Source organism: Trichomycterus rosablanca, chromosome 13 (assembly GCF_030014385.1).
Source record: "Trichomycterus rosablanca isolate fTriRos1 chromosome 13, fTriRos1.hap1, whole genome shotgun sequence".
In the NCBI taxonomy this organism is placed as follows: domain Eukaryota; kingdom Metazoa; phylum Chordata; class Actinopteri; order Siluriformes; family Trichomycteridae; genus Trichomycterus; species Trichomycterus rosablanca.
Window position 1 is genome coordinate 4,050,812 of NC_086000.1, and position 141,127 is coordinate 4,191,938.

At 45.2% G+C, this 141,127-nt stretch overlaps 11 protein-coding genes and 2 non-coding genes across 18 annotated transcripts in view; 6 read left to right on the forward strand and 7 right to left on the reverse strand.

The window, feature by feature from the left end:
- Nucleotides 1-4,754, forward strand: part of LOC134325398 (brain-enriched guanylate kinase-associated protein) — a 12,761-nt gene extending 8,007 nt beyond the window's left edge. The window contains exons 4-6 of the mRNA XM_063007578.1: nucleotides 947-1,054; nucleotides 1,243-1,326; nucleotides 3,247-4,754. Coding sequence (XP_062863648.1) covers nucleotides 947-1,054; nucleotides 1,243-1,326; nucleotides 3,247-4,623 — 1,569 coding nt within the window. The 3' untranslated portion in view covers nucleotides 4,624-4,754. The remainder of the gene's footprint in view (nucleotides 1-946; nucleotides 1,055-1,242; nucleotides 1,327-3,246) is intronic.
- A 4,693-nt stretch (nucleotides 4,755-9,447) lies between these two features.
- wdr25 (WD repeat domain 25) lies at nucleotides 9,448-16,912 on the reverse strand. Its single transcript, XM_063007620.1, has 7 exons — nucleotides 16,872-16,912; nucleotides 16,120-16,707; nucleotides 13,995-14,142; nucleotides 11,903-12,033; nucleotides 10,706-10,876; nucleotides 10,366-10,506; nucleotides 9,448-9,987 (listed from the first exon to the last, which is right to left on the reverse strand). Exons 2-7 carry the CDS (start codon nucleotides 16,672-16,674, stop codon nucleotides 9,766-9,768), a joined length of 1,368 nt encoding a protein of 455 aa, XP_062863690.1. The 5' UTR covers nucleotides 16,675-16,707; nucleotides 16,872-16,912; the 3' UTR covers nucleotides 9,448-9,765.
- A 1,374-nt stretch (nucleotides 16,913-18,286) lies between these two features.
- LOC134325747 (tryptophan--tRNA ligase, cytoplasmic) lies at nucleotides 18,287-24,715 on the forward strand. Its single transcript, XM_063007983.1, has 11 exons — nucleotides 18,287-18,346; nucleotides 18,917-19,042; nucleotides 20,151-20,361; nucleotides 20,583-20,691; nucleotides 20,832-20,951; nucleotides 21,030-21,212; nucleotides 22,230-22,330; nucleotides 22,822-22,934; nucleotides 23,311-23,484; nucleotides 24,219-24,359; nucleotides 24,438-24,715. Exons 2-11 carry the CDS (start codon nucleotides 18,929-18,931, stop codon nucleotides 24,594-24,596), a joined length of 1,425 nt encoding a protein of 474 aa, XP_062864053.1. The 5' UTR covers nucleotides 18,287-18,346; nucleotides 18,917-18,928; the 3' UTR covers nucleotides 24,597-24,715.
- A 260-nt stretch (nucleotides 24,716-24,975) lies between these two features.
- On the reverse strand, nucleotides 24,976-33,022 carry slc25a47b (solute carrier family 25 member 47b). Of its 2 annotated transcripts, none has more exons than XM_063007987.1 (6): nucleotides 33,007-33,022; nucleotides 31,932-31,975; nucleotides 31,783-31,854; nucleotides 30,393-30,575; nucleotides 28,476-28,740; nucleotides 24,976-27,559 (listed from the first exon to the last, which is right to left on the reverse strand). In XM_063007987.1, exons 1-6 carry the CDS (start codon nucleotides 33,020-33,022, stop codon nucleotides 27,285-27,287), a joined length of 855 nt encoding a protein of 284 aa, XP_062864057.1. In that variant the 3' UTR covers nucleotides 24,976-27,284. The 2 variants fall into 2 exon arrangements, with proteins under 2 accessions (XP_062864057.1, XP_062864056.1); XM_063007986.1 differs by lacking the exon at nucleotides 33,007-33,022 and adding an exon at nucleotides 32,316-32,362.
- A 3,156-nt stretch (nucleotides 33,023-36,178) lies between these two features.
- Nucleotides 36,179-47,305, forward strand: LOC134325748 (mitochondrial basic amino acids transporter). 2 transcript variants are annotated; one of them, XM_063007985.1, is made up of 4 exons: nucleotides 36,179-36,531; nucleotides 40,910-40,953; nucleotides 43,797-43,880; nucleotides 45,066-47,305. In XM_063007985.1, the coding sequence occupies exons 1-4, from the start codon at nucleotides 36,498-36,500 to the stop codon at nucleotides 45,822-45,824; spliced, it is 921 nt and encodes a 306-aa protein (XP_062864055.1). In that variant the 5' UTR covers nucleotides 36,179-36,497; the 3' UTR covers nucleotides 45,825-47,305. The 2 variants fall into 2 exon arrangements, with proteins under 2 accessions (XP_062864055.1, XP_062864054.1); XM_063007984.1 differs by lacking the exons at nucleotides 36,179-36,531; nucleotides 40,910-40,953 and adding an exon at nucleotides 41,704-42,315.
- Nucleotides 47,306-49,326: 2,021 nt separating this feature from the next.
- fancm (FA complementation group M) lies at nucleotides 49,327-81,942 on the reverse strand. Of its 3 annotated transcripts, none has more exons than XM_063007093.1 (23): nucleotides 81,102-81,942; nucleotides 80,504-80,676; nucleotides 78,429-78,506; nucleotides 77,510-77,668; nucleotides 65,259-65,390; nucleotides 64,528-64,660; nucleotides 63,620-63,712; nucleotides 62,961-63,053; nucleotides 62,659-62,855; nucleotides 61,742-61,948; nucleotides 61,136-61,376; nucleotides 60,110-60,264; nucleotides 59,310-59,468; nucleotides 56,719-58,756; nucleotides 56,496-56,581; nucleotides 55,325-55,393; nucleotides 54,987-55,100; nucleotides 54,482-54,638; nucleotides 54,260-54,366; nucleotides 53,002-53,451; nucleotides 52,539-52,869; nucleotides 51,063-51,354; nucleotides 49,327-50,979 (listed from the first exon to the last, which is right to left on the reverse strand). In XM_063007093.1, the coding sequence occupies exons 1-23, from the start codon at nucleotides 81,733-81,735 to the stop codon at nucleotides 50,856-50,858; spliced, it is 6,222 nt and encodes a 2,073-aa protein (XP_062863163.1). In that variant the 5' UTR covers nucleotides 81,736-81,942; the 3' UTR covers nucleotides 49,327-50,855. The 3 variants fall into 3 exon arrangements, with proteins under 3 accessions (XP_062863163.1, XP_062863162.1, XP_062863164.1); XM_063007092.1 differs by having other exon boundaries at nucleotides 62,952-63,053; XM_063007094.1 differs by lacking the exons at nucleotides 64,528-64,660; nucleotides 65,259-65,390; nucleotides 77,510-77,668; ... (1 more) ...; nucleotides 80,504-80,676; nucleotides 81,102-81,942 and adding an exon at nucleotides 63,828-64,356 and having other exon boundaries at nucleotides 62,952-63,053.
- On the forward strand, nucleotides 67,832-71,136 carry soul3 (heme-binding protein soul3). The gene is made up of 5 exons (XM_063008025.1): nucleotides 67,832-68,075; nucleotides 69,598-69,692; nucleotides 69,892-70,033; nucleotides 70,313-70,496; nucleotides 70,857-71,136. Exons 1-5 carry the CDS (start codon nucleotides 67,832-67,834, stop codon nucleotides 71,026-71,028), a joined length of 837 nt encoding a protein of 278 aa, XP_062864095.1. The 3' UTR covers nucleotides 71,029-71,136.
- A 2,251-nt stretch (nucleotides 81,943-84,193) lies between the features above and the next one.
- On the reverse strand, nucleotides 84,194-104,241 carry LOC134325191 (TOG array regulator of axonemal microtubules protein 1). Of its 2 annotated transcripts, none has more exons than XM_063007281.1 (22): nucleotides 102,248-104,241; nucleotides 98,851-98,914; nucleotides 98,541-98,672; nucleotides 97,528-97,785; nucleotides 96,962-97,176; nucleotides 96,196-96,416; nucleotides 95,067-95,155; nucleotides 94,794-94,952; nucleotides 94,591-94,656; nucleotides 94,327-94,493; nucleotides 93,551-93,698; nucleotides 93,267-93,467; nucleotides 92,148-92,265; nucleotides 91,949-92,054; nucleotides 91,423-91,658; nucleotides 91,001-91,159; nucleotides 89,170-89,296; nucleotides 88,959-89,071; nucleotides 88,016-88,178; nucleotides 87,514-87,733; nucleotides 87,086-87,172; nucleotides 84,194-86,493 (listed from the first exon to the last, which is right to left on the reverse strand). In XM_063007281.1, exons 1-22 carry the CDS (start codon nucleotides 103,280-103,282, stop codon nucleotides 86,234-86,236), a joined length of 4,344 nt encoding a protein of 1,447 aa, XP_062863351.1. In that variant the 5' UTR covers nucleotides 103,283-104,241; the 3' UTR covers nucleotides 84,194-86,233. The 2 variants fall into 2 exon arrangements, with proteins under 2 accessions (XP_062863351.1, XP_062863350.1); XM_063007280.1 differs by having other exon boundaries at nucleotides 88,016-88,181.
- A 2,031-nt stretch (nucleotides 104,242-106,272) lies between these two features.
- Nucleotides 106,273-115,823, forward strand: LOC134325248 (kelch-like protein 28). Its single transcript, XM_063007379.1, has 6 exons — nucleotides 106,273-106,339; nucleotides 110,045-110,305; nucleotides 110,605-111,242; nucleotides 113,184-113,627; nucleotides 114,450-114,658; nucleotides 115,137-115,823. The coding sequence occupies exons 2-6, from the start codon at nucleotides 110,045-110,047 to the stop codon at nucleotides 115,298-115,300; spliced, it is 1,716 nt and encodes a 571-aa protein (XP_062863449.1). The 5' UTR covers nucleotides 106,273-106,339; the 3' UTR covers nucleotides 115,301-115,823.
- Nucleotides 115,824-121,959: 6,136 nt separating this feature from the next.
- c13h14orf28 (chromosome 13 C14orf28 homolog) lies at nucleotides 121,960-129,524 on the reverse strand. Its single transcript, XM_063007604.1, has 5 exons — nucleotides 129,395-129,524; nucleotides 126,487-127,011; nucleotides 124,417-124,506; nucleotides 123,352-123,486; nucleotides 121,960-122,590 (listed from the first exon to the last, which is right to left on the reverse strand). The coding sequence occupies exons 1-5, from the start codon at nucleotides 129,469-129,471 to the stop codon at nucleotides 122,407-122,409; spliced, it is 1,011 nt and encodes a 336-aa protein (XP_062863674.1). The 5' UTR covers nucleotides 129,472-129,524; the 3' UTR covers nucleotides 121,960-122,406.
- Nucleotides 129,525-131,810: 2,286 nt separating this feature from the next.
- Nucleotides 131,811-141,127, forward strand: part of ptpreb (protein tyrosine phosphatase receptor type Eb) — a 15,972-nt gene continuing 6,655 nt past the window's right edge. The window contains exons 1-9 of the mRNA XM_063006724.1: nucleotides 131,811-131,854; nucleotides 133,305-133,422; nucleotides 135,103-135,174; nucleotides 135,259-135,355; nucleotides 137,921-137,994; nucleotides 139,091-139,224; nucleotides 139,575-139,665; nucleotides 140,617-140,693; nucleotides 140,823-140,859. Of these exons, the coding sequence (XP_062862794.1) occupies nucleotides 135,108-135,174; nucleotides 135,259-135,355; nucleotides 137,921-137,994; nucleotides 139,091-139,224; nucleotides 139,575-139,665; nucleotides 140,617-140,693; nucleotides 140,823-140,859 (577 nt within the window). The 5' untranslated portion in view covers nucleotides 131,811-131,854; nucleotides 133,305-133,422; nucleotides 135,103-135,107. The remainder of the gene's footprint in view (nucleotides 131,855-133,304; nucleotides 133,423-135,102; nucleotides 135,175-135,258; nucleotides 135,356-137,920; nucleotides 137,995-139,090; nucleotides 139,225-139,574; nucleotides 139,666-140,616; nucleotides 140,694-140,822; nucleotides 140,860-141,127) is intronic.
- trnat-agu (transfer RNA threonine (anticodon AGU)) lies at nucleotides 139,941-140,014 on the reverse strand. Its single transcript has one exon. It is a non-coding gene; the product is annotated as a tRNA-Thr (tRNA).
- On the reverse strand, nucleotides 140,269-140,342 carry trnat-agu (transfer RNA threonine (anticodon AGU)). The gene has a single exon. It is a non-coding gene; the product is annotated as a tRNA-Thr (tRNA).

Here is a 141,127-nt window from a genome sequence, read left to right on the forward strand (position 1 = left end):
GCAGATTAAAATGACAAGGAGGTGGAGGAATACATGGAGTCATGTAACCTGTGGCGACACAAATCAGGTGCAAAGAGGGGAAAAATAGTAGACACCTACATTTCAGGTCTATCCAGAGTAACGGTCATGGACTAAGGATGTCAAACATGGACCAAGCATGAGCAAAGAGGAACAGTGGTTGTAAATACTTGCTAAATGCCCCCAACCAATCTGGGAACATTTTGTGTGTAATGCCAATGTAGTGAGATACAATAACTTGGACCCCTGGGCAACAGCAATTTACTATATTTCCTACCTCTGGATGGATTCCTTTCATTTCAAAGTCATTAGCATTAGCATTAATAAGAACTTGCCATCAGACACTGAATGGGCACAAATTCCCACAGACCCCAAAGACAGTTCAGCAACAAAATCCCAATTATAAGGCTTAGCTGATTTAGCTTAAAAACCCAAACTGACTTCCAGATTAGCACTCTAGGTGGCGCTAAAATGCAAAGTAGCAGCTAAATTGTTAACTGGACCACATCAAGAACTCCAATCCACCAATCAATAGTAGCATATTAATATTCAGTCATGGTGCTGTACATTACTCCAGGCCATTGCAAATGTATCACATGATTTGTGAACTGGGAATGAAACGCAAATACAATCAAGCGGTAACGAAATGAGATTGGAAATGCACTCTGCTTTACTAAGTCTTGCTGTATACACTCAAAAGTGAAGTCAAAAGTATGCAGACGCCGCTCGTAGTCCACGTTCAGTGGCTCTTTGCAAGGCTGCTGGAGATATTCCACATCAAAGTTGGAAAATCGCGTACCTACGGACCTTGTTTTGTGCACAGTCGTCTACACACTTCTGGTCAAAAATGTACGCTGGTATGTCTTTGTTTTTAATTAGCAATAATAACAATACATAATAATTTAAGGTTTAAATTTCTTTGTTATAGACGCAGCACCATGAGGAGGAGAAAAGGGCGATGAGTCGAGAGATCATCGTACTCAATAACCACCTGATGGAAGCCAAGATCACCATTGAAAAACTACGAGAAGACAATGTAAGGAACATTTACTCCTCAATAACAAGCCTTCATTTCAAAAGAGTTGGGACGTTTTTAGAGTGAAAGGCTAATAAAGTAAGCACACTGACAATCCTTCCTGACCCAAATCATATTTGGTCAGTGGGGGTCAACTAGCAGGGATGTGCTGTTGCTAGGACGCAGGACTGATGCTCTGTTCTCTGTAGGAGCTGTACAGAAAGGACTGCAAGCTCGCCGCTCAGCTCCTACAGTGTGGAAAATCCCATTACAGAGCACACAAGCTGTCTGAGGTGAGTCCATGTTACCCTGCCTGCTCTGCAAAGGATGATCTGACATTTCTTAATTACTGAGACTGGAGGGAATAATAGCAACAACAAAATTAATATCTATTATTATTACTGCATTAATAATAATAATAATAATAATAATAATAAAGCAATAATTATAGTAATATAATAGCAACAACAGTAATTACTATTACTGTAGCATTAACATTAATAATAATAATTACAATCTTAACAACAATAATCCTACTAATTATTAATAATAACAGTAACAGCAATAATTATAGTAATAATAAAACTCGACAAAAAGTATTAATACAAATAATAGCAACAATTGTAATAATTATTATTATCATAAGGATATAATAAAACAAAATTAATAAAAACAAAGTATTAAGTATTAAACGTAAGTATAAAATTAGTAAATAATTTATAGAAATAATAATAATATAATAATAATAATAATTAATCAATTGTAAATTTAAATAATACATTTAAACATAAAAGTATTAAAAATAATAATAATAATATTAAAAATAATTGATATTAATATAAATTATTAATAATAACAAAAACAGCAATAATTATAGTAATAATAAAGACAATAAATATTATAGTATTAACAAAAAATAATAGCAGCAATTGTAATAATAATTATTATCATAAGGATATAATAATAAAATATTTAAAAAGTATTAAGTATTAAATTTAAATATAAAATTATTAAATCATTTATAAAAATAAAAATATAATAATAATAATGAATCAAATGTAAATGTAAATAATACCTTTAAACATAATAGTAAGGGTATTAAAAATAATAATTATAATATATAATAATAATATATACTTATTATAGCTTTAATTATTAACAGTAATCATTATCAAATTGAATAACCATAACAGAGTAATAATAGTAATTAAATATAAAATAATATAGTAATATATATTAATAAAAAATACTAATACTATTAAGCATCCACTCTTGTGGGAAGGAGTTCCACAAAATTCAGTAGAATCTGTGCAAACTTCTGCTCATTCAGTTAAAACAGGATTTGTCAGTTAATATACTGATGTTGGACGAGGACGGGCTTACAATCAATAATTCATCCCCAAATATGTTGAGTTAACGGTCAGAAAAAGGGCACCATGCCAACTGCCAGCAAGCAAGCGAGTGACACAGGAAACATCGCACCAGTAGACAGAAGAATAGATTTCACGTTTTAAGTATCATAACTAGCCTGGAAAAAAACTGAAGCTGAAAAGATGCTCACACTCACACTTCAGAATACAACATAAGCCACATTAAGAAATGCAAGCTTTAAGAAGCTGATGCTTTGGTTATGGCCCTGACATTTCAGTGACTCGTTCATTATTAAACATCTGTGGAGAGATCTAAGGCATTAGATGGGGCGCATGTAATACGACCCAAAAATATCTACTAATGAAAAGCGTGCAAAGTCCAAAGGGTTAAACTGTAAAGGTTTTGTATAAGAGATGAAAGTTAAAAGAGAAAGTTTGAAACTGAGGAACATACAGGCGGGCTGTGGAAGGGGGATTTAAAACAAAGTAAATGGGGTAATTAGCTGCGAGTGAAATAAGGGAAATTATAGCTCCAGTTGGCAGCCACGGGAGCTCGAGAGATCTCAGAGTACGTGCAAATGAGAACCAAGCTATAATAAATGAATAAATTAAAATATTGCACTCGGGCTCCCGAATAGAGAAGAGAATCGCTCAGAGAATGTTCTTTACTTCCAGTATGTGTGTTAAAATGAAGTGGGGGATGCTCAGACAGCGCTGCAGTCTAACATACTAGCCTACCACCAGAACCAAGACTCGATTTTAAGTCTTAGGCCTGGTGTGTGTTAGCCAGACGATCAAGTGTCCTACATCCTCCACCCTAACACTCTATGTGTCTTTTTTTAGCTGCCCGTTGACCGTCAAGACAAGGGAAGTCCCCACACTGAGAACAAGGATCTTGATAGACGCATGGGTCCTTGCAACTTCTCCTATCCGGATGCAGGACCCAGCTTGGTATTTACAAAGGTGTCGCCAAAGCCAGAGCCAGGTAGTAGCTGTCCAGTCACGCGATCGCCAAGCCCACAGCCTCCAGACCCAGATTACCTGGCAAACAAAGACATGAGCAGTGGGGACACACTGCAACGGCGTGTGGTCTACAAATCTTTGGACCTGTACAGTAGCGATACGGCGCTTTATTGCCCCACCGAGGAAAGACGACGGGACCGTTGGCAAGAGCGTAGACAGAGCGCAGACCTCCAGGGCAAAGCGGCCAACCCTCTCCAAGCCCAGAACTCCACTGACAGCAACCCTGGAGAGGACAACTTCTACCCTAGCTTTGCCCAGAACACACTTCTCCCTGGATTTGCAGCAGGGTCCACAAGAGCCTCCAGCTCTTACTCCAGCTTTAGCGCTGCTTCGGATGACAAGGGCCACATTCCCAGCAGCACCCTCTCCTCCTCTCACCTGGCTCTATATATGGACTGGCCGGAGGGTGACTACGAGCAGAAGAGTCTATCCTCCTATGGTAAGGAGAGTCCCAGGGTTCCCAAGTCGCATAGCTTTCAGCACATGACCTCCAGCCCAGAAAAGGACAACTTTCCTGTCTATTCCCGGACTGCATCCTGCTACAGCGAGCCGTACCAAAGCATGGGCTCCTCGGGCGTGCCGAGAGACAGCGCTAGCAGCATCCACTTTTCCGAGGAGGAGCTGACAGGCCGCTGGAGGCGGATGAGCGTGGAGGACGTCAACGCCTTTTCATATCGCAAGCCAGGCCGAGCTTCTCCTCACAGTTTTTCTGAGCAGCACTTTGCAACGGGCCCTTGCAAGATTAAGCTGGGACCCCTATACAGCAGCTTCCAGGAAGGTGAGGAGGTCTTTCAAACACCCATGCTGGATGCCCGTTTCCTTAATTCGTCCAACTCCAGCCTGGCACCGAGTCCCAACCACAACGCGGCTGTGGGTAAGACCAAAAAAGGGCCAATGTACCCGTCAATGTCTAACAGCCAGGACTCAAGAGGAAGCTTCTTCCATGCTGGAGGCTCAAAGGACAACGAGAGCACTGTGGGTAAGGTGAACAAAGAATACGTAGATGTAAGCCCTATCAGCTCAGCTGAATCCTTACACCAAAGTCCGCTCGAGGCTTCCAACATGCAGCACTACCAGCTTCACAGTCCAGGGCCACAAAGGAAGACCTCTGAACAGCACCAAAAATTCGGAAGCACAGGACTCAGTAGAAAGGACAGTCTGACAAAAGCACAGCTGTATGGAACGCTGCTCAATTAAAATAAGCTGCCTGAGACTTAGCATGTACCACTGGTCTAACAGCTGGCAGTTAGAAAGCTTGACTTTTTACCGTGACATTCGGCCTTTCTGATTACAATAAAGGGGTTGAGAGTTTTTAAGCATTTAGCATTGGGGGCATTTCAAAGAGATATTAATTATATTTGTATCTAGACCTCGTTCCCAATTTAACGTACAGATCTTGAGTAAACAAGATAATTCAGCTAGAAAATGTTTTAGAAATAAGTACAAATAGAATCAAACTGGGTGCCAGTACATAGAAGATCCTTGATGCCTGTTTTCCTTGAGTCCCAAGAGGCGAGGATCGTGTAAGGTACAAAGCTGTGAGGTTTGAGGAAACTGGGTGCCAGTACATAGAAGAGCCTTGATGCTTGTCTTCCTTGAGTCCCAAGAGGCAAGGATCGAGAAAGGTAAAAAGCTGTAAGGTTTATAAGGAGGAAACTGGGTGCCAGTACATACATGCATGATCCTTATACAAACAGAAATAGGCATTAAATTAAGGACACTCTTCAGTTAAGCCCATTTGAGGAACAAACTACTGTAGGGAGTGTAAGTCAGAAGTAATGCTACTGTTACAGATTAAAGGCCACCAGGAAAAATTCATTTCACTAACTGGGTGCCACTACTACTGGTGCCAGTGCTTGTCTTCCTTGAGTAAGAGGTGGATAAAGTTGTGCAAAACTGACCAAGAATATTATGTCCTAAGGTTTAATTGTTTTTTTTATTGCACACTATTGCAAGTGTTTGGGTCTGTTAGTCCTGTTTTAAGTGAAATGTAACTATTCCTTAGGGGCCACTGTGTTTTGAGAAATCAGCCTTGAAAACAATGTTTACAACATGCAAACTGTACAATCCCACCGTCTGTCGAAAAAATCCTACATAGCTGCTCCTCACAATTTGATTTGTCTTACGACAACACATTTATTGTTTATTTTAAGAGAGGAAAAGACAGAAACTAGGGGTCTGTCTGAAAACCTAGTCAGCTGACTTGCTGCCTAAGTAGAGAGGATTCTAATAAGACATCGAACTCATAAAGCAGATTATTTAGACGCACTACTTATACGCTGATTAGTTGCTTACCAAGCTAACACAATTAGCCTCAGGCCATTCAAACCAATGGGCTGAGGCAGCACAACCCACTAGCATGCCAGCTAACATCTCTCTGTATACCAAAAATGGTTAAATTGTCACTGACAAGTCCACTAAGAAGGCATCGGACACGCCTTCGTTATTCAGTCAGATTATAGTTTCGAAATAAGGCACCTTAATAGGCAGCGAGTTCAACTGCCCGATTGCATCATGCTTCCTCTCCACCAATGCCGATCCCTGCTCTGATTGAGGAGAATGAAGCTAACCCCTTCCAACACGTGGGCCGCATGCTGTGAGCATCCCATCACCTACACTTTTGACGAGTGCAGTGAAGCTCAGCGTTGTGTACGGAGAGACACACCCTGATCAGCGCACTTTTTTTCTCATCTCTGTGCAGGTGCCATCAATCAGCCAGCAGAGGTCGTAATTGCACCAGTCATGGGAGAGAGACCCCATCCGGCTTAGTCCCGCCCATATCTGAACAACAGGCCAATCGTTGTTCATGTGGCCGCTCAGCCTTAGCCGGCAGGCAGAGCTGAGATTCGATACGATGTATTCAAGATCCCAGCTCTGGTTCCAGCGTGTGTTTTTACCGCTGCGCCACCTGAGTAAACAGGCAGCATTTTAAGGAATCTAGACTAGAATTTAGACATGCCTTCTATTCTGGAGTGTAGGATGTCATAAAATGTGTCTACCTAGAAAGATCACTAAGTTTGCAGACAAACCCTATAAGCAATCAAAATTTTATAAGCCTTACAATTTGGCTCTTACTGCGATAAAGCTTGTGACCGTCAATCACCACAAACATCGGGAGTAAAAAGGCGGCTGCTAGGAAGCATTAACGTGAAAAAACATCCGAAAAAATGGTCCAGTGAGGTCGATAATCCACCAACCTGAGGTACAAGTTGTTAGGGTCTAAGACCAACTGGACAGAAAGATGGAACCACAATGCAGAGAATAAGACTAAGACCAGGGGCGATAAGTTTATTAACAACAACTATAGCAAATACAAGGGAGGTAAAGGAACTGGTAGAGACTGGATGGGAACGGGGAGCCGGCTGGCGAGGCTGAGAACACGGCAAGGGGGCCAGGAGGGCAGAGCTGGACGGACAGGCAGGAGGCAGAGAGTGTGGCGTAGCTTAGCGAGACAAGAAGCTGGTAGACTGAATCCAGACAGTCAAGACAGGAAGGTCTTGGCGGCGAGGAACACAGCTGGGAGGTGGTACCACGGAGTTAAGCAGGAGGTAGGAACTGAAACAGGCAAAAAAACAAGAGCAGTGAACAAACCAGGAAATACACCAGGCATAGGAGCCTAAAGGTAGCTTTAGCATTTCGTGCTTCAGCACGATACCAGCAACGTAGCGCAGACGATCTGGCAAGGAGTGGAGAGAAAGCTGCTGTCTTTATGCACTGCTTAACGAGGAGGTAATGAGGATCAGGTGAGAGGTAGCAGTGGCTGGAAGATCTGATTGGTGCTCTGAAGACAACTCGCTCCACCAATAGATCCCTGAAAGCCCGCACACGCCCACACACACACACAACACACTCACAGAAAGGGTAAAATAACAAGACTTGGGGAAAATGGAGAGCTAAGGGACGTACTCTAACACAAGTGAGGTCACATGATGGCATAAGAGTAAAGAATCTTGAAGCAACCGTCAATATTTCACTGACTTTCTGCATAGAACCGGTTTCCCTTAAGAGCATAACGCTGCCACCACCATGTTTCACAGTATAATGCTGTTGGGTTTAAATGACATGTTTCCTTCATCAACAACACTTCAAACTTCAATCAAGTTTACTGGTGTTGATTTAGATGCGGGCTCTTCACTCTAAGCCCATAGTGATGTAAAGCTTGCTTGACTGTAGGCAAAGACACCTGTTACAGCAGTTAATTCATGGCACAAGGGTGTTTGTGGTTCTTGCTTTCTCACCATCCAGACGAATTTCCTCTCAACAAAGGGGACAATTTGGGTTCCTAAAATCTCTAGAAATACCCCATCGTATAGCTTGAGCTTCAGTCGCAGACAAACTGACCATATTAATTTAGGCACAGATACACTATATGGACAAAAGTATTGGGACACTTCTTATAATTTTTGAATGTATCTGGTACAGCCACAACAATTGCCAACAGGTATTGAATAAATTATGTAAAGGATAGTATACGCTTCCAGCTTCGCAGCAACAGTTGAGGGAAGGCCCTTTACAGTCTGTGCACAAACATCCACTGAAATTCAACCCCCCTGAACAGCTTTGAATGAACTGGAACATCAATCGTGGCTTTCTTGGTTCAACATCAGTGTCCAGCCATACAAATGCTCTGACTAACTTGGCACAAATTCCCACACACATACTTTAAAGTTCTTCTCTCAGAATGAAGCTGAACAGATCACATAGTGGTCACGCTATTTCAATTAATCCACAAATATCTAATTGCTTTTAAATTAGATGTTCAACAAGCTTATGGTCAGGTGTCCAAATACTTTTGGTCATATAGTGTGAATTTGAAGCTGTAGTCAAGAAATATCTCATTTAACAACGAGGCCTGAGGTCCCTGAGAAGATTTCATGCAAGTGTTTGTGAGTTTAGATTTGCTGTGTTGTGTCTACATCAGCGTGGTTACGATACAAACCACAGGTGCCATCAGCACCCAGACAAAACGTACAATATTGTTGTAAACGCTGAGTGTCCTTGATATGTCGGGTGTTTGTTAACGTTTTCCTGTCCTGTTCTACCTCAGAATGAAAAAATCGCCAAGAACGAGTGGGTTAAATGCTTGATGCATGGTTCTACATTTTGCTGTATGTTTCTTAGTAAATAAAGATGAATGAGAATCTCCGTCATGCTTCAGGTTCTTATCACTCAACCTTACAGATGCCCTGACTTTAATCAGCCATAACATTAAAACCACCTCCTTGTTTTTACACTCACTGTCCATTTTATCAGCTCCACTTACCATATAGAAGCACTTTGTAGTTCTACAATTACTGACTGTAGTCCATCTGTTTCTCTGCATACTTTGTTACCCCCCTTTCATGCTGTTCTTCAATGGTCAGGACCCCCACAGGACCACCACAGAGCAGGTATTATTTAGGTGGTGGATCATTCTCAGCACTGCAGTGACACTGACATGGTGATGGTGTGTTAGTGTGTGCTGTCCACTCACTGTCCACTCTATTAGACACTCCAACCTAGCTGGTCCACCTTGTAGATGTAAAGTCAGAGACGATCGCTCATCTATTGCTGCTGTTTGAGTCGGTCATCTTCTAGACCTTCATCGCCCCACGGGGCGCTGTCGGCTGGATGTTTTTGGTTGGTGGACTATTCTCAGTCCAGCAGTGACAGTGAGGTGTTTAAAAACTCCAGCAGAGCTGCTGTGTCTGATCCACTCATACCAGCACAACACACACTAACACACCACCACCATGTGTCATTGCAGTGCTGAGAATGACCCACCATCCAAATGATACCTACTCTGTAGTGGTCCTGGGAGAGTCCTGACCATTGAAGAACAGGGTGACAGGGGGGTAACAAAGCATGTAGTGAAACAGATGAACTACAGTCAGTGATTGTAGAACTACAAAGTGCTTCTATATGGTAAGTGGAGATGATAAAATGGACAGTGAGTGTAGAAACAAGGAGGTGGTTTTAATGTTATGGTTGATGGTGTATGCTCAGATTTGATTACTACAAACGTACATGTGATCGATACACTGCTGAGCACAAACATCGTGTTTATTTACACTTCGATTGTAAAGGCAGATGGTAAATCGTTTCTCCACCACAGGAAACGTGTTGCTAATCTTCCTGGCCTATCTAAGTTATAGTCAGCAATCTAAAAGAACAATGAACAATAAAAAAATACAAGCATGGATCAAGTGTGTATCAACATAAAGCAGCACCTACACAGAAGTCAACACAGTTGCTAAAACACTCACGGCCACAAATTCCATTTAAATAAATGAACGTCATTCCAAATATGAAACCCTGCAGTCCGGTTCCCAAGTGCACAAAGTCCAGGGCTCGGAGCGCTCAGTTCCACACCTTGATCTCCCCGGCCCAATCGCACGTGGCGACCAGGGCGGGCAGTACGGGGTGGAAGGTCGCGTTTAAACATGCCTGCTGATGAGCGGCGAGCGTGAACAGGTTCCGCGAACTATGAAAGTCGTAGAAGTGCACGGAGCCGGTGGAACTGCCCGTGCTCAGAACGGTTCCATCTGGAGACAGTTCGCACTGCACCGCGTAGCCCTCGACCTACAACACACAAGCGGATGCATTGGCTTGAACACAAGTACAAAGTGAAGATACGAAGTGGCGGTACGAATAAATACCTACAAACAGGGATATCGATACAGGCATCACTGCTGCCTAATTTCCTTCACTAGCTGCATGGAACTACTACCATTCTAATACGTAACACCTAAATAAACGATTTAAATTGCAGTAAAATAAAACTAAACCCTGTTTTCACTTCGTAATTATTGGTGATTATTGTGTATAGATGTCTTGCTCAAGGGTCCAACAGTGGCATCCCGGCAATGGTAGGGCTTAAACAGCGGCCTTTCAAATCGACCTTACTAATCCAGTACCTTAACTACTAGGCTACAACTACAATGCAAAGAACAGACTGACCTTATGTCCTTCGAATCGTTTTGTCTTGTTCATCCGGTAAGGACGACGAGCCGAGAAGAGCGCTATGTAGTTTCCGTTGGTCTGAGCAGCAAAGGTGTCCTCCTGTGGATGAAGCGCCAGACTGGGACAGGTGTATCGCTCCTGTTCACAAGCAACAAAATGAGATTCATATTAATATTTATGATTTTCAGGTATGTGGGGACTGTAACTGGATATACCCCAGTTGTCCAGGGTGTCCACATACTTTCGGCACAATAGTGTATGCTGTCTAACCAGCAAAACAAGTTAAACAAGCTCAGCATTTCATGGGTGCATTTTTACAATGGTTTCAATCTCTTACATGGAACATCTGGTTGGAGATCCTGGCGGTAGTCCCAAAGTCCCAAGCGATCAGGGTGCGGTCAGCAGAATCCCGACTGACCGCGTCGCTGCTGGTGACAAATTCCTTCCCATCAGCCAGAAACAGGATGTCCAGCGTCTGCTGAATCGTGGCCTTGTAGGCTCTGACCATCTAAAACACATGAAGAAAGGAGGTCAGGTGTACGAACAGTCAGCTGGGTTACATAGTCGAAAGTATATGGACACCTGACAATAAGCATGGTGGACATCCAGTTCCAAAATAACACATCTAGAACATCCTATAAATACTAGATTATGGGCGCTCGGTGGCACAGCTGTAAACTACACTAGCCCACAACCACTGGGATCAGGGTTCGAATCCCCAGCTGAGCAATCGATCGTTTACATATAGGCATGGTTGGTCATGTATGACCAGAGACCTTGTGATAGACTGGCATCCTGTCTGGGGTGTTTAACTGCACTGCGCTCAGTGATTCTGAAAAAGCAGGACCCACTGCAACCCTGACCAGGATAAAGTGGTGGTAAAACCTCAGGAGGAGCTCAAGAAATCAATACTTGGTGCAACAAGCTGCCATTCTTATTTTATGTCCCTTGATGTCACTCTGTGGTTGTTGAGTGACATTCGAATAAGTTGGATGGTCACTCTGCTCAGTGATTCTGGGAAAGCAGGACCCACTGCAACCCCAACCAGGATAAAGTGGCGGTAAAACCGGTCCGGTCAGTGTCTGCTGTTTGACCTTGTTCTTATGAACCACTGATATTTAAATTCTAAGGATGAAAGCAACCTGCAGGTTCACATAGAGATCTGTATCGCGTACGGAGAGTCGCGCACTGCTCTCCATTATTCGCCATCTATGTGCAGAAGCTTTCAGTCAACCAGTAGAGGCCGCAATTACAGCACCGATGAGGAATCACTTTAGTCGGCCAGGAGCAGAGCTGGGATTCGAACTTAAGAGCTCGAGATCTTAGCAGTGGTGCCACCAGTGCAAAGCCGTTACTTCTCTATAAAGGCCTGACTCACCATCGACATTTCAATTCATAACAAAGCTGCCCAATGGAATTGATGTCAGTGACCAAATTCCCATCCGGGTCCCCCTCCCCAAGACACGACCAATAACGGCTAGTGTTTTAGACCCCTGCGCTAGCCGTGTGCCCTGAAATGCATATCAGGACTAACCGTGCGGGTCCGAGAATCCCAGGCCTTCACCTCGGGACTGAACCCTCCACACAGAAACACGGCGGGATCCGAGGGCTGGACGGCCACACAGGTCACTCTGCACTGGTTATCGACCCTGGTGATCACCTGACCTGAAAAAGAGAAGTATATTTTTATTAAATAAACACCAACATCTTAAATACTGTCATTAAATAGACTTACAATAGTGTTATTGACCAAAAGTATGTGGACACCTGACCATTCTAATAAAGTCGTTCCGACTTGCCTCTGTAGGAATTTGTGCCTAATCAGTGGGGTTAAATTCAGGGCTCAGTCAGATTATGATTTTATACCTTGTTTTTTTTTTACCTTGTTTCTACACTCACTGTCCATTTTATCAGCTCGACTTACCATATAGGAGCACTTTGTAGTTCTACAATTACTGACTGTAGTCCATCTGTTTCTCTGCATGCTTTGTTAGCCTCCTTTCACCCTGTTCTTTAATGGTCAGGACCCCCACAGGACCACCACAGAGCAGGTATTATTTGGGTGGTGGATTATTCTCAGCACTGCAGTGACACTGACATGGTGGTGGTGTGTTAGTGTGTGTTGTGCTGGTATGAGTGGATCAGACACAGCAGCTCTGCTGGAGTTTTTAAACACCTCACTGTCACTGCTGGACTGAGAATAGTCCACCAACCAAATATATCCAGCCAACAGCACCCTGTAGGCAGCGTCCTGTGACCACTGATGAAGGTCTAGAAGATGAGCAACTCAAACAGCAGCAATAGATGAGCGATCGTCTCTGACTTTACATCTACAAGGTGGACCAACTAAGTAGGAGTGACTAATAGAATGGACAGTGAGTGGACACGGTACATAAAAACTCCAGCAGCGCTGCTGTGTCTGATCCACTCATACCAGCACAACACACACGAACACACCACCACCATGTCAGCTAAATAATACCTGCTCCGTGGGGGTCATTACCACTGAAGAAAAGCATGAATGGGGGCTAACAAAGCATGCAGAGAAACAGATGGACTACAGTCAGTAATTGTAGAACTACAAAGTACTTTTATATGGTAAGTGGAGCTGGATTAGCACCCTGTCCAGAATAGTTCTGCCTTGAGCAACCACAACCCTGACCGGTATACAGCGGTTGATAAAAATGAAAATCTCTATCCACTGAATGTCACCGAGTGTTTTTCTCCATCTGCTTGATACATAAATAGTTTTTTCATTCCGGTGCAGGAAGAAATCAGGCTCACGCATAATTAATTGCTTCGTGAACCTTTTAATTAAGAAATGCAATTAGTTCGGCTGCAAGGAGGATAATGGGAGAGACGTGCCGTTTGAAGATTGATTATTTATTTATTTTATGTTTTTTCCATCGAATTATTTTTGGCCTGGTTGAGTCAAAGTCACGTGGTGGAAAAATATGAAAATACCATAATTATCATGCACATTCAACAGTGGTGTCCAGTGCTCACGGACTGGGATTTCTCCGGACCCCCTAAATCTTTTTACTTATGCCAGTGGCTCGACCAGACAGTATTTATTTTATTAGGATTTTAACGTCATGGACAATTTTGTATCTCCAGATCACCTCACCTGCACATCTTTGGACTGTGGCAGGCACTGCAGGCACTGCCAGTTATGATGGGGCACTTAGATGGTAGATAGGAGTCAGCCCGGGCACTTAGATGGTAGACAGATTACATTCATGACAGGACAGGTAGTTACTGGGTACACAAGATTCACCAGTTTAAGTTTTTAACGCATGTCTTTGGACTGTGGGAGGAAACCGGAGCTCAGGGAGAACATGCAAACTACACACAGAAAGGACCAAAACCGCTCCACCTGGGAATCGAACCCAGGACCTTCTTGCTGTGAGGCGACAGTGCTACCCACCGAGCCACTGTTGGAGGCCTCACCTCAACCTGACCGGCTTCACTTCCATCATATGTGACCTAATGTGTCCACCTGCCCGGACTGGTCGCCCCATCATGTTTAAAGCGGGTCTCTGCAACACCACTTACACCCTATAGATTTCGTTTCCTCCCCTGTAAAGTATCCAAACATTGAGTCTGACAGTGTTGAAATTACACACCTGTCTCCACATCTGTCACGCAGGCTGCGTTATCGAAGGAGCCGGACAGAATGCGCCGGCCACACGGCAACCAACAGGCGTCCCGCACGGCTCCGGAATGAGAAGAGTACGTCTGGAGATGACGGCCACTGCCTGCGCCATCCCAAACCTGCCAACACACGAGATGAAGGTTACACATATATAGATGGTCCAAGTTACAAACCACCCATAGGCTGTGAAGGCAGCCAAGACTCAGTGATAGCAGAGGAGATGAAAGTCTAAGGCATCTGGTATGAATTATTAGAAGAGCTACCGTGGCTCAAATTGCAAATCATTTTAATTTCTGTCTGCCACCGGTCTGCCATCAAAAGCAGCTACTAGGGCAATTTCAGTGCTGCTTGGTTTTGGATGGTGGGAGAGAACTGGAGAACCCAGAAGAAAACCACATGAACCGCAGAGAAAAGGATCGAACCCAGGTCTGTGGTTTCTTCACCAATTCACCATCAGTCTTCAATACAACCCATTGTGATCGAACAGACACGACCGGGAGAGCCGAGCGTAAACACTCTGGATCGGGCACCAATCTATCAACAACCACCACACTCGATGCCTGCTTGAACCAGGGTTTTTCCAAGTGACCCAAATTCTGTTTAGGATTTTTACCGCGACCCAGGCAACACAAACAAAGTGTCAAAACAAAACACAATGGTGGCAATCTGATCCCACTGTGGTTTACAAGCCTCCAATTTGTGCCTGTTAAAAGAGACTCTGTGACCAACCCAAGGGTTGCGACCCAGGGTTTAAAAAAAAGAACAGCTGGCTTACACTTAGTGGCAACTTGGAGTGACCACGCCATCTGATGCGTGTTTTCAAAGGTGGGAAGGTTTTAAAAACCAAGAGTAATAGAAGGACTCATATGGGGGTGACTGGACACAAGGATCAAACCCATGGACCTAATGCCATCTCTGGACAGGGTGCTTAAAACTCTCTAGTATGTCCTTAAACAATGGGATGAAATCTGAACCCAGGTCCATGGACACCCGCTGCACCCATCTCCTGGGCCACCGTGCTGCACTGCGGTTTACGTTTCATTTCTGATTTGGCTTGTTAAAAGTGCAAAATCTGCACCGCTCTAGATTCATCACAATGACGCACTGACTCGTTAACCTGACATTAATCAGACCGCACAGCTGATTAATAACGGTCATGAACGATCAATAATAATAAAAGTTGGACGGGTCGCATCAGACTGCAAATCAGCGGGTATTCCAGCTGCACACCGGCCAATAAATTCCACCATCTGCTCCGCGCTGCTCTTTCTCAGCAGGTAGGGGACGTCGGAGGGGCATAATTCTCTCAGACGAACTGACAAATCAGCTCGTGAATATTTATTCCTGCAAAGGGCAAAGATGGCACAGGATCAGCCATAACATTAAACCACCTCGTTGTTTCTACACACACTGTCCATTTTATCAGCTCCACTTACCATATAGAAGCACTTTGTAGTTCTTCAATGGTCAGGACCCCCACAGGACCACCACAGAGCAGGTATTATTTAGGTGGTGGATCATTCTCAACACTGCAGTGACTCTGACATGGTGGTGGTGTGTTAGTGTGTGTTGTGCTGGTATGAGTGGATCAGACACAGCAGCGCTGATGGAGCTTTTAAACACCTCACTGTCACTGCTGGACTGAGAATAGTCCACCAACCAAAAATATCCACACCAAGCTCGTCAAACTGTGTCTTCATGGCATGTTGGTGGTACTAGTGTGCTCTGGGTATAACGTGGATTGCATATTGAGGGAGGAAGCTAATTTTTCAGACAACAAACCATCAGCCTGGAGGTTGGGTGTTCCAACAGGACGTTGACTCCAAACACGCCTCAGTAGTGGATTTCGGAGAGCTAAAATAAGGCTTTCGGACTTGACTGGATCCTGAACTTATTAGTTGAAAAGTTGGGTCAGTGCAGCAAAACCATCAAATTTGGTTAAACCCTGCCAATTCTGCCAAGTAGGGCTTCAAGTCCCAACCAGATTTGTGGCATTAACGTGTTAATGGCTGCATTACTTTATTTTGGGTGCAATTCCATGGAAAAATGAACAATAAACTTACCAATAATCTTACATTTAAATAAAAACCACTCACCTTGACCGTCTTGTCCATGGAGACTGAGAGCAGCAGATGGCTGAGATGTGGCACTGGGCACCACTGCACCGTGTTAACCGGACCATCGTGAGCGCTGAGGTGATGCTGAACACGTTTAGGCAGTTCCGTTCGTCCCAGTTTCCTCCCGATATACGGCCTGATTCTCTCTGACACCTCTGACAGAAGGTGCAAGTCGGTGGCCTGCGGGTCAGATGAAGCGTCTCGAAGGGCTTGTGGTTGGGTCATCAGTCGCTGTCTCTTTGATACATAAGGTCTGAGTCCAGCCGGAGGGGTCTGAGCTCTTTTTGAACACACTGGGGTTGTGACTGGGAGAGATTCATGGCTTCCAAGAGGCCAGGTTTGACCAGGTGGTGGTTTATAGGGTTGGGTTTGAGATCTTCCTCCATGGATGGATGGACTGGGTTCTTCTAGATGTAATGGAGATGTCAGAATTGCTTGACCAGGCTTTGCTGAACTGGTAGTGCTTGGAAGTGGTTCTTCTTCTTGCTTGGTGTCCTCAGCATCTGAATCGTCATAATCCACTAATAAATTCATGGCTGGAGTTTTAATTGTTGAAAATGTTGCCACCTGATGGATTGGAAAATGGAACAACATGAGAAAGGGACCAACTGAAGCTGTTTTTCATGCACAAACGCCAGCATGTCATATTAGTGGTTTTTAAAAGCTTATTTTGAATCATTTAAACCTATATTTTCTGTTTATTTGACTTAGAATTGGATTGTTTTGCTTACATTCTACGTCTGGTCGCGCTTCACTTCAAAACGCCGCTGCAGCCGCCTTTATATAAACACCAATCTTTTTATTCCTACCCGTTTTCTGACTTTCTGTGACATGATTGGCTCAAAGTTTAAACCCTCACGAATTTTACATGTTTCTATTGGGCACGCTGAGACCCACACACCAATCATCACGAGGGGCGGGATCTGTCGGAATGCGGGTATCTTGGCTTTCCAATAGGAGTCGACTCATTCGGCTCCTAAAACGACTCTGTATAGCAAATTGAAAGAAAGAAAAAAGAAATAGCAATACTGTATTATTGTTGCGACCTATGATTGCTTCTAATAGTGATATTAGAAATAGCACTATATAGCAGTCAGTTTGTTTGAAATTACTGTTTTAAAAATATATAGAATTGTTTTAGGAGTCGTTTTAGGAGCCGAAAGAGTCGACTCGTATTGGAAAGCCAAGTCATCTACCTGCACTGTACACTTTAGTAGATATAACAACTGTGACACTCTTCAGTCAATACACACCACACATCTAAGCTGTTAATGCTACCTCAGACCTGTCTATGCACCTTTGTGTATGCGCAACCCAGACATCAAGCCAATTGAACATAGGTGCTTTGCTTGAACAAATGATATATTGATTAAATTAGAAACATCTCCCACATACGGTGTCTCACAATGTTGTGGAGAGCCTTCCAGGAAAAGAGGTTGACTCCATAATAATGCTCATGGTTTTGAAAAGGGGTATCCAACACGCTTATGATCAGGTAATCCCAAACATTGGGCCATTTGGTGCAGCAGAATTCCTTGATTGTATCCTGGTTTATTATTTGTGCAAGAATTCAAAAGATTTTATGGTTCTTTTTAATAATTCTCTGATTTTTTTTACACAACACTAGGTGGCACAACACTCGTCAATGTGTGGGTGATAAGATGCATGCAGCTTGCTGCCCATGTGTCGGAGGGGGCTTGGGTTGGCTTCGTTCTCCTCAATCAGAGCGAGGATCGGCATTGGTGGAAAGGAAGCGTGACGCAATTGGGCAATTGGACGAGCTAAAGGGGGAGAGAAAGGGGACGTGAACTGCTTAATGAATGTAACTAAAGTGTAAAACCTTTAAATGATGTTCAAATCCTGATAAATAAAACACAAAGAGTCGACTCTCAAACTTGGCACAAAAGATCCGACTCAAGGAACCGACTCGTTCGCTAATGACACGCTAGTGCGGTTCATTTCTGTCAAAATAAGAGCGTTTTTTCATTCCTAAGTGTGAAATATTCCATTTAAAACACAGAAATATGTAACAGGCTCAGGTGTAATTCACGAACACTAATATTAGATTTGTAGATTTGGTTGGTGCTTATACATCTGGTAGCGGAACTATGTTTCGTGGGCTGTTGCGTTTGGCACGTTTGGCTGGCGCACCGATCTGATGCAAGTGGAATGAATTGAGGAGCTAGCGGTTCTGTAACACTACACGGTGTGTATAACTGATCTGAATGTCTTTATTCTGTAAATAATATAGTTTGTATTTGTCAAAGTTATTCGAGTTGACAGAGCTTTAATAACAGTGTTTATTCTGTATTTATTTTTCTATATAGTGTCTTGTGTTTAGCCGGTTAGCTAACATATGTGCACATAAGGTCTGTTTCCACTGAGTCCTTCTGACATGTGACAGTCTGATCAAACTGACATCAGACCTGTTATTGTCTGTACAAGCTTAGCATAAATAATATATAATGTTTGATCTCTAGGGAATAAAGTAGAGCAATAATGCATCTTGTACATACCCTTGTTGTCAATATGATCAGACAGACCTGACTAATATTATTTATTTATTAGGATTTAAACGTCATGTTTTACACACTTTGATTACATGCATGACAGGACATGTAATTGTACTGAACGCACACTGTGGGTGGGCTGTGTTTTGGACTTTAGACCTCACACAGAGATCTTGCTTGCTTCTTATAGAAGCGATCCTGGACGATCCTTAACCTGGAACCTGTTGTATTTATAAAGCTGCATATCATTGGATTTGTTTTGCCAGTCAGAATAAACGATGGAAGGCTGTCAGGAAGACGGCTCGCCTGATCTGACCCCCATGGGACTGTATGAGAAGCTGAACGCCCAGGGAGACAAAGTTCGAACCCTGAAGTCACAGAAGGCTGCTAAGGTAAGTATGGACATGCAGTATTCAATTCATCATTGTTTATAACTGCTGCTCTCTTACTGAATTGTCCTATAGGTACATAGCCGTTGGATGCACAAACCAGTGCATTGTAGTGCAGGTCTCAAGCCCGGATAAATAGGGAGGGTTGTGTCAGGAAGGGCATCCGGCGTAAAAACTGTGCCAAATCAATATTACAGATTACGATCCGCCGGCGACCCCTAACGCAAATAAGCCGAGGAAATTGATTAACTGCTGCTCACTGGTCAGGGTTGTGATGGATCTGGCGTCAACCTGAAATTCTGAAATGTTGGATGCTGGGCAGGGATACACCTGGAGCGGTGATGGTGTTTGGTGGTCTATTAATTGCTTAGATCTGCGTTTTGGGGCGGCACGGTGGCTCGGTGGGTAGCACTGTCGCCTCACAGCAAGAAGGTCCTGGGTTTGATTCTCAGGTGGAGCGGTCCGGTCCGGGTCCTTTCTGTGTGGAGTTTGCATGTTCTCCCCATGTCTGCGAGAACATGCAACTGATGAACCTTGTGTAACCAGTAACTACCTGTCCTGTCAGGGATGTAACCAGTGTAAAACATGACTAAGTCCTAATAAATAAATAAATAAGATTTGTGTTTTTGGGTCGTTGGATGGTGTGTTGAATCAATGCCGCTGTAACAGCGACTCCTGCTGGATGGTTGAAGCACCGGTTGTAGCAGGGAAGGAATACTTGAGTATAGTGTGATCCTCCTTGGGAGTGTGGGGGTGAGAATTTGGACATATCTACATTTATTTAGCTTTTAATGTGATCTTAGATGAGGATCCCAATTACTGGTGTAACATATTTTTAAGACTTACATTAGTAACTGGAGGAAATCTGAACTGACCGGCCGGCTGGTCCATCGATTACTCAGTTTTCTAAATCAGGTTGCAGAGAAAAATAATGTTAATTAAATCAACAAATTTCAACAGGCACAAACCTGTACGTGAATGGCCCCTTGTGGAGGCTTTATGTTACATCTTGTAAACCACAGTGGGACCAGACTGTTCTAAATTAAAGATAGATAAATAGACGATTATAAAAGTGTCCTGTGCAGTAAACGGCGAACGTTTTCTTTTAAAGGCCGACGTTGACGCTGCCGTGCAGTTGCTGCTGAAGCTGAAAGTCGACTATAAAAAAGTCACCGGTCAAGATTACAAGGCTGGTTGCCCATTGACCGATGTCATCGTCACGAGCGATAACGGGCCAGCTGTGGAGGATGGAGATGACCAAGTGGACCCCTGGAACGTGTCCACTACGAGTGCCAAAGGAGTGGACTATAACAAGCTCATCGGTTGGTTGTTATACCTTATAGAGCAGCGTTCCCCGACCTGTTTCATATAAGATATCATTTCACGGACCGGCGGGGGGATTTAAAATAGAATAACTATAGAATGGAAAATCAATGTAAATCCTGGGCAACGAGACGCTACTCCCACCTAGTGGTGATTGAGGGCAATAACAGCCGAAGAGTGTTGAAGCGAGCTCTAAAACCGGCTGTTTGTTTGTTCGTAGAGCGATTCGGGAGCAGTAAGATTGAGCAGGAGCTGATCGACAGAATAGGTAGAGTGACTGGCCAGACGCCTCACCGCTTCCTCCGCCGTGGAGTCTTCTTCTCACACAGGTAGGCCCACGCTGAAGAAGCCGAACCCTTACAAACGTGGCCATATGTGAGCTTAGATTGCAGAGGTGCTGCTGGATGAGGTGGGGGGGGTAAATATGTACACCAGTCTTGCTGATTTATCCTTACGTTTCCCTTCACAGAGATATGCATCAGGTCCTGGATGCCTACGAGAACAAGAAGTCCTTTTTTCTCTATACGGGTCGAGGACCTTCATCGGAAGCCATGCACGTGGGTCATCTCATCCCCTTCATCTTCACCAAGTGAGCGTCGAGGTTCCGATTAAAACCCACAGCCTCGTGGAGTAGTGTCCGGTCACTGATGGTCGTCTGTGATTGCAGGTGGCTCCAGGACGTGTTCGACGTGCCGCTGGTCATTCAGCTGACCGACGATGAGAAGTACCTGTGGAAGGACCTGACGCAGGAGCAGTGTTACCGCTTCACCGTGGAGAACGCCAAAGACATCATCGCCTGTGGATTCGACGTCAACAAGACGTTTATCTTCTCAGATCTGGACTATATGGGGTGAGCAGTGGTGTACTGTATGGGGCCAGTTGTGCTTTGGGTACGTTTGTCATCAGGCCTTGGTGTTGCAGTGGCAGGGAGGGCTGTCCTCTGTCACATGTGCCAGCATCTTAACCAGACATTGGGCCTTGCTGGGGTCGCAGACTAGCACCCGCATCTTCCGACAAGTTGCCCGCCAGCAAATCAGACAAGTCCATATTTGGTCCTGAACTACACGTGCTGGCACCAGCGGCAAACCCTGTCCGTCCTTCCCTCCTACTGACCTTATCTACTGTGATGTCTGGTAGATGCTTCGTTATGCAGCAGCACAGTATAAACTAACTGTGTAGTCGTAGTAATGATCTGATTGGCTATGCTGTGCGACTCCTTATGTCCGCTCCAGTTGGGGGTCGCCACGGATTTTCCGCCAGATGCCACCGCCAACCACTTCTTTTCACCAGATTCTTACAACATGCATAAAGTAACACTCTATATTCTCTGTATTCCTCTGTCACATGTGCCAGCATCTTAACCAGACATTGGGCCTTGCTGGGGTCGCAGACTTGCACGCGCCTCTTCTGACAAGTTGCCAGTCAGCAAATCAGACAAGTCCATATTTGTTCCTGAACTACACGTGCTGGCACAAGCTGCAAACCCTGTCCGTCCTTCCCTCCTTGACTGCCAACTGTGTCTTTTGAGCGCCCGGCCCTTGAGGCTATATAGGCTTATGGGCTTATGGGCTTGAACTCTCTGGAGTTCTGGGTTAGCCTATCAGAATGCTGCACCACCCAATTTAGTGCCCCCAGTTGGGTAATATGTAATCTATAGTCTATAGTGTGAACTGTGTAGTCGTAGTAATGATCTGATTGGCTATGCCGTACAACTCTTTATGCCCGCTCCAGTTAGGGGTCGCCACGGATTTTCCGCCAGATTTTTCCACCTTCCTGAAGCTGCCCCATGTATCCAGGCTTGAGAACAGCACTGAGGGTGCACCGATGCACCCCTGTAACGGCTTTTGGATTTGCTTTCTCTCTGCAGCACGAGTCCGTCTTTCTATCGGAACGTCCTGAAGGTCCAGAAGCACGTGACGTTTAACCAAGTGAAGGGCATCTTCGGATTCACAGACAGCGACTGCATCGGTAAGAGTACTCGGCATCTCGAGTCACATTATTATGATATCCAGAGTAACCGGCGTGTGCTGGGAGTGACTCGATAGGGTCCTGGTAGGTCATCACGGGTATCTGGAGCCATGCCGACTGCAGTGCATCCCACAGCTGCTGGAGGGGGCGTGTGGGAGGATCCATAGAGTGAACACGACCATAGAGGTGGACCCACAGACGCTCAATTGGGTTCAGGGCCAGGGTAGTACTTGGAAGTCATGCTCTTCCAACCAATGTAGGACATTTCTAGTCGTGTCACGTGTCGCATCGTCTTGCTGGAAGACGATCAGCATGTATGGGTGTACGTGATCCGCAAGGATGGAGTGTAGAGTGCCGTCCACACCTTACATACCCACCCAGCCAGCTCACGAAATGTGACATCATAATATAATGGCCATAATAATGCGACTCGACAGTGTATAACCGTGATGTGTTCGCGTCCCTCTTACCTACCTTCTGCTTCTCTTCAGGAAAGATCAGCTTCCCTGCGGTCCAGGCGGCTCCGTCCTTCAGCGGCTCCTTCCCTCAGATCTTCAACGACAGGAAAGATCTGCAGTGTCTCATCCCCTGTGCAATCGACCAGGTCAGGACGGTTAAGCATTAAAAACTAACAAATAAAAACGGCTGCATGTGTGTTCACTGATTCCTCTGGAGTGGGGGGGGGCTGCTTACCTTGCTGCTGCGCTCAAAGCTCGATCTGATCGAACAGGTCTGGGTAACTGGGTCGAAGTTCAAAGCGCTTCTAGTGAGACAAATGGTTTATATGACGCCGGAGGAGAGAAACTGATTCCCACTGAACTGTCATATGGATGACCAGTGAGCTGTAAAGCGGTCAGACTAGGTTTGCGTGTCCAGGTGTTACAAGTTCGAACCAACATACAGTACATCAGGAACTGAGGAGAGTTAGTATGTGTATGATATTTAATAGAGCGTGCGTGTGTGTGTGTGACCTTTCGCAGGACCCGTATTTCCGCATGACGCGAGACGTGGCTCCCCGGATAGGCTACCCCAAACCCGCCCTGCTGCACTCCACCTTCTTCCCCGCGCTACAGGGAGCTCAGACCAAGATGAGCGCCAGTGATGCCAATTCTTCCATCTTCCTAACCGACACGCCCAAACAGACCAAGAACAAGGTAAACAACAAGACCTAGACACGTTACACTTTCATTACATATTACAGGTGATTGTTATTAGTGTTCTGCTGAAATCACGTGTATTAATATAATATAATATGATGTTGAACTTGGTCCTGTCCTATTTGTAACTGGAAGGGTGTCACGCTGCTGCCACCTAGTGGACTGAAATTGAAAGTTCGCGCTATTTACTCTGAGGTGTATTAAAAATCCCAATCACTTGTGGCCTAGTGGTTAAGGTACTGGAGAAGTAATCGAAAGGTCACTGGTTCAAGCCCCACCACTGCCAGGTTGCCACTGTTGGGCCCTCGAGCACTATCCAAAGCAACTTACAGTACTGTGACAGTATACAGTCTAAGCAATTGAGGGCTAAGGGTCTTGCTCAAGGGCCCAGCAGTGGAACCCTGGCAGTGGTGGGGCTTGAACCAGCAACCTTCTGATAAGTAGTCCAGTACTTTTGAACCACTAAGCTACAACTGTCACGGTACTGTAAGTCGCTTAGGATAAGAGCATCTGCTAAATGTCAAACACACTAATCGTAGTGGTGGCGTTTGAGTCAAGTCTTAGCTGTGCCACCGGACTGGTCAGGCACCCACCAGACTATTGCTATTGCTGCGGCGACTCCTACTGTCTGCATAGCATGGTCCCCGGGGAATTGGAAATGACTAAATTGCTCCGTACTGTATTTTTGGCCTTGACTGAAGCGTGCCAGTCACATGACCTGGTTCTTCCAGGTAAACAAGCACGCGTTCTCCGGAGGGCGAGACACCATCGAGGAGCACAGGAAGCACGGCGGCAACCCGGACGTGGACGTGTCCTTCATGTACCTGACGTTCTTCCTGGAGGACGACGAGCAGCTGGAGAAGATCCGACAGGTGAGCGAAGCGCCCTGATGGCCGGCCGTTCGTTTTCAGCACCGATCGACCAACTCTGAGGTCTTTTCCCGCCCACAGGATTACACCAGCGGGGCGCTGCTGACGGGCGAGCTGAAGAGACTCCTGGTCGAGACCCTGCAGCCGATGATCGCCGCTCACCAGGAGAGACGCAGACAGATCACGGACGAGACGGTGGCGCAGTTCATGACTCCGAGGAAGCTGGCCTTCGATTTCTAGACTGAAGGAAGCGAGGAGGGGTCATGTGATCATTCCGTGTAGGGCGGTGCACAAACGGCAAGCACCGCGACGATGTACAGCATGAGGTTGTGTTGAATAAAGATGAATTTATCACAGAATCCACACGCCGGTGTTTCACCAAAGCTGCATTCGTGGTCACCGTTGGCGTCCGGAACAGGTGAAACGTACAGTCTTCACCCAAAAGTGTTTGGACAGCCCCTTTATTATTAAATTCAGGCATCACATTTGGTATTGGAATGCTTCCTGACCTTACAAATCTTTTTCCCCCTAAAAACGGTCGTCCACGTTCATACTAATGCTTATGGTCTAGCGTCCACATACTTTTGAACACAGTGTAGCACACACGAGTCTTACGCGGTTTGATCACTTTTTGAGTTTATTGAATGACCTGATAGAAACATGAATTAATCTTATAAGGGGGGAGATCCTGTTTAGTAGAATTAAACACTACATGACCAAAAGTATGTGGACACCCAAATATCACATACATTAATGGATGCTGAACATCTCAATACAGACTCACTTAGCCTTGGTCCCACGTCTGTACACTAGCACTGGGCTTTTCCCTAGATTTTAGAACATGACTGAAGGGTTTCGCTTCCATTTTTAAAGAATCAGTGATGCCATGGACTGATGTTGGGCATTGAGGCCTGGCTTGCAGTGGGAGTTCCAATTTACCCCAAAAACGGATTCATCAGGGTTTCGAGCAGGACGGTTTCGCTGCTTTGTGCGCAGTCGTTCTGAAACTACAAAAGGGCCTTCCCTATATTGTTGCCAATAAGGTTTCTTACTCTGGGACTAACAAGGCCCCTTTTCTTGTTTCAGAATGATTTATCATCCCCATTTATCATCCTTGGGGTGAATTGGAACACCCACTGCAAGCCAGGCCTCAATGCCCAACATCAGCCCATGGCATCACTAATGCTGTAGGAATGGAAGCAAAACCCTTCAGTCATGTTCCAAAATGCCAGACCCAAGCACCCTGCCCAAAGACTATAGAGAACGTCTTTTCACTGCACAGTGGACTTTCAGTGCTGTGCTTTACACCAGATCAGCAGTGGGGTAGCTGATCCTGTTGGAAAGGAAGTGTGGCAGTCCATGTCGGTGCCACACCCAAACACTGGGCACTTCAGAGCCAAATAATTGTGACCATGAAGTCTACGTGGACCCGGCCAGGAGTACGTTGTACATTCTGCTCCGAAGCCGTAGACAACAGCCTTTTGGATGGTTTCTGTAGGAATGCATGCTCAGTCATTCAAAGGACCTTTTGTAAGGCAGTGAACATTCCAATTCATCCCAAAGGCGTCCGATGTGTCCGAGGTCGGTGCTGCCGAACTCTGTCCTAATGGAACTGGTCTTGCTGAAACTGTTGCCACTGAGTTGTAGGCAAATCAGTGATTTGATAGATAAAATCTATCGTAGAACGGTTAGAAATGAGCGTGGCTGAATTACCTGAACCCGGTAATTAGAAGGGGTGTCCACATACTTTTGCACCTTTGACACGTCAACGTATGTAATATTAGATATCAGACACATTACTGTAAAACACCAAACAATAAATAATTAATACAAGTAGGTAATATTAACTGTATAATACTAATGTACAGTCTTATGCAAAAGTTTGTACACCCCTGGTCTGCTGCGACTCTCGTTGGTCAAGCTTAGGGACGGAGGGACAGCGAGGTGAGTGAGATTGAGATGGTCTGAGCATGTGCAGAGCAGGGATGAAAGTTCTGTTGGGAGAAGTGTGACGGGGCAGGATTAAAATAACCTGTGGCTGTTGTTCCAATTCACCTCACTTGCACGCCTTTGTACTGTTTGAGGAAACCCACAGAGACACGGGGAGAACATGCAAACTCCACCAGGGAATAGGACCCAGGACCTTCTTCTTGCTGTGAGGCGACACACAGCCCAAATGACCCCTATTTAACTGACCTCCACTTGGAAAATCGACAAACTGCATCATCAAGTATTCGTCATGCACCTTATATGAGGTGCTATATGAGGTAGTCCGTATAGATCAGAACCTACAGAAGCGGCTCATTGGGGTCTGCTGACGTACACATGGTGTATCAGGAGATTTGGTTAATGTTATTATTAGATAAGTCATTAATACAGAGTTCTAGGTGGATAAATTGTACACTGGTCGATTGGAAATCACACTCTTACTAACACACACACTTGGCTAATAATTCGTATTGGACTGGAATAACCCACAGGGTCTGGAGGAGGAGGAAAAATTCAGCAGGTAAAACAGGGTACAGGAATCCCTGTGCGTAGTAATAAATTACATTTAATAATAAACTAACAATTAGATAAGAAGGTTTAAAACAATAAGAAGGTTTTAGGTGCTTGTTGGCCTGTCATTGCTGAGATCCGGGTTCGAATCTCAGCTGTGCTATATGTCCATACATGTAGAGGCCTTGTGCCCACTGATCAAATAGTGCATAAAGCGACATAGACATTGACATAGAACTAATTAAAATTAATTAATAAATAAATATTAATAAACAACCCATTAAGTCTTCTTTTGTTTTTGTGTCCATATAGAACGGCTGTTGACAGGAATGCTTTACCTTGTTTCCCTGAAAGGTCACATGTCCATGTCCCGTTATACCTATACGACTTACATATATCGTACCTCAGCTGTCATACCTGATCAGCGTCTCATTGCGGTCGCAGAAAGCGAATGACGAGCTCATACATGGCGAAAACGGCCATGTTGACCGGGAAGGCGCGTACGCAGTTGAGCAAGAGTCCTCTGAACAGGACGGCGGGTCCTTCGCTCCGGACGCTCTCTCGTATGCAGTGGATGAATCCTTTGTAGCGTTTCTCGCCCACGCCGTCGACCTGTAATCGGGCCTTTATGACGTCCATGGGGGTCCCGACGCTCCAGCCGCACATTCCGGATACTCCTCCGGCCAGTAGCACCACCTTCCACTCTGAAACGGCATTTGTACGATTGTGACTGAATACAATACAGTGGCAAGTTTGTAGTGTTTGGGCGTGAACCGGCAACCTTCTGATCACTACAGTACCTTAACCACTGAGCCAGGAAAAATAAAAAGCAGGGACACACCATGAACAGGGTGGAAGTCCATTATACACTTAAACCCAAAGACTATTTTGATTAGCCTGTCCACCTTGCACATGTTACCGAGAGGTAAGAATTGAAACCAGGCCCTGAGAACCCATGTTGCTTTGCCACCTAATTAATTTGTACTGGTTTGTGAAATGTTAACAGTATGGAAATGATGAGCCAAAACATTATGACCCCCCCCCCCTCCCCCAAAGAAATGCAGCTGGGTGGCCAATGGTCACTGGACGGATGGGTCAACTCAAATTGCTAATTATTTCAATACTGGTGATGTTTTAACCATATAAAATTTGACAATGTGGGTGTGGCACAACCCCAAGTTACTGGGACCACAGGGATTTCCCCCATGTTCACGTGAGTGCACTTTGGGTAACATGCAAAATATACTTTGGCTGCTCCAAATGTATATTTCCTGAGGTGTATCTTCAACAAACGACCAAAAGTATGTGGACGCCCATCCTAATTATTGAGTTCTGGGGTTTATTAATGCACATTGCTAACTGTGGAGGTTTGGGGATGACCCTTTCTGGTTCCTGACTGCGAGCCAGGCCTTCTTGTCCAACATCAGTGGAGGGGTCAGAGCATTTGAAATCTCAACCTTTCAATTGATAGCCCAAAGCTCCACCCACTAGGCTACCACTGTCCCAGAAGTTCCCTGTCTGGGAATCGAACCCGAGCCGCGGTGGTAAGAGTGCCAGGGAGATGGTCGGGTGTCCACATACTTTTGGTCACAAAGCGTATAGTACGGTCACATGATTTACCTGGCTGACTGTTCTTGTCTGTAGAGAACCATTCACACAGAGTGTTGTAGACCAAGAAGTAGGTGGCGAAAGACGGGCCGTCCCTAAGCGCCAGCGCTCCTGCTCCTTTGTAAAGGCCCAGAAGTCCTTCTTCGCGTGCGATGGTGAAAAGGCAGTGCAGAGGCCCTCTGTACTTGGGCCCGGATTTGAGGTCAGACCCTCGATAAGGCTCAGTCTGACACTGGAGACGCACTTTCACAATGTCGGCTGGTGACATTACTGAAGTCTTTAACACAGAGAGAGGAGGTCTGATAAGATGTTTGCTAAAGCTGTGATAACCCTTTTTGTTCTGACCTGATGTTATCAGCATTACCTTGTAGAGATACGACCAACAGTAAGTGGATGTTAACAGCTGACTAAAATGATCACAGTGACATTAAATACGATTATATTATGTGCTTTCAACATGTAGCAACAGAACATGTGCACAACCTTTGAGATTAATTGGAATGTCGACTGTGAGCCAGGCCTACTCAGCAAACATATGTGCTTGACCTTTTTTGTATTTTCCCCTTAGTCGTTTCCAATTCCTGACTGTAAATCTGCTCCACTTGTAAATTCGCTCCGATCTGCGGCCACTTCTTATCACCCGGCAGTTTTGGGTTCCCCACATTAGAGCTACGCTTAGTCCCATGTGACCAGGACGGGTCCCGGAGTTCACAGCAGTGACTTGTACTGAGATTTAAACATGAGTTTAAACACTCAGCTACAATGTGCTAGTGTGTTAGGCTGCTACAAATACTCTTTTGACCAATTTTAAATCAGGTGGAAAGCCTTGCCAGAAGAGTTGAGGCTGTTACAGCTGCAATGGGAATGGGAGGGGAGGGGGATATAGTATTGCTTATGTTTTTTTTAGCTGTAAAGTGTACTTGTGAAGGCCAGTCTTGGAAGGACCACGTACACCCATACATGCTGATTGTTTTCCCTGGGGCGGATGGGATCTTTCAGCAAGATGATGCGACACGTCACACGGCTAGAAATGTCCCACATCGGTTAGAAGAGCATGACCAAGACTTCCAAGTACCACCAAGTACCTAATTCCCCAGACTTGAACCCAACTGAGCATCTGTGGGACCACCTCGATGGTCGTGTTGGCTCTGTGGATCCTCTGACACGCCGCTTTCAGCAGCTGTGGGATGCACTGCAGTCAGCATGGCTCCAGACAGCTGTGGGAACCTACCAGGACCTTATCGAATCACTCCCAGCCCGACTAGCTGCTGATCACAATAATAATATGAGGGCAGAGGTGGAAATACAAGCTTGAAGTCACATTACAGGAGTTACATGTTGCTTCATCCACAAATTAGGGATGCCAGTAATTAACCAGTTAACCAGTAATGACAAATATTGTTCAATTAATGCAGCTTTTTCTACTCATGAGCTACAAATCTTTGAACACTGTAAGTGACGATCAGCCACCCTCACCACATCACTGTTTACAGACACATTCGGAGATTCTAACTCGAAGGTCAGGGCCAATTTCCTGATAAATGTCTTTATAGAGCTCGCTTTGTGAACAGGGGTACAGTCATGCTAGAATAGGAAATGGGAAAGAGCCGTCACTGAACTGTTGCTGCCAATTGATTTCACACTTGGTAGCAGCTGTTTCGGGTGAAACACATTAATTCAAAAATGAGAAAGGACGTCCCAATACTTTTGTCTATATAGTTTATCTGAAGCACTTAATTTAAATGTCCAAACAGATACTAAGCATGTTCTGTCATTTGACTGTCATGCATAATGACCCCTTTACAGATCAACAGAAGTGAATCTGAAATATTAAACAGTAAGCTGATAGTAGAGATAGAAGTAGAATATGTGTATATGTGTGTGTGTGTGTGTGTGTGTGTGTGTGTGTGTGTGTGTGTGATGAGATACCTGAGCGACTCCTCCAGCCAGGCCTGACAGGAATATATCCAGTTTGGCACTGGGGGCTTCTGCGCTTTTTCCACGAAGCTGGCGCAGGACCTGAAGCACGTTCCTGTACGTGCCAAACACCACCGATGAACTGACAGAGACGGTGGTGATGGGCATCGACATGCCTTTATAGAAACCGTACACCTGTAAAATACAATAACAACTTTAAATAAATGCATAAGTGCTTTAGTTCATTCATTCATCCTGAATAACAGCAGTGGGTTCAGATTATATACACTCATTACTGCAGAATGCTCAGCGTTCCAGTTTAATACTCTTGTGCCGTCTTGCATACGCGGCAGACCATTCTAAATCTCCAGTGTGCGGGTCTTTGTCCAGCTGTAGAGGCCAGCCTCTTTTGAGCATGACAAAATTTGCTGATGTCTAATGGAATCCATCCATCTTCCAGTGCAATAGTTCCTGTGCCACTGGCTGTCACAACCCTAAAGCATAATAGATCTACTTTCATGCATTTTATGTCTTCGAATCAAATACAACACGTGATTGCTGCCGAACAGTTTCCAAAATGCCCCTGGCTTATATAAAATCTTAAACTCTGATCCATACATAGTAAGCTTGTTCACAAGTCGGGTTTCCTTCTGCTGACGGTCAGTGCACTTCTCTAGAGAAAAGCCTTCCCAGAGGAGTGAAGCTGTTATAGGTGCACACTGGTAAAGACTCACTGGTCAAGACATAATTCATGAATGTGATGCCCAAGAACTCTAAGGTCAGGCATGTGCACAGTTTTAAAAATTGTACAACCCCGAATCAGAAAAAGTTGGGAAAGGACCATCCAGACTGTTATCAGCAACAAGTCCAAAAGCCAGGGTCTGTCATGGTATGGGGTTGTGTCAGTGCCCCTGGTAAAGGTAATTTACACTTCTGTAATGGCAGCATTAATGCAGAAAAGTACATTGAGACGTCCATGCATGTTTCCCATTACACACATTACAAATACATGGCTGGGGAAGAAGAGGGTACGGGTGCTGGACTGGCCTGCCTGCAGTCCTGACCTGTCCCCAATAGAGAACGTGTGGAGAATTTTGAAACTTAAAATGCAACAACGACAAGCTCGTACTGTTGCACATCTTAATACGTGTTTGCAGGAAGAACGGGACAAAATAAAACCTATAACACTAAATCGCTTGGTATCCTCGGTGCCAGAACGTCTTTAAGTGTGGTGAAAAGGAACGGCAAAGTTACAAAGTGTTAAATGCTTTACTGTCCCAACGTATTTTGGAATGTGTTTCAGGCCTGAAATGCAGGAATGGATGTTTATGTCCCATTTTTTTCAGATTTGGGGTTGTACATACAAGATTCAAATGAAACATTAAAAGTGTAGGGTACTTACACCTTCATTCCTGCAGGTTGTGTGGATGCACTGCCAAACCCCGGTGAATTTGTTCTGTGTCTGTAGTCTAACCTGAATGAAATTTAAACCTTAACATTTTTAATTTAAAGAATTTTATGTATGAATGTATATAAAATGACAGAATTTACCTTCACAGTGTCGAGAGGAAAACCTACTGCAACTCCAAACGCTCCTAAACAAACAGTGTAGATTTCATTCAATTTCAGCCATTATATTACACATATGTACTTTAATAAACCAAAAAACCTTACAGATGTTTATTTCTGATAACATTATATATTTTTCGATATACAGTTAATTATAGTATTCGTTTATACACACAGTGACATTGATGTGTTTAGAAATATGACCTACACTACTGGTGTCACCTCCACACCATTCATTATAGCCACTGTAGCCACTAACACGTACAGCATGCAATATTATGCATTTTACACAACAAAAGCAGCAGGAATAAATATTTAAATAAATATAATTATATAAAAGGTGACTAGCTAAAAAAACAAAGCTACCTCCAACCGAGCCGGCAACGAAGTCTGCCACAAACATGTCTCATCCCAGTCAGCAGCATAGCAGCTACTAGCTAGCGTGCTAACCGCTAACCCAAACCTTAGCAAAATTTTCAGGTTTTATTATTATTTTAATCTTTAATTTGTGTACAGTGTGAGTTTGAGTTTTATTTTTTTTATATATTCGTCTGCAAAAATGTATGGTTCAAGTGCACAAAGCGTGTATTTATTAATTAATTAATTTATTTATTTCATGTTCTCTTATTTCTGACTGAATTCCATCACAAGCTTAGCATAACACGCATCGTCTGGACTGAACTGCTAATATATACATTTCAGCTAATATATTATAAATATGTGATTTTAAATGTCTTTAATATACATTATGTTGCACATAAGTGTTGGTTAATAAATATTAATAAACAGATCAAAAATAGGTCAAAAATAGGTCAAAATGAGTGTTCTATTTGCTGTTAAGTACATCATTTCGCTAATATTTCAGCACATAACGGAGCAGGTGAAATCTGTACTCTTGACTGTAATCTGTGTATTTTTAACAAATTAATATGTAATAAATGAGGTTAAAAGGTGACGCATTAGTAAGGTGCACGGCTGGGCTGAAGAATGGGGCGAGTCTCAAACCAAACACCTTCTGCACTAACTAGGGATTTAACTAGAGTTTTGAAAATTTTACCTCCTGTCCGTCTCATTACAGGCTAGACTTTGATAGTAGCTGGCAGTTGTAGCCTGGCGGTTAAGATTTAGCGGACGCTTTTATCCAAAGTGACTTACAGTACTGTGACAGTATACTGTCTAAGCAATTGAGGGCTAAGGGCCTTGCTCAAGGGCCCAACAGTGGCAACCTGGCAGAGGTGGGGCTTGAACCGGCAACCTTTTGATCCAGTACCTTAACCACTTAGCTATCACAACGGCCCAATCAGAAGGTTACTGGTTTCATTGAGCAAGGCCCTTAAACCCTCAATTGCTTAGACTTAGTAAAGGCGTCTGCTATGCAGCCACTGTTGGGTCCTTGAGCAAGGCCCTTAACCCTGTCTGCTCCAGGGGCGCCGTACGATGGCTGACCCTGCGCTCTGACCCCAGCTTCCAAACATGCGAAGAAAGAATTTCATTGTACTGTACATCTGTATATGTATATATGACAAATAAAGTATAGCTTGATCTTGAATGCTGAGAATGTAAAAATGGTTGGAGCTTGTTCTTTTTTTTTAATGTCTTCATGGTTTTGCTGGTCGACCATCAAAGATGAGATCATCAGCTGATAATGTACAGTGTATCACTAAAGTGAGTACACCCCTCACATTTCTGCAAATATTTCATTTTATCTTTTCATGGGACAACACTATAGACATGAAACTTGGATATAACTTAGAGTAGTCAGTGTACAACTTGTATAGCAGTGTAGATTTACTGTCTTCTGAAAATAACTCAACACACAGCCATTAATGTCTAAATGGCTGGCAACATAAGTGAGTACACCCCACAGTGAACATGTCCAAATTGTGCCCAAAGTGTCAATATTTTGTGTGACCACCATTATTATCCAGCACTGCCTTAACCCTCCTGGGCATGGAATTCACCAGAGCTGCACAGGTTGCTACTGGAATCCTCTTCCACTCCTCCATGATGACATCACGGAGCTGGTGGATGTTAGACACCTTGAACTCCTCCACCTTCCACTTGAGGATGCGCCACAGGTGCTCAATTGGGTTTAGTTCATCACCTTTACCTTCAGCTTCCTCAGCAAGGCAGTTGTCATCTTGGAGGTTGTGTTTGGGGTCGTTATCCTGTTGGAAAACTGCCATGAGGCCCAGTTTTCGAAGAGAGGGGATCATGCTCTGTTTCAGAATGTCACAGTACATGTTGGAATTCATGTTTCCCTCAATGAACTGCAGCTCCCCAGTGCCAGCAACACTCATGCAGCCCAAGACCATGATGCTACCACCATCATGCTTGACTGTAGGCAAGATACAGTTGTCTTGGTACTTCTCACCAGGGCGCCGCCACACATGCTGGACACCATCTGAGCCAAACAAGTTTATCTTGGTCTCGTCAGACCACAGGGCATTCCAGTAATCCATGTTCTTGGACTGCTTGTTTTCAGCAAACTGTTTGCTGGCTTTCTTGTGCGTCAGCTTCCTGCTGGGATGACGACCATGCAGACCGAGTCGATGCAGTGTGCGGCGTATGGTCTGAGCACTGACAGGCTGACCTCCCACGTCTTCAACCTCTGCAGCAATGCTGGCAGCACTCATGTGTCTATTTTTTAAAGCCAACCTCTGGATATGACGCCGAACACGTGGACTCAACTTCTTTGGTCGACCCTGGCGAAGCCTGTTCCGAGTGGAACCTGTCCTGGAAAACCGCTGTATGACCTTGGCCACCATGCTGTAGCTCAGTTTCAGGGTGTTAGCAATCTTCTTATAGCCCAGGCCATCGTTGTGGAGAGCAACAATTCTATTTCTCACATCCTCAGAGCGTTCTTTGCCATGAGGTGCCATGTTGAATATCCAGTGGCCAGTATGAGAGAATTGTACCCAAAACACCAAATTTAACAGCCCTGCTCCCCATTTACACCTGGGACCTTGACACATGACACCAGGGAGGGACAACGACACATTTGGGCACAATTTGGACATGTTCACTGTGGGGTGTACTCACTTATGTTGCCAGCCATTTAGACATTAATGGCTGTGTGTTGAGTTATTTTCAGAAGACAGTAAATCTACACTGCTATACAAGTTGTACACTGACTACTCTAAGTTATATCCAAGTTTCATGTCTATAGTGTTGTCCCATGAAAAGATAAAATGAAATATTTGCAGAAATGTGAGGGGTGTACTCACTTTTGTGATACACTGTAGCTAGTCATATTAGTCAAAGGACTACTAACACAAATAAAGAGGACAGAATGAATGAAATACACACCAAATACATACTTTGGATTCAGGGTCTCTCTCCAAAGACACTTTCAACATTTCACCTGCTACCTCACTTTTAAAAAGAACAAGCTGTGATGGGTGAATCTTGGCCAATTATGCAAAGGTCTATTAAGCATTTTAAAACCCTACAACAGTGGTCTTCCCAACCACCGGGCCGCGGACCAGCACCGAATCTTGGGTCATTTATTACCGGGCCGCACAGAAAGAATAAATAATCAGAGATCGCTACATGAGCAATTAAATTTCCAAAACTCTTTGTGTGTTATCGTCTCTTATCACCACTAGGTGGGAGCAGCGTCTTGTTGCAGCGTTAAAAGCTTAGGAGTCACACTGATTTTCCATACTATAGTTATTCTATATTAAATCCTCCCGCCCCTGCCGGTCCGTGAAATTATATCTTTTATGAAACCAGTCCGTGGTGCAAAAAAGGCTGGGGAACGCTGCCCTAAAACACATCGTCATGCAAGTAGTAAATGAAGGGTAGAATTTAAATAGATGTGGTATTTTGCCCTGTTACTTAGATGACCTGTTTAGTCTTATTTAACAACAGAAGTACAGTTTTGCTTTGCCACCTGATGTCTGCAAGCTAGAGGGTTTGCGCATTTCTACTGGAAGTAAAAACAGAACTTGTGAAGTCTGATTTAGGCTCAGGGTCTGGATGAAAGGTACACCATTATACCATTAAGTCCTAACATGTCCAACAAATATACTTGATAGTTTAAGTCCAGCTGTGTTGAGTGCTTATCCAGCCCCAGTCCAGTTGATGGAGTGTGATTTGAGACAGACCCCTTGCGACACGAGGCTTGGACAGAATAGGGGTGTTGTCTGTCCTCAGCCGCTGCTATTGGTCCGAGCGCTTCCTTAAATATGGACTAGCTTCTGGTTCTGTGTCTTCATTCAGAAACTCTAAGAATAAACTGTTATGTGACACCGGCATGAAACGAGTCCGATCATCTCTTGGCTGCGCAGTTCAAATCTCGAATAAATGACAGACTGTAGATTCGATCATCTGATTAATCGGGTTGATCGATACTGAAAACGACGGTAAACAGAGGGACGGTTTTGAGAGGAACCTGGCTCAGAAGTTGGCCAGATCCCACTAAACATTCTCACACATCTGCAGGTCCAGTGCAGGTCCAGTACAGGCTCGTTTGCACCTGAAGTTAGTAGGGATTTATTTTTGATAGTATTGTGACTTTCAGCTCATTAAAGGTGTAAGTAAGGAATGGCATTGGATTTTGCTGCAGGATGTATTGGAGGTAAGTGGAAACCAGGACTGATACATTGAACAGTTTGTATTATATCATGTAAATACAAATACATATATATGTATATAATTATAAAAAAACAGAACTATTTAAATACTGCTGTGTATTGTTTGACTCCAAAAAGTATGTTGACACCTGTCCATGAGGTTGTTGCAATATGGTGGTGTTTCATCTTCACCTTGGTGTCCATTCAGCACTGATTTTATTACCAAAACATCTGGCTCGCAATCAATGTGGTCAGTGGTATCATGGAATTGTAGTAATTGAATCAGAGATAATTGACATTATTATGCTAAAAATAGTGGAAACTTCCAGGAATGATACATTGGTTCTTTGGAAAGTATGTGGACACCTGCCCCCATAAGGTTGTTCAATATGGTGTTGCTTCATCTTTGCAACTAGAGCAGATCCATTCTTTGGTGTCCACCATTCGATAAAAAAAAAAGGCATTAGTGAGGTTGGGCACTGATTTTAAACTAAAACATCTGGCTCGCAATCCATGTGCAACTCATCCCAAATGTGGTCAGTGGTTTTGAGGACAGAGCTCTGACCATGTCAAGTAGCCACTAAGTTGAAAGCATCTTATAAAATTAATTTGGACAACTCTGTAATCACGAATGGCGTCCACTCTCTTTCTGCCATATAGAAGAAATGCTAGTAATTCAGTGGGAAATGTGAAATATTAAACTTGAAGAACTTGGAGAGTTGAATTTCCCAAGGTGCTCTATCGTATTTAGATCTGGCGACTGGGAAGGCCATTCAAGCTCATATATCATGGAATTGTAGTAATGGAATCAGAGATAATTGACATTATTATTAAACCATGGGTGTTACTTTATGGCTTTTATCATATATATATTAACCTTATATATATTATATTAATGCATACACCAATCAGGCATAACATTATGACCACCTCCTTGTTTCTCCACTCGCTGTCCATTTTATCAGCTCCACCAGTTCAATGGTCAGGACCCCCAGAGGACCACTACAGAGCAGGTATTATTTAGGTGGTGGATGATTCTCAGCACTGCAGTGACACTGACATGGTGCTGGTGTGTTAGTGTGTGTTGTGCTGGTATGAGTGGATCAGACAGCAGCGCTGCTGGAGTTTTTAAATACCGTGTCCACTCACTGTCCACTCTATTAGACACTCCTACCTAGTCGGTCCACCTTGTAGATGTAAAGCCAGAGCTGTTTGCTGCTGTTTGAGTCGATCATCTTCTAGACCTTCATCAGTGGGCACAGGAAGCTGCCCACGGGGCGCTGTTGGCTGGATATTTTTGGTTGGTGGACTATTTTTAGTCCAGCAGTGACAGTGAGGTGTTTAAAAACTGCACCAGCACAACACACACTAACACACCACCACCACGCCAGTGTCACTGCTGGACTAAGAATAGTCCACCACCTAAATAATATCTACTCTGTGGTGGTCCTGACCATTGAAGAACAGCATGAAAGGGGGTAACAAAGCATGCAGAGAAACAGATGGACTACAGTCAGTAATAGTAGAACTACAAAGTGCTTCTATATGGTATGTGGAGCTGATAAAATGGACAGTTAGGTGTCCTTTGATACTATAATAATATATACCCCATATTTTTGGCTTAAGGTTCTGTTTTCGGGTTCCACAGTCACACTTGAATGAGTGTGATCCAAAATACTTATACTCATATTTATTTACCTTAATATTGACCTTTCCAAACTGCTGCTTACTGGGTGCTTTTAGCTCCATTTTCAGTTTAAATCCCATACTCAAACCAGCCAGTCTGGCACCAACAGCCAAGTTGCAGTCAGGGTCAGTGTGATCACTGTATTTTCATCCGTTGTTAATGTTTGATGTGAACATTAACTGACGCTGCTGACTTGCGTCTGTAGGATTTTATGGTCTGTGCTATGTACCTTTAAACAGGTTTTCCATATAAAGTGGTTGTTTGGGTAGAAGCCGAGAGATTTCATTCAGGTGAGAGAATTTAACGTAAACATACTGAGGTCATAATGTGACCACATGCAGGACTGACCCCCTGTAGATCACAGTATCATGGGCAAAAAGTGCAGACTGGTGGGGATATCTGAACATTGCTTTGGGTAAAGCCATGAGATCTACCCTAGTGTTCCTCTCTGCTATTTTTCAACTGGCCAATCGGAAGCGCCGGTCTTTAATCTGCCTACTCACCAGCCTCCAGAAAGCTGGCACGCACACACTCGTTTGTCTGATCCAAGGACACAGAAGTCCTGGCACGGAGAAGCAAATCAGACATGTATGAATGTGGATTTGGATATTTTGATACTGTGATTTCACACTGTTGGATATCCGGTTACTCTTACTACGACATTTCAACTTAAGGTAAAAATAAGGTAAAAAAAAAAAGCCTGAACAGGTGAGTGGAGAAACATAACGAGTACTGTGTAATACACTATATATCACATGATTGAAATCAAGTGTTTCAGTTCAATTAAATGCTTTCAACTTCCCCAATTGAGTCATTTCCATTTCCCAATTGCAAACAGCTGTCACTTGCAGTCCCCAATCTGACCAAGAAGAGCTGGATCACCACACACCCTGTCTGATAAGTCTAATCTATGGCTGCTACGTATCACCAGCCAGTATTGGTTTCACACACAGAGCCTTATTGCATACGGAGAGACACGCTAAGCTCCACGTGAAGCCATGGCCAGCCCTTCGTCCATCAAGCTCATGGCACATATGTTTGGCCACAATCTCACCATCATACATTATATGACTAAAAGTATGTGGACACCACTTCTTATTATTGAGTTCAAGTCTTTCATTCACACATATTGCTAATTAGTGCTATAGTGGTCATGTGGTAAACTAAAGCAGCCGATTGTTTCTCCCGCCAGAAGAATCCTATCCTGCTATGCTACATGTTTAGTGGGAAAGTCGGCCATGTTTTCATTTGTGAGCGGTAATCCTTGTGGTGGAGTGAGGGGGCTCTTGTGGTCGTGTCTAGAACGTGACTAGTGGGAGGAATGTACATGAGCCAGACGGGTCCTGTGTTTTTTAGACATCTTGATACACTTGTTCTTTTCAGATTATTGGAACAATTATTTAATTATTTCAGTTATTCTAATATTTTTTACTAGATTTGCAGCAATAAAAATAATAATAATAATTATTATTATTATAACAATAATAATAATAATAACAACGATAATAATAATTTAAACTTTTATAGCACCTTTCACAAACCCAAGCCATTAGAGTAAGTAATAATAATAATTATAATAATTATAAAATCAGTAATAATAATAATAATTATTATAATTATTATAAAAACAGTAATAATAATTGTAATTATTATAATAACAATAATTATAATAATAATTATTATTATAATTTAAGCTTATATAGCACTTTAACAAACAAGATCGCTATAACAAAAACAAAATTCATTAACGATAATAACAATAATAATAATAATAATTAAAAACAATAATTATAATAACATTATTTATTATAATAACAATAATAATAGTAATTATAATAACAATAATAATTATAATAATAACATTAATTATAATAATTATAATAATAATTAATGTTATTATAATTTAAGCTTATTGTAGCACTTTAACAAACCCATGATCGCTATAACAAAAACAATAATAATAATTATAATAACAATAATGATAATTATAATAACAATAATAATGATGATAATAACATTAATAATAATTATAAGTTATAATAACAATAATAATAATAAAACTTATAATAATTATAGTAATAATAATTGTAACAAAAATAATAATAACAGTGAAAATATTGAGCAATGTACCTTTGATGAGGCATGAACCGTAGAAACAGCCTGACCAATAAGAAAGCAGCAAAATCTGTAAGTACAACATCAGTAGAAATTTTAACAAAATTCAATTTTACTTTAAAAGAAGAAATCAAGTGAAGCCTAAAATGCAGTGATTTGGCATGTTCCAGTCCGTTCAGTGTCAGTGATATACAGTGTCAGTAAACATCAGGTTTGTCCACAGCATAATACAGTACAATACAAGAGTCATACAGTACATAGGCGTTAATACAATGTTGGTTCCCTGCTTTGCAGCACTAACAGCCCTCACTCTTCCAGTGAGGCTTTTCACAAGTCGATGCGTCTGCACTAAAACACGCTTTTAGAAAGGAATGGAATTGTCTGGAAATATTTCAGAGGTGCGCTCCGGGGCGTAACACGTCTCAACAGAGGCCTCGACAGACAGTACAGAAGAATTCGTAAGAAGGAGCGCGGCTCAGCGTACGTGCCGCTGGACGTGTAAAGGTTCAGAGGGTTCATGCAGCCGCAGACGTCTTGATGGGGTGTCATTACTAAACAGCAAATGTCTTCGTTTGTTCCAGGTGCTGCTGGTGTGTTGGTTGGACATCCTTTTGATACGGTTAAGGTGGGTTCAAGTTTCTTCTCTAGTCGTGTTACGTCCATTTAAAATGCCTAGCATGCACTAAACAGCATTATTTATTTAGTGAAAGCTTAGTGGGGCAAAAGAATCAAGGACATATTTTGCTGTTGGGGTGTTTTGAACCTAGAAGAGCAACTCTTGATAAGATCTACCTCATATTTTTGGCTTCAGGTTCTGTATTCACGTTATATTACAGTGTGGTCCAGAGTTTATGGACTCGGTGTTCTAAGCGCAGATTAGTTTCATCATCATCATCATCGCATTTCTGTGCACAAGCTTACAGTTCAAGTCAAAAATTTACTTTTGTCCACTGGGTCCTGCTGGAACAGGAAAAAACAGGGATGAGTCTTTGATAAGAAACACAGCACTGTTTGCAGAGAAGCACTAAATCATGATTCTCCCACCACCATGCTTCACAGTGCTTATACCCAACCAATGACAATGTATTTACATAACATTCACATTTTCAGCATCCAAGTGACTTAGAGTACTGTGACAGTATACAGTCTAAGCAATTGTAGGTTAAGAGCCTTGCTCAGGGGCCCAACAGTGGCAACCTGGCCCTCTATAGATGGGGCTTGAACCAGCAACCCTTTGATTACTAATCCAGCACATTAACCACTAGGCTACAACTGCCCTATTCATCGACCTTCCGATCCGTCCAACACGCCCTGGACAACCAAGGTCCTTACACAGCGTTGACTAGATAACAACTCCCCCCCCCCCCCCCCCCCCCCCCCCGGGAGCTCAGAATGTCGACGTTGGTGTGCTAGCACATCCCTCCCCTTACACTAAACTTTTGACTTTAACTGGGAACAACAACGGTACACAGAATATCTATAACCCATACATTCATTTGAATCGTACACTATATGACAAAAGTATGTGGACGGCAGGTCTTTTAGCCATACCCACTGCTATTGTATCAATGTAATCTACATTGCATTGCAAGCACCGAGCTCAAAAGCATTTTGTGTGTTGATACTGGTGCTAAAACATAGTTTGTACCAGATTCTAAAATCACACCCAAGTGGGCAAGTGTTCACAGACACCGAGTATGTCCAAATGAGTCCCAAAAAAGGCATTTTAGAACAAGATGATCAGGTGTCCACATACTTTCAGCTCTATAGTGAGAACCAGACTTTGGAGAGAAACGAATTGTCATTAATTCCAGTGTGGGTCTCAAGTTTTGGAGAAGGTGTGGTTCATAGCGGCTGTCCTGCCTTTTTTTGTCTGTCCTGTGCTGATTGTAAACCCTGCTACAGGGGCTGTCTTTCACGCCATGAGTGTTACTTTGTTGTAGATGAGGGTGAGGGATTTACACCCCCTGCACGGCTGGGTAACCTAGTAAGTACAGTCAAGGTGAATTTCTCTATTTCCATATCAAACGTGGCGTTTTTTTTATTAATGGGTGTTTATTTAGCACCGCAGCTACGACAGACTCCTACAGTTATTCACTACACTGTTACTCGCAATTCAGATTTACTTCATGCTTTTTGGTTTCTCATTTGCTACACATGTAGGGTCTGTTCGAAAATCTAGTGAGCTGCCTTGCTGCCTACATGGGCAGCTGCCTCAGTTGAGAGGATTCTAATGAGACAGATAAGACACAACTATTATTTGGACAGCGATTTATAACACTTTCCCACTAGACTGCCACTGTCCCATCTGGACTACCACTGTCCCATATAGACTAGACTCCCAGTGTCCCACTAGACTAGCACTGTCCCATATAGACTAGCACTGTCCCATCTAGACTAGACTACCACTGTACCATCTAGACTAGATTCCCACTGTACCATCTAGACTAGACTCCCACTAGACTAGACTCCCACTGTCCCATCCAGACTAGACTAGCATTGTCCCATATAGACTAGCACTGTCCCATCTTGACTAGACTACCACTGTACCATCTAGACTAGACTCCCGTTGTACCATCTAGACTAGACTCCCACTGTCCCATCCAGACTAGACTAGCACTGTCCCATATAGACTAGCACTGTCCCATCTAGACTAGACTACCACTGTACCATCTAGACTAGACTCCCACTGTACCATCTAGACTAGACTCCCACTAGACTAGACTCCCACTGTCCCATCCAGACTAGACTAGACTAGCACTGTCCCATATAGACTAGCACTGTCCCATATAGACTACCACTGTGCCATCTAGACTACCACTGTGCCATCTAGACTAGACTACCACTGTCCCACTAGACTAGCACTGTCCCACCAGGCTAGACTACCACTGTCCTGTCTAGACTAGCACTGTCCCATCAGACTTGACTACCACTAGCACTGTCCCATATAGACTACCACTGTCCATCTAGACTAGACTACCACTGTCCCATATAGACTAGCACTGTCTCATCTAGACTAGACTAGCACTGTCCCATATAGACTACCACTGTCCCACCAGACTAGACTACCACTGTCCCATCAGACTAGACTACCACTAGCACTGTCTCATATAGACTACCACTGTCCCACCAGACTAGACTACCACTGTCCCATCTAGACTACCACTGTCCCATCTATACTACCACTGTCCCACCAGACTAGACTACAACTGCCCCATCTAGACTAGCTGTCTCATCTAGACTACCACTGTTACACTCGTTATTCAGTCAGATTATTGCTTCAAAATAAGGCACCTCAGTAGGCAGCATTTTAAAGCATCTAAGAATTTAGACATGCCCTCTTCTCTGTAGCGTAGGATGCGTCTAAGTATAGAGATCACTAGGTTTTCAGACAGACACGTAGTCTCAGTTTAGCAGTGTGTTATGGGTCCTGAATGCTGGCTGTAACTGTTGAAATGTAACCTGCAGGTCAGACTCCAGGTTCAAAGTGTGGACAAGCCTCTGTACCGCGGAACGTACCACTGTTTCAAGTCCATCGTTCATCAGGAATCTGTGAGTACTGCAAATATTTTAACTGTTTAACGATGGCTGCGTTTGCCTTTGTGTAATCGTTATATGGCCAAAAGTAAGTGGACATCCGGTCAGGCGTATGTCTGGAAATGGGGAATTGGCAGCTAAGGCACAGCGATGGCCCTGTGACCCGCCCTGAACAGAATGAAGTATGTAAACTTTAGATTTCAGCTGAATATTTTGGTAGACTACCAGAGGAATGTAGTCTAGCACACAGTGCTGATAGCAGAAAAAAAGAATAAAGACTATTACTGTCCCACTAGACTAGACTACATGTAGACTAGACTAGCACTCTCCCATCTAGACTACCACTGTCCCATCTAGACTACCACTGTCCCCTCTAGACTATTACTGTCCCATATAGACTAGACTAGCACTGTCCCCCACCAGACTACCACTGCCCCATGTAGACTAGACTAGCACTGTCCCATCTAGACTAGACTGTGCCACTGTCCCACTAGACTAGACTACATGTAGACTAGACTAGCACTGTCCCATCTAGACTATTACTGTCCCACTAGACTAGACTACATGTAGACTAGACTAGCACTGTCCCATCTAGACTAGACTGCCACTGTCCCATCTAGACTACCACTGTCCCATCTAAACTAGACTGCCACTGTCCTATCTAGACTACCACTGTCCCATCTAGACTACCACTGTCCCATCTAAACTAGACTGCCACTGTCCTATCTAGACTGCCACTGTCCTATCTAGACTACCACTGTCCCATCTAGACTACCACTGTCCCATCTAAACTAGACTGCCACTGTCCCATCTAGACTACCACTGTCCCATCTAAACTAGACTGCCACTGTCCCATCTAGACTACCACTGTCCCCTCTAGACTATTACTGTCCCATATAGACTACCACTGTCCCATCTAAACTAGACTGCCATTGTCCCATCTAGACTATTACTGTCCCACTAGACTAGACTACCACTGTCCCATCCAGACTAGACTACCACTGTCTCATCTAGACAATTACTGTGCCATCTAGACTAGACTACCACCGTCTCATCTAGACTACCACTGTCCCATCTAGACTAGACTACCACTGTCCCATCTAGACTAGACTATTACTGTCAGATCTAGACTAGACTATTACTGTCCCCACTAGACTACCACTGTCCCATTTATCTCATCTGTCTCTTCATCTACTGCAGATGCTCGGACTCTACAAAGGTATCGGCTCCCCCATGATGGGCCTGACTTTCATCAACGCCATTGTGTTCGGTGTCCAGGGCAACGCGATGCGCATGCTGGGCCGGGATACCCTTCTGCACCAGTTCATGGCGGGTGCCGCCGCCGGCGCCATCCAGTGCGTCATTTGCTGCCCCATGGAGCTAGCCAAGACGCGCATGCAGATGCAGGGCACGGGCGAGAAGAAGTCGTCCAGGAAGCTGTACAAGAACTCTCTAGACTGCTTGGTCCGCATCTATAAGAGGGAGGGCGTGAGGGGGATCAACCGCGGCATGCTGACCACCGTCATCCGCGAGACGCCGGGGTTCGGGGTGTACTTCCTGACCTACGACGTGCTCACGCGCGCGCTGGGCTGCGAACCGGACGACCTGTACATCATTCCCAAGCTGCTCTTCGCCGGCGGCATGTCTGGCATCGCGTCCTGGCTGTCCACCTACCCGGTGGACGTCATCAAGTCCCGCCTCCAGGCGGACGGCGTGGGCGGGGTCAACAGGTACAGCGGAATCATGGACTGCATGCGTCAGAGCTGGCAGAGAGAAGGCTGGAGGGTCTTCACTCGGGGACTGACCTCGACTCTGCTCAGGGCCTTCCCCGTCAACGCCACCACCTTCGCCACGGTGACTCTGTTCCTCATGTACATGCGGGACGACGGTTCTGTGAACGACTGTGAGCCCGCGCACCCGCCCGTACAGCAACCACAGCTCCAAACGACCAGCCTGTGATCGGCTGCTCCGAGTCCCTGTTCAGAGGAAGTTCCCACCCTAGTAATTATTGTTATACAATGACGGACTGAGAGAAAAGAAGTGGGTTTTTGTTGGTGGTCGCATATTTCTGTATGCAGCAGTATTGTGCATGTTAAACCCTGTTGGGATTTATTCATTTTTCAGCGGTAAACAATAGAACCACTCGTGTTTTGGTCATTTATTCTACTCCTAGTGCATCTATCTACATTACTCATAGGGTCTAAGTTACAAAGTAATTAGCTCATTGCAGCATTGGGGTTCAATTTTGGCCCATTTCTCTAATCAAACTGTTTTTGAGTCCTCAAAGTTATGAGGGTTCCTTTGATAAACCCTGGCAACCTTGCTGCACTGTAGTTCAATTTTGGCCCATTTCTCTTATCAAACTGTTTTTGAGTCCTCAAAGTTTTTGATAAACCTTGGCAACCTTGCAGCATTGTGGTTCAGTTACAGTTATGAGGGTTACTCTGTTTGTAAGGGTTCCTCTGATAGATCCTGGCAACCTTGCAGCACTGTGGTTTAATTACTTATCAAACTTTCCTCAAAGTTACAAGGGTTCCTCTGATAAACTTTGGCAACCCTGCAGCATTGTACAGTAGTTCAATTTTGACCCATTTCTCTCAAAGTTTCGAGGGTTCCTCTGGTAAACCTTGGCAACCTTGCAGCATCGTGGTTCAATTTCTTAGCAAACTGTTTTTGAGTCCTCAAAGTTATGAGGGTTCCTCTGATGATCTGGCAACCTTGTAGCATTGTGGTTCAATTTTGGCCCATTTCTCTTATCTTAAGTTATGAGGGTTCCTCTGATAAACCTTGGCAACCTTGAAGCACTGTGGTCCATTTTTGGCCCATTACTCTTAATAAGCTGTTTTTGAGTCCTCACAAATTCTCCACTGTAGACCAAAATTCCTTGAAGTTCAGAGGGTTCCAGGATCGACTTCAAACTGCTTTTGAGTCCTCAAATTTATGAGGGTTCCTCTGATAAATCTTGGCAACCTTGCAGCATTGTGGTTTAATTTATCAAACTGTTTTTGAGTCCTCAAAGTTCAATTTTGGCCAATTTCTCTCAAAGTTACAAGAGTTCCTCTGATGAACTGGCAACCTTGCAGCAGTGTGGTTCAATTTTGTTAGTCCTCAAAACAGCAAGGGTTCCTGTGATGGAGGGTTCCTCTCACCAACTTCCAGAGATCCAGAAATCGGCAAAGCCCATGAAAGCACCCTCAGCTTGGGTTTTAGAAAACAGTTTTTATTAATTTAATGTTTCCATGCATGTGCAATACTTTATTACCCAATCATGATGCTCCCACCACCATACTTCACTGTGCTTACCACACTCGCGGCGGTTCTTTATCCAAAAGTGGTCACATGATTCCTCCTACTGTAAGTGTTTTTTTTTTTAACAGAAGGTCAAAGTGTGTTTGGTTAATTTTTATCTACATTGACATTAAAGCTGCTACAAACATGAACCCTGAATGTCCTCGACTATGTTACAGTCACTGACTCAGATCAGGTGACGAGTGAAACATCTGTATGCAAAAGTTTTGAAACCCTTGGTATTTAGAACGCCATACACTACACGGCCAAAAGTATGTGGACACCTGGCCAATAACTTGTTGGACATCCCATTCCAAAACCATTTACATTTCCACACATCTTGGCTCGCAATTAAGCTCAATTCGATTCATCCTGAAGATGGATTGAGGTCAGCTGGTTTAAGGTCAGGCTCTGTACAGGCCACTGGAGTTCCTTTATACTAAAAACACGTCCAACCAGCAGAGAACAGTCAGAACAGATAGAACCAAAAAACTGTTGTCACAAGCAATGGGTGGATAACAATGTCCACATACTTTAGGCTATATAGCGTAAGACTACTGAAGGACCGTTCCAGTTGATACATGTCGTGAGTATTAACTGCGTAAGCGTAAAAACAATTAAACAATGACGTTGTTGCAAAGTCATTATTACACTTCCGAGAGTCTAAGTTACAAAGTAATTTGCTCTTTGATGAATAAACCTTGGCAACCTTGCTGCATTGTGGTTCAATTTATTAAACTGTTTTTGAGTCCTCAAACTTACGAGGGTTCCTCTGATGAACTGGCAACCTTGCAGCATTATGGTAAAATTTTGACCCATCTCTCTTACCAAACTGTTTTTGAGTCCTCGAAGAGTCTATATTGTGGGCCAAGAATTCCTAGATTGGACACGTGTCGGACTCTCTCTGATCAGTTCTGGGGGTGCAAGCGGCAGACCGGGAATCGGGAATGACTAAACTAGAAGATAAAGGGGAAAAAATCCGGAAAAAGTGCAGACTGCTCGGTAGCATTAAGAGTAAATAAAGGTGCATCTGTGTTACCAAAAAATCCCCAAAATAAAATAGAACTGAATCAAAGGGTAAGTCTATTTACGAAACACTGACTTTAAAACTGGGATTGATTACAGATGTTTTGGAGTGTTATTTATAGCTCCAGCCTCTGCTGTGATCGTGCCTATTGGCTAATTTGTACATTTCAACCACATAAGAGCACAATAATAAAATGATTCACCTTTTTCTAAGCAATTTGGTTTCTGTAAATAAGCAGACAGGTTTGAATCATACATGGCAACCTTTCATCGTGTTCTAGTATTCAAAATATTGAAATAATATACAGTAACTAGTATTTAAATAATAAGAAGCAAACTTACTCACAGGTGGGTGGCTCTGGGCTCTTCTCAGAAATGCTCAGGACGTGAACTTCTGCTGTATCGTCGTGAATATTTTTATACACATTTTAATAACGTTGTAGACAAGTCAGAACGGCGTGTTTCAAATACACGGTCGAGGGATTGTGAGCCTGAGAAACTGGTTCCTGCTTGCTCATTGTTTACATACAGTCTTGTGCTCCTGCTACGGGTCACACTTGCCCTGTCCTGAACACCGTCACTGCATTTTCATCTCCCTGTATGAAGGCTCCAACCCTCATCCCTGCTCTGCACATGCCCAGACCATCTCAATCTGGCCGCTCTGACTACCTGCACTGTCTTAAAAACTAAATTTATTTATTTATTTAAGTTTTAATGCCATGTTTAACACATTGGTGTCATTTAATGGCAGTGATAGGTATTATGTATGTGTCTTAATATTTTGGTCCATATTATATGTTCATTTTTATTTTTATGGTTGCAAGGTAGGTTAAAAGTCTTCTTGTGTTGTCTTGCGTGAGAGTCTCTTTGATCTTAAAAACTAAATAAATAAATAAACAAATAAATAAAACAGCATCAGACAAAGAAAGAACCAGGCTGGCTTGTTTACGTTCGTCTTACCCGTCATGTTACAGACACGCCCACAAGCATGAGTCTCGTCTTTACTACATGGCTGCGTTTCACCCTGTAACCACTGGAGCCAAAATTCTACCCTAAAAATCTTTAATAAACATCAATAAATATTAAATAAATATAAAAACATCAACAACAAAAAAATCAGTCGTGGAAAGGAATCGAACCCGAGAGATTTTAGGAATCTGAATGATTTATTATGAGTTGACAAGGTTCATTATTCAGTCCACGTACAGACAGAACACAAAATGATTCAAGTAGATTTCACAGATGAGGTAAATACGCCTGATCAAATATCACTACATGATCAAAAGAATATGGACACCCGCCTCTTTTATAACATACTTAGCGTACATTGAATTGTCTCCAGTGGCCTGCACTGAACTGGGACCCCAACTGCATTAAAGCACGCTTGTAGCCTCGTGGTTAAGGTATTGGACTGCCAGGTTGCCACTGTTGGGCCCCTGAGCGAGGCCCTTAGACAGTATATACTCTTACAGTACTGTAAGTCGCTATGGATAAAAGCATCTGTTGAACTAGTAATCAGAAGGTCGCTGGTTCAAGCCCCACCACTGACAGGTTGCCACTGTTAGGCCCTTAAGCGAGGCCCTTAACCCCAATATCTTATACAGTATACTATCACACTACTGTAAGTCAAAAGGTTACTGGTTCGAGCCCCACCACAGCCAGGTTGCCACTGTTGGGCCCTTGAGCGAGGTCCTTAACCCTTAATTGCTTAGACAATATACTGTCACAATTTGGATAAAACGTCAGCTAAATTAGTAATCAAGAGGTCGCTGGTTCAAGCCCCACCACTGCCAGGTTGTCAGTGTTGGGCCCTTAAGCAAGGCCCTTAACCCCCAATTGCTTAGACAGTATACTGTCACAGTACTGTAAGTCAAAAGGTTGCTGGTTTGAACCCCACCACTGGCAGGTTGCCACTGTTGGGCCCTTGAGCGAGGCCCTTAACCCTCAATTGCTTAGACAGTAGTCACAATTTAGGTAAAAGCGTCTGCTAAACTAGTAATCAAGAGGTCGTTGGTTCGAGCCCCACCTCTAACAGGTTGCCACTGTTGGGCCCTTGAGCGAGGCCCCTAACTCTCAATTGCTTAGACAGTATAATGTCACAGTACTGTAAGTCGGTTTGGATAAAAGCGTCTGCTAAACTAGTAATCAGAAGGTCGCTGGTTTGAGCCCCACCACTACCAGGTTGTCAATGTTGGGCCCTTAAGCGAGGCCCTTCATCCTCAATTGCTTAGACAGTATACTATCACAGTACTGTAAGTCAAAAGGTTACTGGTTCAAGCCCCACCACTACCAGGGTGCCACTGTTGGGCCCTTGAGCGAGGCCCTTAACCTTAATTGCTTAGATAGTATGCTGTCACAGTACTATGAGTCGGTTTGGATAAAATCGTCTGCTAAACTAGTAATCAAGAGGTCGATGGTTCGAGAACCCCCCCCCCCCCCCCCACTGCCAGGTTGCCTGACCTCACAGACACACCGAACAAACCAGACACGCCCCAAAATCTAACGAGCGACAGAAAGCCCACAGAAACGCTGGTTTTACCAGCTCATGATCAGGTGTCCACATACTTTTGGCCATCTAGTGCATTCATGTCGAAAGTGCGATTATAAAGTGCGATAAGGAAGCAGCACGTAGCTCATGGACTGTGCGTCATGTACCTGCGCGGGCTAATGCGACGCTCAGGCGCTAGTCTTTGAGGTGCTTTTCAGCAGCGCGGTGTCGCAGGAGTAGCGCAGACAGCGGTAGATCTCCTCGGCTCGGGCGCGGCTCACGCGTGCGCCCGCCTGCAGTGCGTCCACCCCGCTGGAAACACACACACACACACACACAGTTATTAGTCTATATTCTAACACACCCGCAGCGCGGCGTGACGGCGAGTACGCTACCTGTTGACTAGCTGAGCCACGGAGCTGAACCCGTGACACATGTGCAGGCCGTTGACGTAGCTGACGCACGGCAGCGTGAGGTAGAACTGCAGAGCCTGCTGCCGGTGACCTCTGACCTCCAGAGGGACGTCGATGCCCTGTCCTTTCCGTCGCTCCAGCTGGGCCAGCTGCGCCAGGAGGGCGGCGGTGTCGTCCGGACCCGAGCTGACCAGCAGTCTGACCCCGGCTCTCACCAGCGCCGCGATGGTGGCGTCGTAGTAACGGCTGCGCTGGAAGCGTCGCGCCGTCTCACCTAGAAAGGGGGGGGGTCACGAAAAATAGAGCCCTGAACGAAGAAGGTGCACTAGATGACCAAAAGTATGTGGACACACATATTAAATAAAGTATCAACTCTTACAATACAAGCTATTGAGAATTAAGAGCCTTGTTTAGGGGCCCAACAGCTAATCAGAACCAGCAACCTTCCGAATCACTGACTTACCCATACTATGAGACTGGACATGAAGGATTTGGAGTGTGTCTGTGGGAATTTGTGCCTGTTTGTTTATTTAACATTTGGCATATACAGTACAACCAAACACAATGCAAGTAATTAAGACTTAAGGGCCTTGTTCAGGGGCCCAACAGGGACAAACCCCAACAACCTTCCGATCATATGTCCAGTCCCTGAATAAGGGATTTTGGAGTGTGTCTGTGGGAGTTTGTGCCTATTTTTAAAATTGACGTTTATCATACGGTTTTATCCATAGTGACTGAACACTGTGCCAGCTATTGAGAATTAAGGGCCTTGTTTAGGGGCCCAACAGGGACAAACCGGCAGCTGATCAGAACCAGCAACCTTGCGATCATATGTCCAGTACCCGAATGAGGGCTTTTGGAGTGTGTCTGTGGGAATTTGTGCCTCTTTTTACTTAACATTTAGCATATGCTTGTATCCATTGCGACCAAACACAGTGCCAGCAACTGAGACTCAAGGGCCTTGTTCAGGGGCCAAAAAGGGGCAAACCGGCAGCTGATCAGAACCAGCAACTTTGCGATCATTTGTCCAATGAGGGATTTTGGAGTGTGTCTGTGGGAATTTGTGGCCTATTTGTTTATTTGACATTTAGCATATGGCCTTTATCCATAGTGACCAAACACAGTGCCAGCAATAGAGAATTAAGGGCCTTGTTCAGGCAGGGGCCCAGCTGGCTTACTATGGACATTCCGATTCATCCCAAAGGTTTTTAGTAAATTAAGCAGGGTCTTCCCTAAACTGTTGTCACAAAGTTGGAAGCATGTTTACTTTATATCACTGGTTTTATACACCTGTCCACAGAGTGGGAGCTCAGCGCTTAAGTTACTGCCAGTTCAAGCCCCACATCTGCCAGGTTGGGCCCTCGAGCGAGGCCCTCAAGCCTCGATTGCTTGAACTGGAATGAACTGCGTCCGCTAAATGCCGTAAATGTCAATTCCACACCTCATTACTGAGCTTACCACCGGGCTTAGTCCGGTCCTTCTCCACTATGAGACACGCCCGGTCGAACAGAGCCTGCAGCCTCTGCGTCCTCTCCTGCAGCCGCCTGCGACCCTGGGGGTTGGCGAGATCGGACTCGCTCTGCCACTCGACCGCCATGCGGGCGCTCACGATGAAGTCGCAGCTGACCGGGGAGCAGACGTGCACCTCTGCGGCGTGCTTCAGGCGGAGAGAGGAGACCACTTCTGCGCCGCTGCTGATGCAGCGACTGTCCACTAGGACGCGCACGGTACCGGTACCGGCACCGACCGAAGCGTGGGGGGGATCCAGAGGAGACGAAGCACAGGAGGCCTGCACACAAGATATAAATGATAAATTAAGAATAACATCAAGTCTGTGCTCCTGGGTTCGAATCTCGGCTGAGATCTGAATCTTTGGCATCGGAACTGGCACCATGACGTTGGAAAAGTGTCCGAGTCTTACCCGCGCCCTAAGCAAAGACGAGGGCGGAGGCTCCTCAAAGTCGAGCTCTTCAGACACGGCTGCTTGGTTGTTAAACCTCTGTCTGCTCCTCTCCTCCCGGTGAAGCGCTGAAGCTTCTGTAACCAGCGCGTCCTCTCCGTGATGCCTCTTCCTCCTCTTGCTCCTCTCCTCCTCCGTCTCGTGCTCCTCTTCGCTGGAGTCTTGCACTCGGATTATACGGGAGCGTTTGGTCTTCCTGGACTGGAGGTCCCTCGTCTCTCGAGCCGCCCGGGTGTCCCTGAGCTGGACTCTGCGCCGGGTGGTGTACTGTCTTCTACCGTCCACGAACGAGTCCTCGGGGATGACCTCTGCTTCGGAGGCGCCATCGCCGTCGCCATCGTCGTCTTCCTCTGCGTCACTGCCGTGGACCACGAAGCTGTCCTCTTCGTACGTCTCGTCCTGCTCGGGGACCTGCGAAGTGTGGCCAAAAGTATTTAGACATCTTTCCTAGTTGTGGGTGTGCCCTTCCCTTATACCTGTAACATTATGGCAACACTGCCACACAAATGGGCACAAATTCCAATTCCAATAAACACAGTCCAAAACCTTTACCCAACAAACCCATGGTAAGATGTCTAAACAGTTTTGGCTATATAGTGTGCGTCATGGCATTCACACCCCGATCTTTGCGCCCCTCCACTTTCTGTATAGGCGCCCTGGCCAACCAGAATCCTTACACAGCGTTGATAACCCCGCCCCTTAATCCGGTCTGTCCAATCTAGCAATCTGGAGGCCAATTGTGCCAGCTAGAGGGCGCCCAGCCGACCGGTAGCAGAGCCGAGATTCGAACCCGGGAGCTCTGAATCTCTGCGCTGATGGGACATGAACACACAGGTGTTCCTAATAAATTGACCATTGAGTGTATATCATGGTTTATTGGTGGATGCTTCATAATTCTGAGCTGGCTTTTCGTTTTGCTCAATCCTAATCAGGGTCGCGGTGGGTCCAGTTTCTCCCGGGAAACACTAGGAGCAAGGCAGGAATACCCTGGAGAGGCCACCGATCCATGGTAGGGCTTTGCTCTGAGCACCTGTGCCCAATTGAGCGCCCAACCACACACTGACTGAATGCGCACAAATTCCCACAGACATACTCCAAAGTCTTGTGAGAAGGTCGCTATTTTAATAGCATTTGGTTGTTTTTTTTTAATGGGACGTCCAACAAGGTGATGTTCAGGTGTCCGAATACTTTTGGTCGTACGAGTGTTCCCTCGACTCACCTGTGAGAAGACGTTCATGTTGTGGACGGGTTTACGCACCATCCGGAACCTGCTGGAGACGACCGGGCTCCTCACAGACTTCAGATAAATTCCGTGCATCTCGGAATCTGAAAGAGAGCACGACGTTACTCGAGGGGGGCGCTTCCAATCGCTCGACCGTCGAAGATAAGATTTTAGCGATTTGGGACACAGCCGCTTCCAATGGTGACGAATACCGCTTACCATTAATGCCTTGAGAGAACTGGGTGTTGTTCACCACGAAGCCTTCCAGAGACCGATCCAGCTCCTCTCCATCGTCTTCATCTGACGAGACCGAGCCTTCCTCTTCGGAAAGCTCCGCCTCCTCGTCCAGGAACTGCCTGGCATTTCTGCGCCCGGACTTATGGGTGACGGAAAGAAGGGAGAGCACATTAGAGTGGACAGGTGTGGCATTTTCTTCCTTCTACTGTATATACCCACCATGTTCAGCGTGATTACATTGTATTCAGAATGGCATCAGTGAACATGAACGTTCTAAACGTCAGACTGAGCTATGTAAACATGTAAACATGACTACTGTACGCTCGACTTTTATTCATCTTCAAGTGCCAAATAAATGGTCAAGTGACTAAATAAAGGATTTCACTAGGGGCTCCAGATTTTTGGTTACCACTGTATGTAATATTCAGAGTACAGTTGTTCATATTTATGAGGTGCAAATCATTGAAGCATTAGAGCTTTTTTTTACCTTCGTTTTCTTTTGAGGATTCGAGCGTTGGCGCGGCTGAGGTTCTCTGGGCCGACAGAAAGATTCTTCCTTGAAATCGTCATCAGACCGACCAGCTCCGTCGCTCTCCTCCGACTACAAAACAAAGCCAACATCAGTAAAAATCAGTAAAAAGACATCACATCAATTAAAAACATCTGCAGGGTGACCTGAAAGCAGCAGGAACAACAGTCACAGGCATACAAGCATTAAGACAAATCAGTCACTTTAATGACAATGCAGGTCTGATCAAACCCAATCCAAACCCACAGTGAAGCGTGGTGGTGGAAGCATCATAATATCTAAGTTTGCACACGTACCATGTTCAGGCGAGCGATGCGCTTCCTAGGACCTTGGACAGGAGACTCGACGTCACTGATTTTTGAAAGCTAAATAAATACAGTAACAAAAAGAAAACAATAATTTTCAGTATATATAAACATCAGCATTAATAAATATCATCATTTATTAACATATTAACCATTTATTCCATGCATTCTATTTATGCCTTTGTCCCTTTTTCTCTCAATCTAGTCATATCCAATTACCCAGCTGTATCCCAACCCTGACCGAGGAGGGCAGTACCTAACACACGCCTCCTCCACTATGTGTGCAATGGCAAACCTCTTCTCTTGCCCTGCATGAGGCGAGTTCGCACAGATCAGTATCACGTACTGAGAGTCACGCACTGATCTCCGTTATTCCCCGTCTCTGTGCAGCCTTAAGTGCGGCAGCAAATATGGATCGCCTCAGCCCGCCCTCCCTCCCTCAGACACAGCGGCCAGGTCATAGCAGAGCTGCGATTCGATTTTGAGAGCTCGAATTTTGCCCTATGGTCACCCAGACAAAAGTCGTCTAGAGAATCTGTCTGGTGATTCTGGTTAAAAGACCCACAACCTCATTCTGAACACTTGATTCGAATTGTTTTAATATATGATTCCTGAATATGACTCACTACAGCTGTGCTTTCGAGCTCCTAACTGGCCGTGCCTGAGGAAGGAGGGTCTACAGGGTCCCTGATTGCATTTGCAATCTAACGGCTGATCAAGAGACCTGGATGAGTGGTGGATAATACACAGAGGGCACAGCGTGACTCTCCGTACATGTCCGCCACTGGCAGGTAAAAAGAAGCATGGAACAGCGGTCTGGGGAGAAAACCCTGGTGGAAACCCCCTCATGAAAGGGAATTTAGAACGTCTGGCCTGATTTAAATGATGCCGAAACATGGATGACCTAGTGATCTCTATACATAGATGCATTTTACGTCATCCTACACTCCCGAGAAGAAGGCATGTCTAATTCTTACATGCCTTAAAATGCTGCCTTAATTCTGATTGATAAACTGACTGAATAACGAGCATGCAATGCTTCCTTAGAGGTAAAGGCAATCCCAGCATTCAGTGCGGCAACATTCTATACCATTTAATCGTGTGAGTCTGCTTGTATGGACTTGATCTTCAATTCTGTACTTAGCCGTGCTGTAGTGCTCACCTCTGGTGAGGCGAGAGGGTTGATCCGGCCATGAGGCTTCTTCTGTCTGGCGACCGGTTCGTCGTCACTGTCGCTGTTCAAGTTTACTGGACAGAACAAAAACCCCAAATAAGAAACAAATTACTACACAAAATAAGCTCGTCCACGAAGGAGGCTGTACGTTACATCTTGTAAACCACAGTGGGACCAGATGTTCAGATCTCACTTCAAAAATTTGACTGACCTGCACTTGGAGGATCTTCATTAACGGTCTTTCCCGTCTCGATCAAGGACCTCCGGCACAATCTGTCGGTCGACCCGTGCGCCTGCGCTCGGAGACTCCGGACCTTCGGACCTAGGTTAACTATGGGCGAGAGGTTCGTCCTGGTCATCAGGGACTGCAGCGGGTTCCCGTCAGCTCGACAGACTCTGGGGGTTGACGCGTGTCCGAGAGTGAAGCTGTTGGAAGATTCTCTAGACTCGTTCAGGATCGTTTTAGCTGGCATTTCAGAAGCTTGATCTACGGTTCGCTCTTCATCCGAGTCGAAAGAAACACCGAGGTCAAAGTTGACAGAAAAGATGTCCTGAGAGTAATTAAAGCTGCCTGAATTCTGCTCAGGTGCCGGTTTCTGTACCGGGCCGGGTGTCTTTAAGGTCTTGGGAGACGCCGGAACTTTAAAACTACTTGATGAGTCTTGTGGAGCAAGTATGAGCCGTTTTTTCAGCTGACTTTGTGGTCGGTTGATGGACATTTCAGTACCTTTCTTTGGAGTCACGATGTCTGGAAAAGACATCTGAAGGAAAGCCTCGTCATCACCGAACAAGTCAACACTCTCATCTAAGGTGGTGAACTGGTGTTTAGACTCTGGAGGTTGAGCAACTTTTTGAACTGGGGGGTCATCAAGGTCCTCAAAAACCTCATCCCAGCTTGGACTGTTGTCAGCTCCTGCTAGATCTGCAGAATCCATGTTATGAGGAACACCTTCAGGTTGGGGAACCTCCAAATTCAGTGATTTGTTATGACTCGAAACTTCAAGCGTTCTTGCCTTGTTAGAATCCTGAGGAGCTTCTGGAATATCGGGTGACTCTGAGAAAGCTACTTCAATGGAACGGTCTAAAGGAACTCTTGGAGGACCTCCGATCAAGTTTCGTTCCAGAAGAACCTCTGCACCACTACGCACCAGAGGAACTTCTAGGCCAGCAGCTGATCTAAGACGAGCTGCTTCTGTGTTCGAGTCCGAAGACTCACTATCGACTGAATCTTCATCTTCTAGATTGAAATTGACCTGATATTGATCGACCTCTTCACTTGCAGCTCTGCAGACTTGCTTTGACTCATCAAGGTAAGTAGAATGATTGATGTTTAACGAGCAATGAAGATCAAAGTCCTTCGGTGGAGATCTTGAATCCTGAAGAGCTTCTGGAATACTGAGTGACTCGGGGGAGGCTAGAGCCATAGCACGGTCCAAAAGAACTCTCGGACTGCCTGGAAACTCAGCAGGACCTCTGATCCTTTTACGATCCAGAAGAACCTCTGGACTATCAGGCGATTCCAGATGGGACTCAGGAGACGCTTTTGCAACACTAGGCACCAGAGGAACTTCTGGACCAGCAGCTGATCTAGGACGAACTGCTTCTACGTTCGGGTCCGAAGACTCGCCATCGACTGAATCTTCATCTTCTAGATTGAAATTGACCTGATATTGATCGACCTCTTCACTTGGAGCTCTGCAGACTTGCTTTGACTCATCAAGGTAAGTAGAATGATTGATGTTTAACGAGCAATGCAGATCAAAGTCCTTCGGTGGAGATCTTGACAAGAGAAGTCTGACGTTGCGTAGGATCGTTTGCAGATTTGCATCTGATTTTACGAACGCGTGCGGTTTGGAACGGACCCCCCATTCGGGTAAATAGAACATTTCTTCAAGTTCATGACACACGTCAAGGGTCACGTCAAGATTTCTAATAGGACTTCGTATCTGTGCTTCTTCCTTTGAAGGTTGTACTTCGGACAACTCGTCATCTATAATCATGACATCGGGGACGGTCTCGGAAAAGTCCTTGTCTTCTACCAGTGTCCTTGAAGAAGATGCCGACTGGTCCGTTTGATTCAAGTTAGCTTTTGGGGCGCAAGTCCTGATGTCTCGAGCGTTGAATTTGGGTTTGGATCTCTTTGGATTTTTTTCACATCTTGGTTTCGCCAATCTGCCGTCCTTGTCACAACCAACAACGTCCTCTTTTTTTAGGTATGGCATGACCTCTGAGTCGTATCTGCAGTGACCCTGTTGGATGATGAAAACCTAATTAACCTGACTGATGGTTCGAATGAGGGTTCAATTATTAGAGTATGTGTGGCAGGAGCTTCAGTCACAAGGACTGCCTGCCATACGTTAAGAATTCTAGGTGAGGTGAGGCTTGAACCAGCTGCCTTCTGACCACTAGGCTACCACACTCATTGCATACAGGTGTATAGCACAATGCAAGCTCCATAAAGACCCAATGAACACCTTGGGGATGAATTGGAAAGTCGATTGTGAGCTAGGCCTTCCTAATACTCAAAATCAAAACTACTAACTGATCCACAATGGTGGGGCATTTTCGCCCCTCTGGGTGCTCGCGTGGCGCAGTGGTCTAATGCACTTAAGCTGTCAACCTGGTCGGGCATCTAGCGAGCATAACTGCTCGTGCCTGAGGATGGGGGTGGGGGATTATTCATGGAGAGTATAGCGTGCCTCCCCAAGACTCCCTAGTTACAGCAGAGGTGGGGCAAGCGGTGTAGTGAGTTACGATCGATAAGGATCAACCATGATCCCCCTGTGCTTCCCTTGATCTTACCTCCTGCTCCAGTTTCATCTGGTCGATGAGTTCCATGACGGCGGTGAAGTGGCGGCAGCGGTCCGAGTGATCCACCCTGTGCGTCGGAAAAGGCCGATTCTGCCAGTGTCTCCATTCCCAGAGGGAAAGTTCTCTTACTGGGCCTCGCTCGGACACGTTCTGTATGACAAGAGAAACGCTAAATGATCCACAAGTCTCTCTGGGTGCTCGCGTGGCGCAGTGGTCTAATGCACTCGAGCTATCAACCTGGTCGGGCATCCAGCAGGCACAATTGACGGTGCCTGAGGATGAGGGTTTGATGGGGTTTCATATATATGAATACTTGCTGGAGGCTCATCACTGACACAGATGAATGAGTTTTTTTGACAAATACACTATAGCCAAAAGTATGTGGACACCCACTATGTGTACAGTGGCATTAACAAACTGACATGACATGCCCGGCAAAGCACCAGATCCTGGTTACCTGGGTCTGAACCTTGTCTCTGGTTACAGCCTGTATGGAGTTTAGCATGTTCTGCTTTTGTCAGGCGGATGGGACACGTCACATGGCTAGAAATGTCCCACATTGGTTGGAAGAGAATGACCGAGACTTCCGAGTACCACCCTGGCCCCCTAATTCCCCAGACTTGAACCCAGTTGAGCATCTGTGGGACCACCTCGATGGTCATGTTCGCTCTGTGGATCCTCCCCCACACCCCCTCCAGCAGCATGGCTCCAGATACCAGTGACGACCGGCCATGGTGGTCATAATAATGTGGATTAACTGGGCTAGATAATAAATGAGTAAGTAAAAGTACCTGTGGTTGTGGTTCTGATGTGAGGGACAGGAAATGTGAAGGTCTGAGCACCGGATGAGGTTCGTTCTCGCCCAGCTTCATGCTGGAGGACCATTCGGCGTGTTCGGCGGGGCTGAGAAAGCCGTCTTCCTTCACGCACTCCTGCGTAACGTCCGCTGTAGTGGCGGGACGACGGGTCATTAGTAGTAGAAGTTACACAGAAGGGTCAAAAGTATGTGGACAACTGACAGTAAGCGTGCTGGACAGCTGGACTAGAAGAACTGGTTATCAGTCCGTGTTCCAATTCGTCCCAGATCTGTTTAGTGGGGTTGAGGTCAGAGCTTCTCCACAAGTCAAACCATGTCTGTGTGGGCTTTGGTATGTTTAAAAAGGCACAGGAAGCTGTGGTCAGAGTGCAGGGTCAGCCAATATATGGCGCTCCTGGAGCCGTGCTCAAGGGCCCAGGTTGCGTGGCAGAGCTGGGATTTGAACCCTTAACCTTTCAATTGATAGCCTAAAGCTCTACCCACTAGACTACCACTGTTAAAACAGTGTTGTCTTATAGACTGGACTGTGTTTTACAAGTCTCGGGTTCGAGCCGTGGCTGTGCTACCGGCTCGGCTTGACGCCCAGCAGACACAATTGGTCGTGTCTGCGTCGTGTCTCTGTATGAACTGGCTGATGTAAGATATAAGCTATGACATGCAGAGTGAGGGTCACGTGACCAGCAGATGTCGCAAGAGTGCACAGGGGAATTGATTGTGTCTAAATTAGGATGCAAAAAAAGGGGGTGGGAAATAATTAAACCATAAATGTCTATTACTCTAGCCCATCAGCGCTGGGATCGGGTTCGAATCTAAGCGGTGAGAGGTGCTATCAGCCGGTCGGGCGTCTACACAGACATGACATGGCTATGGATTACGCCCAATGTTTCCCCGTGGAATCCGGACCCTGATCCGCTGTGACCCTTTGCAGATAGACATGAGATTCTGAGGCATCTGATTGGCCAGCAGCTGGACGTCCCAGTGTGATTATCCCTGTGATTACCTTGGTCCATAGGATTGAGAAGCGAGACCCTCCTCGCGGCGAGAGACTGTCGGCCACTGCCGGACCGTCTGCCGGAGCCCTTGGACTCGAACTGGCCGCAGGTGATGTGCATCCTGTGTAGAGTGGGGGTGAAACCGGCGGGCAGCATGCGGGGACTGTGGGGGAACATGGTGAAGCTGTGCTTGTTTCCGGTGATGCTTTTGTTCACGCTGCGCCTGTTACTCTGGCTCTGGTTGTACGTCTGTGGAGGAAACGGTTTTGGTTACATTCATGACAGGAAACCCACACGGACACGGGGAGAACATGCAAACTCCACACAGAAAAAAATCCAGACGGCTTAGCCTGGGAATGGAACCCAGGACCTTCTTGCTGTGAGGCAACAGTGTTACCCACCGAGCCACCTATTAGAATCTCTACTCTACTCTACTCTCTACTTAGGCAGCTGCCTAGATAGGCAGTAGGCAGCTCACTAGGTTTTCGGACAGACCCTGGGTCTCTTTCTGCTGCCACTGTGATACACAATCCCCGGGACTTAGACATACACTGACAAATGAGAATCAGCGCTGGTTGGTTGGTTGGCTGGTTGGTTGGTTGGTTGGGACTCACCCGCTCCTCGCGTCCCTCAGCCAGTATGACCACTATCCTTCCCTGCCTGTGGCGCCCGGTCCGGCCCATTCTCTGCACCAGGCGGATGGGACTTTTCTGGGCGTCGAAGCACACGATCAGATCCACGTCGCCGATGTCGAGGCCCTCCTCGCCCACGCACGTGGACACCAGGGTGTTGAAACCGCCCTCTCGGAACCTCCGCACCACCTACGAGCGTGCACGCACAAACAAGAGTACGTGCAGTTAGCTGCCATGCAACGTACATATAAGGACGGCAGCTCATATGATTGGACGCTGGAACAGGAAAGCCCTGTCCCAAATGTTCGGGACATACCTATAAGCTGTGTTTATATAATTCGAATTATGTAACTGTTAGAAACGGGCGTGGCTGAAACAATCAACCATACGTCTGCAGCATTTGAATTTTTGAGCAATTAAGGGTTAAGTGTAGCCTAGCAGTTAAGGTACCGGACTAGTAATCAGAAGGTTGCTGGTTCGAGCCCCACCACTGCCAGGTTGCCACTGTTGGGCCCCTGAGCAAGGCCCTTAACCCTCAATTGCTTAGACTGTATACTGTCACCGTACTGTAAGTCACTTTGGGTAAAAGTGTCTGCTAAATGACAAAAATGTAAAGTGGCAGCTTGGCGGGGGTGGGGCTTGAACCGGCAACCTTCTCGTTACTAGTCCAGTACCTAAACCGCTGAGCTACCTACCACACAGTCATGGACCATTTTGCATCTCCAATTCATCCACTTGCACGTCTTTGTACTGTGGGAGGAAACCCACACAGACACGGGGAGAACATGCAAACTCCACACAGAAAGGACCCGGACCGCTCCACCTGGGAATCGAACCCAGGACCTCCTCGCTGTGAGGCGACAGTGCTTTAACCGGGTGCGTGTACATGGCGTTTCTACCTCCAGCTGTTCCTTCTGGGTGAAGCCTCGCACCCCTTTTCCGGCCGACGCCTGACCCATGAAGGTCATGACCCTGACCAGAGGCTGGTGGCGGTTCAGCATCTCGGCGATTTCCTGAACGCTCTCGCGGAAAGACGAGAAAATCATCACTCGTGTACTTCCTCCTTTTAGCGTGTCGTCGGGGTCTGCAGAACCGCCTAGAGCGAACAGATCAGAAACAAAAATGGTTCACGACTATATTCACCAGGGACGCACTGGGGAGGGTTTGGGTCTTGAAACGAGAGAGAACAGACCTGCAGTACCTGCGCTGTCGGCCCACGTGCGGAAGTGCTGCAGCACCACCTGGTCCAGCTTCTCCAGTTTTGGGTGGCTGTAAAAATACGGCTCCTCGGGTCCTGAAAGTGGAATCAGATCATCAGATATTTGGTCTTAGACTTTTTAAGGTGGTCGGTCGTAGAATTTAAGGTTGTCATGGATACAACCTTAGGGCAGCATGGTGGCTAACTGGGTAGCACTGTCACCTCACAGAAAGAAGGTCCTGGGTTCGGTCCCCAGGTGGGGCGGTCCGGGTCCTGTCTGTGTGGGTTTCCTCCGGGTGCTCCGGTTTCCTCCCACAGTCCAAAAACATGCAGCCAGACTAATTGGAGACACTGAATCGTCCTATAGGTACCCGGCCACTAGGATGCATAAACCAGTGCATTGTAGTGCCGGTCCCGAGCCCGGATGAACAGGGAGGGTCGTGTCAGGAAGGGCATCCGGTGTATAAACTGTGCCAAATCAATAATGCGGACCACGATCCGCCGACGACCCCTAACGGGAGCAGCCGAGGAAATAGATGTATAGATAGATGGATACAACCTTAAAGTTGCCAGGGTAATAAGGGAATTGGTTACAACCATCTATTAGGATAGAAAAGAAGATAGACGAGACTTAATTTGTTGTACTAAGCAGAATCACTTACCCTTGGTAGAGGTGAGGAACATGGTCTCCATTGCCTTGTATAGGTCCATAAAGACTGGACAGCGCTGCAGCTCGTTTCTGGCTCGTGAGTACTCTAAGAGAGCACAAAGATAGATCCAGTAACTATTTCCAGCACTGAAATTCATTCAGAATGAAGACAGACTAGATTTACACTACATAAGCTTGTTATTCAAATGTCATTCTAAAACCTTGGGCTCCACTTTTGGAGGAACGTTGGAGTAGTTCGTCTGAGGAAGCATTTCCAATGTTCCAATTCATCCCGAAAGCATATAAAGCTGGGGTTGACGTCGGGGCTTTAATCGGTTCCACTTAATCTTTACACCAAACTATGCCAACAGTGGAGTACAGACACGCTGGAACAGGACAGGACCTTCTCCATACTGTTGCCATGAAGTTGGAAGCATGATATTAATATTACAGTATTATTAACTTTAACATTAACAGTTAAGGCATTTAGAAGACACTCAGATCTAAATTGACTTACAGCCAAATACAAAGCAAGCAGTTGATACCTTGAGGGCCTTGCTCAGGGGCCGATCTTCAATGAGCAAGTCCAGATTAACAGTGGAGAACATTAACCTCTGGATTAAGAACACTCTATATACCTGTTAGCTATAGGTGTAACAAACAGAACAGCCAATGATTAGAAGGGCTGTGGTGGCTCAGAGCTTAGGGTACTGGATTAGTAATCAGAAGGTCGCAAGTTCAAGCCCAAATGCCAATAAGCTTCCACTTGAATTGTATTCGGTCATAATTGTAAGTCGCTCTGGATTAAAGGCGTCTGCTAAAAGCTCCCACTGTAACTGTAAATAATTAAAAGGGCTGTCCACATACTTTTGACAATGTGTTGCATTTATAAAACAAAGGCTGTTCAATCTCCTGACGTACCTTTAGTGCCCGACATGATGTTCTGAGCGAAGAAGAACAGCGATCGTAGGCCCATCTGCTGCAGGAGCTCAAAGCCGTGACACAGACTTATACAGAGAGCGAAATCCCCCTCCAGCGCACCCTGCTGCGCCCCCTGTCCCGAACCAAAATCATCATCACCATCATCATCAATCACAAGATCACATTCCATAATGTCCTCCCAGCTAAGCATCACAACTTGATCAGAATTAAATATCTGGCTGTAATGTATAATGGCTCTCGCTGTGGTTCGGTGGAGTCCTAAAGGCTTAAAAATGGCTATGTGACCAGCTTTAGGCTGATATAGTTAGACACCATGTGTACCAAGGCATAGTGTTTTTGTAGAACCTTTAGGGTCACCCAATTTTCCATCACTGGATTGTCAAACCTCCATGCTGGCTGAGGAGGACCTCAGACTAGCGCGTGTTCTTTTCACCAGCCAGCAGCAGACTCTCACGAAAGGAACATGCCACGCCCCAAGTGTTCCCTGCCTTAGACACCACCAATGGCACCCACGACTTATAGTACAGTGACAGTACCCTGTCTAATTGAGGGTTAAGGCCTTGCTCAAGAACCCAACAGTGGCAACCTGGCAGTGATGGGGCTTGAACCAGCGACCTTTCGGTTACTAGTCCAGTACCTTAACCACTAAGCTACAACTGCCCTACAGTAGTGTATAATATGTGCAGACAAACTGGCATAGCAATCCGTACCTTGACGTGAGGTGGAGGGTTGCGTCGGAACTGATCCCGAGCCAGAATCAGCTGGTACTTTGTGAGGGAGCGAAGGTCTCGATGCTGAAGCACCCTCACCTGAGTCAGACGGGCTGTGAACCTCTCCAGAACCTGTTCGGAATAAAGAGAAGAGGCCGTCAGGTTACATCCATCACAAAGGCTGTGACAACAGAACAGGAAATAGCTGTGAGTGTGTGTGTCCTAGTTTTAGAGATAATAGATGTTGTGCAGAAGGGACGCTTGTGTGCGATTCAGCCATTCAGCTCTATAATGCGGATTACATAGCCATTACTTATGTAAAGATGCTGCTGTTTGAGTCGGTCATCTTCTAGACCATCAGTGGTCACAGGACGCTGCCCACAGGGCGCTGTTGGCTGGATGTTTTTTAGGTTGGTGGACTTTTCTTAGTCCAGCAGTGACAGTGAAGTGTTTAAAAACTCCAGCAGGGCTGCTGTGTCTGATCTACTCATACCAGCACAACACACACTAACACACCAGCACCATGTCATTGTCACTGCAGTGCTGAGAATGATCCACCACCTAAATAATACCTGCTCTGTGGTGGTCCTGATCACTGAAGAACAGGGTGAAAGGGGGCTAAAAAAGTATGTTGAGAAACAGATGGACTACAGTCAGTAATTGTAGAACTACAAAGTGCTTCTATATGGTAAATGGAGCTGATAAAATGGACAGTGTGTATACAACCCCTGGCAAAAATTATGGAATCACCACTCTTGGAAGATGTTCTTTCAATTGTTTAATTTTGTAGAAAAAAAATAAATCACAGACATGCCACAAAACTATCATTTCTCAAACTGTCAACCCTCTGGCATTAAGAAACAATAAAAAAAGAAACAAATATAATAGTTGTGGTCAGTCACAATTGCTTTTTTTTAGATCAAGTAGAGGAAAAAAATATGGAATCACTCAAATCTGAGGAAAAAATTATGGAATCATTAGAAAACACTGCACCATTATTACTTTGTTGCACCACCTCTGGCTTTTATAATGGTTTAAACTCTCTGAGGCATGGAGTTAACTAATGACAAACAGTATTCTTCATCAATCTGCCTTCAACTGTCTCTTGCTGTTGCCAGATCAGCTTTGCAGGTTGGAACCTTGTCATTGACCATTTTCTTCAATTTCCACCAGAGATTTTCAAATGGATTGAGATCCGGACTATTTGCAGGCCATGCCATTGACATTATATGTTTTCTTGAAGGAAAGTTTTCACGTCCTTTGCCCTATGGCAAGATGCATTATCATCTTGAAAAATGAAGTCATCATCACCAAACATCCTTTCAACTGATGGAATAAGAAAAGCGTCCAAAATTTCAATGTGGACTTTGGCATTTATTGAAGACCATCTCCCCTGTGCCTTTACCCGACATGCAGGCCCATATCATCAACAACTGTGGAAATTAACATGTTTTCTTTAGGCAGTTATCTTCATAAATTTCATTGGACAGACACCAAACAAAAGTTCCAGCATCATCACCTTGCCCAATGCAGATTCGCGATTCATCACTGAAGATCACTTATATCCAGTCACCCACAGTCCACGATTGCTTTTCTTTAGCCTACTTTAACCTTGTTCTTTTCTTTTTAGGTGTTAATGGTGGCTTTTGTTTGGCTTTTCTGTATGTAAATCCCATTTCTTTTAGGTGATTTCTTACAGTTCAGTCACAGACATTGACTCCACTTTCCGGCCACTTGTTTCTCATTTGTTTTGTTGTGCATTTTCTGTTTTCAAGACATATTGCTTTGTTTTCTATCTTGATGCTTTGATGTCTTACTTGGTCTACCAGTATGCTTCCCTTTTACAACCTTCCCATTTTGTTTGTACTTGGTCCAGATCAAGTTTGAACTGACATATCTTGTGTTGGAACCATGATTCATGACAATCTGCTTTGTGCAACAGCTCTCCGAGGTGTAAGCACTCTTTTTAAACTGAAGAATAATTAGCAAATCTAATCTGCTGCAGATGTTTTGTTTTTAAACTGCAAATTACAGAGTGATTCCATAATTTTTTCCTCAGATTTCAGTGATTCCATATTTTTTTCCTCTACTTGATCTAAAAAAAGCAATTGTGACTGACCACAACTATTATATTTGTTTCTTTTTTTTTATTGTTTCTTAATGCCAGAAGGTTGACATTTTGAAAAATGATAGTTTTGTGGCATGTCTGTGATTTATTTATTTTTCTACAAAATTAAACAATTGACAGAACATCTTCCAAGAGTGGTGATTCCATAATTTTTGCCAGGGGTTGTAGAAAGCGGTGGTTGTGAAAGTGAAAGAATGCCGCTCCGCTGAGGCCTTTTATACCCTCACAGTGAGGAGGCGGGGCTTGTATAAGGTCACGTGGTGGTGTGCTTTTTATAAACAAAAACCAGCACTGTAGCACTGAACGTGTTCGGAGTTGAACTGTGCTGTGTGTTGTGGTTTCTTTTAGGATTGTTTTGACAGGAGAAACGGGATTTAACTGTTAACAAGGGTTCGAAACGTGGTTCAATTCAGTCAGACTGGACATTTTATGCTATAAGTGCATTATGGATGCAGGTGGTTGTCAGATGAACGGAGGAGGTGGTGGCGGCGCGGGAGATACGCAAGGATCCGGACCCGAGCACGGATTAATCACGCTGGAAGATCTCGACTCGTTCGCGGAGAACCAGCGGTCAGACTCGGAAGCAGGCAGCCTAGAGGAGACGGACATGACGGACGATGATGAGCAGGAGAGATTGTTACGTTACTGGCAGGACGTAGCCAGAGGACATCGGGTCGAAGTGCCCAGAGGTGGGTGGACAGACAAATTATGCGCAAATTTGATCAGCCGTGAGTTTATCAGAGCAGAACTGATCTGACCTACTTTTAGGCAGATCAAGCCGCTTACATGTCAAGCGGATTAGGTTGCGAAAAAGTAGTCCCACAGGGAACAGTTCGTGCCAACTGGTGGCCAGACTGGTAGCCCAACTTGTCACGTTGACGCACCAGTTCACACGATTGAAATAAATAATTAAAAACTGACACGGCTGTTTTGTTTACGGTTTGAACCACGTGACTTCCAGCCACAGTCCACAAGGACCCTACAAACATTAAAACCACCTCCTTGTTTCTACACTCACTGTCCATTTGATCAGCTCCACTTACCATATAGAAGCACTTTGTAGTTCTACAATTACTGACTGTAGTCCATCTGTTTCTCTGCATGCTTTGTTACCCCCTTTCATGCTGTTCTTTAATGGTCAGGACCCCCACAGGACCACCACAGAGCAGGTATTATTTAGGTGGTGGATCATTCTCAGCACTGCAGTGACACTGACATGGTGGTGGTGTGTTAGTGTGTGTTGTGCTGGTATGAGCGGATCAGACACAGCAGTGCTGCTGGAGTTTCTAAACACCTCACTGTCACTGCTGGACTAAGAAACGTCCACCAACCTAAAAAACATCCAGCCAACAGCGCCCCGTGGGCAGCGTCCTGTGAACACTGATGAAGGTCTAGAAGATGACCAACTCAAACAGCAGAAATAGATGAGCGATCGTCTCCGACTTTACATCTACAAGGTGGACCAACTAGGTAGGAGTGTCTAATAGAGTGGACCGTGAGTGGACACGGTATTTGAAATCCACCACCTAAATAATACCTGCTCTGTGGGGGTCCTGATCATTGAAGAACAGCATAAAAGGAGACTAACAAAGCATGCAGAGAAACAGATGTTCAGACTACAGTCAGTAATTGTACAGTAGAACAACAAAGTGCTTCTATATGGTAAGTGGAGCTGATGAAATGCGCTAGGCCACCAAAGCTGAGATTCGAGCTCAGCAGGCCGCTGCACCACCCGAGCGCCGTTGTATCAATGCTGAACAGCTTTTGTTAATCATGAGCTTTTGGAGTATGTCTGTGGCAATTTGTGCCTATTTTATATTTCATCAAAACAGCATCTGCGTGGGGACAATGGTAGCTCAGCGGTTAAAGTATTGGAGTAGTAATCAGAAGGCAGGTGGTTCAAGCCCAACCACTGCTAAGTTGCCAATGTGTGGCCCCTGAGCAAGGCCCTTAACCCTCAATTGCTAGCTGTTTTCAGTCCTAATTATAACTCACTTTTGATAAAAGCGTCTGCTTAATGGGATAACTGTACACGAGAGGTTAGACGCCGATATTGGACAGAGAGGCTGATTCTCTGTTTTATCCCTGAGGTATTTAGTTCAGTGGGGTTATTCCCAAACTGTTGGCTCAATGTTTATCATTTATTTAATGTACTTGCTTGTCAGCGATGGGTGCGACTAGAAGACCTGAACGCTTCTGTTGTCTTTCCAGATATGGCAGAACCCATTCAACAACTAACCACCAATAATAACGGCACACACCAGCGGGAAACGGTTCCCTTCACGCTCATCACGCGCAAGGAGAAGGTACGTCTATGTCGGCTAACGTTTTTTTTAAACAATCCGAGAACACAAGCATTTACTTAAATCAGAAAACGACAGTGTTTAGTTTTGTGTGCGTTTCCAGTAAACCAGACCAGACCATGAATGAACATGACATGCTGTCGTGTGGTATCAATCCATCAGTCTTAATATTCAAACACCTATTTTCTTTGATGTTTTGCAGTGCGGGGACGTACTTTATGAGAAGCGGCGTTACGACAAGGCACACTGGGCCTGCATCACAGTGGAGGAGGAAACGTACGAACAGAGCTTCTGCTACGGCTTTATGAAGATCATGAAGTACATCTGCCAGCAGAATTCTTTAGGTCGGTGGCTATATATTTTTCCATCAGGAATCGCTCTTAATTCCTGTGTCCAATCTGGCAACCCTGTTTGCTGCACCACACCTACTCTGGACTAGGAGGTCTTCAGGCTGGCACATGCTTCCTCAGACACGTGTGAAGCCATTGCCAGTGGAGGACTCTAAGTCTTCTCTAAGCACGTCCAGAGGACCACAGTGTACTCTCCGATTTCCTCCACCACTCATGCCGCCACCTCGAGTAGAAATTAACAGCTGGATTTCTATCCTGTCTCTTGGATTACAGGCAGTTATCTGGGCATGACCATACCTATCCTGACCGTGGTGCGACCAGAGGGGACGAACACCGGCCTGTCAAGAGTGGTCACCGTCGCGTATTTCCTGCCCTCGAACCACCAGGCTCAGCCTCCAACACCCCACGATCCCGGCATAACGACTGAAGTGTGGCCGGCCACCACGGTCTACAGCAGGTCAACTAATGAAGTTCTTCATTTACACCGTTACGATTCACTTACGGTCTTGTATAGTCAATCCTACGGCAATTCAGTTAGTAATTGGTTAGTCAAAATGTCCAAGATGTCAAAGTGTAAAGCAGCTAAAATTCTACCGAAGTAAATTCTACTTTATTTTACTCTGTACCAGAAAATCCTACTGGAATATGTCTAATCATTAGTCATGATCTAAAGACGATACCAGACACCTCAGGACTCCTTCAGTTGGCGTTCTGGCAGGTGGCGCTAATGTGTGGACTCTGTGTACTGTATATTTGTAGGTCAAAATTTTGCCTGAACATTCCGTCCTAAATCTTTAATGCATTTTCCACATTGCAGGGCATTTACGGGCACTACGAACGAGACCACGCTCATCAGTCAGATCAACACCCTGGCAGAGCTGCTGGATTCTCCCGGCCTGTACGTGAGCGATTCCTTCATCATGGCTGGATACAGCAACCCTGCAGCCGCGCTCCGGAATAACGAGATGTGGTTTATCGAGAGGCCGTGAGGGCTTTCCTGGTTCACGCCCTGCCTGAACCTCAACGAATCACCTTTATTAGACTTTAACTAACCATGCACATTATTTTACCTTCATTCATACCTACATTCACATTTATGGCACTTAGCAGATGATTTTATCCATACGATTATCACTGAATACAAATGAAGCAATTAAGGGTTAAGGGTCTTGCTTAGGGGCCCCACAGCTTGGCAATAGTGGGACTTGAATTAGCAACCTTGGGATTACTAGTTAAGTAAACTCTGAAAGGACTGAAGTTTTAACACTGTGCATAGAGTATATATATATAATCAGTAAGCTACATCCAAAGTGTCCAGATGTCCAGAGTGTAAATAACAAATGTGACCAAATACAATTCAAGCAAGTGAGAGTTAAGGGTCTAGTAGTCCAATAGTGGCCATGGTGGGGGACTTGAACTGGCAACCCTCTGATTACTAGTTAAGATAACTCTGACTGGGGACTGAGAGTAAGTACACTAACCAGGGTTTTAAAACTGTGTGTCGAATTCATGTTACTGTTAACATGTTGGGTATGGCTGAAATCTATCAGTATATATACATATATATATATACAGTGTATCACAAAAGTGAGTACACCCCTCACATTTCTGCAGATATTTAAGTATATCTTTTCATGGGACAACACTGACAAAATGACACTTTGACACAATGAAAAGTAGTCTGTGTGCAGCTTATATAACAGTGTAAATTTATTCTTCCCTCAAAATAACTCAATATACAGCCATTAATGTCTAAACCACCGACAACAAAAGTGAGTACACCCCTTAGTGAAAGTTCCTGAAGTGTCAATATTTTGTGTGGCCACCATTATTTCCCAGAACTGCCTTAACTCTCCTGGGCATGGAGTTTACCAGAGCTTCACAGGTTGCCACTGAAATGCTTTTCCACTCCTCCATGACGACATCACGGAGCTGGCGGATATTCGAGACTTTGCGCTCCTCCACCTTCCGTTTGAGGATGCCCCAAAGATGTTCTATTGGGTTTAGGTCTGGAGACATGCTTGGCCAGTCCATCACCTTTACCCTCAGCCTCTTCAATAAAGCAGTGGTCGTCTTAGAGGTGTGTTTGGGGTCATTATCATGCTGGAACACTGCCCTGCGACCCAGTTTCCGGAGGGAGGGGATCATGCTCTGCTTCAGTATTTCACAGTACATATTGGAGTTCATGTGTCCCTCAATGAAATGTAACTCCCCAACACCTGCTGCACTCATGCAGCCCCAGACCATGGCATTCCCATCACCATGCTTGACTGTAGGCATGACACACTTATCTTTGTACTCCTCACCTGATTGCCGCCACACATGCTTGAGACCATCTGAACCAAACAAATTAATCTTGGTCTCATCAGACCATAGGACATGGTTCCAGTAATCCATGTCCTTTGTTGACATGTCTTCAGCAAACTGTTTGCGGGCTTTCTTGTGTAGAGACTTCAGAAGAGGCTTCCTTCTGGGGTGACAGCCATGCAGACCAATTTGATGTAGTGTGCGGCGTATGGTCTGAGCACTGACAGGCTGACCCCCCACCTTTTCAATCTCTGCAGCAATGCTGACAGCACTCCTGCGCCTATCTTTCAAAGACAGCAGTTGGATGTGACGCTGAGCACGTGCACTCAGCTTCTTTGGACGACCAACGCGAGGTCTTTTCTGAGTGGACCCTGCTCTTTTAAAACGCTGGATGATCTTGGCCACTGTGCTACAGCTCAGTTTCAGGGTGTTGGCAATCTTCTTGTAGCCTTGGCCATCTTCATGTAGCGCAACAATTCGTCTTTTAAGATCCTCAGAGAGTTCTTTGCCATGAGGTGCCATGTTGGAACTTTCAGTGACCAGTATGAGAGAGTTTGAGAGCTGTACTACTAAATTGAACACACCTGCTCCCTATGCACACCTGAGACCTAGTAACACTAACAAATCACATGACATTTTGGAGGGAAAATGACAAGCAGTGCTCAATTTGGACATTTAGGGGTGTAGTCTCTTAGGGGTGTACTCACTTTTGTTGCCGGTGGTTTAGACATTAATGGCTGTATATTGAGTTATTTTGAGGGAAGAATAAATTTACACTGTTATATAAGCTGCACACAGACTACTTTTCATTGTGTCAAAGTGTCATTTTGTCAGTGTTGTCCCATGAAAAGATATACTTAAATATCTGCAGAAATGTGAGGGGTGTACTCACTTTTGTGATACACTGTATATGGTGTTTATATATGTATATATTTGATATATGTGTGTGTGTGTGTGTATATATATATATAGGGTTTTTTGTCTTATGCTACATCCAAAGTGTCCAGATGTCCAGGGTGTAAATAACAAGTGACCAAACACAATTCAAGTAAGTCAGGGTTAAGGGTCTTGCTCAGAGGCCAAATAGTGGCAACTTGGCGATGAACTGGCAACCCTGTGATTTACTAGTCGAGAGACTGGGGACTGAGAGGAAGAACACTAACCAGGGTGGAGTTCATGAGTGTTACTGACAGGCAACATGTTGGGTGTGGCTGAAAACTATATATATATTATATTATATAGTGGGTGTGGCTAGTTGGGTGTTTCTTATGCTACATCCACAGTGTAAACAACAAGTGATCAAATCCTATTTGCCAACCCAGACATACCCTGAGGCAAAGACTGTTGAAATGTTCCACAGTGGATTGTTTTACATGTGGGTAATGATAGTAGATGCGGATAGATACAGGGGCACGCCCTTTCGGTTTGGAATGAACACAACGTCTCCCAACAAAGACAGTGGTGTGCCACCTCTCGATTGCTCCACAACGAGAAGCTATCCTCCATTGACACCGCGTAGGGCCGGGCACCTAATGACCAGTCACATACACTCGTATAGAAGTACAAACGGGGCTTTAATAGGACTGGACGACGTCTGAACTAGGGTTGTGTTGAGCTGTTCCGGCTGTGGCGTTCGAGAACAACTCAGTACCTCGTGGCTAAAAATAGGTTCTCACATGCGTCAGGATTATCTATGTAGGGTTTATGGGTTATGTGTATGTGTTTTGGAAAATCGAGTATTAAACGGGCTACCTAAATCACTTGTGGACAAGTAGGCTGGTATAAGACATGTCCACCTTGACCCTTGGACCTTTGCCATATTTCTGATCACTGGGCTAGAAAAAACCTACCCAAAATTGCAATTGGTGCTTTAAAGCTGTCAAAAAGTCTGACCTGCACCTCAACCGAACTCATTTAAGTCACTTAAATTAAAGTAATACTCAGGAGGCCATCTATTTTTTTTTTTGGCTTCTTGTCAAAATGTGAGCCATAGAATCTCAAAATATGACAGAGTGTAGTGTCCGTTTAAATATGCACACACTACGACATGGTAAAACCAAAGCTTTCGGACATCTTGCTGTATTTGAGTGTCGTGTATGTACAGAACACGGAGGATTAGTTAGAAACTGTTTCTATGGGATTAGATTCCTAATATGCCACTATTTTATTACTCTTACTAGTATTAAATCTAGAGATAAGGCACTTTGTATTAATGTTCTAGCTGCCTTGGTGTTTGTCAGGGTCTTGGTGGGTCCGGTTTCCCTGGAATCGCCCCAGACAGGACGCCAATCCAGCCCAGGCAGAGACAATCATGTTTGTATATAGAACAGAGTTTTTCAAAGACGAAAAAATGGGTTGCAGAGAAAAATAATAACAAACGCCATATCTGTATTTTTAAAGGTTTTGTAATTAAAGATTTGGCTCACTGTTGTTAAAGCCACAAGTTGTTCGCTTTTGTGCTAAGCCTCTATGGGCACGGCCCAGGACCCACCGGGTTCAAGGGGGGTTGAAAGGCCAAAAATCTCTGCTGTCTGACAATCAAACACACTGTGTATTAGTCCTCCATTAGTCCTCCTACATTAAGTAGGGACCATGTTAACAGGCACTACTACATATTCCGAAACCGTACAAAGCCATACACACCAGTATGATGAATGTTCATTCCAATATACACATAGGCACCAGTACAAACGAATAAAAGGACTCGTATTTCTGCACTACATCAACACCGTAATGTTTTAGTCTCCTGCCATTAAAAACAACCCGTCTTGGTTTTATAAGCTGTTTGGAAAACTGTGCCATATAATGTGCCGAATAAAGCTGTGAACCGCAAAGAGAACCACTGTGCATTAGTGACTGTGTTCATGTTTGTCTTAAAGGAAAAACGTCAATAAAATGATACCAAATGTTATCACCTAATCTTGCTATTCTGCTGTTTGGTGTTTGTATGGTGATGTGTGCACATGTGAGTTTAAATACACCAAGTCACGACACTACAATCATGGAACGTACACAAGTTGCCTCTATAATAGAGCATACACAAATCACCGCTATCATAGAGCATACACTGGTCGCTGCTATAATAGGGCATAGACTAATCAACGCTGTCATAGACCATACAAGTCGCCTCTATAATAGAGCATACACCAATCGCCGCTATCATAGAGCATACACAAGTTGCCTCTATCATAGAGCATACACGAGTTGCCTCTCTAATAGAGCGTACACGAGTTGCCTCTCTAATAGAGCGTACACGAGTTGCCTCTCTAATAGAGCGTACACGAGTTGCCTCTCTAATAGAGCGTACACGAGTTGCCTCTCTAATAGAGCGTACACGAGTTGCCTCTCTAATAGAGCGTACACGAGTTGCCTCTCTAATAGAGCGTACACGAGTTGCCTCTCTAATAGAGCGTACACGAGTTGCCTCTCTAATAGAGCGTACACAAGTCGCCCCTCTAATAGAGCGTACACAAGTCGCCCCTCTATTAGAGCGTACACAAGTCGCCCCTCTATTAGAGCGTACACAAGTCGCCCCTCTAATAGAGCGTACACAAGTCGCCTCTCTAATAGAGCGTACACAAGTCGCCTCTCTAATAGAGCGTACACAAGTCGCCTCTCTAATAGAGCGTACACAAGTCGCCTCTCTAATAGAGCGTACACAAGTCGCCTCTCTAATAGAGCGTACACAAGTCGCCTCTCTAATAGAGCGTACACAAGTCGCCTCTCTAATAGAGCGTACACAAGTTGCCTCTATAATAGAGCGTACACAAGTTGCCTCTCTAATAGAGCGTACACAAGTTGCCTCTATAAGAGCATACACAAGTTGCCTCTATAATAGAGCGTACACAAGTTTCCTCTATAATAGAGCGTACACAAGTTGCCTCTATAATAGAGCGTACACAAGTTGCCTCTATAATAGAGCGTACACAAGTTGCCTCTATAATAGAGCATACACAAGTTGCCTCTCTAATAGAGCGTACACAAGTTGCCTCTATAAGAGCATACACAAGTTGCCTCTATAATAGAGCGTACACAAGTTGCCTCTATAATAGAGCGTACACAAGTTGCCTCTATAATAGAGCGTACACAAGTTGCCTCTATAATAGAGCGTACACAAGTTTCCTCTATAATAGAGCGTACACAAGTTTCCTCTATAATAGAGCATACACAAGTTGCCTCTATAATAGAGCGTACACAAGTTTCCTCTATAATAGAGCGTACACAAGTTGCCTCTATAATAGAACATACACAAGTCGCCTCTATAATAGAGCGTACACAAGTTGCCTCTATAATAGAGCGTACACAAGTTGCCTCTATAATAGAGCATACACAAGTTGCCTCTATAATAGAGCGTACACAAGTTTCCTCTATAATAGAGCGTACACAAGTTGCCTCTATAATAGAGCGTACACAAGTTGCCTCTATAATAGAGCATACACAAGTTGCCTCTATAATAGAACATACACAAGTCGCCTCTATAATAGAGCGTACACAAGTTGCCTCTATAATAGAGCGTACACAAGTTGCCTCTATAATAGAGCGTACACAAGTTTCCTCTATAATAGAGCGTACACAAGTTGCCTCTATAATAGAGCGTACACAAGTTGCCTCTATAATAGAGCGTACACAAGTTTCCTCTATAATAGAGCGTACACAAGTTGCCTCTATAATAGAGCGTACACAAGTTGCCTCTATAATAGAGCGTACACAAGTTGCCTCTATAATAGAGCATACACAAGTTGCCTCTATAATAGAGCGTACACAAGTTTCCTCTATAATAGAGCGTACACAAGTTGCCTCTATAATAGAGCGTACACAAGTTGCCTCTATAATAGAGCATACACAAGTTGCCTCTATAATAGAGCGTACACAAGTTTCCTCTATAATAGAGCGTACACAAGTTGCCTCTATAATAGAACATACACAAGTCGCCTCTATAATAGAGCGTACACAAGTTGCCTCTATAATAGAGCGTACACAAGTTGCCTCTATAATAGAGCATACACAAGTTGCCTCTATAATAGAGCGTACACAAGTTTCCTCTATAATAGAGCGTACACAAGTTGCCTCTATAATAGAGCATACACAAGTCACATATAAAATCGTAGAGAACGCACGAAACAGCCGCACGAAACAGCCACAAGAAAAAGTGCATCGTCCTACCTGTGAGTAACGAGACTGGTATCCGGTGAGCGACTCTCCCAAAGGAACGACAATCTTCTCCAAGCTGCGCTGATGTGTGTGAGCCTGAACATCTGGACTCTCCTCTGAGCGCAGCTCTATGTGAGAGATCAGCAGGTTGGAGATGACCTGCTGGACGGCCTGTACGCAGAGAAACAAGAGGTGAGACCACAAACACAGACTCAAACATTTGAGGGGTTTTGTTCCTGACCTTGGCAGTGGCTAGTGCTTCATGTACTTGGATGAATTGCATTCTAAGAGTCAGCTCATGGAACAGTGGTCACTTCGCAAGGTCAGGAAGAAAATCCAAACAGTCACTTTTTACTGATTGGAAATTAGGAAGGTAGGTCTGGATGGTGTGATTTGAACCCGGAGTCTAAGTAGAAGATACTGGAATGTAAGGGACATTGTTTACAGCCAAGCAAGCTTCACACAGTCATGGGCTTTAAACGCCGTTCGGTCAAAAAAGCAGTTGTGGGGTCAGGCACTGCCGTATTCATCCTAAAAAAGGTGGAGTTTACTAGAACCACTAGAGTTCCTCTTAAAACAAAATTGTCAGTGGGGCAAGAAAGGACCTTCCCTAAACTACTGCCTCATTTTAATTCTGTTTAATTGCATGTGTTTACCTGTTAGCCATGAATGTAGTTGAAACACCTGGACTCATTAAAAAAGGTGTCCATATACTTTTGGTCATATAGTTCTGAATACTCGTTAACTTCAAATTGTGTTGTGTTCGTTCTGTACCATACTGCTAGACCCCCAAAACTAAAGACAGGCTTACATTTAATACGTACTAATTTTAATATATGCTAATATACTATTATGCTATATGCTAATTGACAATGCTATATATGACAATGCACAAACATGTTGCTCTGTAAAGAACATCAAAAATCCAAACCTTCATGTCTCCACCAGGCGTAGCGCTGAGAGCCAAGACACGGAACTGCTTCGTATGATTCCAGAGTTCTCGAACCACCTGAAAGATACCACAGCAGACACATAAACAAAGCAGGGCATAGACCAGGGGGTTCACAGTATGTTGACAGTATCATGGGATGGATTGATAGATAGACATATGGATGGATGGATGGATGGATGGACGGACGGACGGATGGATGGATAGATGGATGGATAGATGGATAGACGGATGGATGGATGGACATATAGATGGATAGATGGATAAACAGATATATAGATGGATGGATGGATGGATGGATAGATAGACGGATGGATGGATAAACAGATATATGGATGGATGGATGGATGGATAAACAGATATATGGATGGATGGATGGATGGATGGATAAACAGATATATGGATGGATGGATGGATGGATAGACAGATATATAGATGGATGGATGGATGGATAAACAGATATATGGATGGATGGATGGATGGATGGATAAACAGATATATGGATGGATGGATGGATAAACAGATATATGGATGGATGGATGGATGGATAGACAGATATATAGATGGATGGATGGATGGATATATGGATGGATGGATGGATAGATAGACGGATGGATGGATAAACAGATATATGGATGGATGGATGGATGGATAAACAGATATATGGATGGATGGATGGATGGATAGACAGATATATAGATGGATGGATGGATGGATATATGGATGGATGGATGGATAGATAGACGGATGGATGGATAAACAGATATATGGATGGATGGATGGATGGATAAACAGATATATGGATGGATGGATGGATAAACAGATATATGGATGGATGGATAGATAGACGGATGGATGGATGGACATATAGATGGATAAACAGATATATAGATGGATGGATGGATGGATAGACAGATATATAGATGGATGGATGGATAGACAGATATATGGATGGATGGATGGATGGATGGATGGATGGATAGACAAATATATGGATGGATGGATGGATGGATGGATGGATAGACAGATATATAGATGGATGGATGGATAAACAGATATATGGATGGATGGATAGATAGACGGATGGATGGATGGACATATAGATGGATAAACAGATATATAGATGGATGGATGGATGGATAGATGGATGGATGGATGGATAGATAGACGGATGGATGGATAAACAGATATATGGATGGATGGATGGATGGATAAACAGATATATGGATGGATGGATAGATAGACGGATGGATGGATGGACATATAGATGGATAAACAGATATATAGATGGATGGATGGATGGATAGACAGATATATAGATGGATGGATGGATAGACAGATATATGGATGGATGGATGGATGGATGGATAGACAAATATATGGATGGATGGATGGATGGATGGATAAACAGATATATGGATGGATGGATGGATAAACAGATATATGGATGGATGGATGGATGGATATATGGATGGATGGATGGATAGATAGACGGATGGATGGATAAACAGATATATGGATGGATGGATGGATGGATAAACAGATATATGGATGGATGGATGGATAAACAGATATATGGATGGATGGATAGATAGACGGATGGATGGATGGACATATAGATGGATAAACAGATATATAGATGGATGGATGGATGGATAGACAGATATATAGATGGATGGATGGATAGACAGATATATGGATGGATGGATGGATGGATGGATGGATGGATAGACAAATATATGGATGGATGGATGGATGGATGGATAAACAGATATATGGATGGATGGATGGATAAACAGATATATGGATGGATGGATAGATAGACGGATGGATGGATGGACATATAGATGGATAAACAGATATATAGATGGATGGATGGATGGATAGACAGATATATAGATGGATGGATGGATAGACAGATATATGGATGGATGGATGGATGGATGGATGGATGGATAGACAAATATATAGATGGATGGATGGATGGATGGATGGGAGCAAAAGACCAAACAGTCCAATTAACAGATATACATCCAAATCAGACTTGAAAAGCCTACCTGACAATATGCATGATTTCCTGACGCTTTGTGAGCCTCATCAATAACGACGCACTTGATCTGAGTGGCAGGACACGTGTTACGGGACAAATCGTTCACCATGACCTGCGGCGTGAGGAAGAAAACCCGCCTGGTTCGCCACAGCTCCCTCCTCTGTGGTGCTGAAGTGCTCCCTAAAAATCAAACAAGTTCATATGAATGCAAAATGTTGCAAACCCTTTTTAAACCCTTTTTCTCCTACTCTAGTCATATCCGTTTACTCTGACCAAGTAGATAGAGCCCTCTGACAAGTGTGTAGTACCAAACCACTTATTTTTACATAGGGATCAGTATTAAGTACGGAAAGTCACACACTGCTCTACATTATTCATCTATGTGTAAGCACTATTGACCAGCCAATACAGGCCGCAATTGCAGCAGTAATGAGGAATCCCTTCAGACCAAACACCCTCAGACATAGACGATCGTGTCTGTGTTGGCACCCGGCCGACCGATAACAGAGCTAGAGAGCTCAGCAGTGGTGGGCTGGCGTGTTAGATCACTTCACCACCCGAGAACCCGAGAACAAAGTGTGATATTGCAAACTGGCATGAATTACCTGTCAGCTCAGCCATGTGCTGCTGAGGAATGCCCATCACTTTGTAGCAGGCTTCAATCTGCTGCGCCACGAGGGGCTTGGTGGGAGCCATGAAGACGATCCTTCCCGCGGGATACCACCTGTAGAAGTTATACATCACCACTGACGCTATGAAGGTCTTTCCTAGGCCAGTGGGCAGACAGACCAGCGTGTTCTGGAACAAGGCGGCTTCTGAGATCTTCAGCTGGTAGTCCCTGATGGGGTAGTTGGTCGGGTAGATCCAGACTTGACCCGAGGAGCTGTCGTAGCCTGGAAGAACTTCTGCTGAACTGTATGGATAAACGTTGCTGGGTGGATCTGAACTTTCTGGGTTGCTTTCCAGAGACTTCTCAGCTTCGTATACTGCCACGAGCATCAGGTCATCGTCGTCGTCCATGTCATCCTGCTTGGAAGACTGCTGGGCCGGATGTTCCTGACCAACCTTAGTCCAAAGCGAAGGCGCTGGAAGCTCAGATGTCCTGGGATTGACCTGTCCGCTGTGTGGGTTGGTTTTTCGCCTGGGTGCTGGCTTTTTCTTGGGGTCTTTGTGTGGAGGTGGTTTGGGAACTGATGTGCCCCATGTCTGAAACAAAGTCTTTTGATTTGAATTGCTCATTGTAAAATATGAGGCTGAATTTATTTGCCTTTTTAACTCGAGTACATGATGAAGTAGAGGATGGAGGTGTGCGGACTACTGTGACAGTTCTTCCACGTTATGGTTGCTTGTTATAAGAGTAGATTTGGGCTGTTTTTTTTACTTTAATAGTCCAAATCAGAGATATATATGCAAATTAGACTCTTCTTCAGCTGGTAAATCCATTAGTCCTGGTAAATGACTTGCAATTGAAAAAATAAGCGTTTTTAAAAAGAAAGCGTACGGAACACTGTTACTCCGCTCGGTAGCACAAACGTCAACTGAAATGCTTTGGCTTAAACATTTTTTTTTTTTACAAATTTAAATTCTGACCGTTAACTTAAATTGTTCCACACCTTGACCTGCAGCTGGAGTCCATTTCATTTTAAGTCCAGACGTCTTTTATTTGTTAGTTTCAATAAAAACAACAACAAACATCCAAACGCAACGAACACCGTCCTGTTGCTCTCCTCCCAACATGGATTCACATTTCGTATCTTGTCCAACCCTGCAGCGAAACATATAACAATAAATTCAACACAAAAACACCACAAATACGCCCAAAAATCCTAAATTACTGTTCGTTTTCCCTAGGAACTCGGTAAAGTAATCAAATGTGGCGCTCATGTGCGGTAACAAGCCATTCCGGTGCCGGGTCACAACCCGCATTCACGCTGATCCGATACTGTGTATACCAGCGCCATCTTGTGTCTTTATTGCTGTATAGGTTTATTTTCGAATATTCGACGTCAACTAACTGTTTTTGAGTCCATGACTCCATTTCAAATGTTTAAAATGTACACAACATAACCACAAATACATAATTAAGTAAAATGTTCACATACTATTCATAAAAATCCATAAATAATTCATAAATCGGCGCGACATTAAAAGCTAACGCTGATGATATGGCGTCGTGTGCCTCATAAGTTGGTCCAAGAGTTTGGACACCACTGCTTAAATGCCATATTCTAGATAAAATTATAAGTTAAGACATTTTACACTGAACAAACTGTCTTTTTCTACAGGTTTTTTACTTCCCCCTTAGTATGTTCATTTTTTATTTTATTAGGATTTTAACGTCATGTTTTACACACTTTGGTCATTTATGATGGTAGAAACGGTAGTTAATGGATGTTTAATGTCAAACACAGTCATGGACAATTTTGTATCTCCAATTCACTTCACTAGAACACAGAGATGGGGAGAACATGCAAACTCCACACAGAAAGGACCCAGACTGCCCCACCTGGGGATCAAACCCAAACCCTTCTTCCACTAGGATAATAGAAGGTGGCTAGAATTACTTTATTTGTCATATATATACTATGTACCGCACGTGTACGGTACAATTAAATTCTTTATTCACAGCCATTGTAGGGCATCAGTGGAGCTGAGAGGGTTAAGGAATGCTCAAGAGTCCAACAGCGGCTACGTGGCAGAGCCAGGATTCAAAACCACAACCTTTTAGTTGGTAACCCACAGCTCTACCCGCTAGGCAACCAGTGTCCCATGCAGGTTAGGTGTGGCATAATAACACAGTTTAAGTTTAAGTTTAAGTGGTTCTATTAACTACAATAAATATTAAACAGCCAGAATTACTGCTTATAAAAAGACACCATCAGGTTCTTATGATGTATCTAATGACATACTTCTGCTGGTCTTTGAGCAGGTTTTGGTGTTATGAACATACACTAATCAGCCACAACATTAAAACCACCTCCTTATTTCCATTTGATCAGCTCCACTTACCATATAGAAGCACTTTGTAGTTCTACAATTACTGACTGTAGTCCATCTGTTTCTCTGCATGCTTTGTTAGCCCCCTTTCATGCTGTTCTTTAATGGTCAGGACCCCCACAGAGTAGGTATTATTTAGGTGGTGGGATGATTCTCAGAACTGCAGTGACACTGACATGGTGGTGGTGTGTTAGTGTGTGTTGTGCTGGTATGAGTGAATCAGACACAGCAGCGCTGTTGGAGGTTTTTAAATACCGTGTCCACTCACTGTCCACTCTATTAGACACTCCTACCTAGTTGGTCCTGACCATTGAGGAACAGCATGAAAGGGGGCTAAAAAGCATGCAGATAAACAGATGGACTACAGTCAGTAATTGTAGAACTACAAAGTGCTTTTATATGGTAAGTGGAGCTGATAATATGTACAGTGAGTGTAGAAACAAGGAGGTAGTTTTAGTGTTATGGCTGATCGGTGTGTATGCTTCATACCACAACCACTGCTGTGTCTTTTACATTTGGGTGGATTATCTTACTCTTACTGACAGGAGTGTTAAGCATTAAAATAACTAGAAGAAAACCTTACCTGGGACCTCATCACACCAGTCAAGTCTGAAAAAACATGCAAAAGACTTCTCCCACTTACAGGATTCCCCTTCTTCTATGCACAATATAGTAAAAAGATTCATCATCTTGATCATGCTTACTGAAATAAAACATTTTATTATATAGATTAATCTCTTACACCTCCATATAAATAAACATTACATCTCTGAAAAGCCTATTCAAGACTGGCACTATACTGAATTACACGTCTGGGCACGGATTCCTGCGTAGATACAAGTACATACCTGTTCATCCAAAGCTAACTTTTCTTAAACGTTTCACCAAAAATAGAGCTGTTTTACATCCAGAGTTTACTTAGGCATCTGCGTACGTGAAAATATATCGACTTTGTACTACAAAAAAACCCCCACCCCCACTTTACCGTTAGATCTGTTCATGCAAATGACAAGTCCCACTTATAACAAAGTCCATAATCAATCAGGAATTGAACAATGCACGGACAGAACATTGCACGCATGCACCATTATATACAGTTGATCCCAAAAGTATGTGGACACCTGATCATGAGTCTTGAGTTTGCTGGACGTTTCCTCTGCTCTTTGCAGCTGTGATGGCTTCCACTCTTCCAGGAAGGCTTTTCACAACATTTTAGACTGTATCTGTGGGAATTCAGATATAATTCAAAACAGCCTTTGTGGTCTCAGTGGTGTAGGACTGGTTGGGTTCCCAAGAGTCACAATAGGCTTTGTCTGAAGGAAAGATGGTCTGATAGGGGTTCTACTCATTGCCACCTCAACAGCAACTTCTGCTGTCTAGTTGAGGGAGCAATACCAATGACTACACAAGCGTCAAAGGGAGCTGGTGCTAGTCTATGACCCTTCTTGACCAGCGGGGGTGGCGCGAGTGGCAGAGAAATTGTAGTAGGGAATTGGCAGGAAGAAAACGCAAAGAAAGGCACTGATGTTGAGTGAGAGTGGCTAGCAATCAACATGCAAATTCATCTTGACTGTGTTTAATATAGGTTTTTTTTCCTCCAATCGAGTCATATCCAATTACCTGGTTGTATCTTATTCACCAAAGGAAAGAGCTGTAACACATACAAACAATCAGGCACTGCTCTCCGTTATTTACCATCTATTTGCAGATGTCTTTAACTAACCAGCAGAGGCCGCAATTGCAGCAGCATTAAATAATCAAAACATGTCTGTGTAAGCGCCTGGCTGGTTGATAACACAGTTGAGAGCACACTGAGATTTGAACACTGATCTTAGACATTTGAGCCAGCAAGCATGAGGCGTTGAATATAGTTGAGGTAAAGGCTCTGTGCAGGCCATTGGATGTCCTCCAGACAAACCTTCATGAACCTGTAAGTGATTGTATACTTACAATGTGGCTAAAACGCCTGAACTCAACAATCAGGAGGGGTGTCCACAGATTTTTGTACACTGCAACTGTATACATGAAGCTAACACTGTACCATCACACGTCATAGCTGTACAGTACAAAAGTAGTCGTGTACGTCATGTTATGGGTACCAAACGACGAAAAGTGGGTCGTACACGCTGTTCCTTATGCGTTTAAATATTTCATTCCTTACTGTTACATCAAAATACATTCTGTGGCCTTAAGTATGTGGACATCCCGATCCAAAACCATGAGCATTAATGTGGAGTCTGAGCTGTTGTTTCTATGGGAATTTGGTCTGTCAAAAGTGCATTTGTGAGGTCAGCAACTCATGCCGGCTTGCAATCAACATTCTAATTCATCCCAAATCTGTTAAGTTAGATTGAGGTCAGGAGTTTGTCCAGGCCTCCACACCAAACCAGATATGACTAGTTTATTAGGGGGTGTCCACATACTTTTGGCTGTGTATGTTAAAATAAACACAGAAAAAAAAGTAACAGCAACAATCCGAACAACACAGATCTAAAATCAAAATGACAAAACTCATCATGATAGAGTTACTACTACTACAAAGTGCCAAAGTCTTTAACCTGATGTATAATATGCTGTGCTTTTTCAGTTTAAAAGTTCCAGATTAAGGATTTGTAGCGGTGTAAAGTGTAACAAGTGTGATTCTGTTGTTCTAAAGTGCAGGCACTGAGAGACATCTCCAAAAACGTCTTCAAGTACGATCCGAGTGCCGGTTCGACGGGTAACGTATTGGTTTGGGGTCTCAGAGGGTCGGAAGGTGCTGCAGGAACTCGTTCAGGCTCTTATGAACATTGGTAGATTGCGAGGTGGCATGATCCAGCAGCGTTGGGCCCATGTGGAAGTGCAGCGCTTGGCACAGGTCGGAGGTGGCTCCTCTCATGCTGCCGCCCCTGCCGTGCGCCGTGCCGCTGTTGCCGGAGGTGCCCAGCAGGTGCCAGAGCAGAGGAAGGACTTTCTGCTCCACTAGCTGCGGCTTACGCGGGTACAGCTCCCTGACCAGCTCTAGAGGATGAAGAATCAGTATGAGTTTGAGGTATGCAATTTTCGGTGGCATTTAAAATTATTAAAAATTGAATGGTGGGGGGGTATTGTTGGACTGTGGGGGGGGGGGGGGGGGGGGCATATAAAAAAAAAGGGTGGGTTGGGGGGGGCATATCAAAAAAAGGGTGGGTTGGGGGGGCATATCGTCGGAAGGCTGGGGGTTGGAGACGTATCTTTGGAAGGGGGGTGGGGGCATATCGTTAACAGGGAGGGTTCCGGGGGTGTATCGTTGTTAACAGGGGGTTGGGGGGTGTATCGTTAACGAAGGGATGGGGGGAGTGATGCTGGAAGGTGGGGGGGGGGGGTTTGTATAGGTTGGGTTCATAGGGTTGGGGAGGTGTATCATCGTTAACAGGGGGTTGGGGAGAGTATCGTTGGAAGGTGGGGGGGTTGGGGGAGAGTATCGTTGGAAGGTGGGGGGGTTGGGGGGGCGTATCGTTGGAAGGTGGGGGGGTTGGGGGGGCGTATCGTTGGAAGGTGGGGGGTTGGGGGGGCGTATCGTTGGAACCTGGTCTCAGATCTTTGACCCCCCAGTGTAGGTGACTGACCATACCTGCGACCTTCTCAACCAGGTCCACCTTCGCTTTCCCGCTGAGAAACTGCGCCTTTGTGCAAAATGGCTGAAGGAGAAGAGTGTTGTCTGAAAAACAATCACCAAACACAACATAAGTAAATAGTAGTGGTGTACATACACCGTCTAAAAGTTTGTGGACACCATTACTAATGACCGAGTTCTGGGGGTTTAACACTACCCATCACTACAGGTGTTCAAATCAAGGAGGGTGTATATTCACCTGACACACACTTCGCCTGATGTGTGCGCACATACAGTACTTCAGTGGATTTGCACGTACGGAGAGCCACGCCCCGATCTCTGCGCTCCTCCACAGTGTGTGTTAGTCTGGTCTTTCCCCACCCAGCAGACTGGAGGCCAATTTTGCGGAAGTAATGATTCAGACTGCCAAAAAAACCAATACTCACCGAGGTGTTTGACCAGGGCGTGGATGGCGGCTGTCGCGGCAGTGTAGACGGCGTTATTTTTAGAGTTGAGGTGATTGTCCACTACAGCGGGGATCAGAATATTGACCATCTGGGCCAGGTTGTCTCTGAGTAACGGGATGATCTTCTGTAAGGCCTCCAAGGCGTAAAGGTTCACTTTACTGTTCGACTCCTGCAGTCGTTCTTTAAAAGCGTCGAACACCTGCGGGAGAGTCGGAGACAGAGCGTGAGCGTGAGTGTGTGCTAACATTTAGATCAGAACACCATGTGACCAAAAGTATGTGGACGCCTGCCTTGAGCTTGGTGAATGTCATATTCAAAAAACTATGAGCAATGTTAGAGTTGTGGCTGTGTCAGCCTTTAATATGCAAAAAAAGAGATGTTCTGAAGACTGTGTATGTGGGAATTTGTGCTACTCAGCAAACCATGTCATGCTGGAACAAGAAATGACACCTAACCGTGGTGTATGTTGTGTATGTTGTACCGGGAACATGTTGCCCACGACCATATATGGGTTTTCCTGGCAGTCGGCCACCAGCTGATCGATGCCTTTGATGCGCTCCCTGAAGTCTTTTGAACCCAGCAAGGCTTTGATCTGCTTGACGTACTCGGTCTTGTCTGCAATGCTGTGGACTTTACATCCCTCTCTGCTGAAAAACATAAGGAACGTTATGCAAACGCTTATATGAAGTAGTTTTAGCACCCCTGGCTAGCTTTATCACATTTTGTTGATTTTGTTTAATTAAATATAATAGTAATAATAATAGTCCGGGCGGCACGGTGGCTAAGTGGGTAGCACTGTCGCCTCACAGCAAGAAGGTCCTGGGTTCGATCCCCAGGTGGGGCGGTCCGGGTCCTTTCTGTGCGGCGTTTGCATGTTCTCCCCTGCGTCTGTGTGGGTTTCCTCCGGGTGGGTTTCCTCTGCATGCAGCCAGGCTAATTGGAGACACTGAATCGTCCTATAGGTATCGAGCCGCTAGGATGCATAAACCAGTGCATTGTAGTGCCGGTCCCGAGCCCGGATAAAATAGGGAGGGTCGTATCAGGAAGGGCATCCGGCGTATAAACTGTGCCAAATCAATGATGCGGACCACGATCCGCCGACGACTCCTAACGGGAAGACGCCGAGGAAATTGATTGAGTAATAATAATAGTCCCACTGTGGTTTACAAGGTGTAATGTAAAGCCTCCACAAGGGGGTGTTCACGTACAAGTTAATCTCTTTTTAATGTGCCTGGTAAAATTTGTTTATTTAATTATTATTATTTTTGTCTGCAACTCTTCGCTGTCCTCTGATTGCCATTTCCTGTGATCACTAACCTGCTCACTAAGAGCTTGAAAGGTGTCCAAACATTTGCACGTGCCAAGTCAAAGAAAAAAAAAATCCCACAATGCTTTTGTGGTTAAATTATTATTTTGTAACGTACCTGCTGGCGAACTGAGGTTCACGCGTGAGAGAGGAGGCACGAACTACCCCACCCCCCGACATAGAGCGCCGACCTCGTGCTGACGGAGTGTCCTGGGGCATCTCACCAAGTCCCTAAAAAACCACGATTAATATCAGTCAGTACAGTAGAATATACTGTAGTAAAGCATCTTAAAAGTTCTAAATTTAAACAACACACGCTGTAATGCCACCTTGGTTTTAAAAGTGAAGACCGTTTCCTTGATGGTTGGCAGGTCTTTGGCAGGGATGAACCTTTCCAACATTTTATCAAAGTCACGGTGAGATGACAGGAACAGCAACATCTGCCGGCCAAAATATCTACAAGAGATAATAATAAATTTGTGGGTCGATGTTGGGCATTGTGCATTTTATCCACATAATAAAGCAAGAGTAAATGTAGCTGAAAAGTATGTAGTCGCTGCTTGTAATTATTGAGTCTAAGTGTTTGTGCCACACTGACTATACTACAGATAGACAGACATACATACTACAGATAGACAGACAGATTACAAATAGACAGATAGATAGACAGACAGATAGACGGGCAGATTATAAATAGATGGATAAACAGACAGATATCAGATAGATTATAAACAGTTAGGTTGACAGACAGATTATAGATAAATAGACATATTATAGATAGACAGGCAGATTATAGATCGATACAGACAGACAGATAGACAGACAGAGATTATAGATAGACAGATTTTAAATAGATAAATAGACAGACTGGCAGATTCTAAATAGATAGATAGATAGATGACCAACCATCACATCACCATTCATCAACAATCGTACAGAAACCATCGTGAAAGCTCTTACGATGTAATTTTGCTGATTGTAATATTTACTTTAAAAAGATAATTCAACCCGGTCACATCTGAGTCGATTCTATCAGCACGTTATATAAACTCCTGGTTCACTTTGGTAAATCGTAAGCGGTTCTTACTTGTGATGTAGATGAGAACAGAAAACGTTACAGAGCCAATCAGAGGCAAAAGTTTATTCATTACCAAATTCGTTAGTTCAGGATCATCTGCTGAACTTTTAGAAAACTTTTAGCTCCTTAGACGGAACGAGTCTGACTCGGTTACAGATCTGTGGTAATAGCAGTTTAATGAAGCTTTTTAATGTAAGAGAGTCACAAAATGTTCTGTAGTAGCTGGTGTTTATTTAAAACCACGACATTTAATTAATAACAGTAAACACGGAGAGATAACTGAGAAGAGAAACTTACACTTCACATAAAAACGAATCAACTCATGAATCAATGAATCACTTATAGCGATACTGTGAACAAAGCGTCTCTTCTAAAGGCACACACACACACACACACACACACACACACACACACACACACACACACACACACACACACACACACACACACACACACACACACACACGCGCTGCTCCGGTTTATCTTTACTGTGAGGCTCTTTTAAAGTTTATGTACTGCTAATACCCCCCCCCCCCCCCCTTCCCCGATCGGAATCGGCCGATGTCCCTGAAAGGAGATCGAAGATCGGAATCGGTGCCAAAAACCCTGATCGGTCCATCTCTAATAGATAGATAGATAGATAGATAGATAGAGAGGCAGGCATATTATAGATGGACAGACAGATTATAGATAGAAAGACTATATATGGATAGATTAGATTATAGATAGAGATTATAGATAGACAGATTCTAAATAGATAAATAGACAGATAAACAGACAGACAGATTCTAAATAGATAGATAGATAGATAGATAGATAGATAGATAGATAGATAGATAGATAGATAGATAGATAGATATAGATAGATTCTAAATAGATAGACAGACAGACAGACAGACAGACAGACGGGTAGATAGTTTGAATACATGCTTTTAACTGTAAACACAGGGGTATAATCATGCTGGTACTGGAAAGAGACTTCCCTAAACTGTTCCCACAAAGCAAAGCCGCCTATAAGAACATGGTTACACGAGTTTGGTGCGGTGTAATATCAGTGACCTGTAGTGACCTCTCCCTCTAACCTGGTTTCTTGTGAGGAGTCCCGGGCCAGCTTGCAGACAGCAGGCAGGATACGATCGGTCAGATCTTTAGCTCCGGACAGAACACGTCCAGCTCCGATCTTCTCCACCAGAGCGGCCAGGTGCTGAGAGGTGCACTTTCTCACTACTGCATTCAAGTGACTGTTGGAAGAAAGATAAAACAGACGAGAGTGAACCCAGCCTTCACGTCAGTACCTACCATACACTGGCACTGCCGTCCTGGGTATTTATATATCAAGTACATATTCAGTACATGACAAATGAGACTAATACACCTGCCATCAGGACAAATTAATTCTCATCACGTGGGGTAAACCACTGAATTAATAACCTAGTTTGCTACATGTATACACCATAGTATGACAGTATGACGATAATTGATGAATTGACGTTTCGGATCTTACCCCAGTCCTCCCGTGAGGAGGGCGTTCATGCTGCGAATGGGGTTACAGTTCTGCACCATGCTGGCCAGCGCGGCATCCACGTCCTGCCTGATGAAAGCATTGGTGTCGCCCGCTTTATGCAGCAGGACCTTGGCTGTGGCCTCCAGCTCCTGGTCCATTCCCTTCTGTACGGCGGCGTACAGCTCTCCTAACGTCCCTACTGCCATCCGCGACACTCCCGAGCGCAGGTTCCGAACCTGCGGCACAGAAACCCGGGACTGAAAGTTAGCTGTAGTGGGTTTTCAAGCAACCCACATTTTGGGTACGATTGGGCACAGGGGGTCTCGAAGAGTTGGTTGAAGAATACGAAGAGCACAGTGTGATCCTCTACACGTCTATGGGATTTTTATAAGCGTCCGCGCCTCATGATTCACATGATTTAGAAGGTGCATGTGCTTCACAGCCAGCACGTATGTTCTTGGGGTATTACATTGGTGAACTGGATATGACTAAATTTAGAAAAAAAAGAAGTGCAAAAGTGGTTTACCTCTTGGACGAGAGCCAGACAGACATCATGAAGGCGGCTGGCGAGGACGTCGGAGTGATACCTGGCCAGACTGCGCATGAACCCCAGACCCTCGATTTTCTTCTCCCTGTAGACACAGTGGACAGAGGAAGGTCAACAGGAGGTCATTCAACGGGTGATTCGAGAGGTTGAGAAACCCTGTTGTAGCTGAAAGACCCACCAGTCGTCCGAGCTGAGCAGACCGAAGCTCTGCGTGAGGGCGAGTTCAGGTTTGGAGAACGGCCTCGGTTCTTGCTGTTCCTGAGGATCCTTCTTAGGGGTAGCTGGGGTCAATTCATCTAAGGAGAAATCATGGAGAACATGCTAAAAAGTCAGATAAATACAAACTGGTATTTCTGTATTTTGTCTTTTTCTGCTAATTTAATCATATCCAATTCCAGATTGTTCTGCAAGATTAAACATGATGGAGGATCACTCTATGCTTTATTTAATCCTCCACCCATAGGGCAACTCTGTTGCCGGGGATCTGGCGGTAGTGGGCTGGCAAACCCAACTGTACTTTAATTAGTTCAGCCAGTCTTTCCAGAGCAATTTGAGTCCAATCATCATCACAGATCCTTTGCAGCAGATTTGGGGTGTTTTTGGGGACCCTGACCACCCAATCGTCACTTAGTGGTGATGCCTGGGCAGTATGCTTGTGTTTGTAGCCTTGCTATAAGATAAACACTGTTTATTTTCTCATATTTCCTGGCCAGACTGCTGGTCCCTGCTGCTGAAAGGCATTTATACAGTATGCTACCATCACCACATTTCACAGTTGGAATAGTACTATCTAGCTGGCCTTTTTGTGCAACACCTTGGATGTCCTAAACCTGGTCTAGGAAGTGTGGCTGTAGTTTCACACCATATTTCCAGCTCTTGGTGGATGGCATACCGTTTTTTTTAGTCTATTTTCCCATTTCTTGGTCCAATTTAGACGTATCCGGTTCGACATCGGACACGTAACCCCCGACACGAGGGTGGCTGCATTCTAGCAAATGTGTTTGATGTTGGAAACTTGGATTTCTCCACTCATGTGTTTCTCATCCTAGTGTCTGGGCCAGACAGTTGGCGTCGCTGCTGCCGTGGCACAAAGTGCCACTTTAATACACAAAATGACATTTAAAAATGTACATTTTCTCTCAGTCTGAGACATACGCAAACATGAAAGAAATTAGGGAAGGGGGCAAATACTTTTGCACACAGCTGTGAACTTAAAAATCTGATTTGTTTGGCAATTTGACCTTAATTTCATGGAACAGGCAACCCGTACCAGAGCCGTCACAAATGGACGACTGACCTCGATTCAAACTGGGGGCTCTCCTCCGTCTGGGCAGCGTGTGTCTGCTCGGGGGTCCTGCAGGGGGGCTGGGCTGGTGATGTGGACTGCCGCATTTCTGAGGACTCTGGGGTGGACGGGAACTCCTAGGGCTCGACGGCGGTTCATATGCCAGAGTCTCAGCTTTGGTTGAGGACAGAACGCTACCGTTCAGCTGCAGATCTGGAAAGAACGAAGCGCCGAAAATGGTCATTGAAAGAAGCATTAAGAGAAGCATGAAGGGGGGCGGCGGGTCATACGGCTACCTTTCAGCAACGGTGCTTCATCTGAGGCCAGCTCAGCTGTCACGTGTCTGAAGCTCTGCCGTAATCGAGGCGTAGGCTGGGGGTCGCGATCCTCTGAACGGCGTCGGCGCATCTTATCCCTCGCAAATCTGGAGAGCTTTACCCTCTCCTGTGGCAGGAGAGAAACAGGGTGTCAACAGGGTGATCGTCTATGCAGTATACAGTCTATACTACAGTATACAGTGGCAACCTGGCAGTGGTGGGGCTTGAACCAGCAATCTTTTGATTACAAGTCCACCTTAACCGCTAGACTACAACTGCCCAGTGAGTCCCACAAATTCTCCGCTTCACTTGCGACCAAGTGACCAAGAAAGGCCACAGAACTATAACTGAGAGTTTTAAGACGTACGGCAAAACCTGGTGTACCGTTTGTATTCCTCTACCAGACCATCTGGCCTTCGCTCCCTAAGACAAGGTCGCCACTGGGCGTCATTCTATACTCTTAGACTCCTTATACTGCTGTGCCGCCTTAAAATCACTGTGGTACGGGTACAACTGGTGGGAATCGAAGCTCCTCTAGGTGGCGCTTAAAATAAACGCATCCAAATAAAAAAGTAATTAATTAAAAATGTGTTTATATGGGCACAGAGAGGTCAGCAGCTATATTAGGAGGTTATGAAACAGTGCCAAAGTAGCAATTTACGACTCTGTATGTATATTTTTGACCCAGCAGAGGGAAGTTTTCATTCCCCGAAAAAAGAAGAGACCTGCGTCTATGGAGTTGTTCTCTCTCTCACCGTTCTCTCTTCCTCTGGCTCAGGACTGTCCGAATCGTGATGGTTGCCAGACACAGCGTGGCCGTATATCCCAGCTGGAAGCTCTGATGATTTGTTCAGGGACGACTCCTGCTCCGGAGACGCTGCTACTCCGCGGCGACCGGGAGGAACCGTAGAGCCGAAAACCCCTGGCAGAGGAAAATGGAAGGTTGAACCGTAGAGTAATGGAGGTTCATCATTTATACAGTACGTGCATTTGTAGAAGACGCTGTAGGCGACACTGACCTCGGCCAACTACTCCCTCGGACATGTCGGCGGCCGTGGACGACCTGGTGCTCTGTATCTGAGATCCTGAAGGAGACGACAGTGTACGTTAATACTACTGATACCATGTTTACAGAGATTTCTAGCTTTTGATTGGCTGGCAGATGTGTGTTCATTCCTGATTGATGGTAAGTATGTGGGAGGGTGTTTATTACAATAAGCACCTTTTGTAGGCCGTACAGCTCGTAGAGGTTCTCGACCAGGTCTGACACCACGAGGTGACGCTCCGTCCCTCTGCTTCTCTTCCGCTGCTCCGTTAGAGTAGGAAACCCGCAGTCCGACCACGCTCACGTCCGACACGTGGTTCTCCTGCTGCTGGACGCCTGCAGGACAATTCACACCAAAAAAAGTGACGTGATTTTATACTACTCAAGCAGTCCATATAAAGGGGATCTGGATTGTTGTGGTAGGTACCATCTCAGAGAACGTAAAAGTACCTTGAGGGCTCGTCTCCGCAGAACAAGGGCTTTTCTTTTTCTCCGATGGAACTCGAGCGATATGGGTTTTGTCTGCTGCATTTCCAGGGCTGAAATAAAGAAGTTCCAGTGCAACAGTGACTGGTGGTTCATCAGCGGTTCAATACACCAATATTGTGGATTTTTATCAAGCTTGGTGCTCAGTGGCACAGCCAGCAAAAAGTGGTTTTGCCGTTTATCATGTAAAAGGCATAAATGCTGAAGGTAGGGGGCAAGATGCGCCTAGCTATGCTGTCGACAAAGCGCAAATGCTTGTCATGTAAGAGGACATTAGACTAATGATAAATAAATTTAAACAGAAGTTGCAGGGTGGCTTGAAAACAGCAGGAATAGCAGTTACATAGAGTGCAATGGGCAATAAACTGAAGCACAATTGTCTCATATTACGAACATATGATGTCAGTGAAGTATGGTGGTGGGAGCATCATGATATTATGCTGCTTTTCTGCAAACGGTACCGGGGCATGACATATCATTAAAGAAAACATCAACAGTGCAAAGTACAGGGACATAACCAAATATTATTTTACAAAAGAACAACCCAAATATTACAGCTGGTTTCCAGTAACTTTAGGTAATTGGGGTCGCCCTGCGGATATGAAGATGATTTGCTAACACGAATGGATCACAATTGAACCACAGGCCTGCAAAAAGGAATCTATACATTTCTGTTTGATTTATAAGTGTGTATGATTGTGTATGATTGTAACTTTGGAGCAACCTTTATATGGAAGGCCTTTTCCTGTCCTGAAATGACCCCCCTGTGCACAACATGAGCTCCGTGAAGACATGGGGTCTGTCCGAAAACCTAGTGAGCCTCCTTGATGCCTACTGCCTACCTAGTGAGCTTCCTCAGTAAAGAGGATTCTCATAGGACATCGAACTCATGAGGCAGATTATTTAGACGCACTACTGATCCAGGCTTTCTTAAGTAACACGAGTGCCTGACCTCACAAATGCTCGACTGACCATATGGGCGTTAATTGAACCTTGAACAAGGCAACTCAACATTAATGACCACGATTTTGGAACTGAACGTCCTCATACCAAAACTAGACGGAAGGTTAAACGTCTGAGAAAGTTCTGTTACCTGTTCTTGGTGCCGCTGATGGTAGGAGAATACAGGCTGGACAGGCTGCTCTCGCTCAGAGGGCTCGTCACAGAGGGAGACGTGTGAGTAGAGGAGTCTAAGTTGGGCTCAAACTTGACCGCCGAGTCCGGGCTGTCGGGGTCCGGCTCCGAGCCGCTCATGCTCACCATGGCTCGCTTCTTAGCCGCGCTGTTACGCAACGAGCGCAACGAGTTCATCATCTGAAAAACACCCAAAATGAAAAACCTGGCAACCCAAGTACATGCAACTGTAAATATGAACAGTTTACATACATTTGACCTGAACATTTGGGGGTCCCCACAGCTGACCATCCTAAATTGGCACAGTTTTGACGCCGGATGCCCTTCCTGAGCAACCCTTCTACTTCTACTATCCGGGCTTGGGACCAGCACTGAGAGCGCACTGACAAATGTGCCTCCCCTTCGCTAGACTGTTTCTATCACCCCCTCAGAAAGATGCCCGACCGGCTGATAGCATTGCTGATATTCGAACCCTGGATTCCCAAATCTCAGCTGTCGTGGGCTAGCGTATTTGACCGCTGCACCAACTGAGCCCCGCCCCTGGCTTAAAAATCGTGTAGCTGAGTCTTAGTCATACACTGATGAGCCAAAACATTACGACCACCCCATAATATGCTGCCAAAACAACCGGTCAGTAGTAGGTACAGTGTTGTTAGGTTTGAATGCCCCAAACTTTACTACAACACCAGAAAAATCAGAACGCCCATGTGCATTTCTCCACCCACCTCCTCCTTGTCCACTGGCTCCTCTTCAGGATCCTGCATGCTCATCAGTGCCAGGTCCAGGTGGAGATTCCTGCCAGGCTGGTCCCTCTGATCCTGAGTGATGGGGGAGATGGGAGGAGAAGACCTGACCGCGTTCAGAGTCTGAGTGAAAGAGGAGGGCGGGCCGAGGCTCGTCCGAGAGGTGTGCAGTAGAGACCTGCTGGAGACGATCTCACCTGCAGCCAGAGTTGAAGGTTCGATTAGTTCATACCAGCAAACACACACACACTATGCACATTATTAGGAACACCTGTCTCCTATGTACGTTTGCTGACCTTTGTATGAGCTAAACCTACTCTATAGGTGCACTGTGTGGGTATACAAGTACTAACTGGAGTCCTCGCCATCCATCAGTGCAAAGGGAACCCAGTACAACCCCCAGTGGTATGTGGGTGCCGGCGCTGTCTCAGTACTACAATGAGACTAACATGTCAATGACATGAATGTGTGTGTTGTCTGACATGAGTGTAGCAAAAAAAAAAAAAGGGGGGGGGGCATATACTTTTTCACAGCACTGCATGTCTTACCGTTCTTGTCCCTGGACGGGCTGGACTCTCTGCGTCTGGGGCTGATCTCTCGTTTGTTGGGCCACGTGTTAGACATAGAGAGCGTGGAGTCGGCGTGGCGTCTGCGAGACAGCGTGGGAGTCAGCTGCACCCCTGGCAGGGTGGCGAGTGGGTACGAGGGGAGGAGGAAGGATCCCGGAGTGGGGTTGGAGGGGAGAGAAAAAGTGCGCTCCACGGTGGAGTTGCCCGACCTCGGCAGACGGCCCGGTTTGGACGAACCTACGACGCAGAGTGTTTATGGTTTTAGAAAAAGTTTTCAATGACACCACGTGAGCAAAAGTATGTGGATGCCACACCTGTCCCACTACTAACAGAGTTCCACCAGGGCACACATTCCCACAGACACACTCCAAAATTCACTCACCTGTCCCAAAAATTAGAGGCTGTTTTGGATGCAAAGGGAGGAGCCAGCGTTTGTCTAACAAGCTCATTCCTTGGTGTCTACGTACTTTTGGTCACACGAAATAGTCGATGCATTTGGCGCTATGGTAATTCATTACTCTAAGAAAAGAGTTCCAATTGCTTCGGAGTCCCATGGCAGTGGGCTTTACACCACTCCAACCACCATCCCATCCAACATCAGGGCACACATTCCCACAGACTACTCCGAATCTTTTGGAAAGCCTTTACAGGGCTGTTTTGGCGGCAAAGGAAGGAGCCAGCTTCAAATATTTAGTCCAACAAGCTCATTCCCGGGTGTCTACATACTTTTGGTCACATGAAATAGTTGATGCATTTTTCGCTACGGTAATTCAATACTCTAAGGAAAGAGTTCCAACTGCTCTGGAGTCCCATGGCAGTGGGCTTTACACCACTCCAACATCGGTGCACATTTTCCCACAGGCACACTCCAAAATCTTTTGAAAGGGACAAGACGTCCACATACTTTCCGACATGTTAACGACAGGTATTATCTTACTGTCTGCTTATTTTAACCCGTCTTTATAATCTGGGCTTTGATATTTTCATTTCACCTCTGTCACTGTCGCCGGCGCAGGCCGCTTTGAAGACGCCGGGGTCCGAGTCGAGGCTGCCGCTCCGGCGCAGTCTGACCGCCGCCTCTCTCCTCCGGCCGGGGGAACACGAGTGAAGAGGTTCTGCCAACCCTGAAGATGGAATTGGAAAAAAATCTGGCTAATGAGCTGCAAATGTTTGTGAACAAGTGTGTGTGTGTGTGTGTGTGTGTGTGTGTGTGTCAGCAGCAGCAGCGGACACACTCGGAGCCAAAAAATGGAAGCAATGTGTCAAAAGGAGGAGTGTTTAAACATAGAGACGTGGACTTACCGGACTTGGTGATACGAGTTTCCTGATTGAGCCTCGTGGAGGTAGGGTGGTCATCAATGCTTGACTGAAACAACAACAACAACGTTAGTTAAGTTAACTTTAATGCACTAGCCCACCGCCGCAATATACAGTATATATTGGCTGTGTCTGAGGGAGAGCAGGCTGAAAGGATTCCTTATCGCTGGTGAAACTGTGGCCTCTGCTGGCCGGTTGATGCACCTGCAGAGTGCACAGTGAGACTGTGAATAACGGAGAGCAGTGCGTGACTCTCCGTACACCATACTGATCCCTGTGCCAATTGAAGCGGTTGGCTACTACACACGTCGATTTTGTTCGAACTGTCGTCAGGGCTGACGAAGAATCTGGCGGGGTTAATGAAGCTACGAAATCCATTCCAGTTCTGCACATGTAGGACTGCAGGTCGCGAGCAAATCCGAAGCTGTCGCGTCTGTATTAGAACGATTTGTACAGATTGTTTTCATGTTCGCAGAGTCTCTGAGTTCCGAGGAAAATACACAGGAGGGTTTACAGCGGAAAGCTAGCAACACCTCCCGGAGGATTTCACAGCTTCATTAAGCCCAAGTGAAGCTGCCGGGAGAAGCCAGATTCTGCATTAACCCTGACAAGAGGACCAACAAAATAAATGATCAATGTCATTCTTTGCTAAAGCAATTACATCAATTTAAGCTAATAATTGGTATAAAATACACTTCTGGGTTTTTAACACCCCTTGTAACTGGCTTGCTGCATGCACCACCCCCATACTAGCCAAGACGAGTCGCAGACTAAGCATGCACCCCTTTTTGAGGTGGGCTTCTTTTCACCTGCCGGCAGCGGATTCTCACAGAGCAATTAAGGGTTGCCCAAGGGCCCAACATTGACAACCTGGCAGTGGTGGGGCTTGAACCAGCAACCTTTTGCTTACTAGTCTTGTACCTTAACCTATGGATAAGTGGATACAGATAAGCAGCAGAGGTAACACAGCCAACCACCATCTGTCCCTCCCACAGGGACGTGCTTGTTGGACGCCTGGCCAGGTTGGTAACACAGCACGGCAGAGGTCTAGGGCTCGAGCTCCCACGATGGTGTGCCAGCGCACCCCTTCTGGTAGGTGAGGTTAAATGCTTCGGCCACACCCAACGCCAACAGGTGTACATAAAATAAACTGTATGTTTATTTAAAGACCCCGTCCTGGACAAAGCAAAGTCTATGAGGACGAGGTTTGATACGGTGAGTGTGACCTGACTTCTACCTCTACTACACTGATTATGAGCCAGGGCTGACCTGAATAGGCAGAGTTTTATTGGAAAGGCTTATCCAGATACGTTAGAGGAAGGCAACACCATATTAATGCCCACGGTTTTGGAATGGGATGCCCAACAAGCTCAAGGATAAGGTGTCCACTGTCCACATATTTTTGGCCATATAGTGTCCCTGTTCACTATAAAACGATCGAATGACAAAACAGTTCTTAAAAGCCTTTGCTTACTATGAGCACGGAACATTCCAGAGGTGTCGCCATGACACAGATCTTTGTAACTGGCAGTAGATTTGGCTTTTAAACAGCTGGCACGGCCACATCTGTCTGGGTGACGCCAGCTCCTGTCATCTAAAGGTGTTTGATTCCCCTCCAATCAAGCAATCAGTGCCCGAACGATCCGTGTGTCATGGGTCGTGTGTCATGAACTACAGCGGCGTGGAGCAAACATGTCAGAGCGGGTTTGCCCGCGGCATTGTGGGAGTCGTAACCGGATCGGATCGGCGCCTCTTCTGTTTCTGACACATGACCCCCTCTGAGGAATCTGTTCTGGTTCCTAGCGGCCGTTCACAACCCAGCTGACATGGTAACGAGACTCGGCGAGACGAGGAGAAACGCACGATTGGTGGAACGGTTGGTGGCTGAAAATATGTGGACGCCTGACCAAGAGCTTCTTGGAGATCCCATTCCAACACCGACCCCTTACTGCGGCAAATGACTCCGTAGAATAACAGAGGGCGTAACGTGGCACAGGGCGGTACGGGTGGCAAAGTGGGTAGCACTGTCGCCTCACAGCAAGAAGGACCCGAGTTCGATCCCCAGGCGGGGCGGTGCGAGTCCTTTCTGTGCGGAGTGGGTTTCCTCCGGTAGCTCCGGTTTCCTCCCACAGTCCAAAAACATGCAGTCAGGTTAATTGGAGACACTGAATTGCCCTATAGAATGGGTGTGTATATGTGTGTGTATGTGGGATGGACTGGCGCCCCGTCCAGGGTGCCTTGCGCCCATTGAAAAGCTGGGATAGGCTTCAGCACACCCCCCCCCTCGACCCTGATTGGATAAGCGGATAAGTGAGTGAGTGAGTAACCTGGCACTCCATGCATAGACGGTCCATACTGAGATAATCCATACGGTATACATGTGTGTGGCAGTCTGCGTCCCTTCTTGGCATCAAAATTGGGTGAACTGGCCAAAAAAAACCTCGATTTCTGCATCCTTTAAGGCATTTTCAAAGAAAGACTAATTAAAACTTAGTCTGAATTAAAGGACATGAGCGAGCAGGTGAAAATAAAAGGTCAGCCGTGATTTGAAGCCGCCCACGATCAGACCTTTAATGGCGGGACGTGATTGGTGAAGCGGGAGGCGATTTTCAACCGCAATCAGAGACAATCAGAGCGGAGAAGCTCCTCATGTCCATGAATAGCGGTGCACGAGCGGAGACGTCATTCTGCATGCTGACGTACAACCTTCGTACCAAAAGTATGCGGACACTAAGTATGTGGGTGTACTTGTGGATGTAGTTGCTCTTCTTCTACGCAGCTACACCTACATCAACCTCCACTCTTTAGGGAAGTCTTGCCACTGGAGAAACCTCCCTAAATATTTAAATGTATCCACACCATAACAGTACTACAAATGACATCTAGCTATTTAATGGGATTTCTGTGTGTGGACTTAAAGTTGTTAATGAACCGGTTGGCTGGGCACCCTCTATCAGGCACAAATAGCCTCCAGTCTGCTGGGTGAGAAGGACCGGACTAAGGGGTGGGGTTATCAACACTGTACAAGGTTGCCCAGGGTGCCTGTACAGAAAATAAAGGAGTGCAGAAATCAGGGCGTGGCTCTTGAAATGGGAGAATGAGAAGGGATCGGTGGACTGCGCATACATCGGATGGAGTGTGTCAGGCGAATATACACCCTCTTTGGACGCAGTATGTCCAGCAGCGGATGGGCTATGACCAACTGTTTTCAAATAAAAAGGTTACAAAGGTATTTCTGGGGTCAGGCAAGGACCTTTTTTTAAACCTGATCAATGTCAGGCCCTACATACACCAAGAGGACGGTCAATGTTCTACGTTGGCTCTTAATTAAATTATTTAACAGTATTTGGTTTGTCTTCTAACACTATGACCTAATTCTTACCTTATCAGATAACTTTCCATTCGATGCGCTGCAGGGTTCCTGACGTCCTGCACACGGGAGACTCGACCTCTCCCAGGGCAGCTTGTTTTTGCCCTTTCCGGCACTCACTATCCTCCTCTGCGCCGGCATCTCGTCGGTCAGGGATCCCACGCTGCCGTAGGTGCTCAGTCCGTCCGAGTCCGTCTCCGCCCTCTGACTCTTGGCGCTGTTCGCCCTCCCTCCGTTGAGGACCCAGTCCAGGTCGGCCCCGGAGCCGAACTGAGGCGTCCGTCGCTGTCCGGGCTTGGGGATAACCAGGGCGTACTCGACAGTCCCGTCTGCAGAGAGTCGAGGCAGGATGTGCCTGGCCCTTCGCGCCTGCACGGCCGCCATGAGGCCCTCGGCGTCCCCGGTGAGCTCCACCCTGTCCACGGCCTTCACGATGGGCTGCTTTTTGCCTGTATCCAGGCAGTAATCGAAGACGGCGAAGAGCTCCAGGGCCGCGTGTCGGACCCTCTTCTTGCCGTCGGCGAGATACGGAGCGACCAGGAAACACAGATGAGGGACGTTGAAGTCCTTCCTGGGGTGCGCGAGCATGGCGGCCGTGACGATGTTCAGGACGTCCTCTCGCACCCGGGAGTTCTTGTGCTTCAGGTGGGCCGTCACGAGTTCCAGGACTTTCTGCGGCCCGACCGTCCTCATGAGCTGCCGGAAGACGCTCATGTATTCGATCCGTGGGACGGTGCGCGTATCCCCCAGGGTTTTGAGAGCCAGCTGGACGATGTGCTTGTAAAATCGGTCCGCGCTGCGGTCCAGTTTCTGGACCAGCAGATTGAGGACCTGTAAAGTGCCGTACAAGACTTTGAAGTTGGTGTCGTCCAGGAGTCGGTGTAAAAAGTGGATGAAGTCGAGAATACTGTCTGCGGAAAGCGTTCGGAAGTCCAGGTCGGGCAGGATGCTCTTCAGCTCCTCTACCCCATTGGTTCGGTTCTGGTAGTTCTCCTGGTCGATGAGTTGCTTGTGTAACTCCGGCGGTATTAATCCATAAATCATCATGGATGGTGATCTTCAGAGTCTGGCCAAGGCCAAGCTTAATGAAAAGACATGGGTTGTCTGTGAGAACCTATAACAATAGGTCATCTTGCCGACCTCTGATTGTTAATCTGCCGGAAAGGCCAAATATAACACCCTGACCAAAATGCGCCGCACGAAAGAGGACACGAATACACTACGGCCTGGCATTCTGAATGTCGACAGGTGGGCGTCTCTAGCTATGCCAGCTTTACTGTAGTTATGGTTAAAGCTCAGCACCGTGTGTATGAGCTATATGGCCATCCATAACATACCTGTCTAAGTCATGACAGACAACCGAACCCCTTCACTCTGGTTCTCTGTGGCAACTTTGGCTTTCCATATCATGTAAAACAAACTACATTGACCACAGTGATTCCAGCTCGACCACCCACTCACCACAACGTGTCTATTTAAAAACCGCTATCCACACAACCCGTGTCCAGTCTCCGGTCACAACCAGCCCATAAAGCGCGGTCAGATTAAAACCGAAGACTCGTCTAAATGCTTCCACGGACAGGTGGGCGTCTCTTGGACAAATGACCTGTAGCTATGCCAGCTTTACTGTAGTTATGGTTGCAGCTCAGCACCGTGTGTATGAGCTATATGGCCATCCATAACATACCTGTCTAAGTCATGACACACATGAACCTCTTCACTCTGGTTCTCTGTGGCAACTTTGGCTTTCCATATCATGTAAACCAAACTCTACATTCAGTCCAGAGAGCTAAATGACCACAGTGATTCCAGCTCGACCACCCACTCACCACAACGTGTCTATTTAAAACCGCTATCCACACAACCCAGCGTCGCTCTCCGTGTCCAGTCTCCGGGTCACAACCAGCCCACAAAGCGCGGTCGGATTAAAACCGAAGCTCCAAACGCTCCTGAAATAAACCGGGGACTCGTCTGAATGCTTCCCCGGACCCCGAGTTGCTTTTTTCTCGAAGCTTCTCTCCGTTCCCGTCGCTGTTTGGAATTAAAATGGCGCAGCGTGTCACAAACCAACTGCTTCCATGGTGATGCGAGCCAGGCGAGTCCTGCTGCCGCAAGGAACTCTGGGAGTTGTAGGAAACGCTTCCACAGAAGGACTACAAAAAGCCTCACTTAACCAACGCTCATCTTCTCTGCTGTAAAAATAAAGATTATTTATTTATTAGGATTTTAACGTCTTGTTTTACACACTTTGGTTACATTAATGACAGAAACGGTAGTTATTCATCAGTTTCATGTCAAACACAGTCATGGACAATTTAGCATCTCTAAATCACATTTACATTTTACATTTACATTTTCAGCATTTAGCAGACGCTTTTATCCAAAGCGACTTACACAATGAGCGGAACACGATGAGCAATTGAGGGTTAAGGGCCTTGCTCAGGGACCCAACAGTGGCAACTTGGTGATGGCGGGGCTTGAACCGGCAACCTTCTGTTTACTAGTCCAGTACCTTAACCACTGAGCTATCACCTCTCTTGCACGTCTTTGTACTGTGGGAGGAAACCCGCACAGACACGGGGGAACATGCAAACTCCACACAGAAAGGATCCGAACCGCCCCACATGGGGATGTGGACCTTCTTGCTGTGAAGCGACAGTGCTACCCACCGAGCCACTTGTGCCGCCCGGACGCTCCGGATAAGCGTCTGCTAAATGCCGAAAATGTAAATGTAAATGGAACAATCCTTTTCCACGGCACTATACGTTTTAAAAACAGTGGTCGCACATTTGGTGGTTTAGATTTACCGTTTTGAGCAATTGAGGGTTAAGGGCCTCACTCGGTGCCCAACGGTGGCAACTTGGCAGTGGTGGTGCTTAAACCGGCAACTTTCTGATTACTAGTCCAGTACCTTAACCACTGAGCTACCACTGCAATGGTTGTTTCCTTTGCAGAATGACGCTTCCTGACCGAGATTCAAGCGCACTAAAGCAAGAAACGATGCACACCTAAGGACTGAGACAATACCATGTCCATAATTAGAACCCACATTCAATAGATTTCAAAACATTTAAAACAAACCTAAACAAGGCTACAGAAAAACACACAACCACCACAGTGGGGCAAATCAAAATTGTCCTTTTGTTGCTATTGCTATTGTTTACACTTGATATTACATCTTGCAAAAGCTGTTTGTGTAGGGTCGCCTGACCTTAAAAAAACACTACTTCTTACTTTGTCATGTAATGTCATGTTTCTGCCGAATGCTGAAAACATACATGGTCTCATGAGTGCTCTTTTGCCTAAATGGACACAAATTCCTACAGACACACTCCAAAATCTGGTGGAAAGCCCCCTCAAAAGAGGCTAGGGACTCCACTTTGGTGGCTATGGTTTTGGAACTGGAAGGACAAACAAGCTCATGTTGAGGTATTTTCATGAAGGACTTGTAAGATGAAAGGATAAGAGTGGAAAACGTGATTCTAATAGTGCTTATAGCTTGTAATAAGGGAGTTATAGATGCGTTATAACGTGTCTGTGTGACGGCGCTAGTGCTAATGTTTTCGTCAGCTGGGTGACAGCATAGCGCTCGGTGATCTATCTGTCTGCGCCCTATAAAGTGATCTATCTGTCTGTCTGTCTGTCTGTCTGTCTATCTATGTCTGTCTGTCTACCTATATACCTGTATGTCTACCTATCTTTGTCTATCTGTCTATATATTTGGCCTGCCTGCCTGCCTGCCGCCTGCCTGCCTGCCTGCCTGCCTGCCTGCCTGCCTGCCTGCTGCCTGCCTATCTATCTATCTATCTATCTATCTATCTATCTATCTATCTATCTATCTATCTATCTATCTATCTATCTATTCTAATAGTGCTTATAGCTTGTAATAAGGGAGTTATAGATGCGTTATAACGTGTCTGTGTGACGGCGCTAGTGCTAATGTTTTCGTCAGCTGGGTGACAGCATAGCGCTCGGTGCTGCCGGAAGTGACGCAGGCTGGAGCGCTGTTGCTGTTTGTTTTGCAGAGAGAGGCTCTACACTGTAACTCTGCTCTGTCAGTGTCGCTCTCAGTACAGCTCCCGCCCGCCGCGACCCTGGACACAGGTACAGCATTCACAGATACAGTATTTTTACTGTTTATAGCGTCTCTGGGCGCGTCGACGTGCCCGCCCGGCCGCGTTGCTAACGCCGCTGCTTACAGCCTGTCAGTGTTTATTTTTAGCAACAGTTGTAGCTAGCAGCGTTAGCCACGAGCCGTTAGCATGGCAGGTAGCTAATTTTAGCCGTTAGATGTGACCGCGGTTCAGCCGGACCTGCTCTGCTTATTATTATTATTATTTTATTATTATTTATAGCAATTAACCACGAGTGTTGGGTTCTATTTTAACATGTTTTACTGTATTACACGTAGACAACAGTATAATTACATATCTTACATATCTCATCTGATATGATTTACTGCAATGACACTTTATTATATTATATATATTATATACATTATAAATTTTTATATTACACACTACATTTTGTTATTCTATTTATTTAATTACACAGTGTTGTACAGCAATACTTGTGTACTTTAATACCTTTTGCTTTAATGTATCTTGAGCTGCTGTAATAACTGACTTTTCCTATGGGATTAATAAAGTCTATCTGTCTGTCTGTCTGTCTGTCTCTATCTGTCTGTCTGTCTGTCTGTATATCTATTTATCTGTCTATCTATCTGTCCACCTGTCTATCTATCTATATATCTGTCCATCTGTTTGTCTATCTCTCTGTATGTCTGTCTGTATATCTATCTGTTTATGTCTGTCTGTGTATCTATGTAAATATCTGTCTGTCTACCTATCTATCTGTCTGCCTATCTGTCTATCTATCTGTCTTTGTTCATCTGTCTGTCTGTCTGTCTGTCTGTCTGTCTGTCTGTCTGTCTGTCTATCTATCTATCTATCTATCTATCTATCTATCTATCTATCTATCTATCTAATAACACTAATCTTGTAGAAGTGGTTATGGATAAAGTTGGCACTTGTCTTGTCCCAAAGAGTACACGATACAGGACATGGGTTGTCAGGAAGCCGTTGAACACAGTTGTGAAATACATTGTGGGGACAGTTGGTATTTCATCTTATTTGGACTGTCCTAATGGTCAATAGAAGCTGATTACCTGATCTACCTGGGTGCTAGTACAGATTAGTGCCTTGATGCTCATCTTCCTTGAGTCCATGGGTTAACAGGGATCTGGTGAAGACAGAGTAGCTAAGAGGAGATCAGTCTCAAAGGTATGATGGTGGACTTTTGTGGGCAGTGGTCCAGCTTTGGAACGACGAGACACTGGACGAGAATCCGAGCAGCCTCCGTAGATAAGAACGGCCGAATCCTCCTGGTGGTGTAGAGGATTTTAACGTCATGTTTTACACTTTGGTTACATTCATGACAGGACGGGTAGTTACTCATTACACAAGATTCATCAGTTCATAAGTTTAATATCAAACACAGTCATGGACAATTTGGTACCTTCAGTTCACCTCACTGTGGGAGGAAACCGGAGCTCCTGGAGGAAACCCACGCAGACATGGGGAGAACATGCAAACGCCACACAGAAAGGACCCGGACCGCTCCACCTGGGAACCGAACCCAGGACCTGTAGAGAAAGAAGCAGTGCTGATTAACTGTTATTAATGTGATGTGCTGCTCTGGCTGTAATCACGTTTCCTAGGTTTTAACTAACAACAAGCGAGTCGTTTACACTAATGACATCTCTCAGGGCTTCATCACACACGCTCAGATCTTAAACAGGTACTTCACATATTGGACACTTTTACGAATGTATGTGGACACCTGACCATAAGCTTGTTGGCCACTTCACTCTCATTCCATGGGTCTTATAACAGAGTAATAACTTTACTGCGATAACTTCCTAAGCCTGCCTCACAGTGTTCTGGTTCATCCCTGATGTGTTTCATGGCTTGACGTCAGGACTTTGTGCAGAATGCTGATGTTCCTTCACACCAAACTTGTCGAACCATGTCCTTAATGACCTCAGTCATGCTGGATTAGGAAGGGGCCTTTCACAAACTGTTGCACAATCCGAATATAATGGATGTATGGATGTATAGATGTAATTCAGGACCCACCAAAAATGGGTCTGAGACTAATTAGATGCTTCTAAAGCATAAGTGACATTTTCCACAGTCAAGCAAGCTTGACATTGCCATAGGCTCGGCTGCTGCCTGGCAAGAAAGAAGCCTCGGCTGTCACAAGTCTGCCACGACATACATGTCCCTTAGAAGTCTATGTAAACTCTTGACATCAGCTTTTTTGTATGCACATTTATCGTTTATTTGTAGACCAAATCACTTTATCCACAAGCTCTGTCATGATTGAAGTTCCATTATGTTCCATCATGTCGTACGTCTCATTTCATTTAATTATTTTAATAGTGTTAAGCTGTAATGTTACTTGTTTCTATTATTAAGTATACAGTATATTTAGCTTGGGAGGCCAATTTTTTTTTTTTTTTTAGGACAGTACCAGTTTGTGGCTACTATATAACCTTTTGTTCCATTCGCATAATAGCACAAACCCTTTTCAGTGCTCTGCATGTACAGCCCAGTACCTACTGTTGGCACACAGGGTTGGGTGAGGGTGGAACACATGCAAACAATCTTCAATGATTCTATCCATTCAATTTTATCATATTGTTTTATGTTCTTTGAACCTAAAGTAGCTCGTAGGTTTACGTCAGTTGGTTGCCTAAAATAGGCACTGCAAACTCAGTGTCTTTTATTAGTTTAGACATAATGCTGTAGAGCAGTGGCCCCCAACCACGGTGCCGTGGGTCATTTATTACCGGGCCGCACAGAAAGAATAAATAATCAGAGATCACTACAAGAGCAATTACATTTCCAATACTCTTCGGGTGTTATTGTCCCCAATCACCACTAGGTGGGAGCAGCGTCTCATTGCAGTGAAAAAAGCTGGTCCGTGATATGAAACTGATCCTTGGTGCAAAAAAGGTTGGGGACCGCTGCTGTAGAGAACACCACAGCCAACAGCCAAAGTGTTAAAAACAAATACTTGCTTACATTCTTTTAAGGTGCAAACCTGTATCCTGTCCCAAAAAGTGTTATTAGGAAGACTCCACTTCCCAAAGGACCACTGCAAGAAGACACTGATGTACAGTGCTTGACGCAAATGTAAAAACATAAAAATAATAGCCAGTTATCTGTATAGACACCCCGACCAGTCAAGAGCACCAGTGCGGATTCGAACCCTGGATTGGAACCCAGCTGTAGTGGGTCAATGCAATTACGACCTCTGCTGGCTGATTGATGGCGCCTGCACAAAGAGTGCTGTCAGGGTGTGTCTCTCCGTACACGGTGCCGATCCGCATTGCACTGGTCAAAGTGTAGGTGTCAAGATGCGTACGGCTGCTGCCCACGTGTCAGAGGGGGCGTGGGTCAGCTTCGTTCTCCTCAGTCAGAGCGGGGATCGGCTCTGACTGGAAGACGCAAATGTAAAAACATAAAAATAACAGCAAGTTGTCGGTATAAACGCCCCGACCAGCCTAAAGCACAAGTGGGGATTCGAATTCTGGTTTGGAACCCAGCTGTAGTGGGCTAATTTACAGCTGTGCCACCCAAGAGCCCCCTTTCTCTGCAAAATGGGCAAAATTTAAAAGCAGCCATACTGTTACTTAGCAACCGTATCAACCGAGTCAGCTGCATGATACAGGTGTGGTAAAAAAGGGATCACATGGTCAGTACTACCCGTCATTAATCCATCAATGTTGTGTTTCCCTTAAAGATGGACCAGAAGGGCCAGTCCTATATGCTTGCCACTCTGACGCGGCCCCACTCGGAGCAGCTGCTGCAAGGCCTCCAGCTGTTGCGCCAGGACCACGAGCTGTGTGACATCGTGCTGCGAGTGGGCGATGCCAAGATCCATGCGCACAAAGTGGTGCTGGCCAGCATCAGCCCGTACTTCAAGGCTATGTTCACGGGCAACCTGTCGGAGAAGGAGACCTCGGAGGTCGAGTTCCAGTGCATCGATGAAGCAGCACTACAGGTGATGCACATTCGGTTCATTTTAGGGTTTTATTTTAGGGTAGGTTCTATTACAATTCATCTGGAGCACAGCAAAGAAGGTCCTGGGTTCGAGTCCCAGGTCAAGCAGTCCGGGTCCTTTCTGTGTGGACTGTGGGAGGCAACCAGAGCTCCCGGAGGAAACCCACACAGACACGGGGAGAACATGCAAACTCAGCACAGAAAGGACTTGGACTGCTCAACCTGGGAATCGAACCCAGGACCTTCTTGCTGTGAGGCGATAGTGATAATTCATCTGTGTTTTCCCGCCTCCTTTTCCAGGCCATCGTGGAATACGCCTACACAGGGACAGTTTTCATCTCACAAGACACGGTGGAGTCTCTCCTCCCGGCCGCGAACCTCCTCCAAGTCAAACTGGTCCTGAAAGAGTGCTGCAGCTTCCTGGAGAGCCAGCTGGACGCGGCCAACTGCATCGGCATCTCGCGCTTCGCCGAGACCTACGGCTGCCACGAGCTCTGCCTGGCGGCCACCAAGTTCATCTGCGAGAACTTCGAGGAGGTGTGCCGGACCGAGGAGTTCTTCGAGCTGACCAGGGAGGAGCTGGACGAGATCGTGTCCAGCGACTGCCTGAAGGTGCTGACGGAGGAGACGGTGTTCTACGCCCTGGAGTCGTGGATCAAGTACGACCTGAGCGAGCGGCAGCAGTACCTGGCTCCGCTGCTGCACTGCGTGCGGCTGCCGCTGCTCAGCGTGAAGTTCCTCACCCGGCTCTACGAGGCCAATCACCTCGTCCGGGACGACCACGCCTGCAAGCATCTCCTCAACGAGGCCCTCAAGTATCATTTCATGCCCGAGCACAGGCTGTCCTACCAGACGGTGCTGTCCACGAGACCGCGCTGCGCCCCTAAGGTGCTCGTTGCCGTGGGAGGCAAGGCTGGACTCTTCGCCACTTTGGAAAGGTGAGCAGAGACGTGAGGGAATGTCTGTATTATTATTTCTAACATCACATAAGTATCATCGTAGCTGTTGTGAATAGACCCCTGAAGTCGTGCGTCATTCTGTAGTCCTCGTTATGCCCATATTTGGAGACTCTGATTTCCTACAGGAAAAATGAACGGGGTTTTTAAAAAATCTAAAGCATCCTGTGCTAAATAAACATGTTCAGAACCCTGTACGTTTTGTCCTGTGTACATTTTTCTCCTGTACATCACTGGATCCTCTGAATTACGAGGTTGTTAAAGGGTCGTAATACTAATAATGCTACACGAAAGCTAACGCTACTGCGCATTAATTAGACGTCACTGAACTACACCAATCAAATCAACGGAACGAGCGGCTCGCTTTTGTTAAGTACAACCGAAGGCGTAACACTGAACCATCCTCGCTTTCTACTTTAATGTAGCTAGCTACTAAAAATATAAAGTAAAACTTGTGAATATCACGGCACTGTTACACCGGTGAGTCGCGCTGCTTCGTGCGGTTATTTAAGAGGCTTATAAAAGAAAAAAAAAAAGAAAACATTAAGAGGCGTCCAGTCTAGTGACTAGTGACGTCAATTCAGTGCGCAGTAGCATTAGCTTACATGTAGCAATATTCATATTTTGACTCTTTAACGACTTCATAATTCAGAAGATCCAGTGATAATAGACAGAAGAATCTCCATAAAACAAAACCTAACAGCTTTGGAACATTTTTTATGACTACAGGCAATTTGCGAAATCTTTATTCATATTTCCAATTCAAAATTTCTCTTAGACCCGGGTTACCAAATATGGGCATAACAACATGGCGTGGCCTACAAAATGACGACACGACTTCAGTGGTCTATACAGTACACTAATACCCCTTTTCCACCGACGCGGAACGGAGCCCGTTCCGGTTCCCGAACTTGACTTTGAACCGGTTCCGCGTGTTTCCACCGGAAAAAAGAGGTTCCAGACAGCGAACTAGCGGGAAAATCTGGCACCACAGGATACTTGGTTTTTCAGCCCGAACCGTGACATAACCTGTGGGCGCGTCATGTTGTACAGCATAGCGACAGCAACAATGGCGTCAGCTGGGGTCTCGTATGGAGCGTAATGCTGCATTTTTATCTTTTAAAGTTCACCTGATCACATTTTGAGCCAGTTTGCCGCTGATATTTTTAAAGCGCCTTTAAAAAGGTGATTTGTGTGATATGATGTGATAAAAGTGACCCGGACAGAACGAAAAACGCTTAACGTGAAAAATAAAGCGTGAAGCTTTTTCAACTCCCCGAGCTGCATAAACACACGTGAAGTAAATCCAGTTAAACACAGATACATGTTTTATTTTAGACTAGATTTGATGGTTATTCCACACAGATGGATGTTCGTGTCGTGGGGCTTTAGTGTTTAGCCGAGAGTCGCGGTGAAACCGAAGCGCAAAACATTAATGAACTAAAGAAAACAACAACTGAGACAAACACTTCACGTCTTCTTATCACCGATAGCTGATCGATGCTTTTTGCATAAAACGAACATCTGTAACAACAGCACAAATGCTCGCACATGATCTACACGCTCCGCCATGATATTACTGCTCTTAACTTTGGTTAAGTAACGCCCCCTGTTGATGACGCAGGCTTGGTTCTCTACAGAACACCAAGGTTCTAAGAAACCTGAACAGAACCGGTTCAAGAACCATGGTTTTTTGGGTGGAAAAGGGGTATAACTTAGAAGGGAGGTTGTAGCCTAATGATTAAGGTACTGGACTAGTAAACAAAAGGTCACTGGTTCAAGCCCCACCACTGCCACGTTGCCACTGTTGGGCCCTTGAGCGAGGCCCTTAACCAGTTTTGCACATTAGTCGTAGACCTAGATTACTAACGTCATTTCATACTGATGTTAAACCTCTGGTTGTACCCCCCCTCTCTCCGGCAGCACCGAGATGTACTTCCCTCAGACAGACTCCTGGATCGGCCTGGCCCCGCTCAGCCTCCCCCGCTGCGAGTTCGGCGTCGCCGTCCTGGACCAGAAGCTCTACGTGGTGGGCGGCATCGCCACCCACATGCACCAGGGCATCAGCTACAGGCGGCACGAGAGCACCGTGGAGAGGTGGGACCCGGACAGCAACACCTGGACGTCCGTGGAGCGCATGGCCGAGTGCCGGAGCACGTTAGGGGTGGTGGTTTTGGCGGGAGAGCTGTACGCGCTCGGGGGCTACGACGGCCAGTACTACCTCCAGTCGGTGGAGAAGTACGTACCCAAGATGAAAGAGTGGCAGCCCGTGGCGCCCATGACCAAATCCAGGAGTTGTTTCGCCACCGCAGAGCTCAACGGGACCATCTATGCCATCGGAGGCTACGGGCCTGCACACATGAACAGGTAAGACAGGATCAGTGCTCCTGAAAAACAAGCTAGCAGGGGCGAAACTAAAGACATAATGTACCGTAGCGCTGAAATAACTGAACAGACACGCGCTGCAACCAGAGCTGGATTTCGAAGGAGCGTCGTTTCGAATCCAGCTCTGCCTTCACGGTCGAGACTGGGCGGCTATGGACAACGATTGGCCTGTTGTCCGGGTGGGGGGCGGGACTTGAGACCGTAGGGGATGCTCTCTCAGGAACGGGGCGGTCGCGCCCTCTGCTGGCTGGTTGGTGGTGCCTGTATGGAGACGGGAGGGGGTGTGGCGGAGTGTGTGATCCTCCGTGCACGGTACTCTGCCACGCTACACTCGTCAAGTGTGGGTGATAAGACGGTCGATTGGCTGTGCACGTTTCGGAGGAGGCGTGGAACGGCCTCGTCAGCCCCAATCAGGAGCAGGAATCCGCACTAATGAGAGGATGATAGATGGGATGAAATTGGACCTGCTAAATTTATAAAAAAAAAAAAAAAAGAAATAACTGAACAGTTCTCCAGTGAGACCCATGTAACCACCGTGGCTCACTAGAGATCCTTGTGTTGTTCTGTAACCTCGACCGAGATTTCCCTCATGAGGAAACGTTTAGATAAAGACGGCACGCTCTGACTGCAGGCTGGGAATCGTTTCTCTTTGAGAAGTCTGAAGCAATGTTGGCGTCATTGTGCCGGGCTCATTGGGGGTGTGTGTGAAGCAATCATGCTTTAAAGTTTTGAAGCTATAAAAAAAAACAACTCACACACGTTTACGAATAAATTTTGCTTTTTTTTTTTTTTTTTTTTTCGCAGTGTGGAGCGCTACGACCCCAGTAAAGACGCCTGGGAGATGGTAGCGCCCATGGCTAACAAGAGAATAAACTTCGGAGTGGGGGTCATGCTGGGTTTTATATTTGTGGTCGCCGGACACAACGGCGTGTCTCACTTGTCCAGCATCGAAAGATACGACCCCCATCAGAACCAGTGGACCGCATGCCGGCCTATGAACGAACCCCGCACAGGTAAGCCGTAGATGAGTCACGATGTCAGGACGTCTGTAGGTGCGGCCACATTATTTATGCATCGTCTCCCTCAGACCTGTCTTTCTGACCCGTGCTTTTCGGTGGATTCACACACGGGCTCATCCCTGCCTCGGTCGGCTAACCAGGGACCAGGGTCAAATTGTGTCTGCTGCAGGCACTGCCAATTGTGCCCGCTAGATGGAGCCCAGCTGACCGGTAGCAAAGCCGCATAATAGACATTTTTATGTAAAGCAAGTACAGTTGTGACCTAATACAATTTAAACAACTGAGATTTAAGGGGCCCAAAGGTGGCATTTTGTTAGTGGTGGGGCTCAAACTAGCGACCCTCTCATCACTACCCTGCACTATAACCACTGAGCTACCCCTGATCAAACCCTGATCCTTACTTTAAACGCATTCAAGTGTTTGATTTGCCTGTGATAATATAAAAGTATTAACACGGCTCTACCTGTTACAGGCGTGGGTTCGGCCGTCGTGGACAACTGCCTGTACGTGGTGGGAGGCCATTCCGGGTCGTCGTACCTGAACGCGGTGCAGCGCTACGACCCCATCTCGGACAGCTGGCTGGACTCCAGCGGCATGATGTACTGCCGCTGTAACTTCGGCCTCACCGCGCTTTGACGTCCGGAAGACGCCCGGAAGAGAGACGATAAAAGACCCGCGCTTCTTTTCTCTGCTCGACGTTCATCTCTGGAAAGTAGCTGCGGCTGTGCGAGGCGAGTACCCGTGTGGATCTGAGGGACCGCGGCACAGCGGCAGGGAAGAAACCGGCAGAGATCGGATGAGAGCTGCCGTCCGGACTGGGAGGCCCAAGCAGTCGGACGCTTCGGGTCTTCGAGGCGGCGTCCGCCTGGAAGAGAAAACAAACTTTTTTCATCCCTACAGGTTCCTGGCTACGGGTGCAGCCGGGCACTTCTAGTTTCTGTTTGTGCGTCTACGCCTGTCTATGATACGTATGCATGTCGAGGATCGGATGACGTCGCAGTGTGTGTGTGTGTGTGTGTGTGTGTGTGTGTGTGTGTGTGAACTGTACGAACTGAAAACAGTGCTTCACAAAATAGTGAAAGAACTTTATTCACACTTTAAAAAGGGCTGCCTTTCTTTCTCTTGTACACATTTGACTGAATACAGATAATATCCTCCAGTGCATTGCCTGTAAATGTTACCTGCACTGAGTTGCTGGGTATTAACCGTGTGTGTGTGTGTGTGTGTGTGTGTGTGTGTGTGTGCGCACGTCGACCGAATACACCGATCAGCCATAACATTAAACCCACCTCCTTGTTTCTACACTCACTGTCCATTTTATCAGCTCCACTTACCATATAGAAGCACTTTGTAGTTCTACAATTACTGACTGTAGTCCATCTGTTTCTCTACATATCTTTTTAACCTGCTTTCACCCTGTTCTTCAATGGTCAGGACCCCCACAGGACCACTACAGAGCGGGTATTATTTGGGTGGTGGATCATTCTCAGCACTGCAGAGAGTTTTTAAATACCGTGTCCACTCACTGTCCACTCTATTAGACACTCCTACCTAGTCGGTCCACCTTGTAGATGTAAAGTCTGAGACGATCGCTCATCTATTGCTGCCGTTTGAGTCGGTCATCTTCTAGACCTTCATCAGTGGTCACAGGACGCTGCCCACAGGGTGTTATTCTCAGTCCAGCAGTGACAGGTGTTTAAAAAGTCCAGCAGCGCTGCTGTGTCTGATCCACTCATACCAGCACAACACACACTAACACACCACCACCATGTCAGTGTCACTGCAGTGCTGAGAATCATCCACCACCTAAATAATACCTGCTCTGTGGTGGTCCTGTGGTGGTCCTGACCATTGAAAAACAGGATGAAAGGGGGTAACAAAGCATGCAGAGAAACAGATGGACTACAGTCAGTAATTGTAGAACTACAAAGTGCTTCTATATGGTAAGTGGAGCTGATAAAATGGACAGTGAGTGTAGAAACAAGGAGGTGGTTTTAATGTTATGGCTGATCCGTGTATATTCCCGTTCCACTGCAGTCTTTGCGAATTCTTCCAAGTTCTACGCGTCTCTTCCTCCGTAGCTGTAGAACGTTTCTTTTCTGTGCGTCCCATCCCGTCCCTCAGCGTGGAATGTGATCGCCTTTTTGAATCGTTTGCGGGAAAAAATTACTGGTGCTAGTTAACGATTCAGGATTCAGTTTTTCTGTCCGTGCTTCGTTGTTGTTTATATCGACGCTGTGTTGAAATGAAAGCACTCCATCCGCCCCCCCGTGCAGCATTTTCATTTTCTCCCCTGAGCAGACACTTTTATCCAAAGCGACTTAGGTTAAGGTGGACTAGTGGTCAAGCTTCACCTCTGCCAGTCACTGCTGGGCCCTTGAGCAAGGCACCCTCAATTGCTTAGACAGTAAACTGTCACAGTATTGTAATTGAGGGTGAAGCGCCTTGCTCAAGGGCCCAATAGGGGGTACCTGGCGGTGGCAGGGTTCGTTTGAGCCAGGAACCTTATGCTTACTAGTCCGGTACTTTAACCGCTTGGCTACAACTGATCTGTTTATTTATTACAAAATGATTGGCACCATTTGAGATTCAACTAAGGAGGGAAATGGTGGAAAAATATTTAGACTGGGATAGCATGGGGGGTCAAGTGAACGAAAAAGCATCCAGCCCCTATATACACCAAGAACTCGGTATGATGGCTATAATAATAATGAATAATAATAATTATATTAGAACATGAACTGAATCATGAATTAGTACAATATCGAAGTCATATCGGGGGAGGGGGGCATATCTGCACCTCAAGTAGTCATGGGAATGAATTAAATCGAATCCCTATTACAGTATCCCAGTTTGGACATATTTGGCAACCGGTGGCCACTTGTACTACATCCTTCCAGGAGCAGCCATGCTTAAGTTGGCATCTTGAGGGCGACCCCCCGCTACAGTTTGGCACACGCCTTCCCTGGCACGGGTGAACCCGCCTTCACCACTCGTGTCACGCACCTTAACCGGACAGCAGGAGTCGCTGTCGCGTTCGGCTTCCCATCGATCGGAACTCTTTGGCGGCGCCTGCCTGCTGAGGTGGATTTTTTCAATGCATTTTTTAAAACGTTGATTCTTTACGTATCATGGATGTAATAGATTTGAGTTGACGGCACTGAAACAATGCAATAAGATCCTGTTTCATTTCATTGTTTTGCCAAAATGTTGAAGGCTGTGAGTGAAATGTGATTTTTTTTTTTTTGGTGATTCCTCCCCCCCATGTGTCATACAATTACAATGAAATGTCACCTTTTAAAATATCCGGCGTGTAAAGAACATATCACACTCACATCGAGGAACGATCACCACCACATATTCTACCTGACACAAAGTTAATGAAACAAAAGAACTTACAGGCCCACCTACAGAAATCAGAATCTAGACATATCAGTCACAGTAAAGGAACCGTCGCGGAAATTGAAGTCCCGGCGCCTTTACGTACACGTTCTTTAAAACTGCACGCCTTGGAACGTGATTCACACATCCTGCTGCAGAGCGGTTGAGTTCTGTTGTTTTTCCGCCTTGTTTTTCTCTCCTGTGCCTGAGCCAAGTGGCTGAACGTATACACTGTATAGCCAAAAGTATGCGGACGTCTGAACGTGAGCCTGTCGGGTGTCTTATTTCCAGAAACATTTGCAGCCCGAACAGATTCGAACTACTCGAAAAGCTTTCCAGAAGTTTTCGGAGTGGGTCTGTGGGAATCTTGCCCATTCGGTGAATTTGGCGCATGTGTGGTCTAGCATTATAATTCCTCCAGAAGGTGTTCAGTAGCCGGTATAGAGCCCTGACCCCAACCCCACTCGAGTCCCTGAATGCCAGACTGGTCAAAAAATGTCAGTGCTGGCGCCCAGGTGGCGCAGCGGGATATTCTGCTAGCACACCAGCGCCGAGATTCTGAACTCCTCGGTTCGAAACTCGGCGTTGCCACCGGTCGGCTGGGCGCCATCTAACGGGCATAATTGGCCATTAGGTCTGCTGGGTGGGAAAAGACTGGACTAATAAAGTGGGCGGGGTCTTCGAGCTCTGTGCAAGGACCCTGGTTAGAAGAAGTGGAGGAACCTCATGTGAGGCACGAGCGAATAAGAAGGGACTGTGGTCGAAACCCCTGAAATGAATACTTTTGACCATAGAGTGTATATTAATGAGTGTATATTATTAAGTGTTTATTATGCTCAGAATGACTGACCATTATTTAACTAATCCGAGTCACAGAGACGTTTATTATGAATCGTACTATTGATGTCAGATAATAACGTAAAACCATCGGTTATTAACGTGGTCTGTGCATTAAAACTATCACGCTGGCGTGATCTCGCATTTGCCGTGCGTCACTGCGTAAACCGTCTTGCTTGTTCCATGCGCTAAAGATTCACTCTGCTTTTACACCAAACCCCGACAGCTACGTCCATCTCTCATGTGATCCGAAGACGTAAAACTGATACGTAACACTGCAAAACGAAGAGACGCCCGTGTCGTTTCGCTCCTCTGTTTTCCTCCCAGCTTGCCACCGCTCTCACCAAAGTGCTTGTTAATAATAAAGAGAATCTGAACGTGATCCGGTTGATGCCGCCGTCTCTGGAGAGTCGTCTGACCTTGATGTCACTTCCTTTGCTTCTTCCTTTCGCCTCCTGTCTTACGTGTTGTTGATCTTTTAATTCGTCATTAATATATATTCCTTCCTGTGGATCGTTACTGGAAATAGATGCAGTATTTATTTTTAACAAGCATTATGAGCGCAGACTTGGTTTTGTTCGGTTGTCGCCGTCGCCGGTTTATTTATGTGTGGTTCGTTTGTACCCAGTCGAATAAAACAGGCCTCGAAAGGCGACATGTTCGGTGTGTGTGTGTGTGTGTGTGTGTGTGTGTGTGTGTGTTTTTTTCATCCATCCGACTTTGTTTATGACAGTGGCTGTGTTCCAAACCTCACTAAGTAGTCTGTCTCTCAATGATGTACACACTATGCAGTTTGGGATGCAGCCAAAATCACTCAAGGTGCCCTGAGAGCACCCCAGCATCAAGGTGCCCTGAGAGCACCCCAGCCCGAATGTGCCCTGAGAGCACCCCAGTCCGAATGTGCCCTGAGAGCACCCTGGCCCGAATGTGCCCTGAGAGCACCCCAGTCCGAATGTGCCCTGAGAGCACCCCAGCATCAAGGTGCCCTGAGAGCACCCCAGCCCGAATGTGCCCTGAGAGCACCCCGGCCCGAATGTGCCCTGAGAGCATCCCAGCATCAAGGTGCCCTGAGAGCACCCCAGCCCGAATGTGCCCTGAGAGCACCCCAGCATCAAGGTGCCCTGAGAGCACCCCAGCCCAAATGTGCCCTGAGAGCACCCCAGCATCAATGTGCCCTGAGAGCACCCCAGCATCAATGTGCCCTGAGAGCACCGCAGCCCAAATGAGAATGTACCTAAAAGGACCTAAAAACCCAAAAGGACACGTGAAGACAAGAGTCGAACCTATACAGCATCCTACACTGTCTGATCCTACCTTACTGTACACAGTTCGATTTCTTGCTGGGTATTAAACTGCTTACTGAAGTAACACAGTCATAACAGAGAATATCATTAATTCTGGGGAAAAAAGAAAGGATGCAAAATTAATTCTGTAACTTTTTTAAATGAAGTCATTTTGTAACAAAATGTGCATTAAAAACTGTAGAACAAAATACAGAATTGATTATTTACAAACCAGATCTAGTTTACAATCAAGTGCTGCTGATCAAATCTCACTTACCGCTCAAACTTCACCTCTGTACCGCTGACTCCTACTTTACTGTCTTAGAGTGAAGAAACAGAAAAACATCCAAGCAACCAAAGCAAAAAAACACAACGGTGCCATAATATCCACGGATGTTCAGTTAACACAATCTTTCCATGGAAGAAACTGCACATTTTAATGTAGTTCTATAATCACTGTTGGTTAATTTGTTAGTTGCCACAGGGGTGGGTGTGGGTTCCCTGACCCCCCTAGATACCACAGTCTGCAGATGCTCAGATTTTGGTTCCCTCAATAACACGCATATCAACCCATACATCTCTAGATGACTTATAACACTTAATACAATGCACATGTGTTGTAGTATTTAGGGCACCATGGCAAGACGGAAAGGCCCGTATGATGGTTTCTAATTGTGCACCATGATTTGTTGGTTGTCACATCCTTGCCAGTATGCACCTCTTTCTGAAAGCAGCAGGGGGAGCCAGAGCACAGGAAAATTAAATATATCCAAATTGATCAATTGCAAAAGATAGACAGACAGACAGGTAGATAGATAGGTGGGTATGTAGGTAAACAGACTGACAGAAAAATAGATATACAGACAGACAGATAGATAGACAGAGATAGATAGATAGACAGATAAACAGACAGACAGATATATAGACAGACATATAGACAAATATATAGATAGACAGAAAGACAGCTAGCTAGATAGACAGACATACAGATAGATAGATAGATAGATAGATAGATAGATAGATAGATAGATAGATCAGACAGATAGATGTATAGACAGACAGATAGATGTATAGACAGACAGATAGAGACAGACAGTCAGACAGCTAGCTAGACAGACAGACAGCTGGCTGGCTAGACAGACAGATAAATGGACAGACAGATAGATAGGTAGACAAATAGAAAGACAGACTAGACAGACAGATAGACAGTCAGACAGACAGATAAATATATAGATAGACAGAAAGACAGCTAGCTAGACAAACATACAGATAGAACAGACAGACAGACAAAAGACATATACTGTATATATATATAGACGGACAGACAGACCGACAGACAAACAGCTAGCTAGACAGACAGACAGATAAATAGATAGACATACAGACAGACATACAGGCAGATAGACAGATAGAACAGCTAGCTAGATAGATAGACAGACAGACAGATAGACAGACAGACAGACAGCTAGACCAGCTAGCTAGACAGACAGATAGACAGACAGCTAGACCAGCTAGCTAGACAGACAGACAGACAGACATACAGATAGATAAATAGATAGACAGATAGACATAGACAGATAGATAGATGGATATGTTTAAAAACAAACACAGCAACTTAGATGATTGAACATTTGTATGGTACATGATCAGAATCATGTATTTGTAGATCATTTGTATAAGACTGTATACAGTATATATAAACCTGGTGCACTCTGGACTGCTCATCAGTCCCAGTTTCTGTAAACTTGATTCTGAGTGAGAGAAAAAAAAAAGGACGCGGCTATTCGGACAAAGTGGTCGTTCTAGCTTTAATCCATCACTGGTTTGCAGATGTCATTTTTTAGTTCAGTGTCATTAAGAAAATGCAGATAACGCATTTCAGTGAAGCAAATAAAACATCTAGGGGTGAGTACAAGATTCAAAACCATACGGCAAATAATGCTAGAAAGTTTGGCAGTATTAAGCATTGTTTCCACAGGTCTGCACACCCAGCCAGAACTAATACAGTCCACTTTTAAAATTCTTGGATTCCAAGCAAAAACACGAGCTGTTGAACTCAGCTTTTCTGATTCTGAGGATTAGATACAAAAATAGAAAAGTCTGATATCAGAGTACGAAATTGAGCTACGACACCCTAGGAGGATTAACAAAACGACTGATCAGCTACATGTAACATGATTATTACTGGAAATAGAATAACATGATCGGGCTCATAAGATAGGGGGCTAAAAGACTGAAGTTTCATTTATCCTGGGAGCGGACGTACACCAGGGAGGACAGGAGCAGCAGTTCTGGAGGTTTGTTCAGTAAGATCAGGTTGTCGTTCCGAAGTCCGTCGTAGTGCATCCAGTAGCCGTCGATCTGGAATGCTGCAGAGTAGTGGTGCTCCTCCCGGTTGAACAGAGTAGCGCCCTCTAGCGAGTACCTGTAGAAACGCAGAACACGAACAGTGGGAATAAATTAAATTTAATTCTGTATAGCTGGATCTACGTTCTGTCCAGCAACAGGCAGCAAGATTCTGACAGACACACAAATAAGCTTTTTTAATTTAATTTAACCCTTCAACCCTAATTTTACACATTTGTGCATTTTCTACCCCACCACCCCATCTGTTAATTATGGTCCTTGCACAGCGTTTGAAGACCCCGCCCACATAGTCCGGTCATCCCGCCCTTGCAGACACGGAGGCCAATTAGTGTCACCGCCAATTATGCCCCCTAGATGGCGCCCAGCGGCACTGAATATTGTTATTTTTAGACAATCATAAGCCATATCTGAGGGTGCAAAGGGCCATGACGGGTTCCCTCTGATGCACACACTGATGCCGACACACCTCCAGACTGAAAAATCGCCCCCCCCCCGCGCCATTGTTGTATTAAATAAATACTGCCCTCCTACCCCTCACTTCACATGTGCAACACCCATAAACTTTATATACTGCATATACTTTATACATACTTTATATACAATGACAATACAGGCATTCATTCATTCCTGTTTGGAAGCTGGGATCACAGCACAGAGTCTGCTCCTATATGGCGTCCCTAAATCCAAAACACTTAAGAGCCCAACACTGGCTGCTAGGCAGAGCCAGGATTCAAACCCACAACCTTCCAATTGATAGTACAAAGCTCCAACCGATGAGCTACCACTACTGTATATCAGTGTGTGACAAAAAGGACTTACCTATGATGGGACAAGGCCAGATAGTACGGTACGTAGGACAGATCCTCCGATTTCCACATCTGCATGTTAAGGATGATGAAAGGAGGAGGGCCGTAGCAAAACTCTCGCTGGGAGAATTCTCTCAGCCCGTTACACCTGTAACGAGCAGGGTTTGCAAGATAAAGAACAACTCTAAATACTGGTCGTGTGGGATTAAACTGCTTAACAGGCCGTATGTGTTTGCCCACCACTGCCCTACATTCATTGACATCCAGCAGCCAATCATATCTATCGTGTGCAGAACCCTGGTCTCAGCGACAATGGTTAGCATGATATGCAGCTTTATTAACATACACCGATATGTTACACATGATATCAGCTCCACTTACCATATAAAAGCACTTTGTAGCTCTACAATTACTGACTGTAGTCCATCTGTTTCTCTACATATATTTTGAGCCTGCTTTCACCCTGTTCTCCAATGGTCAGGACCACCACAGGACCACCACAGAGCAGGTATTATTTGTGTGGTGGATCATTCTCAGCACTGCAGTGACACTGACATGGTGGTGGTGTGTTAGTGTGTGTTGTGCTGGTGTGAGTGGATCGGACACAGCAGCGCTGCTGGAGTTTTTAAACACCTCACTGTCACTGCTGGACTGAGAATAGTCCACCAACCAAAAACTATCTAGCCAACAGCGCCCCGTGGGCAGCGTCCTGTGACCACTGATGAAGGTCTAGAAGATGACCGACTCAAACAGCAGCAATAGATGAGCGATCGTCTCTGACTTTACATCTACAAGGTGGAGCAACTAGGTAGGAGTGTCTAATAGAGTGGACAGTGAGTGGACACGGTGTTTAAAAACACACACCACCATTATGTCAGTGTCACTGCAGCGCTGAGAATGATCCACCACCGTAATAATACCTGCTCTGTGGTATCAGATGGTCAGTAATTGTAGAACTACAAAATGCTTCTATATGGTAAGTGGAGCTGATATCATGGGCAGTGAGTGTAGAAACAAGGAGGTGGTTTTAATGTTATGGCTGATCAGTGTGTGTTACCTTTATTTAAATGCGTCTTACCCGTTTTCCTTGCATAGGATGATCTTCGAGCAGAAGAACTCGTCCACTGCGGACTGGATTGGATCTCGATCGGGAAGCTCATGTGGAGGGCTGCGGAGAGGGAAAACAGTCATTAATATCTGGTCACCAGTGCAACTCACATCTTACCAAAGCCTCTGTATTGACAATTCTACTGTACAGCCAAAACTATACACACCCCCTCTATAAGTACTGATTTATGTGGTTCAAGCAACCCTGTGCTAACAGGTGTATAAAATCAATCACAGCTTCCAGCCTTGTGGTTTCCTTTTGCACATAACCTCAAGCACAACTAGTAAAACCTTCCTTTCTGGAAGGAAGCCACACGTTCCCAGCCAAGAATTTTCCCCTGTGTGCTTAGTACATGTAATATAAACAAAAGCGAGAAGCCCGAACATGTACTTCTCCATTACGTAACCAGTGCATTTTACTAGGATTTTAACGTCATGTTTTACACTTCGGTTACATTCATGGTTACACAGGATTCACCAGGTCAAGTTTAATATCAAACACAGTCAGTCATGGACAAGTTTATATCTCCAATTCACCTCACTTGCATATTTTTGGACTGTGGGAGGAAACCGGAGCTCCTGGAGGAAACCCACACAGACACGGGGAGAACATGCAAACCTCACAGAGAAAGGAATTTCTAACACAGGACCTTCCTTCTGTGAGGCGACAGTGCTACCCACCGTGGCGCTTGATTTCCTTAATAAACCCACCACTTTATTTCCCATTATTCGATGCTAGTGAAGCATTTTCTTTTCACTAGTCCCTACTTCTCTCCAAATTTAGGCATGTCCAAGTCCCTACTCCAATCCCTCCATTGCTCTAATTGAGAACTGAGTAGAAAAGCAGAACTATATTCTATTCCACGTATAACTATAGATGTAGTGATGGGCAGTGTGTGATTAAAAGCTCTTGAGTTCAAATCCTAGTTGTACTATCTACGTCTGGCTGTGTGTCTGTAGTGGGAGGGACAACGATGAAGCCGGATTCCTTGTACTACAGCGATTAAAACCTGTGCTGACCGGTCGAGGGGTTTGCATGAGGGACGACTGATTGAAGATTGCACTGTGTGCCTCTCTGATAGGTCAGTATGACAGTCACATGACCCCTTCTTGATTGGGGGTGGGAGTGGCGGCAGGAGAGAGATCCGATCGGACAAAACTGGACAGCTCCCGGAGGAATACCCATCCAGACACGGGGAGAACATGCAAACTCCACAGAGAATGGAATTTCTAACCCAGGACCTTCTTGCTGTGAGGCAACAGTGCAACCCATGGTGCCACCTGATTTCCTTAATAAACCCACCACATTTCATTTATTTGATGCTAGTGAAGCATTTTCTTTTCACTAGTCCCTACTTTTCTCCAAATTTAGGCATGTCCAAGTCCTACTTCAATCCCTCCATTACTCTCATCAAGAATTCTATTCTATTCTATGTATAACTGATCTCTATTTTTCCTATATTTTTCCTATGAGTTCAAATCCTAGTTGTGCTATCGACCGGCCAGATGCCTACACAGACACACGACTGGCTGTGTGTCTATACTGGGAGGGACAACGATGAAGCCGGATTCCTTGTACTACAGCGATTAAAACCTGTGCTGACCGGTCGAGGGGTTTGCATGAGGGACGACTGATTGAAGATGGAACTGTGTGGCTCTCTGATAGGTCAGTATGACAGTCACATGACCCCTTCTTGATTGGGGGTGGGAGTGGCGGCAGCAGAGAGAGATCCCACCCAGACACGGGGAGAACATCAGAACAAGCAAACTCCACACAGAAAGGACCCGGACCGCTCCCACCTAGGAATCGAACCCAGGACCTTCTTGCTGGGAGATGACAGTGCTACCCACCGAGCCGGAGTGCCGCCCTAGTATCTTCAAAGAACCTGACTGCATGTCTTTGGACTGTGAAAGGAAACCCACTCGGACACGGGGAGAACATGCAAACTCCACACAGAATGGACCCGGACCGCTCCACCTGGGAATCGAACCCAGGACCTTCTTGCTGTGAGACAACGGTGCTAATCTGCGCCCTTCTTACCTGATATTGATGGTGTTTTGAAAGAACTCCTGGTAACGGCACGGGCAGCACCAGCTGGTGCAGAGACTCTCCTGGACGGTGGACATCAGATTCTCCAAGTTCTTGGTGAAGTTCTCGTGCTCGTTGCCGAACAGGTCGATCTCCAGAGCGGCGTGCTGGATCTCGGAGCGGTACTGGTACTTGGACATCCTGTCCCAGATCCACAGGATCTTGACCGTGGTGTAATCGTACGAGTCCATCAGGTACAGGAAGTGCTCCACGAAGCGCTTCCCCAGGAACAGGCCCACCTCCCGACAGATGGTGTGATTGTCCCGCAGGATGACGTACAGCAGCATGAGGAAGCCGTCGATGGTGCAGGTGTTCTTCAGGTTGATTTTTACGTAGAGGGGGATGCAGGAGACGGCCTTCTGACCGGCCCTGATGGTGTACACGCCACCCCATGGAAGCACGGGTCTCCAGAAGGAGCAGTGTTCATCGTCAATGTTCTTGATTAGAGCACGGATCTCTTCGAACAAGGTTTTGGTCCTGGTGAAAGTGAGAAATGTATTAAATTTGCACCAGAGTAGTGAGTAATAATAGTGTTTACATAGACGAAAAAAGAAATGTACGTCATTTCACGTTAAAATTAAGGAAATTAACAGGGGGATGAATGTGGGTTTGAATTTAGACTAGATTTAACATACACCGATCAGCCATAACATTAAAACCACCTCCTTGTTTTTACACTCACTGTCCATTTTATCAGCTCCACTTACCATATAGAAGCACTTTGTAGTTCTACAATTACTGACTGTAGTCCATCTGTTTCTCTGCATGCTTTGGTGGCCTGCTTTCACCCTGTTCTTCAATGGTCAGGACCCCCACAGGACCACCACAGAGCAGGTATTATTTGGGTGGTGGATCATTCTCAGCACTGCAGTGACACTGACATGGTGGTGGTGTGTTAGTGTGTGTTGTGCTGGTATGAGTGGATCAGACACAGCAGCGCTGCTGGAGTTTTTAAACACCTCACTGTCACTGCTGGACTGAGAATAGTCCACCAACCAAAAACATCCAGCCGACAGCGCCACTGATGAAGGTCTAGAAGATGACCGACTCAAACAGCGGCAATAGATGAGCGACCGTCTCTGACTTTACATCTACGAGGTGGACCGACTAGGTAGGAGTGTCTAATAGAGTGGACAGTGAGTGGACACGGTGTTTAAAAACTCCAGAAGCGCTGCTGTGTCTGATCCACTCATACCAGCACAACACACACTAACACACCACCACCATGTCAGTGTCACTGCAGTGCTGAGAATGATCCACCACCTAAATAATACCTGCTCTGTGGTGGTCCTGTGGGGGTCCTGACCATTGGAGAACAGGGTGAAAGCAGGCTCAAAATATATGTAGAGAAACAGATGGACTACAGTCAGTAATTGTAGAACTACAGTGAGTGTAGAAACAAGGAGGTGGTTTTGATGTTATGGCTGATCGGTGTATAATGCAATATCCCCCTCTATCAATTCCTAGCTCTCATGTGCTTCTATGTGAACTTCAAGCAGGTCTCATATCTCTAAATGCGCTCAGAAGAATCAAGGAACTAGGAGGCATCTCAAGTGGGGTACATGGGCGCATCCAAGCAGGTGACATAGAATTTTCTGACCCACTTTTATGTCAGATGCCGTTCCTGACACAACCCTCCTGTTTATTCTGGCTTGTGCCTGGCACTACGGTAGCAGTGATGTGTCCCCCACCGATGGATAGGTTCACAAACTGCCATGCAGGCCTGGAACTCATTATACCTTACATGTTCACTCACATCTTCCAGCAATGGTGGTACTAAGCTGAGTGCTTTTCAGGTCTATTAGCTAATCTGTTACGCAACACCTTATGACATGTTGATATTCTTAGAGTCACGCTGTGCTCTATGTGTTCCTCTCTAGTACAAGAACCCCTACCTGACCACCCCTCCCTCGGACACGGCCTTTTGTGTGTGTTGAGGACCTGGATGTATGATCAGGTACAGTGTCACCCATGTTCAACCAGCTTCTGATTCATGTCAGACCTGTTTCTGTGGTATCTGAATTACATCCAGCAATTCCGACGAATGGCATCTGGGCGTAGCAAGACAGTCTGTGTTTTCTTTTCGACCTTGGCAAGACTCCTGTTCCATGCACTTTTTAATGCAGGTCAAACTAACCCTAATTATGTGGGCACAAAGAAGTCACCAATCATATACTTACATAAACTGACATTACAGAACTTACTACACTATGCAAATAATAGTCTGTAAGTAAATGTAGGCATGTTTTAATATGTGTTTAATCCTATATATTGTAGAAATGCCAGGATAAATCAAGTATAGAACCAATAATGCATGTGTGAACATTCTGGACAACAAAGTAGTCACAACTGTACTTAGGAACTCATTTGAACATACAAATTGAGCGCACTTAGATTAAATATTGTACTTTATCATTCACTACCATACAAACGCAACGCTGTAGACAATTTATGTCCAATGCATAACAAATTCAACCTTATTACAAGCCATTCAGCGACGTCGCATTAAATCCCAAATTCTTTGGACTATGAGCGTTTACAAGTACGTTACAATTACCTCGAGAACAGTTTCTCACCCAAAAACACTGGCGTACGTGAACGCTTCTCTTAAAGCAGCAGGCAACTGTATTTTATTACATTAATTAAATTAATATGTATAAAAGTGGACGTTTTAACGTACAAACTATTAATACAGAGCCTACCAGAGCTATATTCTGTCGTTTAATTGTAATATACGTTGATAATACAGCATTATATAAGTAGGTAGTAAGTAGGTAGATGGTGTGTTATGAAGAACGGTTAGCTCAGTAGCTAAAAGGCGTTTAATGGCTAAAACTGTAACACTAAGTTTTATTCTCACCTCTCAATTTGCTCCCTGCACCCAGAGTCCGACTCCAACTCTTCGGTTTCACTTAAAAAGCAAAGTTCTCTCTCCATAGTTTGCAGTTTTCATGTCTCGCCTCGAACCTACACACACAACATGGCTCTGTTATCATAACATCCCGTCAATGCGCGCTCCCGTCACGCCCACCTCACGTGCACGTCGTTCGGCTCAGTGGGCGTGGCCAGGAAAGAACAGGACTCTTCTATGGCTGTGTTTCATTCCGAGGGGATCACTACTGCGCCCTAAAGCCTTACAAGTGCACACTATGTGAAGTGACCGCTCTAAAGGCTGTATTGCATATTAGGGTCATGCTGTGCTCTATGTGTTCCTCTCTAGCAGAAGAATCCTTATCTGACCCTCCCTCCCTCAGACGGGGCCAATTTTGTGTGTTCAGCACCCGGATGTATGATCATGGTCATGATCACAGGGAACAGTGGTAGCCTAGTAGGTAGAGCTTTGGGCTATCAACTAAAAGGTTGAGAGTTCGAATCCCAGCTCTGCCATGCAGCCACTGTTGGGTCCTTGAGAAAGGTGCAAGGCCCTTAAACCCTCTCTGCTCCAGGGGTGCCGTACAATGGCTGACCCTGCGCTCTGACCCCGACTTGTATAAATGACAAATAAAGGCGTTCTATATCTATTTTCTTCTATAACAGCCTCCACTTTTCTGGTAAGGCTTTCCAGAAATACATGGAGGGTGTGTGTGGAGAGGGGCATTTGTAAAGTCAAGCATTGATGTTGGATGAGAAACCTTGAACCCTTGACAGATAAATCAGAATACATCCCAAATATAATCAACAGGGTGCTTAAAGCTGGAGTTTCATCATGCCAAACAAGTCAAACCCCGCCATACTGGACCTTATTTTGTGATGGGTGTGGTTGAAACAGCTAAACTGCTGTGAAAGGTCCTTAAAAGTGGAAGCTTTTCTTTAATGTAGGGCAGGGACTACAAGTGGCTGCTTCAAGTGATCTCAAGTCAAACCGTCCCTACAGATCTATACCTTGTATCTCAGCTGTTTTGGTCACTTAACTCTAAAAACACACCGTTATAAAAGAACTAAGCTGTGCCAGTGTTCCATTTACACAGTCATGGGAAAAGAAGTTCCAGAAGTTATTACACCTCAATACCAGCATGATATTTGTGTATGAAAACGTTCAACTACAACTCCAACCAAGAATGTTTACTTACAGTGGTGGGGAATCTTTCATTTATCAGTGACCTAAACACAAATGAAAAACACAATTAGTAAAAATCAGTAGTTTAAATACAAGAGAAAAATAATAATAATGAAATAAACTGGTACGCAAACGCCCCCTTGTGGAGGCTTAATGTTACACATTGTATAAAAAGAGTAAGATGCATATGTTTGTGTTGTCTGGGTCGCATAAAAAACATGGACAAAATGTGGGTTGCTTGAAAAAAACACCATACAGCCAAACGTAAGTGGACACTGACTAGAACCTTGTTGGACACCCCATTCCAAAACCATGGGTCCTACCTTAAGGCTATAATTCATATTTCATATTGCCACACATTTCCCCCCTCAATACAAAAAAGCACTTAATAGACACAAAGGGCCGTGTCTGAGGGAGGTGAGGCTGGATAGGGTTGTCGATAGGGGTGATGTTATGACATCATTTATATTTACATTTTCGGCATTTAGCAGATGCATTTATCCAAAGCGACTAACAGTACTATGACAGCATACTGTCTGAGCAATTGAAGGTTAAGGGCCTTGCTCAAGGGCCCAACAGTGGCAGTGGTGAGGCTTGAACCAGCGACCTTTTGAGTACTAGTCCAGTACCTTAGCCACTAGGTTACCAGGTACATAACAGGCATGGGCTCAGTAACACTGTCCACATTTTAATAGCATGAAGTACCCTACTGGCCAGACGTGCCATTCTGATGAGATGGAAGCTTCCCTCTCCGCCTACCCACAACTGGTGGCACCAGGAGCTCTTGGGCAAACTGGAAAAGCATTTTACAAAACGTGGTCGTCCGTCCTAAACACTATTAAGGAATACTGTAAGAATGGCCCTGCTTTAAAATCTCCACCTGATCTCAACCCTGTAGAACACCTATGAGATGAACTGGAATGCTGACTTTAATGCACGAATTCCTACAGACACACAAACTCTGAGGAAAGCCTGTTATAGCTGCAAGGAGGGTGTGTATTCCATGGGTTAGGGCTCCACATGGTATACTCGCATCCTGTGCTGTAGGCTACTGGGAGCACTGGGGACGTTATGACGATGACGCAGCGCGAGGTAGCGCTCGCGACGCGGCGAAAGCATCGGCGCGTGCAGCTCTGCAAATGAGCACGAGCGGTTACAAAAATCTGCTTTTTATAATAAAATAATATTAAATAATATTAAAAGGCTGCACTGCGCTTCATTCCAGCTTCGTACTGAGCATCATCTTGTGGAAGGACCAGAACGGTAAGAAGAATCGAATGCATTTGAGATGCTAGAGATCATGGAGCTGTTTATTATCTCGTGTGTTGATTGTATTTGTGTGGATGCGCGTGCAGAATCAGGATTAGGCTTTTTACATCAGGCCTTATTATTTAATTCGGATTTAAAATATAATCCGAATTATAAATGCAGTATTTACACTATGTGCATGCGAATAGGTTTTGATTCTTACTAGCACGTTACCATTTGCATCTTGTTTCATGCTGTCATTCATGTCATTGCATATTTCTGTCATTTAAATAGCCCACGAAATGCCTTATAGACTGAGCTTAGTGGGGCAGGCAACATGGCCAGAAGTATGTGGACACCCCTCCTAATGATTGCATTCAGGTGTTTCAGCCACACCTATTGTTGACACATTTGATGTGGAGCATCTTCAGTGCTTTATCAAGCTTATTAACACACCTTGGGCATGAATCGGAACGTTGACTGCTATTCAGGCCTTCTATGTATGCTCCTTTAACTAAATGGTTACAAATTCCCACAGACACACACCAAAATCTTGTCGAAGCATAAAGGCTGTAAAAATGGGGAAAGCACTTGGTTTTGGAATGGGATGTAAGACAGGGTCATTGTCAGGTGTCCACATATTTTTGATCATTTAGTGTACAAATTCCCACAGACACATTAATCTAGTCAAAGAGTACAGCCTGCATACATGAGGAGGGCACTTTCATATTAATCTACATGGTTTTGGAAAGGCAAGGTCATGGTCAGGTGTCCACATACTTTTGATCATATAGTTTATTCTACTCATTGTAAAGGTATTTTGATTTTGAACTATATTTGAATATGTTACTTTAGCTGGTTAATAAATTTGGAATAGATCATTTCTACTGCAGACTGATCTAATAGCTTCACTACAAGACCAAAAGTATGTGGACGCCTGACCATAAGCTTGTTGAATGTACAACATACTGTTTAAAATCCATTGGCATCATTATGGATCGCTGCTATAGATTAATAAAGGAACACATGGATCACAGTGTGGTCCTCCGTACGCTGTACGGCTCTCTGTAAAAATTCACTGCCGGTGGATGCGGTGCTAGTCTGACCCCCTAATAGTAATTGCATACGTGAGTCCATCTATATACACTATATGGCCAAAAGTATCTGAACACCTTACAATGAGCTTGTTTGACACTCTAATTCAAAACCATGGGCATTAATAAAGTGGCACTATCACCCTCTTTTAGAAGCCATTGACTTTTTTGGAATAGCTTTCCACAAGATTTTAAAGTATGCCCGTGGGAATTTATGCCAATTCAGTTAAAAGAACATGGTTGGTTATAGTATGTATGGAACAGTAGGTCCAACAATCTCATGATCAGGTGGTCACATACCTCAGTCTTGTGTGGTAAATATAGTGTAAAGCCATCTTCCGGTATTGATCTTGCTGTCGTTCATTTGTTAGGGCTGCTTGGCTATGACTGTCATATCCGAACTGGACAGGATGATGATCTTCACCCTGGAGTGACCAGACAAAACGATTGGACAGAAATTATCTGCATTACTGGTTTGGACCAACATCTGTAAGTATCATGTGGGTCATTATTTATAAGGGTGGGAACCTGTGACCCAGTTGTTGCAGTTTTTGTCATGTGGACATCTGACCATGAGCTATTTGGACATCCCGTTCTAAAACCCCAGTCTGTAGAAGTTTGTGCCTATTCAAGGCCACTGACGTTGGACGAGGAGACTTGGGTCACTGTCGACTTTTCCACGCTTACCTATTAGCCCTGTTTTTTCCCACCCAGCAGACCGATGGCCAATTTTGTTTGCTGTAGGCACCACCAATTGTGCACGCTAGATGGCGCCCAGCCAACCGGATGCAGAGCCGAGAATCGACCCAGGGAGTTCAGAATCCCAGCACTGGTGTGCCACCTGGGTTAAAGAACTTGGATGAATTATTTGACTGACCTGCACATCAGTCAAATTTTGATATCAACCCTAATGCAATACATCTGGGATGAATTAGAATGCCAACTATGAGCCAGGACTTGACTTTATTAATGATTATCAAATGCTTATCTGTAATCAGCCGCAGTCAAACAGCCAATCGTGTGTCTGTATAGGTGCCCGACTGGCTGATAGTAGATAGTACAGCTGAGATGGACATATGGACATATGCCTGGACGGGGTCTCACAGAGAGCAGTATAGCGTACGGAGAGCGACACACTTCTGTCTATTTGTGCCAATGCTAGATGGTGCCCAGCCGACCGGTAGCAGAGCCGAGATTCAAACCAGGGAGTTCAGGAAGCAAATCCCAGTAGTCATGTACCAAAAAGCATTAAAGAAAACGTCTTAAATGACCCACAATCAAAACTTACCTCATGCTTGTATCCAAAGTGACCTACAGTACTGAGACAGTCTATTGTGTAAGCAATTAATGGTTAAGGGCCTTGCTCAAGGGTCCAACAGTGGCAACCTGGCAGTGGTGAGGCTTGAACCAGTGACCTTTTGATGAATAGTCCACAGAATAAATGAATGAAGGTCTTACTCACAACAACAAACACTACTGTTACATATCAGATATACACATAGATTTATATTTTTTTATTACCTTTTGTTCTGTCCCAGTTTTCCTGCCATCACAGATATTTTTAGCACTGGAATTATATCCGAAATGTCCTAAGAGACGGTACTTCTCCTGAGACGAGTCTATAAATAGCGAGATGAAATGGAACTCCTTACTTATTAGCTTATTAGGTATAACATCATGTAATAATGGGGGCACGGTGGTACGGTGAACTAACAGCAAGAAGGTCATGGGTTCCATTCCCAGGTGGAGCGTTCTGGGTTCTCCACCTCTTCCTTTGGGATTAATAGAGTGATCTGTCTATGTAATGTCTGACGTTACTGGCTTACAAGCAGTCTTAGTAAATCGAGGCAGTAATCACTCTATATACGTATATACACACACATACACACACACACACACACACACACACACACACACACACACTTGGGGAGGGGGGTATCCTCAAATCCCTCCCTCCCTCAATATACATATTCACTAGGGATTCCGGGCACTGAAGCTGGATGAGGATACCTGGGTCACTGTCAACATGCCAATTCATCCCACAGGTGGTCTGTGCAGGCTTAGGACCCAACTTGTGCAACACACCTTAGTGCTGCACCACCCAAATCAATCAATCACTGTATGTTTATGATTTTTCCACTCACCGTTCTTCCCTCTTGTTGCGTCCAGTCGCGATGGTCCTGTTCCTGGTGGCCGCACATTCTGTCTCCAACAGCAGCGCACACGCCAACTGGACCGTAGGCAAGTCCAGTCAGTTCTTCTGTTCTTCTAATTGCTGATCTTTGTCATTTTTAACACCCGTGTTTTGTTGCTTCTTCTTCTCAGGGCCTCCTGCTCCTCAGGGTCCGCACGTTCTGCCCTCTGCCCTCGTTATCTTGCTTCTCCTGCTCATCCTCGTCCTGCTCACAGCTTACCTGCTCAGGTACACCACACACAGGGCATACAGGGTTAGAATTAGTGTTAATAAATGACATTAGTGAGGTTTGATTCAATCTGGAGGTAAAGAGCTGATGGCGGGAACTGCAGCAGTTTAACTGTGTGTGTGTGTGTGTGTATATATACAGTATATATACTGTATATATATATATATATATATATGACTTTTCCACTAACTATTTTATATATACACACACATATATATATATATACAGTGTATCACAAAAGTGAGTACACCCCTCACATTTCTGCAGATATTTAAGTATATCTTTTCATGGGACAACACTGACAAAATGACACTTTGACACAATGAAAAGTAGTCTGTGTGCAGCTTATATAACAGTGTAAATTTATTCTTCCCTCAAAATAACTCAATATACAGCCATTAATGTCTAAACCACCGGCAACAAAAGTGAGTACACCCCTTAGTGAAAGTTCCTGAAGTGTCAATATTTTGTGTGGCCACCATTATTTCCCAGAACTGCCTTAACTCTCCTGGGCATGGAGTTTACCAGAGCTTCACAGGTTGCCACTGGAATGCTTTTCCACTCCTCCATGACGACATCACGGAGCTGGCAGATATTCGAGACTTTGCACTCCTCCACCTTCCGCTTGAGGATGCCCCAAAGATGTTCTATTGGGTTTAGGTCTGGAGACATGCTTGGCCAGTCCATCACCTTTACCCTCAGCCTCTTCAATAAAGCAGTGGTCGTCTTAGAGGTGTGTTTGGGGTCATTATCATGCTGGAACACTGCCCTGCGACCCAGTTTCCGGAGGGAGGGGATCATGCTCTGCTTTAGTATTTCACAGTACATATTGGAGTTCATGTGTCCCTCAATGAAATGTAACTCCCCAACACCTGCTGCACTCATGAAGCCCCAGACCATGGCATTCCCACCACCATGCTTGACTGTAGGCATGACACACTTATCTTTGTACTCCTCACCTGATTGCCGCCACACATGCTTGAGACCATCTGAACCAAACAAATTAATCTTGGTCTCATCAGACCATAGGACATGGTTCCAGTAATCCATGTCCTTTGTTGACATGTCTTCAGCAAACTGTTTGCGGGCTTTCTTGTGTAGAGACTTCAGAAGAGGCTTCCTTCTGGGGTGACAGCCATGCAGACCAATTTGATGTAGTGTGCGGCGTATGGTCTGAGCACTGACAGGCTGACCTCCCGCCTTTTCAATCTCTGCAGCAATGCTGACAGCACTCCTGCGCCTATCTTTCAAAGACAGCAGTTGCATGTGACGCTGAGCACGTGCACTCAGCTTCTTTGGACGACCAACGCGAGGTCTGTTCTGAGTGGACCCTGCTCTTTTAAAACGCTGGATGATCTTGGCCACTGTGCTGCAGCTCAGTTTCAGGGTGTTGGCAATCTTCTTGTAGACTTGGCCATCTTCATGTAGCGCAACAATTCGTCTTTTAAGATCCTCAGAGAGTTCTTTGCCATGAGGTGCCATGTTGGAACTTTCAGTGACCAGTATGAGAGAGTGTGAGAGCTGTACTACTAAATTGAACACACCTGCTCCCTATGAACACCTGAGACCTAGTAACACTAACAAATCACATGACATTTTGGAGGGAAAATGACAAGCAGTGCTCAATTTGGACATTTAGGGGTGTAGTCTCTTAGGGGTGTACTCACTTTTGTTGCCGGTGGTTTAGACATTAATGGCTGTATATTGAGTTATTTTGAGGGAAGAATAAATTTACACTGTTATATAAGCTGCACACAGACTTCTTTTCATTGTGTCAAAGTGTCATTTTGTCAGTGTTGTCCTATGAAAAGATATACTTAAATATCTGCAGAAATGTGAGGGGTGTACTCACTTTTGTGATACACTGTATATTATTTGTGACTTTTCCTCTAACCATTATATTCTGACCTTCACCCTTGACTGTATTTAAGACACGCCCCCTCCGACACTAGCCGACCCATTTTTTTCACCTGCACGAGGAGGGTTTTGTATGGAGATCTGTATCGCGCACGAAGAATCTCCATTATCCCCCGTCTTTGGGCTGGTGGAGGTCTTAATCGCAGTGGTTATAAGGAATACCATATAGTTGCCCAAAGCTGAGATTCCAACTGGCTAGGGTGGAGTCTGTTATAGCTGCAAAGCCCAGTGCCTATGGTACCTATGGATATTCAACAAGCTCACGCTGAAGTAGTGGATGTTTCTCTTAGAAGTGTCTGCAAACTTTGGACTTCAGCTATAACTGGATTGAAAATAGGAAAAATATACAATATATAAATGTTTATAACAGCAATTCAATGTGCTGCTATTTCGCTGAACAAAGGGCCCTGTTGTGTGTGTGTGTGTGCGGCTTGTCCCAGCCAGTCCAACAGCTGTCCGAGCATTAAAAACGTCCAGCAGTCGCGCTAGCCCTTGCTATTAGCTTTCAGCTGCTGCACGGCATCACAGCTCCCTCTCCCATGAGAAAGAACAGCTTTAGATGGTGTTTGTTGTTACTCTTCGTCCGTGTTCCTACGACGTGTCGATCAGCTTGTTTTTAATGTTTGTTTGTTTTTCCCATCGTGCAGGTTCAGACACCAGAGGAAGGATCTCGTCACTTCGGTCGACAAAAAGCTACCTAATGGATTTCTGGAGGATCAAGGTACGTCCACAGTGGTTCCCTGTCTAAATGCACTGTTACACATCGTGTACACAGCTTTTCATTATTGATATGTAAACGAGGAGGAAACTGGACAAAAAATAGTAAAGATGCTGGAACTGCACTCTGTTTTACACTAAACGTCCAAAACTATTTGGACTCCTGAGCATGAGCTTGTTATCTAATGGATTTCTGGAGGATCAAGGTACGTCCACACTGTATTTGTCCCTACTGGATATGCAAACGAGGGGGAAACTGGATAAAAAATAGTAAAGTTTCTGGAACTGCACTTTATTTTACACTAAACATCCAAGATTATTTGGACTCTTGAGCATGAGCTTGCTTCCTAATGGCTTCCTGGAGGATCAAGGTACATTCACAAACGAGGGGGAAATTGAATAAAAAATAGTAAAGACACAAAAACGTCACCTCATTTTAGACTAAATTCCAAAATTATTTGGACTCCTGAGCATGAGCTTAGTTCCTAATGGCTTCCTGGCGGACCAAGCTACATCCATACAGTTTTTTCCCTACTTGATACCACATACACCAGCCTAAACGCATTACTTACACATCGTGTACACAGCTTTTTCACCTTTATTGATATGCAAACGAGGGGGAGATTAAGCAAATATTAGTAAAGATGCTGGAACTTCATTTCATTTCAATAACAAATGCTATTGAAATATTAAACCAGAGTGACCTTTGTGTGATCTTTACAGCTAGAACAGCAGCCGCTCCTTAGAAGTATGTCTGTGGTAACTTGTGCCCATTCATTCTCATTACTGGGCACTGATGTTAGACTTGATTGATGTACCAGTTTATTCCAGAGCAGTATTTAAAAAGCATGCTGGAGCGGGAAAGGGCCTTTCCTAAACTGTTGCTGCAAAGTTGAAAGCATCTAATTTCCTTGATATAATCGAGTCATTACATTTGTTAGCGACTGCTGTGGCTGTGTGACTTCCATTGATTCTATCATTAATTTATGAGTGTGATTTAATGACTGCCATGCAGGGCCCTAGTTATAGTGTTAGAAACTCGCTTACCTCAAAACCTGACCCACATTCACTGCCGTGCCGCGTCTATTTCCGTCCCTCAGACCAGACCGTGGTGCTCCTGCCCAGATCTCCATCTCCGTCCAAGCATTACTTCCCCATCCCGCTGGACTCCCTGGAGGAGGAGTACCGCCTGCGCATGGCGGACGATGGCAAGCTGTTCAGAGAGGAGTTTAACGTGAGTTGTTTATTTATTTATTAGGATTTTAACATCATGTTTTTACACTTTGGTTACATTCATGACAGGACAGGAAAAGCTTATTCCAGCTTTTCAATGGGCACAAGGCACACAGTAACACACACACACACACACACATTCACCTATAGGGCAATTCAGTGTCTCCAATTAACCTGACTGCATGTTTTTGGACTGTGGGAGGAAACCCACACAGACACAACATGCAAACTCCAAGACCACCTGGGGATCGAACCCAGGACCTTCTTGCTGTAAGGCGACACTGCTTTACTCAGATACCTTTCTTTCTTTACGACATGCTCACGCGACCCGCTTTACCATTTCCTCCGCAGTCTCTGCCGTGCGGGTTCGGTCGCGGGACGTTCGAGGAGGCGAGCCGAGAGGAGAACAGGGACAAGAACAGATATCCCAACATACTGCCCTGTGAGTATAAGAACCTGGACGCCTGACCGTGAGCTTGTTTTGCATTAATTTAGAGCCCGACTTACATTATACAGTCTAAGCAACTTGCTCAAGGGCCCAACAGTGGCAACCTGGCAGTGGTGGGGTTTGAACCAGCAACCTCTGGATTACTAGTCCAGTACCTTAACCACTAGGCTACAACATTTAGCAGACGCGTTTATCCAAAGCTACTTACATTATACACTCTAAGCAATTAAGGGTTAAGGGCCTTGCTCAAGGGCCCAACAGTGGCAACCTGGCAGTGGTGGGGTTTGAACCAGCGACCTCTGGATTACTAGTCCAGTACCTTAACCACTAGGCTACAACTGCCTAAAAAACTACATTGATGCCTTTATCCAAAGTGACGTACATTACAGTTACAGTATACAGTCTGAGCAATTGAGGGTTAAGGGCCTTGCTCAAGGGCCCAACGGCAGCAACCTGGCAGTGGTGGGGCTTAAACCAGCAACCTTCTGCTTACTAGTCCAGTACCTTAACCACTAGGTTTATCCAAAGCTACTTACATTATACAGTCTAAGCAATTAAGGGTTAAGGGCCTTGCTCAAGGGCCTAACAGTGGCAACCTGGCAGTGGTGGGGTTTGAACCAGCGACCTCTGGATTACTAGTCCAGTACCTTAACCACTAGGCTACAACTGCCTAAAAAACTACATTGATGCCTTTATCCAAAGTGACGTACAGTACAGTTACAGTATACAGTCTGAGCAATTGAGGGTTAAGGGCCTTGCTCAAGGGCCCAACGGCAGCAACCTGGCAGTGGTGGGGCTTAAACCAGCAACCTTCTGCTTACTAGTCCAGTACCTTAACCACTAGGCTACAACTGCCTAGAAAATTACATTGATGACTTTATCCAAAGTGACGTACAGTACAGTTGCAGTATACCGTCAATTGATTAGGTTTATTTTTGTTAACAGACGATCATTCCAGAGTGTTGCTTTCACACACAGATGAGCGTACATACTCGGACTACATTAACGCCTCATTCATAGATGTGAGTACCGCCCCTGTTTATTACTTATGGAATAATAAATCAAACCATTACAAATGCGCAGCCCTTTGAGACTTGCTCTGAATTTTCGGATACGCAGAATTTAATATGCTACTATTTTGTTACGTCTAGGGTTACAGGGAAAAGAACAAATTCATCGCCACTCAAGGTAAGCAGAATCTTTCCATACTTATTTTATGTATGCAAAACTTAACGTAGCCAATTAGTCTTTCACTGCTGGGGACCCCGATCGCTGTCCAGTACCGATCGCAGTCCAGTGGAGGAATGCTGAGATCAGCGTGTGACTCGCATCAGAGGGAGCGTATGCCAGGCAAATATACCAAATATACAGAGCCACACCCTGATCCCATTATCCCTCGTCTCTGTGCAGAGGTCGTAATTCGCTCAGTTATGAGGAGTCCCTATCTGGTTTATCC

Bases quoted from the DNA above. Each gene is read 5' to 3' on its own strand.
- c13h14orf28 (XM_063007604.1), bottom strand. From the start codon at position 129,471: ATGGAGAGAGAACTTTGCTTTTTAAGTGAAACCGAAGAGTTGGAGTCG. The intron at 127,012-129,394 runs GTGAGAATAAAA...CACTTTCACCAG, and splicing joins TGCAGGGAGCAAATTGAGAG to GACCAAAACCTTGTTCGAAG. The intron at 123,487-124,416 runs GTAAGACGCATT...TGCTCGTTACAG, and splicing joins ATCCTATGCAAGGAAAACGG to GTGTAACGGGCTGAGAGAAT.
- soul3 (XM_063008025.1), top strand. From the start codon at position 67,832: ATGGATGCAGGTGGTTGTCAGATGAACGGAGGAGGTGGTGGCGGCGCG. The intron at 69,693-69,891 runs GTACGTCTATGT...GATGTTTTGCAG, and splicing joins TCATCACGCGCAAGGAGAAG to TGCGGGGACGTACTTTATGA. The intron at 70,497-70,856 runs GTCAACTAATGA...TCCACATTGCAG, and splicing joins GCCACCACGGTCTACAGCAG to GGCATTTACGGGCACTACGA.
- wdr25 (XM_063007620.1), bottom strand. From the start codon at position 16,674: ATGAATTTATTAGTGGATTATGACGATTCAGATGCTGAGGACACCAAG. The intron at 14,143-16,119 runs GTGAGTGGTTTT...GTGTGTTGGCAG, and splicing joins CCATGGACAAGACGGTCAAG to GTTTGGGATGGCGCAGGCAG. The intron at 10,877-11,902 runs GTTAGTCCTGAT...CATGTGTTTTAG, and splicing joins GGGATTCTCGGACCCGCACG to ATGGTCAGAGCCTACAAGGC.
- LOC134325748 (XM_063007984.1), top strand. From the start codon at position 42,034: ATGAGTCCCAAAAAAGGCATTTTAGAACAAGATGATCAGGTGTCCACA. The intron at 42,316-43,796 runs GTAAGTACAGTC...TGTAACCTGCAG, and splicing joins CTGCACGGCTGGGTAACCTA to GTCAGACTCCAGGTTCAAAG. The intron at 43,881-45,065 runs GTGAGTACTGCA...CATCTACTGCAG, and splicing joins CCATCGTTCATCAGGAATCT to ATGCTCGGACTCTACAAAGG.
- slc25a47b (XM_063007986.1), bottom strand. From the start codon at position 32,352: ATGTTTGTGGCAGACTTCGTTGCCGGCTCGGTTGGAG. The intron at 31,855-31,931 runs GTAAATTCTGTC...AATTTCATTCAG, and splicing joins TTCCTCTCGACACTGTGAAG to GTTAGACTACAGACACAGAA. The intron at 27,560-28,475 runs GTAAATCATGTG...ATGCCGTTTCAG, and splicing joins AGACAAGAACAGTCAGCCAG to AGTGGAAGGTGGTGCTACTG.
- fancm (XM_063007092.1), bottom strand. From the start codon at position 81,735: ATGAGCAATTCAAATCAAAAGACTTTGTTTCAGACATGGGGCACATCA. The intron at 60,265-61,135 runs GTAATCACAGGG...CCGCCACTACAG, and splicing joins TCTCAATCCTATGGACCAAG to CGGACGTTACGCAGGAGTGC. The intron at 59,469-60,109 runs GTACTTTTACTT...CTTGTCATACAG, and splicing joins CATCAGAACCACAACCACAG to AACGTGTCCGAGCGAGGCCC.
- LOC134325191 (XM_063007280.1), bottom strand. From the start codon at position 103,282: ATGATGATTTATGGATTAATACCGCCGGAGTTACACAAGCAACTCATC. The intron at 95,156-96,195 runs GTAACAGAACTT...TCTTTATTTCAG, and splicing joins ATCAGCGGCACCAAGAACAG to CCCTGGAAATGCAGCAGACA. The intron at 87,734-88,015 runs GTACAACATACA...ACTCTCCCGCAG, and splicing joins TCGTGGGCAACATGTTCCCG to GTGTTCGACGCTTTTAAAGA.
- LOC134325747 (XM_063007983.1), top strand. From the start codon at position 18,929: ATGGAAGGCTGTCAGGAAGACGGCTCGCCTGATCTGACCCCCATGGGA. The intron at 20,692-20,831 runs GTAGGCCCACGC...TTCCCTTCACAG, and splicing joins GGAGTCTTCTTCTCACACAG to AGATATGCATCAGGTCCTGG. The intron at 23,485-24,218 runs GTAAACAACAAG...TGGTTCTTCCAG, and splicing joins CCAAACAGACCAAGAACAAG to GTAAACAAGCACGCGTTCTC.
- LOC134325248 (XM_063007379.1), top strand. From the start codon at position 110,045: ATGGACCAGAAGGGCCAGTCCTATATGCTTGCCACTCTGACGCGGCCC. The intron at 110,306-110,604 runs GTGATGCACATT...CTCCTTTTCCAG, and splicing joins TCGATGAAGCAGCACTACAG to GCCATCGTGGAATACGCCTA. The intron at 113,628-114,449 runs GTAAGACAGGAT...TTTTTTTCGCAG, and splicing joins GGGCCTGCACACATGAACAG to TGTGGAGCGCTACGACCCCA.